The 143,645-nt window shown below is 43.0% G+C and overlaps 4 protein-coding genes across 6 annotated transcripts; 3 read left to right on the plus strand and 1 right to left on the minus strand.

Annotated features, from left to right (window-relative positions):
- Positions 1–15,816: 15,816 nt before the first annotated feature.
- Positions 15,817–21,908, minus strand: NXNL1 (nucleoredoxin like 1). The gene is made up of 3 exons (XM_020779418.3): positions 21,804–21,908; positions 20,043–20,438; positions 15,817–16,226 (listed from the first exon to the last, which is right to left on the minus strand). Exons 2-3 carry the CDS (start codon positions 20,366–20,368, stop codon positions 15,935–15,937), a joined length of 618 nt encoding a protein of 205 aa, XP_020635077.3. The 5' UTR covers positions 20,369–20,438; positions 21,804–21,908; the 3' UTR covers positions 15,817–15,934.
- A 2,037-nt stretch (positions 21,909–23,945) lies between these two features.
- On the plus strand, positions 23,946–67,828 carry SLC27A1 (solute carrier family 27 member 1). 3 transcript variants are annotated; one of them, XM_020779369.3, is made up of 13 exons: positions 23,946–24,051; positions 41,679–41,846; positions 46,515–46,909; positions 48,504–48,665; positions 49,065–49,134; positions 52,077–52,168; positions 52,307–52,416; positions 53,922–54,131; positions 55,384–55,510; positions 56,831–56,968; positions 58,318–58,482; positions 62,151–62,297; positions 65,652–67,828. In XM_020779369.3, the coding sequence occupies exons 2-13, from the start codon at positions 41,680–41,682 to the stop codon at positions 65,807–65,809; spliced, it is 1,941 nt and encodes a 646-aa protein (XP_020635028.3). In that variant the 5' UTR covers positions 23,946–24,051; position 41,679; the 3' UTR covers positions 65,810–67,828. The 3 variants fall into 3 exon arrangements, with proteins under 3 accessions (XP_020635028.3, XP_020635015.3, XP_020635021.3); XM_020779356.3 differs by lacking the exon at positions 23,946–24,051 and adding an exon at positions 25,493–25,633; XM_020779362.3 differs by lacking the exon at positions 23,946–24,051 and adding an exon at positions 25,774–25,947.
- Positions 67,829–74,711: 6,883 nt separating this feature from the next.
- Positions 74,712–86,608, plus strand: PGLS (6-phosphogluconolactonase). Its single transcript, XM_020779378.3, has 5 exons — positions 74,712–75,107; positions 76,952–77,059; positions 79,716–79,817; positions 84,038–84,178; positions 86,078–86,608. The coding sequence occupies exons 1-5, from the start codon at positions 74,802–74,804 to the stop codon at positions 86,213–86,215; spliced, it is 795 nt and encodes a 264-aa protein (XP_020635037.3). The 5' UTR covers positions 74,712–74,801; the 3' UTR covers positions 86,216–86,608.
- Positions 86,609–108,161: 21,553 nt separating this feature from the next.
- Positions 108,162–135,234, plus strand: COLGALT1 (collagen beta(1-O)galactosyltransferase 1). The gene is made up of 12 exons (XM_020779407.3): positions 108,162–108,452; positions 114,314–114,424; positions 117,450–117,567; positions 120,332–120,466; positions 121,129–121,333; positions 122,979–123,098; positions 125,217–125,293; positions 126,038–126,144; positions 127,865–127,997; positions 130,608–130,735; positions 132,920–133,126; positions 134,484–135,234. Exons 1-12 carry the CDS (start codon positions 108,229–108,231, stop codon positions 134,749–134,751), a joined length of 1,833 nt encoding a protein of 610 aa, XP_020635066.3. The 5' UTR covers positions 108,162–108,228; the 3' UTR covers positions 134,752–135,234.
- Positions 135,235–143,645: the final 8,411 nt, after the last annotated feature.

Raw genomic sequence — 143,645 nt, forward strand, 5'->3', positions numbered from 1 at the left:
CACCATTGGCTCCTCTTCCCATTTAGCCTTGTGACTACATTTCGGGGCTGGCATGACCGTTAGACAGAGTGAGGCAATTGCCTCAGGTAGATAATGGACAGCGGCAATGGTAGTTCCCCCTCCCCCCAGTCATTCCTTTTAAATCTCCTAGCCATTCTCCTCTTTTGGTGAGGAGAACAATATGGGTTGTATATCGCGAGGTCAGGCAGGCAAGTTCATGCCCGGAGGTGGAACAGTCCAAAGTCAAGCTTGGAAAGCCGCACACAGAGATGAGGATGGGCAAAGAGTGGGTCTTCAGATGTTGTGAGGCTGCATCTCTCATCAGCCATAACCAGTGGTGCAGGCTGATGGGAATTGCAACCCCATAACATCTGGAAGGGGCCGCTGTGCCCCCTCCTTGTCCACACCGCCACGGGTTTCCTGTGCAAAGAGTGAGGTGCACATTTCTATAAATGAATGTTTCGGTGGAAGAGTGAGCTGCGAAAAATCCTACTTGTTTCATCACCAGAACCTAAGAAACAGTACTTGCTAAAATTTCCTCTTCATGGTACTACAGGCCTTGGGTTCTGGGTTATACCAGCAACATCCTTTCCTCCAAAATTTGTTTGAAATATTGTTCTATGTACATTGATAGTACTACGGTGAGATACTTACTGTTCACACAGGTAATGAGAGTAGCAATGGCTGCTTGGATGCCCTGGCTTTCATTCAGTGCTGGATACTTGCAGAGAAACAAGGAGATGGCCTGCAGCAAGTCAGACAGTTTAACTTCAACAGGGCTGGAAAATGTGCCGCCTGGAAACAGAATGACAGGAGACCTATTTGTTTTCAGAGATTTCTCAGAGCAACATCATTGTTCTAAATTCTCAGACTTAGACTCTCGTTTTGCTTATTATTGCTTAAAACAAAGGAAAATTGCCTCCAGTGCACAAAATCCCTTGTGAACATCATCATCAGGAGCTATAAGTACCCTGGTAAACGACTAGTGGCGCAGTGGTTAAAACGCTGTACTGCAGCTAAAACTGTGCTCACGACCTGGGGTTCAAATCCCAGGTAGCCGGCTCAAGGTTGACTCAGCCTTCCATCCTTCCGAGGTCGGTAAAATGAGTACCCAGCTTGCTGGGGGGGCAATGTGTAGCCTTTATAATTAAAATTGTAAACCGCCCGGAGAGTGCTTGTAGCGCTATGGGGCGGTATATAAGTCCAATAAATAAATAAATAAATAAATAAATATATAGATTTAGGAAAAAGCCACGTGGTTCAGAATTACATAAATGCAAGAGTAGGGTGATACCTCTATTGAACCACCAAAAAAATCACACAGATCGCAAGTGTTTGTGGGTAAATATCCCACTTCCTCAGGCTGCGCACCATAGTGCAGAAAAATTTATTGCAAGTCAGAGGCCCAAAAACACATGGCAGTTGTCCACACATCTGTCTTCATGAGGTGAGTTAAAGTGGGCTGGGAGTTGTGGTTTGACATTTGCTCCCTTGTAGAGTGCTTGGAATTTTCCATCCCAAATTCCAAACAAAGGGTTTGCTAATTATTTTGTGACTGCCCCCAGCACACACACCCCACCCCATTCCTTTTCCAGTCCTTGTTGTAGCTGATGTTAAGAGAGTCCATTGTGTTTTTGTTGATTGGCCATAGACAGTAAATTGGTAAATGACTGTTTCTCAATGTCTTTTTGAATGAACCCTGAGTTCCTTAAGGTCCCTGCTAGAAGATGCTAAGCAACCCAGCTATAATATCATACTACTTTGCAGGACTAATTTGAAAAATGGAGAAGGCTCCAGAAAGGACTATAAACTGAATCAGGTTTATATAGTTAAGAAATAGCTTATATAGTTAAGGAATAGTTGGGGAAAAGTTTTTAAAACTCCTTTATTTCTATATCTATATATTGAGATGCAGTCTATGAGATTAAGGAGATTTTGGCATAGGAGCAGTAGCTCTTGGTCCCACAAATTGTAACCCAGAAGGGACAGTTCATTTTAGTGAGTTGGAGGCTAGGTGGCCTCAACGTCATCCGTTGGGTGGGAAGGAAGAGAAAGAGGAGGAAAGGAAGGGAGAAAGAGGAGGAGAAAGGAAATGCGGGATGGCGTTGAGGAGAGGGAGGGAGGGGAGGAAGGAAGAGGGGAGAAGAAAGGTAAGGTTGTGCATACACTTCTGCTTTAAATAGGCACAAAACAAACACTTAACATCCCTTAGCATATTCTACTCAAATAAAGAGATTAAAAGCACAATTAACAAATTTAATGTGTGATACGTTAGCCCACTGGTTCTTAACCTTGGGTTACTCAGGAGTTTTGGACTGCAACTCCCAGAAGCCTTCACCACCAGCTGTCCTGACTGGGGTTTCTGGGAGTTGCAGTTCAAAAGCATCCGAGTAACAAAGGTTAAGAACCACTGCGTTAGCCAACTTAAGTATGATTTCTTTTAATATAAATGGTGGGGGTTTAGCAAAACAGTATAGAATGATGCAGATTGTTCATAGGTTGAATGCTGATGTGTTATTGCTAGAGGAAATACATCACAGGAAACAATATTATAAAGCCTCCATCCCTAGGAGAATAGTTTAGTGCAAGTGAAACAAAGGAGGAGGGAACAACAGAGGATGAGATGGTTGGACAGTGTCACTGAAGCGACCAACATGAATTTGACCAAACTCCAGGTGGCAGTGGAAGACAGGAGGGCCTGGCGTGCTCTGGTCCATGGGGTCTCGAAGAGTTGGGCATGACTTAACAACTAAACAACAACCTTGAGAAAAGAAGACTGAGGGGAGATATGGTAGCACTTTCCAAATACAGTACTTGAAAGGCTGTTATACAGTGGAGGGGCAGGAGGACCTCTTCTCAATCATCCCAGAGTACAGGACACACAACACTGGGCTGAAGTCACAGAAAGCCAGATTTCAGTGGAATATCAGGAAAAACGTCCTAACTGTTACAGCAATACAGCAATGGAACCAATAACCTTGACAGGCAGTAAGTATTCCAACACTGTGGAGACATTCAAGAGACATTCAGACAACCGCCTGGCCGGTATCATTTGATTTGTCTTCCTGCACTGAGCAGGGGCTTGGACTCTTCCAACTTCTATGATTCTATGTACTGTCTATATCCCTTTCCAGTTTTCCCCACATTTTCCCCACACATTGCTGTACCTTGTAGTCTGCGTAACACTCTTTATAATGCACAGGGGTTTGCAGCAGCTGTCATCTGCAGTATGCAGGAATCAATAAGGCCAAAGGTCAGGCACTGCCTTAATTAGATGGAAGGAAGCAGAGATGGCGTTGGTGGGGGTGGGGGAAGAGATTCTGGATCTAGCCTTCCCCTTGGGAGAGCATGCAAATTCAGCTGCTTCTCAAAGACATCGGGAACAGGGTAGCCTGTTGTTGAGCGCCCTCTGGTGACTCTCACACTCCACAAGTGTGTATGTGTTAAGCCATGTTCTTAGTAGTCCCATTTATTCTTCCTACATGAGGCTTTAAACCATCCTGCCTCATTTACATAATTTCACAAAGGGTCTAGATGTCAACACCTCCAATTTGTAACTTGCCTGTCATCGGTAGCACTAGGAGCCACCCACAGAAGAGTGCTCTTTGACTCCTGAAAGCTCTCCTTATCAGTCTTCACCCCAAAAAAGGGCCATATCTGAGGTGCATTGGTTAGAGAGTTGGACTGGGATTCAAGAGATAACAGGTTCTCATCTCCTCTGAGCAGGTGACCAGTCACCCTGTCTCTTAGCCTGACCTGTCTTACCCGGTTGTTGTGAGGTAATGTAGAGAAGATAGGCATGCACGTTACTTTGGGGGAAAGCAATGGAAGAATAATATGAAGCATATTATAAATGGGAAAATAAAGAAATACAATCTACCATTGTCTTAGATCCTAATTATTAGCACAGTGAAGCATAGTCTGTCACCTTGCATCCCCCTGTATTACTCAAAAGCTTACTCTGGAAAGTTCTTCAGCCCTCCAAGCCTTCTGGGCCCTGGCTTAGAAAGTAGGGACGTGGTTCGAATCCACGCGATGGAGTGAGCGCCCGTCGCTTGTCCCAGCTCCCGCCAACCTAGCGGTTCAAAAGCATGCAAATGCGAGTAGATAAATAGGGACCACTTCGGTGGGAAGGTAACAGCGTTCCATGTCTAAGTCGCACTGGCCATGTGACCATGGAAGATTGTCTTCGGACAAAACGCTGGCTCTATGGCTTGGAAACGGGGATGAGCACCGCCCCCTAGAGTCAAACACGACTGGACAAAAATTGTCAAGGGGAACCTTTACCTTTACCTTTACCTTAGAAAGTAGTGGGATCAGAAGGGCAGCTAGAAAGGAACTATAGAAGATCCTCAAGCAGGAGGACCAGAGACCAAAGCCAAGATTATTCCCAATTACTATGCATGGGTGTGAAAGCTCCAATTCTTTCAAAAGATGATGCTGGAGAAAAGCTTTGCAGATATCATGAACTGCCAGAAAGAGAAACAAGAGAGTTTTAGATGAAATTGAGGCTCAATCTTCTCTGGAAGCAAACATGATGAAACGGAGGCTATTACACTTTGGACACCTCACGAGAAAATAAGATTTTCTGGAAAAGACAACAATGCTGGGAAAAAGCTGAAGGCAGCAGAAATAGATGAAGACTGGATATGGGATGGATTAGCCCAATAAAGGAAACCATGCTCTTGAGTTTGTAAGAGGTGAACAGGACTGATAATGATATGATATTTTGGATGTCTCCCATTCAGTGAAAGAGACATGATGGCATGTAAAAGCAATACCTCTGCATCCATTGTACCTCCTTGCTGGCTGTTTTTCTTTCTGTGTAGTGTACATGTGTGTGTATTGTTCTCTCTTAAATTTCTAACAAAATTGCATAAATTGAAGATGAATTGATGGCATGTAACAACAATATGCTATTCTCTAGAGAGCATTTCCTTGAATTTACCTTACATTTTTCTAACGTATTGGTAATAACAATACAGTGAGTTCCTAAGGGGCTGACTATACAGGAATTTATCATGCTTTGTAGCCTCTGCCATCATGGTTGGGACTGATCTAGAAAAAAGTGGACTACACTGCACTCTTGTTAGAGTGTTCCACCTCATCTCTAACGGAGACCAATCAGTCCCACAAAGGTCTAGATTCAGAGCCTGCTCTTTATTAGGAATGATTAGGATTGGTCCAAATAAACATGGTTTTCTTGCTGTCGAGTTGTGGGTTGTTCTTCCTACACATCAATGGTGATGTGTGAAGGTGGATGTGGCCTCGTCATGACTGTGGATGACACATTTCCTCCTGTTTTGAAGTGGGGAAAAACATTTTTAATTAAAAAAACACTTTCCCACTATTACACTGCATTACTTAAGCTCTATAAAGGATAGGACTGAAAATGATGTCCTGGGTATGCAGCTTTACCTTTACATACATTTGTGACTTGCCAGTTATTTTTTTAAAGATGGACATGTACTTGGGAAATAAAGAGAGCCAAAGGGTCATTTCTCCTGTGATGAAACAATGCAGTGCTATGTCACTTACCAAAAATTAATTTTAAAAAGAAAAGAAAAGGAGAAACACAGGGATGAAACATGGTACTCCATATCTCCATTTGTGCACATTAAAACCCAGCATTAATCGCCACCTGCAAGCAAACAGGAGCAGGCTGTTTTCGAACTGGCTGATAACCCTTGCAAAAGAGAAGGCAAGAGGCAGGGAGTGAGAAAGGGAGGGCCAAAGTGTGACCAAAAGGACCAACCACATATTGGCATTAGAGTAATCTAATGCCAATATGTGGTTGACTAGATTGCAACTACAGTACAGAGGCTGTGGAAGTGATTCCTATGTGAATGGAAGGAGTAATCGAACCAAGCCCCACCATTCCAGATTGTTCCAAATTGACCCAGACTAGATTGTGCTCTCTCACTAATGGAGTTACTTTTGCAGTCGGAGCCAAGATGATGAGAATGGCAGCCTGGCCATGAGAAATGTAGCAGGTTTCTTTTAACGTGTAATCTTCTATGCTTTAGTCAAGTCCTTAGCAAGTTCATTTTAAAATTGGGCACCGTGGGAAAATGTACCTTGTTTTTAAGGCAAATGCCATGCGGGAATCTTCCAAAAGGTTCATAATAAGCCAATTTGGTCTATAAACAATGCAGGCACTCTTCATACTTGATTGTAAAATGAAATGGGGGGGGGATTACTGGCAGCAGAAGTGTGTGGCCCCCGAGGGCTTTGGGGATGAGGGCAGCCACATGATCCCGCTCTTGACAGAAAGTGACTTGGAAAAAATTCTAGAAGTATACACAGTACACATACACACATAAAACATACACACACAGAGAGTTGAGTGACATGTATTGTGAGAGACAATAAATTAACACAGAGCAAAAATGTTCAGAGGTGATGAAGTTTGTTGGCATGTCATGTATGTTAATAGCACAGCGCTTGAAGCGCTATGGGGCGGTATATAAGCAGCACGCTTTGCTTTGCTTTTGCTTAGCTTTCCTGGGCATAGAGAAGACAGCATCAAGACACAAAAGTTTTTCACTTTTGTGCAGCTATTTAAGGCCAGAGCCTTTGCTGGGGAAAGAGTGGCACACTCGCCAAGCGTTTCGTGGTCTGCTTCAGGGATAAATCAAGGTGTCCCAAATTCCTTTGGCTAAATATGTCTTAGAATGGGGATGTGCAACCTGTGACCCTGTAGATGGAGATGATGGATTCAAAATGCAGAACATCCAAGGTCTGATGAGAAGTACCAGTGAAGCTTATTCTATGAATGTCCAGATAACTAAGGACTGATTCATTAAGTGCTTAGTGTGAGAGATATTCTCTTTTATGCCCTATTATAAACCCTACCACCAACCAGGAAATGGTTTATTTATTTATTTATTTATTTATTTTATTTCTATCCCGCCTATCTGATCGTATTAGACCACTCTAGGCGGCTTAATAATCATAATACCATTTGTGTCAGGCCTGGCTGGTGCAAGGCATTTTGGGGGAACCCTCTACCCACAATTCCCTAGAAATGTTTCTAGCAATGCCCTTATTTTAAATGAATCAGACTTATGCCTTGAGGCTGGCATCTGCTCAGGGCATACTGGCTTATCGTCTGGACTTCGTGAGCTCTAATGGCACCTACCAGTGCTGACACCCTGAGACCTCCACTACTTCCCTGCCCAAAGTGCTGTTGCTCTAGCCATCACATCCCTGCTCCCCATTGGGACTGGTAGACTATATCTGTAGAGCAACATACAGTTAGGCAACATACAACCCATGGCCTACATTAAGCCCCCATTTTGCAGCCTTCCAAACACCCCTTTTGGGCCAAAGGGGCCCCCAAATCTGTTCCTAAATGCCTCCAGGAACATGGTTTTCAGCTTGATGGCTTGGCATCTTTCAACATATCTCCACCAACCAAAAGAACCTAAGCGTTCAAGCAGAACCTCCTGGATATCTATTATTTAATATGTAGGAGTAGTCCCTTTACCAAAACAGATCACATCTCTTTCACACTCTTCTTACTATGTTCATAGTTGCTGTGGCCAACTCACTATATGGCGGCTAAGCTCCTGAGGATGAAACACTCTCCAAATGCTAGTCTGAACTCTGTACTTAGGTAAGCTGGCACACCAGGGCCATACCTGAAGTACTTGCTAGTTTGGTCCAGCTTGGCATTCTGATTTCATAGCTTTCAAGGGAAGCCAGAGTCACCTTCACATCATGTTCAGATGGCAGGTTGGTGGAAGCCAAGTGGGTTCCTGGTTACTTCCTTGCAACGATTTGTGAAATTTCATAAGAATTGGAATTCATTTTGCTTATTGATGCCATACAACTACTGTAGCTCCATACATAGCAGCTTTCAGTTTTAAATTGTGGATGCAGAATTCTGCCTTTACAGAAATATGGGGAAGCCCTGTTGTTCATAATAGTTTTTTTAGGATTTTGCTTTGCTTTTGTTTCCAACAGAATCTCAGAAACAGTTCATAAATTTTGCAAACAATTGTCAATCCTAATTTTAAGGGTTTGGAAGGCAGGATTCTATAGGATTAAGAGTACTTCTATTCAATACAAAGCCTTAATTCAATACAAAGATGAGTGCATATAAGCCCATTGATTTCAATTACTTTGACTGTACTTTAGCTCTAGGAAGGCTCACAATCATTGCATTTTTAACTGTTAAGTGGGCTTCTTTCTGTTTTAATGGGATAACTTGAAAGCATGTTATAATTCAGCACTGCCACCCTTCAGAAAGGGCCATGGGCCGAGACAGCTATTTACATAAACAATTACTTCATCTGAGATGTTCAGGTTGTGTAACTAATTTATAGGTCCAACATCTTTTGCATGCTGGTGAAGATAGGAGATCATAAATAATTCCTGAGCTTGATTTGCACAAATTTACATGTGTTTTAACCAGGAAACCACCATGGTGTCAGTGGTTACAATAGAGTCAATATTGAGAAATGACTCAAGATACTTTGATGCAGGAGGCAAAGAATTATATGTTGCCCTCTTGCTCACAAATGGACGGTATCCCTCATCACACATCAGGGAAGCAGGCCAGTTTTAGAAGTGCAGGACAGGCTGTGTGACACAGAGTGTGACTACACTGAAAAGCTGAATCAGAGCCATTTGGCTTTGCTTTGCTTTGATTTAAAGCCTGTATTATGTTTGAAATCGCAACCAGCGCTCACATAGGGGCTATGGATTGATTCAGGAGTTTATACTTCATACTAGAGCCTCATGGCGCAGTGGTTAAACCGCTGTACTGCAGCCAAAACTGTGCTCACGACCTGGGGTTCAACCCCAGGTAGCCGGCTCAAGGTTGACTCAGCCTTCTATCCTTCTGAGGTTGGTAAAATTAGTACCCAGCTTGCTGGGGAGGCAATGTGTAGCCTGCATAATTAACTTGTAAACCGCCCAGAGAGTGCTTGAAGCACTATGGGGCGGTATATAAGCAGCACGCTTTGCTTTGCTTTGCTTTTGGATGTCATGATGATGATAATCTTAGGACTGCAGAGAAGGAGGGAAACCTATAGATCATCAAAGCCTGTCAAGGAAGCATAGTGGGGAATCAAATTTTCAACCTCTGGCCCCACAGGCATATGCTAAAACTACTGAGCTTTTTAACAATGGTGGAAGTAGTATTCCAGCTTACAACCCCCTTTTCCTTCTGTCCCCTGGTTCTGCCAGGGGATTCTTCCTTCCTCTAGTTTTCCCTTGGCTGATCGTTTTATGGTTTGCTGTGAAGACACTTTCTAATTTAAAGCTTCAGACTACTATATTTCTCAAAAATATTTCTATAGAAAAATAACATGGAAGGGTACTTAACAGTCTAAGAGTACAGAAGATCAAAGGTCTGAACAATAATTTTTCAAAATACACTATATTAATTCACATGTCAGAATGATTCCATAACGGGAATCACTACCTTCCCCTTCTCATTCATTAATCTTTTCCCTAACTTTCAGATAACACATGCAGGAATTACCTCATTTCTGGTCACACATGTTTTTAAACTATTGCTCTAATAAAGTCCTCCTTCAGAACTGTCAGTTAAGTAATTAACAGCACAAACCTTTTGCCTCACAGCAAAAGAGCCTTCTCATATCATTTGAAGTTTACTATGTTTGGCAGGATTCAGGACAAGCACACAACCCCTCACATTAAAATCTCAGTGTTTTGACTGGGCATGTCCTCCCAGGCCTGAGCATTACAACTGCCACCAAAACAGCACCTATAGACATGCCCTATCTTTGCAAGAACAGTAATCAGTAAAAAAATGCTTTGAATTCACCTGTTTCATAACAGAGCAAATACTACAGTACTGTACAGTATTTAACATACATTGTTGCACTCACATACAGCTCCTGTTCACAGGTTGTTTGATTCAGTTTGCAGGCTTCAGAATGGATCCAATGTGGTTCAGAATGAATTCTGTCCCATCCAATTCAATTTGTACTCCAGATCTAACACTCTCTTTAAAATGTTGGGCTTAGAAATGGGTACAGACTGCCCAATTTGGTTGCTCAGCTCAGTTCATTTCAGCCTCTCCTTCCAGTGCCTGGAGAGGTGGATTGCGGCGGAGGGGGGCAGGTGTGGCCACAACAGCGGCCCGGGCCAGGCTCAGCCTCCCGGTGCTGGGCCGGCACCAGCGCCCCACACCCAATCCCCATTCCCGGAGGAGCCTGTTGGGCAGCAACGGCACTCATCCGGCCACACGGCTTCCTTCGGTGGCACCTCCATGTCAGCCGGGCGGGCCGGGCAGAACCTCTCGCCCTCCATGCAGCAGCTGTTCCAGCACTTCAGTGGCAATGCCCATGGGAGCCCTGATGCCGAAGCCCAATGTGCCCACCCTGGCAAGCAGCTGCCAGAGCCGGTTCTGGTGCCAGAGTGGGAGGCAGTGTTGGGCGCCCCGGCAGATGAGCCACCTGCTGCTCTTCGACGGCCGCCCATGAGCCGCCCACTGGTGGAGAAAGAGAGCCACCCCTGAGGGGCCAAGGACTGAGCGCAGCCCCACCAGGGTAGAGGAGGCAGTGGCAGCAGCAGCGCCGGCATTTGGCTGGCCACGTGTGACCGAGATGCATGTGACCAAGATCCTTGCTTTCAAATCATGGGGGTAATGTCAGTGTATATAAAATTTTTAGGGGGTAAAAAAGTTCCCTGATCCCTTATATATATGTATATATGTATGTATGTATATGTATATGTATATATATGTATATGTATGTATGTATGTATGTATATGTGTGTGTGTGTGTGTGTGTGTGTGTGTGTGTGTGTGTGTGTGTGTGTGTGTGTATATATATATATATATAGAGAGAGAGAGAGAGAGAGAGATTCTAAAAACAAAAATTTGTAGACAAAGGCAAAAATGAAAGGGAATTCTGGGTGAAACATACAGAACTAGAAATCAGCTGATTATACCAACTTGTTTTAACCCAGCCTATGGAGCTATCATAGTATTACAATGCTCCTGGGAGAAAATGTGAGATGACACATACATACATAAACTGCAATACTTACTGTCTGTTTGGAAGAGTTCCCGGAAACACTGGAACTTTTTGTCAATATTTCTTAGGTGCCTGGCAACCTGAAGCAGCTGGTTAGGACAGGGTTTAACACAGTCCATGCCTTCCCTGGAGACAAACGTCTGTACAGAAGCCCAGACAGCGCTCAAAAACCCCACATCACTGATGAAGAACCCATTGCCCACCAGTGGCTGCCTGCCATAACAATGGCAGCTGAAGTCATTTTGCTCATTGGCCTTGCTCATCTTTGCAGACTGTACTCACAGAGTGTCTCGGTGGTAGAGAATTGCTTGTTCCTTGTTTGACCATCTCTAGAAGACTTTGGCCTTTGACAGAAGAGATGAATCCACTTATTTCCCAAGGAGCTATGTCCTCAGCATGGTTCTCCTTGATGGTGGCGGCGGCAGCGTAGCATCCTCAAGCTACATAAACATATCGTTGTTCCTTTCCGAGAAGCGAATAATTCCACCAATAAGCCTCCCCAAACTCACTGTGAAGTCTTCAAACTGGGAGTTGTGTTTGGCTGGTCATCTACCAGGAGCAGCTTAGGAATAGGGGACGTTCCTCAGGCCTTGGTACTGGAATGAGATAGCCTCCAGAGGAAATCTCCAGCCTGACCGTTCTGAGATACACAGACCCAATACTAGGCAAGGCTCCATATTTTCAGAGATCTGAAAACAAGGAGAACTGAAAATCCGTTCTTCTCTGTAGAGTTCCCTCAAAAGTACTAGAATGGAGCCATGCCCTGGATGGAGAAATCAGGTGTGGAGACTGGAATCTTGTTCATGGCTGCCCAACACGGCTGGAGAGTCCTCACTTCCTATTTGTAAAGCTGTACACCCAAGAGATTCAAACACACCCCGCTGAAGTCTTTGGTCCCCATTGTCCAAATCCCACCTGAAGACTAGACTGAGAAATGCTGTGTCGTCGCTCGCCTGTGAGGAAGAGATGAGCCATTCGGGTTGCCGACCCAAGAGTGTCAGGCAGAGCAGATTTTCCACATTCCTTTGGCAAGAGTGATGAAATCAGAGGCTTCTTCCCACAGTGGCTCTACCCAATGCAAGACGAAGCCTCGTCCTCCTACCTTGCGCTCTCTTATTAACCATTTCCTTTCTGTGCACCAAAGAAGGGTTCCTGGGGAGTCTGGTTCAGAAAAGAGACTGAACAAGAGCATGTGATGTTATGGTAACGTAACTCAGGAAATAGAGTTGTCCTCTTCCTCAGCCCATGCCTTCAACAGTGGCTGGACAAGCAGAAATTTATGGTGCAGAAAAGGAAAAAAGGATATGGTTAAGGGTGCAAACTGAACTAGGAAGTACTCCAGTTCAAATATGTTCTCTGCCTTGAACTTCCTAGGTCAGGCCAGGGTAGGAAAACATATGCCACTCCTAGGATTTCCCAGGTCTAAAGGCATTGTCTGAAAGCCACATAATTGCTATGGTTTCCTGGATAAATCTCTATGCAGGGAGACAATTTTCAGGTGAAGGAAGAAAGATAAAAGTTTGATTTTTCTGTAGAAGACTGCTTGGAAAGAAACACACTTTTGACCAACCCCCCCTTTTTTTGCTTGTATACATTATTTTTTTTAAGAAATAATTTTATTATGTTAGAAATAGAAGAAACACGTGTGCATGGATTAAAACAGCTGGAAGGGACATGCAACACATACAAAGGTATTGTTGCTACATGCATCAAAAAACTTCCAACTTATGGCAACCCTATGAATTCATGACCTCCAAAAGGTTCTATCATTAACAGCCCTGCTCAGGTCTTACAATGTCAAGGCCAGCGTTTCTTTTATCGAGTCAATCCATCACATATTCAGTCTTCCTCTTTTCCTGTTGTTTTCAATTTTGCCCAGGACTATTGCCTTTTCAAGTGAGTCTTCTCATGATTTTTCCCAAGTGTTACATCCTCTGCCATTTTTGCTTCTAGTGAGAAGTCTGGCTTGATCTGAACTAGCCCCCACCTGGTTTGTCTTTCTGGCAAACCATGCTATCTGTAAAGTTCTCCTTCAGCACAACATTTGGAATTAACTAATTTTTCTTTCTTATCAGTTTTCTTCACTGTCCAGCTTTCCCACCCTCACACAGCAATCAGCAATGCCATGGCATGGTCTCCAGTGACTGCTTACTTGCAAGGATCTTTCCGAGTTCTTTCATAGTTGCCCTTCCAAGTCTCCCTTCTTCCAATTTCTTCGATGCAATCTCCATTTAGATTGAAGACTGGAGGTACATACAGAAGCCAATTTCATGGATATATTTTTAGACACCAGGAAGCTTTTTATGGATGCTTACATACATATCTTGTTATTGATACATAGGTACAGGGATAATACGTAATGTGAGTTTTGTGTGTGTTCTACGCAGTCAAGTTGGAACCAATTTATAGTGGCTCTAATAAAGAAAACAAATAAGTGAGTAAGTGAGATATTTAAGGAGTAGCTTTACCAGTACCACTCCCCAGGCAGCTTCCATGGGTGAGTGGGTATTCAAATTCTGTTCTCCAGAGCCCTAGCCCATTACTCTGTTCACTACACCACAATAGGAATAAAAGAGAGAGACTGACTCTCTCTCTCTCACACACACAAACAGAAATTGGCTGTGCTATGTTTTCATATGCTAATAAGAGTTTAAAGGTCCTTAATCCACTGAATGACAGATGGTAGGTGTGTATCATTCCAGTATCGTTTAAGTCATTTAGCCACAGTAAGGGTAAGGAGAATCCAGTTTTGCTGGCCAGTATTTGACCTGCAGGATCTGGTACATAAAGTAAAAGCATATGTGTCCATAAATGATTCAGTTCAAAATTAGTATGAGGAATAACTTCGCTATATATATACCTGACTTCCTATCCTTGCTCTCTCTCTCTCTCTCTCTCTCTCTCTCATTCTGTAAATATTTGTCTTTGGGAGTTATGTATGGCTCTTTGACCTGCTTATTCAGATAAAACCTTGCTGTGCTGGAAGGAACCTGACAGATTATTGAGCCCAGCCTCTGTCAAGGAGACACAGTGAGAAATCAAACTCCTAACCTCTAGCTCCAGAGCCAGATATATAAACCACTGACCTATCCACCAGTTATATTTTCCTAAATTAAATTTATCCTGTATCTCAGTAAAGGTCCATTGAAAATGGGTATATATTTATTTACAACAAAGCAGGGATTGGCAGAGTTACTTTCTTGGACTGAAACTCCTAGAATGCCACAGTCAACATAGTCAATGATTATTCTAGCTGAAGAGTTTTGGATGGTGTAGTTCAAAAGATAAAGTTTCAAGCTCCATTATAACTGCTGTGCTCTACTGCAACAAGGCCCATTACATAAAATAAAATAGCAGCTAATGGTTGTAGGGATTTTAGGAAGCCACACTGTCTTGACCTGTATATGTGCTTATGTGTGTGCGCGTAAAGTCAAATGTGGCAAAAGACATCCTTCTGAAATATTTTCTAGTTACAATAAAATATCTGATTTATATCTCTGAAAGAAATGAAATTGATTTCTGCAGTTTGCCCACAGTTTTCTCTGAATTTTTCCCTCAGCAAATCTGACTATAGTGGCTGAAACTCAGTTGGTGCAACTACACCATCTAAATAGGGAGGACATCATCACCGAGAAATGGAAACCTTTATTTAAATTTAAAACCTCTTATCCATATCTCAAGATTCCAAGGCACCTTAGGGATCCCTTTTACCATGGCAAAGCCTATGGAAACCACAGGACAAAGTGAGGAAGCCTTTAATGTTGAAAGATCACTGACAAATTGCTGCATATTGCTCACATAATTTTAAAATTACTTTACTTTGATTTGTTGTTTGTCATCAGTCTTCAAGACTTAAGTATAGGATTCCTTTGAAATGTGATTTCCTACACATATAAACCTGCCTGAATGACATTTCTCCAATATTAATTTGCTTCCAGCTCCGACCATAGACCACCTATACCATGTCTTTCTGCCCTATTAGGTCTCTGGTTGAGGAGACAGAGGTTGGGAGTTCAATTCCTCACTGTGTCTCATTATTTATTTATTTATTGTTTATTTATTTTATTTATATCCCGCCTATCTAGTCGATAGACCACTCTAGGCAGCTGAACTTGATGACTCATAGGGTCCTTTCCAGCTGTGCAATTGTAAGATATAAGAAGATCATCTTCAACAAAAATGCCAGGATTTTGGGGGTGGGGGGGTGGAATCTGAATGTTGTGAACACAAAACAGGTTGGGTGACTGTAGTTAAGCCTGGCTGAACTGAAATGTCATGATATGTGGAGAAGTACATACAGAAGCAAGCAACGTTTTATAAAGTATGCATACAAGGCTTGTTTGTAGAGCTTTTCTTTGTCTTCTGCCTCTACTACTCAAGGGGAAGGGGCAAAGTGTTCTACACAGTACTGATGGACTGCCTTGACATCACTGCAAGCCTTACATGTCATTCCCTACCATCCACACCCACACTCCTCCCAACTGTGCAATTTCTCTAACCATCATGTGGATATTGCCTACACGCTGTCACAAGACTCTTCCTAGTCGTAAGCTGATGGGAGGGAGGGTGGAAGACACCTAACAATGGGCTCAAGTTACAGGAAGCCAGATTTTGGTTGAATATCAGGAAAAATGTTCTAACTGTTGGAGTAGTACAACAATAAAACCAATGACCAAGAGAGGCTCCAACACTAGAAGCATTCAAGAGCAACTTAGACAATCATCTGGCAGATATCCTTTGATTCGTAGTCCTGCATTGAGGGATGGAGGGAACTTGGATTTCTAAGAAGCTAAAAAGCTGCATTCACTACCAGTAACTGTTTGTGTGCAGTGTGGCCATAGCAGACAACCCAAGAAACTCTGCTTGTGCCTTAGGAGCCCAGCTTGCCCATTGAGAGCTCCGGGGCATGAAATGTCCCATCAGGAGGATGCATCGCCGTCGTCTTTGCTTCGTTTTCTCCTTTTGCTCTTAGCCAGTTTATATTTGTATCGGCGGATGGGATCACTGATGCTCCTCAAAGCCACTGTGTCAAAGTCTTCTGCCAGGCGGAAGTTCCTGTCCACCAGCTCAGCCGCCTCTTGCCAGTTTTTGAAACAGTCGGTGCCCTTCTGCTCGATTTCCTCCATGGCATTTGCAGCGATGATGTCCCCGTTTGGCTTTAACACCACCACCACTGGAGGGTCCTTCACAGAAAATCTCAACTCCAGTTCCCTAGAAAGTATAGATGTTCAGTTACATTCAAACCCCTGCCATTCTCCCAATAAGCTCAGAGCAGCCGGCCTGACCTTCCTTCCCACTTCATCCATATAACAACCCTGTAAGATAGGTGGGTTTGAGAATGAACAAGCAAGCCCAAAGCACCCTGTTGAGTTTTATGACCCATTGGCAAATATAACCTGTATGATTCAGCATTCTAATCCCCTACACATCACACCGGCTCTCATGACACCGGGGGAAAAATGGCCAAGGATACTTCCAGAGGATAGCTACCAGCACTGCCACACAACACTGAGCAGCTGTTCATTTTTTCCTTCCTTAACTGATATTTTCCTGGTGAGAAAACAAGGTGGAAAAAAGCTGTGAGAAAACACAAAGGCTGAAATCTTATTAAAGAAGCTCCGTGCATGCAGTTTTGTTCACTCCTGGGCTGTCGGTCACATGTCTGGTCATGCAAGGGGATAGCTGATTCGTTGTGCAATCTGAGGAAGACCAGGAATGTGACGGACAGGCTATGAAACATGTACCTTCCCTTGAGTGGCTGCCTTTATATAACTGCATAGGGCAGCAGTATTCCTAGCCATTAGGGAAAGAGCAATGCCTCAAACAGCCCCGGATACTCTATGAGTGAGGCAGCACAGAAGCTTCAATGGGAAAAATCCCAGTTTCCTAGTTCTGTCCTCCATTCAAATGAGTTTTGAAGACGAAAATAGTAGTATCACTTTTTCCTAAAGAGCCCATCGGCCATGAGGATTGAACCTGATAAGGTGTTCTCTTTCCTTTGATTAGCTGCAGATGATAATAAACAACAAATAGATCAATAGAAACTTTAGCTTTCTGGTTATCACTACAGCCTGCAACTGGCTTGTCAATAAATTGCAAGTGTAAAGTTTTGAAACTGTTTTTGAATCAAACATCAGCCACAATCCAGCACAAGGTTCCATGATGTCATCCCATACAACGTAGTAAATGTCAGGAGTGAACAAATTAAGGTTATTAAAAAACACCTGGAATTTTCTGCAATCTTAATCCATTGCTCCCACTGTTCAAAAATGTTACTTCAAAAATGAAGGCTACATTTACAGTGTCCTTCACTAAAGCTTAAAACACGTGCACCTAAATGGCTCCTTTTAAAAATTTCTATCATGCTGAGTTTGTTTGTGCTTCCATTTTTTATACTAAGAACAACATTGCAGGGCTAAGTCTATGAAAAATTCCTTAAATAGGTTAAAGCAAAATGTTTTCTGCCATCTTGTAGCTTAAAAAGCAAGGAAATCCAGACCACACATTAGCCTCCTGCCATCCTCACTGTAAATATGAGCACATGAATGACATGAAATCCTGTTATCAATCTTATGTATGAATGAGTTCTTTGTCTGAATTAATTCTTTCTCCTCCTTTTAATGTGTCGATGATCTCAGCAGAAATAGCTCAATTTTTTCCCATGTTACTGGCTTCTTTACAGAAATTGAGAGGAATAGCAAGGTTAGCTGCTCCTATGGATTCTTTTTTGCTGGAAGTATCTAAGCTGTAGCTAGACAGGTGTCTGCTAAAGAACCTGTGCTTGGATGCTGTACTGCGAGGATGGGGGCTGGACAGGCCTAACAACAACCAGCACCCCTCCAGCTCACCCACAGCAAGTTGCATGGTTCCCAAAGCCAGCCAAATTATTTTGGTTCAGGAGGCAAGAGATCCCACATCTCCCATTCCTAGCAGCAAAAATAGACAATGATAAATCAAATCAGCAGATTTCTGCCACAACTGTTTTCGGGACATTCATTAGTAATTTTCCTGCACTCAGCCTGAAGAAGTGAATTTATTCATGAAAGCTTGCACTGAAAGTTTGGTTTTTAGCAGTCTAAAGAAAGGTATCAATTGCTGGATAGCTCAGTGGGATAGGCATCTGGCTGTGGAGCCAGAGGTTAGGAGTTGGATGCCCCACCGTGTCTCCTGTGAGTAGAACCAGCCTGGGTGGCCTTGGGCAAGCTGCACAGTCCTAAGGTGCCCCCAGAAGAATGGAATGAGAAACCCTGGAAAGGGTTGCAATGTCAGAATTGACTGCACGCACAAACACAAATAAAGGGATCACCTATTCTCCACTTGTATTGTGTAAGGACCATAGAGCTCCCTCTGTTGTTGTTTTTGTTACAAAGATACATACAAAATATCAGTCTAGAGGAGACCTACGTAGGCAAAGTGCAGCCCTTGTGATATTGTTGGATTGCCAATCCCATCAGTTTTACCTAGCATAACTAGTGGTAATGTATGATGGGATTTGTGGTCCAAAATCTGGAGGGCCAGATTTCTAATCTAACAATCTTGATCTCACAATCCTGTCTCCACAGTTTGTCAGGAGACGAAGGGTGACTCAGGACAGGACAATAGCAAAGGATGGCATACAGTTTAAAAAGCACGCTTATCTATATTAGTCAAAAGACAAACACCAACATCCATACTTCACAAACATCTTTTGCAGGCCAACCAAAAATCTGTGCAAGCTTTCATGATCAGAGAGTTGATTTATAAACCACCTTGGCTCCGTCTGTTATATAGGGGTGAGAAAGGGTCTGCAAATTATCAGATATGGATCATCAGGCACTATATTTAATACCAAATGGCTCCTGGGTTTATAAAATAAAAACCATATGGTTCTGACTTGTTCTAACTACCCTCAATGGTTGTGTTAAGGGAAATGCGAATTCACTTGCTGTGAAGTCACACGAGAGAATTTGGGTCTGCTCGATTTAAGTGGCCACACTTAACCGTTTTTTTCTGTTTATCAGATGACTCGATGTATAAAATCCCCCCCCTTTTCTAACCCCAAATTAGAAAAACAGGGATCAAAGGGTTCCCTTTTTGCTAAGCCCCCTGCCTTCTCAAAAGGCAAGGAAAGCGGCTGTCAAAGTGACTGCCACTTTTCCTTGCCTTTTGAGAGCTTAGCAAAAAGGAAGAGAGAAACACCTCCCCTTCCTTTTTGCTAAGCCCCGTGCCTTCACAAAAGGCAGTGGTGAAGAGCTGCCTTCTGTGTATAAAACAACCTTCATTTTCCCCCCTCAAATTATTTAAGGAAAAAGTGTTGTTTTATACATTGTAAAATACGGTACATCAAACAGCTTGCAGTTCTACTTACAGCCCTGCAGGTGGTGCTATTCAAAGAACTGTATTAATTGGCAATGAGATACTGTACCTTTTCCCTGTATCGATTGCCAGCTTCCGACACTGGGCTGTTACCCGCTTCTTAAGTGGTTAAAAAAAAATAAAAAAAAATAACAAGAGTGCTGCACAGGAGGAGAAGCTTTAAAAAAAGTCTTGGGAGTGTCTGCTGATACTATGTGCACATGTGTGCCTATACCTTAAGGTAAGAGGCAAGAGGCGAGGAGGCATGCAGGGAGGTGTGTAGAGTGTGTACACTCACACATTGCACTGATTCATGCTCATGTGCTTGGACTGACCGGAAAGAATCTAAAATATAAAAAAGCAGAAGATTCCCTCATGGACCAAAAAGCTACAGATCAGGGAGGGGGTGCTCCGTACTGATTTGCATTTCCCATTGCGTCATCTGACCCATGGGGGGGGGGAATGTGAATCAGCTCGCACCAAATCTATAGCATTTTCCACTGACACCCACTTCATTTCTCTGCCAAGACTAACTGCCAAGTCTTATTCCATCATCTGGAGGTAAAGATATCTTGATTTGTTTACCAAGCTTGAGAATTCTGGTTGAAAAGCCAGCACTTAATGAAGTAAATGTGCATATGGTGGCTTGCGCTAAATGAATGCATTACACTCTCTGAACGCTGGAAGTCATACCTCTTGTACTCATCATGGAAGGGTAAAAACAACCACCTCTTGGGCATGGTCTTTAGAAACGTGGCTTGCTGCTCCTCTGTTTCATCCAGTGAGACATATATCAGGACCAGTTGGGACGCTCGCTCCACATAAAATTCATCGGTGAGCCTCACGAAAAATTCTTTCAGAGCGGGCGCAAATGCCTTGCAGCGTGGACAATCCCCAGAGCCAAAATACAGAAGCATGACCTTGTTCTCCAGCACTCGGATGAGCTCGCGCTCCAGCTCCAGCTCATCTTTGTCCTTATTGTTTACAACCAGGGTCTTGTTGATAAAAAGGGCAGCCATTCTATAGGCTCATCCTTGTGGCAAAAGGATCTTCTTTAGGTTCTTCAAGGGGCATGCATTACTTTTAACACTGAAAGGTAAAAAAATTTAACATGATAGGGGACTTTCAGTCATTCATTTCACCATTGATGCAAAACATATACGCCACCATTCAAAACCGAGGCTGCATAAGGTGCATTAGTAAAGTATATTAAGTCTAATGTTAAGGGGAAAAGCCAGATGTATTTATCTGAATACCTAAATAGTGTATATCAATAACATTATGCAAATCCAAGTACTTAACCCTGGTCTAGTACTTAACCATGCAGATACATTTGAACAATGTGATACCATTCTGGAATATAATTATGAAGATATTGAGAACTTGGGGTGTATGAAACATGAAATTCAGTTGCTGGAGTCTGGAAAGCTGACCTCACAGAAAGAGGTCAGGGTGGAAACAGACATTTCACACCTTCAATTCATCTCCTGCTATTGAACACTTCAAAAGAAGGGCTGAGCAAGGAGCAGATGCTTCCATGCTTATCTTTATCACAGGACATATCAAAGCAGCCCCACACAGACACTAGAACCTTACATGTAACCAGACTTAAAAGAAGTCAGCCCACTCCCTTCCCAGAGAGTTGTGCAGATATGACCAGGGTGGGGGGTAATGGTGGCAGCTAAGGAAGCTGTCTTTTGTCCTGATAGAACAGAAAAGTGTCTTAAGATGTGGTTTGGCAATAAGTGTGTCAACGGTCCATTTACTTGTATAAAAGGGATTAGGGAAACAAGTTAGTTAGTCTAGCATATCTCTGAGGAGAACAATGTTTCACTCCCCTGCTGCTCAGTGATTCAGCCTGATTCATGAAGATAACCCGGTTCATTGGCTGTTCTATGAAGCTGTGTCAGAGGATACATCATGTGTATGTCCCAGAACTATGTTATGATAAATAGAGAAAAGTGTTGGATGAAGATTGTGAAGAACTGGATTTAAAGCCCTGATCATAATTGGATGATTTTGGTTCAGTCATCTTCTCTCAGCCTAACTACTTTTGGTCATGAGATAAATAAGTGGCTATTGGCTGTCGCAGAGCCACTGCCTGACCAGTGGAAATTCAGCTGGTTCAGGAAATACTGTACTGTACAAGCACATCATAAACAAATGATCCCTGTTTAGAGCAAGGTCCTTGTTGAAGACCTTGACAAGTCATGATAGACTAAGTTTGGACAAGGATCCAGAAGTGATGAAAACAATAATAAATCATTACTAAAGGTCTAGCAGCATAATAGGAAAACATCTGCATATGAAGCCCAGCCAACACATTTTAGGTCTACAGTCAGATTTGTTATATCTCTCAGATGGCACGCAGCCTTCTCCCAAGAACAAACTCCACAGTCTTGTTGCTAAATTAATAAGGCAGTCATGCTTTTCTCCAGTTTAGATTATACTCACCTTCAAAATAGAAGGAAACGTTTTAATTCCAGTACTGCTGCATGTTTCATGCCCTCATACAGTGCCTTCCACCCAGTCCAGTAGGTGACGATAGCACCTCTTTTCCACCACAGTTTAGGTTACTGATGTGAATAACCTTTCCTGTTGGAATTTACCCTTGTATCTATTAATAGAAAAAAAATACCCAGTGAGTTAATCTCCTTAAATCAAATGAAGGCTGAGACTCAGAAGGGCAGCAGTGAAGGAACTAGAAGTGTAAGGATGTGTCACAGCAGACCTAGACGAAGATTATCAACACGCTTGCATTTCTGATCACTATGTATGGGTGTGAAAGTTGGGTGGTAATGAAAGCTGAAAGGGAAACAAATAGATTTGATCAAAATGTGGTGCTGGAGGAGAGCTTTGCAGATACCTTGGACTGCCAGAAAGACAAACAAGTGGGTCCTAGATCAAATCAAACCTGAAATATATCTGGAGGCAAACACAATGAAACCGAGTCTGTCCTACTCTGGGCACATCATGAAAAAGCAGGATTATCTGGAAAAGACTATAATGCTGGGAAAAGTGGAAGGTAATAGGAAAAGAGCAAGACCAAATACAAGACGAATTGACTCCATAAATGAACCCACAAGCTTGAATTTGCAAGAGCTGAGCAAGGCTGTTAAGGACAGGACATTTTGAAAATCACTTATTCGTAGGGTCACCATAAATCGGAGGTGATTTGATGACACATTACAGCAAAAACAATATATTTAAAGTAGCATTGCATTGCTTGCCAGAAATCTATTTTGCTGACAACATGCTAGACAGGCAAAAAACTTTCTTTGCTCTTTCTACACCCTTATTCTTAAATGGGCGGATCAGTGGCATCTTGTTGCACTCTTTCAAATAAATAAATTTGCTGATTAAAACTGTTACAGCCTTGGTTTTCCATAAAGGGTCTAAGGCAGCTAACAAACCAATAAAAATCCAATAACAACATTAAAGCCATCATAAAAGCCAAAGCAGCACATAAAACCCAAAAAGAGCAGCCTTCAAGTGCCACTGGGAGTAATCAAACCATCCAATCTTAGCTAATTGAATCCATGGTATTCAAACCATTGTATTTTGGAATCAACAATGTTAACAGTTTGAAATCTGAACTCCAGTTCAGCCTTGAGGTTCGTTGAGTAGTTCTGGGAGGCTTCGGACATGCAGTTATTTAATCTTAAATGAGATCACAAGGTCATCCTGAAGATAAATGTCATATGGATTATGTGAATTCTGTTGATGGAGAAAAGAAGCATGCATGATTTCTATAAAACTTTAAAAGTAATTCGTTACAGTTAACTTTGTAAGCCCACAAAGTAATTATCATTTATAGTTATAAGGTTAAAAAGTAACTCTCATTTTCATTTACTTAGTTTTTAGAAATCTGATGCAAATCAACAGGGGATGTACACTAAAAAGAAGGTGAGAGGTTGATACAAACTCGCCAGCTTACTTTTTCAAAGTAATGTTCTGTGACTGAAGACACAGAAGAAGAAGGAGGTTGTAAGCAGATTTTAAAGAGAAAGATGCCCTTGCATACTTGGAAGTCAGTAAACAGGGCTGACTACAGACATGATGCTGCTTGAGACAGAGTAACAAACAGTGAAAATCCCTCCCCTCTGTATCACAAGTGATCTATACCAAACTCTTGAAGGCAGGCAACAGCCAAAATTCTGTTGCTTAGCATTGTAAACTGCACTAGAGTAGATCCACCAATCAACTGGGATTTGGTGAGTCAACTCTAAGTTCTATTGATTCCAATGGGCTTACTCTGACTGCAACTTACTTTAGCCTAGAAAGTTGCCATTTGAGTAAGCCCATTTGAATCGGTGGGGATTTGGTGAGACAATTTCTCTGTAAGTTCCCTGGATTCAATGGGCCTGCTTTAGTAACAACTTAGTACACTAAGCAGCAGGATTTCTGCCATCGTATGTTAATAATGAACCACGATCAAAATATAGCAGCATGTGTTTTGTTTTGTTTTCTTCGAGTTCTGTATCATATGACCTGGGCAGACAGGAATACAGTGTTTCTCCACTTGATGTTACAACTATAACAAAACTCTTTCCTTAACAAATTAAGTATCTAACAATAGAGTTGAGACTAACCTAACAAGAATTCAGAAGTAATTCTGCTGATTTGGAAACAGAGGAAAGGTCACTGGAACATCATGTCTTAAACAGAAAATAAAGGGAAGTATCTCTTCTCAAGATTTGGGGTGAGTCCCTTTGGTTAATTTCTAACAGAAACTATTTTTCTCAAACAAACACACATTGTTCCTTCCTTTTGAAAACAGATCCATCTGGCATTCCCTTGCCCTATTGCAGTGTTTGCTGCCTTTCAATTTGGACACAATTTGTTCCCATTGTTATCCCAATTATTCAATGTATAAATGGATTTAAGTTTGTTGTTTTAATTGCTAGAGCACTCCATTTTAACATTTCTTGTTCATTAACTCACCTGGGCCATTTTTGACAATTCTGAGAGATACCTGAACACGTATTAATTCTGAGAGATACTTGACCAGCTTGACAAATCAAATGAATTACATATTTTATGTTCTAAGATCAACAGATTGAATATGATGATGCTGTAGTGCCACCCCTAATGTTTTCAAACCTGTTTCCACCTAACCTTTTTTCCTTCAGATTCAATTAGTAGTTTCAACTGACCATCAAGTACAAATGGCACCCACTTTCTTCTGTTTGAAATTATAGTGCTGCCGGGATCATTATACATCACCAACTCTCAATATTAAAAATGTGTTAGGTGTGGTTAGGATACCACTAATAAACTATACAGTATTTCTTTTGATAAGCATAAGAAATAGTGTATAAAGGACAGTATGGTTTATAAAGGAAACAAAGCACGTGATGTAAGTACTTGGTTATAGATTGTGCTAGGTAAATAATGTCTAGTACAGTAGTTAGTATTCCTAGTTTTCACCAAGGTTCAACTTCTGGTGTGTGGAGAAGCAATATTTTGATAACCAGCATGGCGGTAAAATTAAAGATTTTTTTAAAAAAATCCCATTTAAAAACAATTTAAATTAAAAAAAACATTTTTTAAAAAATTTAAATTATGATTTAAATTATGATTTAAACACCTGATAGCCAGTGTGTTGTACTGGATAGTGATGGGCTCAGGAGCCCAGGCTTTGGATCCCCGCTTGGCTAAAGAAACAATAACAAACTAAAAATAAATGGATTTAAAATAATTAATTCATTAATTAAGATAAAAATGGACCAGAATGGTTGATCAGCAAAGGGGATTAATATTTATTGCTCGGATCACAGATTGCCACGTGTGTGGGGTTGAACGATCGCCGCTAAATATAAACACAATATTTATAACCACAGGAACTCGTGCCTCCGCCCCTTCAGCGGATTAGAAAGGAATCGACGCTCCTTCTCCTCCACGGTCTCCAAACGTCATAAACGCTGCCCTTGATTGGACAATATTCCACGACTCCGGGGGGGGTAGATGGGAGGGTGGCCGGGCGGGGCGGGGCCGAAAGCAAGGCGTTTTGTGTTGCCATGGTCACGGAGGGTCCTAGTGCAACCCACCACATTCCCGAGAGGCTTCAGGCGCTCCCCAGCCCTCCACTCTTTGCGCGGCACTCTCTGCCCTTCTATCCCCTTCCTCTCTATGCCTTTGGTCCCCTTCAAGGGCTGGTTTCCTCCTTGGGCTCCGCCTCCCTGCCGCTGTCCCGTGAGGAGAAGCGGGGCGCGTTCTGAGGCGCCGCTGTAGAAGCCGAGGGACAGCGAAGGAGGCGCAGGAGCCTGGCGGCGAAGCGCGAGGTACGAAAGGAGTGTTTGACCCGGACGGGGGTGTGTGGAGGGGTGGAAGTGGTGCTGCCTTGGCAACAACGGGGGGGGGGGGGAAAGGAGGGAGATGGAAGTCGCTGTGGCGTGGCATTGCCTTGGTAACGCGTAGAGAAGGAGGGGGGGAGAGAATGCCAATGCTCTGGCAACGGCACTGAAGGGAGGGGGCCTCGGCGTCGGCACGGAGAGGTCCGCCGTTTTCAATGGAGCCGAGGGGGGCATATTTTTGAACTCCTGCGAGCGTGGAGATGTAATGGTGGTCACAGAAGCCGGTTGGCGCCAAAACAGAGGTAAGAAGAGGATACTAGCGGGTCTGAGGGGTTGCTTTGCCATTGATGAGGATGGCAGGTCCCTGAGAGGAAGGGATCTGGGCAGTCACCTGCAGATTGAGAATGGGGGGGGGGAGAGAGGAACTCCCCTCACAAGGTTGCGGGGATGTATCTCCCCCTTATCGCAAGCCTCCTGTGCCTGAATAGCTTTGGAAAGACTTGTGTAGGGTTGCCAATTTCTTGAGTAGCTGCTGTAACTTTTTTTTTTTAAGGGACGGTTCCTAAAAGGCGTAGTCTTTAGTACATATACTGTATATTTAATCATAGCTTCATGAGGGGAATTTAGAGGCTGGCTACCTTGGCTGTTTCACCCACTGTTTGTTGTGTTGCAAGGATGGGCTGTTGTGCCCTTAAAGGTGGGGATCAAACATCATTGCTAGAGTGCACTAGTTTGCCCCCAGAGCGTGGCTACCCACACTTTTCTGACCCCTGTCATGAGGTGTCTACTTTTCTGGTGTGAGTAGCATCACTCTGGGTTGGATCATTCCAGCACATGTGATTGCTGAAGCAACTCCAAATCATTGCTTTGCCAGTATCCTGGATTGTCTTAATAAACAAGCCACTTTAGAATATTGGCAAATTAATCATTTAGCAGAGGAAGTGAAAAGAATTTGTATGTAGACTATCACTGATGTGCTACATTAGTTATTAATTTTTTTAAAAAAGTTCGCCTTATCTTAAAGGGCCAGTCGAGAAACTACCCTCAGTTGAATACACAATTATGGCTTTGGCTGCAGGTGGTGTTTTTTTTTTTTTTTTTTTTTTGACTGGCCCTTTAAGAGAAAGGAAAGAAATGATTTCATAATCAATAATCCATGCACAGTCAAAAATGTCACTTTCCCTGCCCTCTTCTGAGCAGGAGAAATGATTAATTTGCCAATATCCTGAAGTGGCTTAACTATTAAGCCACTTCATAATATTGGCATGAGCCATTTCTGTGTAAATGGTCAAGCTTGATTAGATCCTTCTAATCAAGCCTGGCTATTCCTAGCTGATTCCCTGCTGCTAGTGTAGCTGTACCTTAGCAACTATCCACCCCTGTATCCTAGGCTGCTGTAAAAGACACAGGAGCAAGCCAAACTGCTTCTTTTAACCTTGACATTTGGCAGCTCTTGCTCCTATAAGACAAAAATTAGAAGTTTCGTTGCTTTTGTATTTAATAACAGTAGTAGGCTTTGTTGAGTTTTTCATTTTTGCAATCAGTTGGCAATATTGGGAAAATATTGATTTGCTAGCTTGTTGGTATACAGTAGTTTCATGTTTGAGAGTCCATGGAAAGGAAAAGTAATATTTAGGGTGAGGTAGGGTATCATTGTAGGAGTGCTGCTCCAAAGGAATAGACCAACTGGTACATTATTTGCTGTGAGGCAGTAGCTTAGTCCTTTGGCAGGGAAATGTTTTCACATGTTGGGCTTCCGTGCAGTCTAACTGCTAGCTCAAAGTGGCACTCTTTTGAGAAATGTGATAGCATGCTAGTTTGATGGCACAGAAGGTGGAAGCTTTCAGAGCAGTGAGACTTTAGGCTGCTTGCATTGCTTTAGCATACTCTGAGGCTGTATATACATGGTAAGCTTTCTTAATAGTAGAACATTTTTTGTCTATTTTTGTGGTGAATCATAAGAAGCAGGTTGGTGCCTGTTTAGGCTTGGGGTAATTATATTCCCAGAAGCAACTAGAAAATGACTACAATACCTCCTGGGTCTCTAGTAGAGATTCCTGTCCAAAAAAAAAAAAAAGAAAGGAAAGGCTCCAGGATATGATTCCACAGCTCCCAAGTAACCAGTTTTATTGTCTCTCCCCATTTGTTTTCAAAACCATTTTCTCTTACCTTACCTAAATCTGCTCTGCCTCTTCTTGATTCTTGTCCTTCCTATGTAGCTTGGGAGAATAGCTCCATGTCATTTTTATTGCCCTCTGTATACTTGCAAACTGATACTACTACTGTACTTCAGTCTTATTTTCTTTAAGCTAAACAAACTTGATTCCACCAGCCTTTCCTTAGATGCCATGATTCTGAATTCTTCATTGTTTGCATCACTATCGTAAGTGTTCTCTGGGTCTGTCTCCACTTTCTCATGCTTTCTTAAAGTATGATGCTGACAAAAAAGTGGGCATGATACACCTGAGTTGTAACGGGCGCTGGATCTGATTCTGCTGCAAGTGTCTCTGTTGGCAGAAACATATTGGAATATGGGTGTCAGTGTGATAATTGGTTGAATAATGACAACTGGAAAAAGCCTAGATTATTTTGGAAATGATCTGAATGTTTTATTAAGAAATCAAGAGCTTTGCTGGATTGAACCAAAAGTCCATCTGGTCCAGCATTCTGTCAACAGTGGTGTGAACACTGGAAAGTTCTGGAAAACTTATAAACGGAGAGGAAAGCAATTATTCTCCATAGTCTGATTATAGCATCTGTTAATCAGAAGGATTCTGCCTTTGAATAGGGCAGGTCCATGGTGTTCTGTTGTGTCTAGTAACTATTGAATAACTGCTTTATATGAAATGTTGAAATCTTTTTCCAAAGTGAAGTTACCACCAATTCTCAGAAGCATAGAATTAGAAAGATTCTTTGAAGCCCCCTCGTCCGATTCTCTCCTGATGCAGGAGATTCACTGCTGATAGTTGGCCATCCAGCTCATACTGCCGTCTTCTCAGGCAGTTCACTCCTCTATAAAGAAGTTTAATCTCAGAATTTTTTTGCAATTCAAATCTGAAAACAACAGGAAACACATTTTCTCCATTATCTACACATAATGGTCCTTTCAGTATTTGAAGATGATAGTTATACAACCTCTTAATGATCTTTGTCCAAGGCTAAACATACTCAGCTCTTTTTACCTTGCCTCATAGAACCCTTTCCCATTTTTGTTACCCTTTTCTGGGCATGTTTTGTCAACAAGTAGACCTTTTAAATGTGTGTCCACAACTGAACACTTTGCTCCATGTAAGGCCTGACCAAGGCAGAACAGAACAGCACAATTACTTCTCATGATGTAAACGTTGTAATTCTTTGGCTACAACCTGGAATTATGTCAACTTTTTTTAGTCCCTACATTGCCTTTTGGCTTATATTTAGTCTGCGGTCCATTAAAACTCTTAAGTCCGTTTCATAGGTACTGCTGTCAAGCCAGGTGTTACTGTTTCGATATTTAGGCAACTGATTTGTTGTACATCACTGACATTTTCCTCTTTCTTTTTGCTGCGTGTCTCCACTATTAATATTACTAATAAAACACTAATAAAAAGTGTGATGCTTATATAATGCTCCATAGCACTTAAAGCACTCTCTGGGCAGTATACAATTTAATTATGCAGGCCACACATTGCCCCCCCAATGAGCTGGGTACTCGATTTATTGACCTTGGAAGAATAGAAGACTTGAACTGGCTACCTGGAATTGAACCTGAGTTCATGAGGAGAGTTTTGACTGCAGTTTAAACACTGCACCATGAGGCTCTTCTAACACCATTAATAACATTCAGTAAAGTTAGGCCCAGGATAGAATCCCATTGCACTCTACTTACTACCTCACCAGGTCAATAAGGAATTTTGATGATACCAGATATCAGTCTGTTTGTTTGTTTTATAGGCTGCCTTTTTCCTGATAAGAGGACCTGACAGTATCATTGTGAACTCCACATTTTACTTAGCTTGCTAGCAAAAACATGATAAGGGACTTTGTTAAAACCCTTGCCAAAAGCACAAACTACAGTTTATCCAGAACCATTCTCCTCCTCTAGTAGCTTATGTGTTCTTTTTAAAAAATAGATAACGCTAATCTGACATGACTTATTCTTAAATCTACCTTTTTTTTAAAGCCATGGCAATCCACTTCCACAGATTGATTGCTTAGCTATTTATTCTAAAATCTTTCTAGATATTGATGACAAGCTGACTAGTTGGTGGTTGTCCTTGGATCCTCCCTGTTTCTGAAGACAGGGACAATATTTGCTTGCCTCCAGCTTCCTGTTGCTTCACTTATTCTCTAGAATTTTGAAGAAATATATTCTTAAATTGCATTTGTATTGAACAACCCTAAAATGCATCTTGTCAAACCTTAAAGATTTATTTATTGTTTTTTATTAGCATGCTTCCAGGATACCTTTTTAGTGGCTTCTGTTACAAGAATATCTTCTCTTGTTAGAGTGGACTGAGGAAGAATTATTTCTGCCTTCTTTCTGTTGCCGACTGGGCCTGTCAAGGAACTGATAGTTCCTTGTTCTTTTTGCTCTGAACGTAGCTCAAATCTCCAGGTTTTTATTTTAGTTTATTGTTATTCTCACTAACCTATGCTCATTATGAGTGTTAGTTCTCATGGCATTTGTGGTGTCCACCCTAAGTTATGCATTATTCATAAGTTGTATGTTAATGTGGTTGTGAGGCAGGGCCAAGGGGGTTGCTAAGAGGCAGAGCCTGGAGGAGAAGGCGTTCAGTCAGAGAGAGAGACAGAGAAGAGAGGAGGAGTTTGGGGGTTTGAGTCAGAGTGTGTTGAAGGAGTGATTAATCAGAGTGTGACCTGCATTAATTAAGATAGAAGAGATTAAAGTAAAATACTGAAGCTTGGTATAACTTTAATAGTGTGCTAAAGAATTATTCCTGAAATAACTTGCAATCAATAAACCTGTTTCTGTTTAGAAGTTCAGTACCAGATGGACCTTAGCCTTTCATAAGAAATATAAGTTGATAAAGAGATCAACTGGTGACAGCGTGTCAAAGGGCATGTTGTGATACCTTTGTGAGTTCTGTGTCTGGTGAAACAAGCAGGGGCCACGGGGCAAATGCCACAAGGTTTTTATTTTATTGTTATCCTCACTAACCTATGCTCATTATGAGCATTAGTTCTCTTGGCATTGTATAAGCATTGATTAGTCATCTATACTCGTCTTCAGAAGTTTGACCCTGTTCCATTTCCTGTGCATGTTCTTCTATCCTTATTACAATTATCCTTCCTTTTAAACTTATCCTTCCTATTAAAATTGATGAATTTCCTCACATGCATAACTCAATAAAATATATTGTTCAATCCTTTTGTTGAAGTCACTGCAACTCCTTCTACTGTACTGTATTTCTGTAATGCCTTGTAAATCATACTAGCTTTGGGGTATCAAAAGCTCTAGTTTGTCCTGTTTATTTCCTCTGCTCTGTCCATTAGAATACATATGTAAACAATGAGTTTGTGCACCCTGGCTATGATCTTACTAGTTCTTCCAGCATAATAGGGAGTGGGTGGATGGATGTCATTCATCCTCCTGCACTCTGTGTCATTAAGCTGTCACTTGGGATTTCCAGCCCTGTACCCAGTTCCTTTTAGTTTAAAGTCCCTTTGAGCAGATCTTTGCATTTTCTGCCAAACACATTTCCCCCCATCCTTGGGAGCCACAACTCGTCTCCTGCCAGCAGTTCATCACAGAAGGGTAGACCAAAGTTGAAGAATCTAAATCTTTTCCAAAAAACATCACCATCTGTATAGACAATACAGTATTATTCTTCCTTTTCTTAGGCCACAACCATGAACAGAAAGGTGTCATAACACTACCTGTGCCCCACAGTCCTTCATCTCCCTATTCAGAGCCTTATAATTACTTGCGCTACACTCAGATCTGTATTTGGCAGTATCATTTCTTCCCTCATCATCAGGAAAACATCAGTAATGATGAACAGGCTTCATAAGTCTTGTGGTTTGTTATGTGCAGCAGGAAGACCATACACCTCCTGTGAAGAAATGCTGGGGCAGCACATGTTGCCTCTGTCCCTTTCAGTAAGTGACTGCTATTACATGTCTGTTTGGGGCAGTTGCACAATTCCTTGTTTACAAAGGTCCTTTTAATTTTCCTCTGCTCTCAGTAGAGCAAGGGTAGGGGGCATGGGATAATTCAGATACTGTGGAACTGCTGCTTATATCCTTCACCATTGGCGAGGGATGATGGTGACTGCAGGCCAATAATATTGGGAGGGTGACATATTTCCTGTACTGAACCTGGGATAACTGCTTTTGTTCTTGTGATGCAGAAATGCTGTCTATAGAGAAGGCTTGGAGTTAGCTGCAGAGCTGAAAAGACAGAATAATTCCTGATTATCTTGCTTCTTTCTTGTACCAATCTCTTCATCTTGCTTAGAAACTGCCTCTTCCAGTCATCCTTCCAAATTCCAAAGGTTTGTCCTTCTGTTCTATCAAGAATGACAATTGTGCACTTAGCCCTTCTCTTCTCTATGGAGGAAGGAGTGAATGGCATTTTGAGGGAAGGAGTAAATCTAGCTGGAGCAGAGCCTGTCATTGCCTTTTTCTAGCTGCTTTCCTGTTCTGTATGGAAAAAGCACTTTCTTCTGCTTCTTTGGAACTAGCTGCCAGTAAATCTTGCTAGGTATCCCCAAGTTTTAGTATATTTTTATGTGGGTGAGGAGACTTTGTGTATCTGATCTTTAAATAGGATTCATAGTTGGATTATGGTACAATTTAAAAGCCTTTGCTAGGTGTAGCATTCACCTTTTGTTAGGTAATTCATGTATTACTCATATTCTATGCTAATGTGGTTAAGAGGCGGAGCCTGAGAGGAAGAGTTAAGTCAGAGGAGTCAGAGTCTGAGGAATCTGAGAGAAGGATAGTTTGGGGAGCTGAGGAGTGATTAGTCTGAGGAGTGATTAGTAACCTGTGATATTTAATATAGAAGATTAATAGTGATGCTTGGTGAAAGTGAAAATATTCATATGAATTATCCTAGAAACCATCTGTAATCAATAAACCATCTTTTATTAATAAGTCACTACTGAATGGATCTTCATCTTTCCTAAGTAAAGTACGTTGATAAGGAGATCAACTAGTGGCAGTATGTTAAGAGATTTTGGTTTGCCTTTGTGAGCTCTGTGTTTGGGAAGACAAGCAGAGGCCATGAGGGTGAACATCACAATTGGTGTCCATTGGCGGGATACAAAAAATCCAGTCAAGCCAGAGTTTGAAAGTGAATTTTTTTGAGTCTTGGGTACCTTTTTAGTCAGTGGTCTGTGTTGAAGAACTGGGTGACCTGCTAGAGCTTTTGTGGAAAAGCTTAGTGGCAGGGCTTCTGATCCCAGATTTGAGGGAATGAAAGACAGGGAACAACTCTGAAAGAAAAATTCCTTTTATTTACCTCAGAATTTGAGAGACCTTGTCGCAAATCCAAGGCTCTGAGAGTTAAGGCAGCTCTTGTGGATAAAAGTGGAAGCCAGAGGTCAGAGCAAATCTGAGGGGATAGAAAAATCCAAGCAGAGGCTTGAGAAATAAAATTATTTTGGTGTCTGAGAACAAGAATAGCTCAAACATAGACTCAGTAACTAAGGTGGTTAGCTGGAGTATGTTGAGGGAAGCAACAGCTGTTGAGGGAAGCAACAACAGTTAGTGGAATTAAAAGCAACAAGACAGGTCCTTTTTAAAAAATCTGTATTTACACTCAATACTAATTAACTCAGACGTAAACATGCCACCCAAATGTAGCCAAAAGGGAAGTCATGAGGCTAAGAGTTTACCTCAGGAAGTGGAGGGAAATGGAGACCTTCTAGCTCCAGTGGAACAGGAGGAAACTGAGGAACAGGAGGAAACTGATGAAAATGCCTCAGAGAGACAAAGGATCTAAGCTCCCAAGGTTCTGAAAAATGAAAATTGGAACAGGAATTCAGGCTTAAGGAACTACAGTGGTGCCTCGCATAACGTGTGCCCCGTTTAATGACGGATCTGCATAGCGATCCGGATTTTGCGATCACTTTTGCGATCGCATTGCAATGTTTTTAATGGGTAAACATCGCATTGCGATGATCGGTAAGGGTTTCGATTACCGATCTTCGCATTGTGATGTTTCCCCAACAGCTGACTGGCGGTTCCAAAATGGCTGCCGGAAGAAAAAATGGCCACCCGCAGCGTTTTTGTGTGGTTTCCTCACTTACCGAGGTGGTGAAAATGGCGGCTGTATGGAGGATTTCCACTTAGTGGTGAGTTTATCCCCCATAGGAACGCATTGAAGGGGTTTCAGTGCGTTCCTATGGGGGTTTTTTGCCCCGTATAGCGACAATTCCGGATAGCGACGATTTATCCGGAACGGATTATCGTTGCTATGTGGGGCACCACTGTACAGCTCAAAGTTGAGCAAGAGGCTAGACTAAAGGAAGTAGAAATTAGAGAAAAAGCCAGAGCTGAAGAGAAAGCTAAGGAGCTAGAGCTCAGGGAACTAGAAGTCAGAGAAAAGGAGAGTGCTAAGGCAGACAAATGGAATTAAAACAAATGGAATTTCAAATAGAGATGAAAAGATTAGAAATTGCTGCTCAAAACAATAATAGTAATAACAACAATTCTAGTGAGGGAAATCTCTCAAAAATTGAACTAAAGAAATTTCCCCAATATAAGAAAGGTGATTGCCCAGAATCTTTCCTTATTTCCTTTGAGAGAGCGTGCTGGGACTTTGAAATTAAGCATGATGAAAGGATGACAGTTTTGAGATCACAAATAAGTGGAGATTTAGCTGATCTGTATTCTCAGATGCCTCTAGAGCAGTGATCGGGGAACATGGGCAAATGTACCTCATTTGGGGTAAAAATGAAAATCCTAGGGGGTAATGAGGATGGTCACGGCAGCGAGACTGTCCTCATTACCCCCAGGCATTTTATTTCCCATAATGTGTATACCTACAAGGACCTGACACAGTGCAGTGCCAGGTCAGGTCCTTGTGTATGCGCGCATGCCTTGCTGATAGAGGTGGGTCCTGGAAGCACTGGAGGAAGCCAGGGAGCCAGTCCACATGCTGTACCGCTTCTGGTGAGCTCTGCCGAAACAAGAGGCGAAGAGAGCGGGCGAGTGCACAACTTGGCAAGGAGGGGTGGTAGACAGCTGGGCTTCCTCACTCTCCACAGTGCACGACTACCCCCACCACACCACACCACCTCCGCTCCCTTTTCTTTTCAGAGCAGGTCCCAACAAGGGACAAATATCCACAGGGGAAGGTTTTGGCTAGAGGTGACTCCTCATAGTTGTCCCTCGTTGTGCCGCTGTCAAGCGACAGCAGCCAAAGAGCGAGCCAGCGAGCGCTGGGAAGAGTCTTTGGCCATTGGCATCCAAAGTCTTCTCCCCCCAGCTCCTCCCGCACTCATCGCTGCAGACCACGTCTCCGTCAGGCTGTGTTTCCCCTTTGCCCTCACCTTAAAGCGCGTGGGGAGGTGGGGTTGGGGACAGCTAGGGTGCACGCCCACGTGGCTCTACATGCCCAGCCTAGCCGGATCCCCAAATGGCAGCCCCAAGAAGAATTTGGAAAGGGGGCAACAGCAGCAGGTGTAGAGGGCAAACATCACACTAGGGCTCAGTAATTTGTACTTAAAATGAAGTATTTTCTTCCAGTCTCCATAGGTGAAAATTTATCAACTGTGAATAAAAAGCTAGTGTGCGCAGACTCTGGATTAGCAAATAGAGGCAAAGAGAAGAATATTTCACCAAAGGGAAGGGAGGACAAGTATCCACTAGGTCATAAAAGGCCTATCTGTGTCCTGTACTTTCTTCAAGGAACATAGATGTTATTTTATCCACATTGCAACTATATGATATACTGTAGGTTCACGCTTGGTCCTAGAAAACTCAGTTTTGTAGCTAAGCAGAAATGTGATTGTAAGTCTTTCTGGGCAAAGTCCAACACTAAGAAGTTCATCACATTGTTATGTCTACATTTCAGAATGTAATGGCTTGAGTAAAAGGTACAATACTGTTTTTCATATACAGTTATGTGTTACATTGCACTGCAATATGGCAATTCTTTGCCAGGAAAACTCAGATTTGACACTCAGAATGACTTTTTGTGAATTTTTTAAAAATACCCCCCCCCCAAGTGTGACAACCCCAGACCTACTGGAGTATGCCACACTCTAATTATGCTGCCACCAACCATTCCCTATAAGAAGTCACACAGACCAGGAATGGATTTTTAACAAACAAAAGAACAAGGTTTATTTAAATAACAAACAGGGTAAATAAAAAGATCAAGTAAATAAGATACTGTAACGTGGCTTAGTCTCAATCATACATACAACAGTTTGGTTCACACAGAACACTTTAAAGTAAAGCACAGACCCTGAACCTATCAGTTCTGGCTACCTATAAAGAAACCTGAACCTATCAGGTATGTACCAACTGACACACAGTTGTACTCAGTCTGACACACAGACTCCCACTCCTCCAACTAAACTTCTCCACACAAGCTCCAAATATATATACAGTACAGCCCCTCCTCCCTGATGTCCCGCCTTCCACTCCCCATAGGATGGAACTTTCCCTCCAAACCCATGACAGACAGGTACCATCAGTGCTGTATGTAACACCAAGAACTAGACTTATTGCAAATTTTTCTTTTCCTTGAGAGGAAGATGATATTCTACTGTTGGATTGATCCTCACCTTTGTTCTACTAGAGCGGTTATTTGCCCTGGCTTTGGAATCTTCATCTGTGGCAGTTGGAAGAGCATCAGCCCTCTCTGGGTTGTCCGAGTAGCAAGTTCTATGATGCTGAGGGTTCCTTCTTCATCTCGCATCTTTTGAGCATCTGACTGGAATTTTCCCCCTCCTGATCTTCATTAATTAGTTAGGAGCCTGGCATCATGCCCCTTCATGGATTGCTGCCTTGTCGTGGCAAAGGCGCTTGAGTAATTCAGAGAAGCGATGGGCTATGCCGTGCAGGGACACCCAAGACGGACAGGTCATAAAGGAGAGTTCTGACTAAACGCGATCCACCTGGAGCAGGAACTGGCAAGCCACTCCAGTATGTTTGCCAAGAAAACCCCATGAACAGAAACAAAAGGCTAAAAGATATGATACTGGAAGATGGGCCCCTCAGGTTGGAAGGCGTCCAACATGCTACTGAGGAAGAGCAGAGGGCAATTTGGTTGGGCCAAAGCCGAAAGGACGCTCAGCTGCAGATGTGCCTGGAAGTGAAAGGAAAGTCCGATGCTGCAAAGAGAAACGACAGAGGATGAGATGGTTGGACAGTGTCACTGAAGCTACCAACATGAATTTGACCAAACTCCGGGAGGCAGTGGAAGACAGGAGGGCCTGGCATGCTCTGGTCCATGGGGTCACAAAGAGTCGGACATGACTTAACAACTAAAGAACAATTGGCATCATGAATTATTCAGAGCAAGGCGCTCCTAGTTGCTGAAAGTCATTCATCTGTTGCCTCAAGTTTTAAATACTAGGCTAGAGATGCTTTTGGTGTGTCATATGTGTGTCATCAGTGTGAACTGACTTGAACTGACTTCATTTGAGGCTTGGTGGAAAGACACAGTAACCAGGGCCCCAGATGTGGAAGCTATTAGATTTCAGCTTGGATTGCTGTGAGGGAAACAACAAAAATACATCTTTCTTTTCTTTTTTGCAGTTTTCAAGGTTCTAAGGTGGCTAGCAAATGCAGAGGGAAGACAAATTAAAATACTAAAAAATGCAGTTAAACTTGTAATAATGTTAAAAGACCATAAAAACCTAAACTAATTTAAAATGAAAAATGACAACAAAGAGAAGCACACATAGAAATTATGAAAGAAAAAAACACCACAGCACTCTCTGTTCAAAACTCCCTTCTGTTCTGCCAATCATTGACCAAAAGCCTGCCTGAATAGAAAGCCTGTTAGATAGCAAGAAGGAGACTGACCTTAACCCTTGTGGAAGGGAGTTCCACAGCCTATGGACAGCCATGGAAAAGCACCTCTGGTGAGTCTTCACCAGACATGTCTGATAGGTCAGTGAAACTGAGAGAAAGTCTTCCCCCAAAGTCTTAAAACTGTGAAGGCTTGTATATGTGGTCCTTCAGTGAGCCTGGTTTGAAGCCATATAGGATCCTATAACTGGCAGTTAGAAATTGGTTCAGAAACAATTCAGTAACCAGTGGGATTCCAGAAGCTACCTGTAATTGGCCCTGGTCTGTAGTTTGGCAGCAGCAGCATTTTGGACAGCTGCAATTTTCAAACACTCTTCGAAGGGAGTGCACTCTATTGAATTGCTATTATCTGATCTTTTAGAACAGAGGTCGTCAACTGCCAGTCTGCGGCCTGAGCCGGACTGGGCTGCGGAGGCAGACCTCCTCCCCCCCCGCACTCCCCTCCCCATAGCTGCTTTGCGCACGCATGCGCATGCTAGTGCCGGCGTGAGCGCTCCCCCACCCCTTCACATAGGCATGAAGGGGTGAGCAGGTGCACGGGCGGGTATGTAGGTGCTCCTGCGCACGTGCAGAGGGGTGGGGGAGCACTCACGTCAGCGCTTCGTGCATGTGCCTGAGAGTGCACACATATGCACCTGAGAGCATGCGCGCCCACGTTAGTGTGGGGGGTGCCCTGCCTTCCTCAGAGGCTCAACCGGTCCGTGGTTTTAGATTACCTGTTACAGTATCTCCTAAGAAGAAAGCCAGTACAAGGCAGTTTGGATCATGTGGCAAATTGATGGCCCTACCTCCTGGAAGTGTTTTTGTACATCACTAGTTTAAGATCTCTACACTCCAGTTGTAATGGTCAGAGGGATCTGTAAATATCCCTATTTGTCTGAATGAATTAGGAAAAGATACAGTATTTGTATAACCTTTGAGGTCTTACTTTCAAATTATTAGAAACTTAACTAGCATCCATGGACTTTAGAATCTTGTGAGCAAATATTCCAAATATTATATTCTCCTGGAGTTTTGAGGATTAGCAACTTCCTTTTAAGAATATACAATGGAATTTGAAATGTGGGGTAAGATTTTCTGAGCTATCGGATGGCACTGTTTGTAACCAAACAACATCTTGCTTGTTACATAAGATGCAGTTTGCTGCTAGTCTTATACAGTAGAGATACTTCTTTCTTGTAATAAAGAATGTAGTCCACTATTTGTATTGAAGCAAATTTCTGTGCTGTTTTAAAATAAAACTTTAAGTAATATTGAGTTGTTTATTGCTTCATAGCTAGTCAAGCTGTAAGTACAAACATCTGGTATATATACAATTAGAAAAGCATAAAATAATAATCGTTCTCAGATAGGTTTCAAGTTGTAAGAGTAACTTTAAGGGGTTGTGAAATAGGCAGTGAATTTGTCTTTCCATGGCTCGTTTATAGAATTTAGTGGTCCTATAGGACAGTGGTCCCCAACCTTTTTTGAAATGCAGACCGATTGGGGGAGAAGGGTCCGTGCGCAGAGGGGCGGGGCTTGTTCGCGGATGGGCAGGGGTGCTCACAGATGGGCAGGGCGCATTCACACATATGTGCGGATGGGCGAGGTGTGCTTGTGGGTGGGCGGGGCACTTGTGTGTGCATGGGAGTGCATGGGGGGAGTGCATGCGGGCGGCAGGAAATCTGTCTCCATGGCCTGGTCCTGTCATGGCCTGGCACAGACTGGGGGTTGGGGACCCCTGCTATAGGATATATAGTAGTCTGTGCCTGCTAGCAGGAATGAGTTAACTCTTATTCCTGATCTTACACCCCCCATCATGTTCTTTAAATACTGTTATTTTCTCTGCAGTAAAGTGGTTGAAGTGTCTCTGTGAGGTCACAGTCCCATAACTAAAAAAACTATTAAAAAACCCACTTATACCACAGGGAATGAATCTCTTGTTAAGTTACTGTTGTAATGTAGTTATGCCTATGTTATTGTGAAAAGGAGTTGGTTATAAATATCTAGTTATTTCTAAACCCCACTCCTTCTTTTTAGTCCAGCAAGTGCTCTCAAGGCTTTTGAAAATATATTCAAAACACTATGTAAAATCAAGAAATGCAAATACAAATAGAAGCTGAAGAGCTAAGATAGAGACTCACAAAAACAGTACCATCTAGAGAGTAATCTATAAATAGAGGTGTCATACTTTAAAGTAAGTCCATCACCTTCAATTGGATGTTTTTCCAAGACAGATTCATATTTTATGGCAGAAGAGTGCCCTTGCAAGATACACTACAGGGAGACACAACTCTGAATCTTTCTTCTTTGTAACAGCTTCTTTCACCTCTGAGTTTTAGGGACACTGGAAAAATACCTTTCTGGATAATCTCAGCATCACTGTGAGAAAGCATTCCTTCATGTAATCTAGACAAGAACTTCTAGAGCTTAAGCGCCAAAAACTAGCACTGTAATCATATTTATATTTGAGTGGGAAGTTCCAGTTTCTGTTTCTGAATTGGAAAGGGGCATTAACTACCCTTGTGAGTCAGCTGGTCCTTTCCTTATGCTGTTAGTAAGTAGAATATTATTTTGAAGGTGAAACTGATAGGTAATTTTATTTTTAAAAAGACTTTAACATTGGATTTTAAAAAAAGAAAACAGTTACCAAAAAGGAGTGGAAGATGTTTCCTGAGTGATGATTGAAATGCTTGAAAATATGTGTTAGCCTTTTTTGCTTTTGTCTACAAGTCATAAAACCAGACTGCCTGAAAGTAATAAGTACCAACTCTTTTAGCAAATGTCACATTGGTTGTGCTTTGTAGCTTTGTGCCACTCATGTCTTTGTGCCTTCTAGCATGCTGTTCCCTTGTTTCTGGAACAAGTTGCTCCTTCCTTATGTAACTGGCTTCTCTTATTTCAAACCCCTCCTTGCATACGCAGTGTTTTCAATGAGTGGTCTCTCCAGTCTTGAAAGCTTGGGATGGGTATGAGTTTTGATTAAAATGTATTATTGGTTGTGTAACTGAGCTTTGACGAGGAGGAGAAAAGTTCTGTAGCCCTTTTTGTTAGGTTTCTGCTTGCACGTGGAAGATTCTTGAGCAGGGGCCACTACAGGAATTCTTGCAATCCTGTCTGTATATCAGGAGTGAAACTAGTATGCAAAGAGTACCGTTAAGTGGTCATCCTTGCTATTAATGATAGAAGAAAGCAGTATCTTTTGTATGTGCATTCAAGTGTTTTCAGGATTTTTTCAACTAAATTTAGCACATTGAATTGCTAGGAAAATGCTTGAGCAAGGGTGGGTAAAGTCTTGCCCTTCAGATGTTTTGGTCATCCCTCGTCAAGAATAGCCACCATTGAGGAATGTTGGGAGTCGTGATTGTCAAACAACGCCAGGAGGCTTGCATTTTGCCCACTCCTGGGATGGAGCTTTATAGTAATATACAGTACTGTACCTGTAATTTCACCATCCAGGAGATGCCACAGGCTGGAGGACCTGAAGCTTCCAGATGGTCCTCTATAGCACTGGTTCTTAACCTTGGGTTACTCAGGAATTTTGGACTGCAACTCCCAGAAGCCTTCACCACCAGCTGTCCTGACTGGGGTTTCTGGGAGTTGCAGTTCAAAAGCATCTGAGTAACAAAGATTAAGAACCACTGCTCTATAGTATCTACAGTAAGGGTGTGATAAAATAGTGTAGGTTCTCCTGATTTATCTTCCAAGAGCTTTCTTGGCATTTGGGTAGCTTCTGCTGCTTCTAAATAATCTTAGTTTTCCACTGTCTCTTCTGTTAAGTACTGCTAGATAGCTCAGTGATTTAGTCATCTAGTTGCAGAGCCAGAGGTTGGGAGTTTGCTTCCCCACTGAGCCTCCTTGATAGGAGCTGGACAGCATGATCCATAGGGTCCCTTTGAGCTCTGCAGTTCTAAGATGATGATGAACTCCCTTTCATCATTGTCAATTCTAAACTTGTGATTATTATCTGTATGAAAAACATAATACTGTACACTCTTGGTGAAAAAGTTTTCAAATAATGCTAATCTTTAACATTGAAGTCTGTCTTCTCCTCCAGAATGCGCATGATCAAAGTTTATACTGCTTCACTTGGCTCGCTTGGCATTATGCGTTTTTTTGGTGTGTCTTGGCCATGGAGCATTGCAGCGGCTCTGGGAATTTACATTGGCAGTGGTGGCTGGACGTTCCTCCGGATCTTCTTTAAGACAGCCTTAAGAGATCTTTTGTAAGTACAATCTCCTAAAGTGCCCAAATATTCTCTCTCTCTCTCTCTCTCTCTCTCTCACTCACTCACTCACTCACTCACTCACTCTCACTCACTCACTTTCTCTCTTTCTTTTGGTTTCATGGATAATAAAACTGTTGCCCCAAATGATCGATATGTTTGTAGGAACTTTAATGGGGTGTAGGATATAACTCTCCCCTGTCCAGCAGGACACAAAACATGGTTATAAAATGTTGCATACTTTTTGCATGCACCCTCCTGCATAAAAATGTGGAGTTTGTTTGGTTCATCTACATGAGTGTGGAGTGAAAGCATATACTAAATTGGCTTTGTTGCTGCCCTAAGTACAAAATGAGGTCAAGCTATAATGTTCTAAATCTTCTGATTATTATGTCCTGCGTACATATGAGGTAAGTGAACCAAGCCTTCAGAAGCTTAGTTTATCTGAGGACATGATTGAATTAGATGGCTTATCTACACTAAAGGAACTATGTTCTCATTTGAAATATAATAAATGACTTGTAAAGAGTCAGCAAAACTGCTGAATAAGCAAAATACTCCAGCATTCATAAACATATGTGAACATTCCCCTTGACTCAAGGCTGTTGAAGTTGAAATATATAGATACAAGTAGACAAACATTTTAGTGATAACATTCCATTTGACTGTTAAGATACCAGGTAGCTGAGGCCACAGACTTGAGGTGACCTATACTTTCTGTGATTTTTTTCTCTCCATTTCCTTTTTAAGGAGAAAAGCAACTATAGGAGTTGAAGGTAGGACCAATTAGTGGGTGGGGAGGGAAAGAGGGAGGGGAGGTTTCTTAACCTTTTCTCCGACAGCCATTTGTCCATTCAAAATTGCTTTCTTTTGTTCCAATGGGGAAAGGCGCAGGAATAATTAAGAGGTATGAAGGAGAGAAAATATTTTCTGAATTTTTCCAGTTTTCTTCCAGTCTCTAGGGAAAACCTAGCATCAGAACTCTCCTCTCCCCTCAGGATTCCTGTAGGTGGCGTGCATGTGAATGCATGCATTTATTGTAGAATCCTAAAACTATTCCACTAAGAAGTCTTCTGAGTTCAGATTTCTGCTTAGCCATGACATTCTGTGAATGGTTGAACTGCTTTCAAGTTCTTAGTCCAGTATCAGAGGACAGATATCATACTTAAAATGAGAGAAACCTTGTTTGTATGCTGCAGCAAAGGAAAAAGTGTGATGGGGGCTATCTTCAAAACCAGCTTCTCATTTCTCCTTGGTACTAATGCATGCCTGAGAAGTAGTACTAGATCTGTGTATAGCTAATGTTCTTGTAAAGATGTTGTGCTATTTCCTAAACAGATGGGTTTCTGGCTTGGAGATGAGAAATGTAAGATAGATCCCTGACATTCTCATCTGCCTGTTGCACTTTAACTGAAATCAGTACCTATTTTCTGCAGCCCTAAGGTTCCTTTGTTGTCCAAGGATTCAGGGCTGCTGCTCTCACAAAAACCACATCACTTCTTGTAGAGGCTGTCACTGCCCTCTGGATTTCCACTTCCTTCCAATTGCATGGCGAGTGAGAAATAACCGCAGAGAATAAAGCCCCCTTAAAGCTATGGAAAGTGCAGCAAATGTTTGAAAAGGCTCTTCTGTTCCTTTCCTGGCAGAGCTTGGGGTAAGATCACTATGGCAGGCCGGCCTCTTTTGACAAAATGCCAACTGTCTATTATTAACCCAGTCTGTCTTCCCTCAAGGCTCCTGCTTTGGACAATCACGGTCAGGAGGGGATGTGTGGTTTCTTAAGATGCCACTGATTTTGTGTCAGTGGTTTATTTCTCTGAAGAATCTTCCAGACTTCTCTTTGATCAAAAAGAAAAGGAAGCTCCTTGCTGGTTTCCTGGATTTGGGAGAAATGGAATGTTTAAGAACAGCATAGCTGGTTGTTGTAGCATCTTTATTATCTTTCTTTTGGGTTTGGACAGTATAACAACAAGGAAAATAAGCATTATTGTGTATAACAATGGAAATCTTTGAATACTCCAAAAATCAGAAAAACCAACTGCTCTGGCTTGAAATTTTCTCTTTAAAGAATTCTCTAGTTACAGATGCCAAAGAACTGTTTCAATATGGCTCCAATTCCAGGTCATTGTACATCAAGCTGTCTTCAGGTCTAATTTTAGACTTTAATTAGGCTATGCCAGCATTCTGTGGCATAATTTCTAGGCATGACTCCCCAGTGAACACAGTAGGACAGTGTGCATCGAATTTAGTTTGTATTGCATTGCCTACATGAGAGAAAATGTCATCGAACTTTGTGAGGTTTACTTTTGAATAAACATCTTTAGGATTGGATCCCCTGCCCCCAGGACCAAATATTTCTGGTGTTTGTGTCACCTGTTAGAACTGGAATGCTTGTTCTGCTAATTCCTGAAGAGCGTGCAATTGAAATAATGTTTAGCTTTGCTTCAGGTTTAGACATGCTGAAGGACTAAGGCATAGATGAGTCATTCCCAGCCTTGGGTCTCCAGATGTTCTTGGACTAAAGCTCCCAGAAGCCTTCACCACTAGCTGTGTTGGCCAGGATTTCTAGGAGTTGTAATCCAAGAACAACTGGGGACCCAAGGTTGGGAACCACTGGCATAGATCCTTACATGAGTGGGTTACTTTTTGCTTGCTCCGTTCTATTTCTAGACAGAATGAAGGCTGAAAATAGAGCATTAAACTTGCAAAGTGTTTTCTCCCTCCTCTCCTTTTTGTTCCTTGTCTGATTCGTCTTGCGCATTCATCAGAATGTGTGTAATGTGTTTTCTATAAGAAGTCTTATGTAATCATAAGATATCTTCTTGAAAAATGCAATAATTCCGATACAGAAGTTGCACCATTACCTATAAATTCCTCTTGTACTCTGGTTCTAAATGCAAACAGCTTTGAATTGTACGTATAAGCAGGGGTGGGCAACATATATTGTATCCCACAGGTGGCTTCCTGGCACAGAAGTTAAACTTAGGACTGCAGTCAGGACTCTGCTCACAACCTGAGTTGGATCATGATAGGCTCAGGTAGATGGCTCAAGGTTGACTCAGCCTTCCATCCTTCCGAGATCAGTAAACTGAGTACCCAGCTCGCTACCAGGGAGTGGAGGCAATGTGTAGCCTTCATACTTAAATTGTAAACTGCCCAGAGAGTGCTTTAAGTGCTGTGGGGTGGTATATAAGCAGCACACTTCACTTTTTGCAAAGTGCATGGAGCCTCCCCCAGGAAGCTCCCCAAAATTAAAAATATCTTTTAAAAACCTTTTTTATTCTCATAAAGTCTTCTTGTGCTCTCTTATGGGCATGAAGAGTAATTTTGCTATGTTTGGAGGGTCCCTTGCTGCAGATCCCCATATCCATAACAGTTTTGTGCATATTTTTGGACACTAGAAGGTTCATGCAGGTGGGGGGGGTTCAGTTAATCCTCCTTTTTTACAAGAATTTTTAAGGGAAATAAGAGTAAGTTTGGCTTTCGGAGGTAGAGAGACATACCATGGACCTCTGAAGATTGCCGACGTTGGTATAAAGGATGTACATCCAGCTATATGCATGACGGGCTATGAGGTCTGATGTAGAGATATGAACTGTTTAGTTCTGTTTTCTCTCTTGGTTCTGCATACAGCTGTATAAACAGAAATCTGAATGCTCATACATGTTTGTGTATACTGTTAAATGTAGTTGTTCTCTCAGTGGAGAAAGAATTTTAGGGACAGTGTTAGGAGTTTAGCTTCCTTTAAATAAGACAGGACATTTGTTCGCAGAGCATAGTGAGGGCTGATACATGCTTCTAAGCAGATAGTGTCACTCCTGTCTCTGCTTTCCTTCTCCAAAACAAGCTAGCTGAATTGCGCTTTCATTAAAGTTTAGCTTGAACCCACAGCATTCTTCTTGCCTTTTCTTGCCTGGCTGGAAACTTACTTATCAGATGTTTAATGTGCACCAGAGCTGAAGTTGCTGCATCGAATTGGTGGCCTGTGTCTCATACCTTGTCAGTTAGCCGCAATGGGCAGTGGTGATTTCTGTGATTCCTCTTGCATGTTCATCAGTGTCCAATAGGATTTTGGCTAATGGTACCAAACTGTAGCTTTCTTCTTTCCGACTAACTGGAGGCTATATTTTCAAACTCCCATGATGAGTATCTTCCACCATGACAGGAGAGATTCCCAGTAAACAAGGCAGGATAATTCATTTGTTTTAATCCCTTAATGTTAATCAGGCATTACGCAAATTCAGTGCTAGAGAAGTGGCAGAATGAGTTTTTCAGAAATTTAAGACGAGGCTGTAGTGTATATCCTAGCTTCTTGTCCCTAATTTAGCTTAAATAAATTCTATGAAGTGATGGTGGGAGGATGGAAATTACAAAAGTTGTACAAAATATGAAAAATTGTGCAAACTGCCTTTCTTGGTGTCGAATTTGGATTGCCACTTCACAAGATTTAATAGTTTTCATGTGGATTAGATATAATTCCCAGGGGTTAGTCTGGCATAATCTAATCACCTTTTGTATTAAAGTAATATGTACAAAATGGCTCTATCTCTTGAATGATGGGGAAGCAGCTGAAGTGATATCTTGGCATATTGCAGTCCTTTTTTTAAAAATATTGGTAGCATTAACTTATATGCTAAAGTAACTGAGATTTTTCTTTCCTAATTACAGAGGCCTGTCAGTACTTATACAGGTAAAATATAAATTGTACTATCACCGGAAAGCCAAGAGCAATATTCCCAAGATATTTCAGGAGGTGGTCCGCAGACATCCAGACAAAGTAGCCTTGATCTATGAAGCAACTGATGACAGATGGACATTCCAGCGTTTGGACGAATATTCCAATGCTGTGGCCAACTTCTTCTACCAGCAGGGCTTTTGTGTTGGAGATGTAGTTGCTATCTTCATGGAGAGTCGACCTGAGTTTGTGGGCTTCTGGCTAGGGATGGCCAAAGTGGGCATTGAAGCTGCCCTCATCAACTTCAACTTGCGCCTTGATTCACTGACTTACTGCGTGAAAACCTCTGGAGCAAAAGCCATCATTTTTGGTGGGGAGCTTTCAGCAGGTATGGCTTTGATTGGGCTGTTCCCCCTTTAGCCAAGAGTAGCTACACTATTTTTGGAGCCTCTGTTACTGTCAGCTATTGCATTTGGTTGTGTGGTTACAGTACTTAAAAATAATGTTGCTTTTTCTGCTATAAAACAAAGTGCATGGAGTGTGTGACCCTTGTATTTACTGAGAATTATCCTTCTGGAAGCACACTTTTCTTTTGAACCAAGGTGCATGCACCCCGCATGCCTTATTCTATAGTTGATTTATACTTGTGCTGAAATACCATTGAATTTTCATAATGTGCCGGAATGCGTGACCTTAGTATATTTTAGAATGTGAGAAATCCCCCCCAAAGAACTACTGAAGTTTTCTGCTCTTGTCTTAATCAGTTCTTCATTTGATATGAAGGTAAAAACTCCAGTACTCTGAAAAGAGAATTATTTTATCAGGCGGACATTCTGGAAAATGGATTGGTTTCTTAATTGCTCAACTGGAGATCTTTAGTGGAACTGAAATAAGTTTGTTCTTACTGTTTATTTTGCTGCTTATTGAGTTGGCATAGAATGGCCACCTCAAGGCATGGCTCTCAAGGCATAAAGTATTTCTTAAAACAGGACCAATTTTAGTAGTAAATCTATATTGCTATTGTATAATTTCAGCATCTTGAAAAAAGCTTTAGGAGGTTGGAATTCCGAGATACAGTGCATAAAAACTATGTAGTTCTAACTACACAAGACACCCTACATTTAGAAGCAGAGCTCTTTTAAGTAGTAAAATATACTTGCTTATTTTAGCATAGGCTTTTTTTATTTCCACATTTGGCAAATTAGATTGCTGTGTTTTGTGATTGGTTATTTGGGGTTAGCAAGTTTCATTTGCAAGTTTGATTGCAAATGCATCTCAGAGGCCTACTGTGTTGTCAGCTTCTAATTATAAGTTCAGCAATCTGTGTAATTTAGTCCTAATACAAAGCCTCTGTATTCAGCACTTTTGTAGTAATGTTGGCCATCTAGATCAGTGGTTCCCAACCTTGGGTAACCCAGGTCTTCTTGGACTGCACTTCCCAGAAACCCTGACCAGCATGGCTGGTAGTGAATATTTCTGGGAGTTGCAGTTCAAGAACACCTGTGTTATCCAAGGTTGAGAGCCACTGATATAGAAGGATTTCTAATACAGAAGATGAGGTACAAATGTTTTAGTGAAATATCCTGTTTTCATCCAGAGGACTTGGATGTATGTAGCTTTGCTGTGTGGGGCGTAATCTGTAATATTTTTAATAAATATGAGAAGCGAATGTGGCTTTGTTAAGAGGTATAGTGTGAAAAGAGCTTGCAGGGAATGGTTGGGGAGGGACACTGTGTGGAAAAGTACAGTATTAGAACAGGAGCTTTCATCTTTCACTGAATACCTGTAGCATGGCTTTGGATATTTATTTTTATGGCGTAACAAACTGAAGAAAATCTCACAGTTAAGAATGATAATTGTTTTGAAAATAAATACTGTACAGTGCCTGCCAGCTGTGGTGTGGAATCACATCCAGCTACAATTCTGAAAACCCAATGCATTGAATGCTTACTGTTTCTGATAGACTGATGGTTACGTTGCAGCAATATCTGAAGTGAATGGCTTGCTGGGGAAAAATATGGTCAAGTTCTGTTCTGGAGACTTCAGACCTGAATCTATCCCTCCGAACACCAAGCACTTGGATCCCCTTCTGGCTGAAGCCTCCAAATCTCCTCAAGCTCAAGTTCCAGCCAAGGGATTAGATGGTATGTTTTCTTACAAAGGTTTGAGTGAGCCACAGATCTGCCTACAGGACCCGGCTGGATGCCAGACATTCAACCCCCTTCCCTTTCTTGTGGCACACATTTCATGGGATCTTTCTGCCAGATTCATGTGACTTAAGAGCCCAGTCAGGCACCTGGCCTAGTTCCAGGAAGAAGTGGAGGATGATATGTTTAGGGCCATGTGTTTGGTTCAAAGAGTAAAATTCCCCCTGACAACAATTGCTATGGACTGTGGGAGGTGAGGCATGCCCTTTGCTTGTTGTTCTGCCCTGTGTTTTCAAAGAACCTGCTTATAAGACAGGTGGATTATCAAGCTGACTGAGAACAAAGACCAGAAGACCAGCCTCTAATTCATGTCCCATGTCCATGTTCCCTTTCTAGATCGGCTGTTCTACATCTATACTTCTGGTACAACTGGAATGCCGAAGGCTGCCATTGTGGTGCATAGTAGGTGAGGAGCATCAGTGCACCCCTTCTTGAAAATTGATCTTCCCCTGCTGATATCCAGGATCGTTTTTATTTGTGGAGCTTTTTTTCATGTATACAAATATTAGAGAGATGCTTCTCTGTTTTGGCTGTGGCCACTTGTCTTTAAAGCTGTTTTCTAGGAGTTAGATCTATTATTCTCTCTTTGCCTCTTAGAATTGTTGATTGAAATCCTGTTGCCAGAATTCACTCTGCGTACAACTGTTGATGTCATCAGTCATGGTGCTTTTTCAGAGGTAAAAATGTTCTGATCCACCCCACCTGAAGGTCCTGAGGATCCCTGGGATCTCTTTCATCACAAGGAAGCCATTGGGGGCCAAGGGCCTTGGGAAGGGGAGACTTTAATTTTTGAAAATTGCGAATGCTGGGATGCTTTTATTGGTGGCAGTAATTTTCAGTAATTAAAGACTTCCCCGTCCCAACAGTTTCCCTATGGCAAAAGGTATCCTAGGGGAACCTCGGGACTTTTGGGGAGTATTGGAAATTTTTAATTTCTGAAAAAAATCACTGCAGTTAATGACATTGTTAGCTTTAAACAATGTAAATTTGAGCCACTGTGAGGGAAGTTCAGAGTATTGTAAGGCAGCATGTGTCGCTCCTGATAGGATAGGATTTGTGGCATCCCGAGTAATTGCCCAGGAAATCAGAGGCAATCTTCACTCCAGCTCCTAATATGTGAGATAATGGCCCAGAGGCCAATCTTTTAGAGTTTCCCATTCACTTTGGCACTTCACTCCAGCCACATAGGAAACAAAGAAAGAGCCTTGGGTTTGTTTCCCATTTGATTTCCTATTTGGAATTAGGAACAATTAATCATTGCCCTGGCCCCAGGTGTGGAAACTGTGTCATGGGTGATCATTGTGAATTTCTGGTGATGACACTACTTTGAATATACAGACATGGGCCATGTTTCTAGTGGCTAAAAGTTGGAAGAGATCTGACCAGGGGTCAAGATGCAGGGAAGAACTGCAAGTATATCTGGAAGTTGAGACTTGGCAACTGGACTTCTTCCTTGTTAGGCTGAATCGTTTTGCTACTCATCCAAGTAGCATTTAGTCTGAGGAGAGTTGGGAGGAGACCCCTGATATATCCTCCACATTGGTTTCACTTTCCCTTGGTCTGAATGGAGGATATCAGGGATCTCCTACCAGCTCTTCTCGGACTGAAGAAGCTACTTGGATGAGTAGCGAAATGATTTAGCCTAACAAGAAAGAAGACCAGTTGCCATGACTCAACTTCCAGATAACCTCATCTGGATGATTGAGAATCTTCACCGATAAACTACAAGTATACTTAGGCCTGGAGGGGGGAAAGCTTGATAGAGAGCTGCATGAGATTAAAGGATCTGAACTGACTCAGACTAAATATCTATCTGGCCTAGCATTTGGTTTGCACAGGAGCCAACCAGATGCAGATGGGAAGTTCTCAAGCAAGACACGAGGGGAGTAACGCTCGCCTCCTCCAACCACTGACTTATGTTGGTCAACTAAGTGCTATTGAAAATTCTGTTGCCTCGTGATAATGGAATTAATAGCTAACCAGCCTGGCTAGCATCCCTTGATAGCATTATCTTCCACTGCCTGTTCATCTTTAAAAGCCATTGTGTATTGAAGTCTTCAGTTTAACTATGCTTTTATTTGTCCCGAGTCTCCTACCCTGTATTTCAGTGGGTGACCTTGCGTTCTAATATTACAAGACAAAGAAAAACATCTACCCATTTGCTTTCTCCATGCCATGCAATTCTGACTGATCCCTTCTATTCATTTTATTTCAGAGCAACTACAAACATTGCACTTTTCTTGTAACGGATTGTTTGTGCCCTTAATCACTTGATGGTTGTTCTCTGCACTTTTTTGCGTTCTTCTTCTAGTGGTTTGACTGTGACTTGCAGTTCTCTTTTTCAAAAGCAAAGGAATAAGTTCTAAAGCAGCCGTTCTTAATGGGGGCCATATGGTCCCCTGGAATGCTCTGGCACGTTCCACAGACTGGAAACAATTCTTCCCAAGCCACCTTATAAAGTTTGTTATGCAACTTACGCAATCCTGATTCGGACAATATTTCTTTCACGTTGTATTTATGACCATGGCCAAAAAAAGGTTGAGAATGGCTGCTCTAAAGGGCTCTTACCACAATGGGAGGTGGAATACTGTGTTTTTATAAAATTAAAGCTGCAAATAACTCTAGCAGAAATTATCCCCCTTTAAAAAGCACAGAGGATTTATCTATTGAAACAGGGCTATTTCAGAAGGACAACAATCCCTCCCTGACCAGTTGACGTTTATGAGGCTTATGGATGGATTTTCTAACGCAGGACCAGGCAGGTTCAAGGGGTTGTTTCCACATTGAGCACCCAGCATGTGAGCACCAATGCCCCTTCCCAAAGGGGGGGGGAATGACAAAAACTGAAAAGGCTGGAAATCCATTTCCAGTTCTGTAAAAGTTATATTTCCTATTTTTCTAAAGGTGCAGAGGGAGGCTGCACTTTACTAAAATCATCATCATGTTTTAAAAACTTATTTCCCTGGTCGGAGGTTCCAAGAGGTTAACTGGAGGCCATAAAAATGGCCTTGGAGTGCAATGTGCAGCTCTTAGGCCACGCGACCCCCCGGCTCTCTCCAGGCTTTCATTCAGAGCTTCCCCAGGTGAAATTATGTGGGTTTTTTCCCCTCTCATTCAGCTTCTTCTGAGATATATTGGAGAACAGGAATGTAGGATCCTATTGGCAGTTGCTGCATATTGTCACCTGTGTATGTAGTATTATCACCAGGGTAACAGGTGTGTTCATGTGATCTGACTTTTGGTTGTGCAAAAAATATGCTTTTCTCATATGTCATTTTTCCTCTTGAAAGAAGGAAGATGGATCATATCCCCCACTTTCATGTACATATGTTCTCTGTTTCCTTGTAGATACTTTCGTATAGCAGCCTTTGGTTATTATGCCTACAGAATGACTCCCCAGGACATAGTCTATAATTGCTTGCCATTGTACCACTCAGCAGGTAGGCAGGAGTTATTGCTTCTTTTTTCAATCTAGAAACTGGCTTTAATGTTGCCAGTAGCACTCGCTGTTGAAAGACATTGCCATGGAATCATGAGAAGCCCACCTTACTGACCACGTTTTTTTCTCTTTCTCTTAGGAAATATTATGGGTGTTGGCCAGTGTGTGATCCATGGTCTGACAGTCGTGATCAGGAAGAAATTTTCGGCCAGCCGCTTCTGGGATGACTGTGTGAAATACAAGTGCACAGTAAGGAGAGCCCCGAACTCTGCTTGTAGGCACCACAGTTTTTAGGAGGTGGGAGCATATGTGGGGGAGGGTCTCCATGGCAAGACAGCTACAGCTCAGAAAGCTCAAGAAGACTATTTTACCAGTGTGAGAGAGGGACAAAATCAGAAGTTGCCATGCCAAGGTTTTACGATGAAACTTTATCAGATGCATTCCAAAGCTGCATATGTATTAGTTTCTTGCTGCCTTAGCAGTGTCAGTCATCTAAGGGCAACTGGTGTTGATGCTTTCTACTATATAGATTTTTTTGGAAGCTAAAATGCATGCTCAGTTGCTACAGCTGATTTCCTGCTGATTGTGAGAGAAGGCAGAATACTCCTTTTTTTAAAAAAAGGCGTTAGAGACACAGTGCTGTTGCCTAATAAATCTGGGGTCGTTGTTGTAGGTTTTTCAGGTTATTTGGCTGTGTTCTGGAGGTTTTTCTTTCTAACGTGTCGCCAGTCTCTGTGGCTGGCATCTTCAGATGACAGGAGCCCGAAAAACCTACAACAACCATCAGATTTCAGTTGTGAAAGCCTTCAAGAAACAAATCAGGGATCGTTTTAAACTGTTTGAAACACTTTAAAACAAGCATAGACATTAGTGTCCTTCCCAATGTTTATGGCTCGAAATTCTCATAATTGTTTGTCTTTGCGTGTTTTGCTAGAGTGAATGGGAATTGTAGTTTGAAAACATCTGGAGGACCACAGTTTTCCACCTCCACTTTAAATCAACTTTTCCCAATTTGGATGCCTTCAGATATTTTGGATTTCATTTCCCATGATTTCTCATCACTGTCCATGTTAAGTTGGGGCTGAATAAAATTCTCATAATTGTTTGTCATTGCATGTTTTTGCTAGAACGAATGGGAATTGTAGTTTGAAAGCATCTGGAGGACCACAGTTTTCCACCTCCACTTTAAATCAACTTTTCCTAATTTGAATGCCTTCAGATGTTTTGAATTTCATTTCCATGATTTCTCATCACTGTCCATGTTAGTTGGGGCTGAATAAAGGACACTGGCAGAAAGCTGCTTTAAATTAATTAGTTAACTGTTCAGATCCTTCCAAAACTGTAGCTTTTATTATCTGGCTTAAACTCTGATGACTAACACCAAGGAAATTTATGGACGAATTTATTTTTTATCAGGGGTTGGGAACCTTCAGCCCTCCAGAGGTTTCAAACTACAGTTATCATAGTCTGTTGCCTTATTGGAGATTCTAGGATTTTAACCTAAAATGTTTAGAGTGGCAAAGTTTCATTGCTTCTAGCTTATAATTAATGACTTTAACTTTCAAGATACTGAAGGTATTTTTGGTATGCAGATAATGTTTGTCTCTAATTCTTAAAAATAAAAGCAAAAGAGAAAAGTAATTTTCCTTCCACTACATCTTCAAAAATTCTGGAAATATTGCATCTTGGTTCTATTCTTGCCAACTTTTACCAAGTTATTACTTGGTAAAGCTAGTTTCTCTTTCTTTTGCCAGATTGTCCAGTATATTGGGGAGATTTGTAGGTATCTGTTGAACCAGCCAGTACGGGAGGCCGAAAAACAGCATCAAGTGCGGTTAGCCATAGGAAATGGCTTAAGGCCCACCATATGGGAAGACTTCACCAAACGCTTCCGAATTAAACAGATTGGAGAATTTTATGGGGCTACAGAATGTAATTGCAGCATCGCCAATCTGGATGGAAAGGTACATGAAAGGGCTGCCATGGCAATTTATATTTTGAAGGGTTTATTTATTTGTTTGTTGCACGGAGACAGGAGAGTGTCCAGCTAACTTGTTACAGATGGCTTGTTGGGTGTAATTTTTGCAGACTCTTTCTTGTACTCTCAGTTTTAAAAGCATGTAAGCTGGGAGACCTCTTTCTAAACCACCTACAATTCCCTGCCCTAAATCTAAGCGTTCCTTCCAGTGGCCTTTTCTTTTCATCTAGCTCCATCCATTTGCAACAGAGTAAGTACCCTCCCTCATGGATGCCCCAAAGGCAGGGCAAGTTGCCAAGAAGCATGCAGCGAAAGGAAGGTGAAGTGATGTGAGTAGCTGGAGAAGTGATTGATTTAACAGTTAGCTCACTTCCCAGAATAGGTCACTAACAGATGTGACAGTTTGCACATTTCTCCTAGCCTTCTCTGCTTATGACCACATCGGAGCTTACAGTTTCATTCTTTTGAATATTGATTGGTAGGGACTTCTATCAATGATTCATCTTCAATTATAGATTGCTACAAGTGAGATCCAGAACAGAATATGGCAGTGCATCTATATTCCTGGAGAGGAATGCTCTTATTTAGGGTTCCTATCGGCCTCAAGCAGGAGTAATCGCCGCATTATCAGGAAGTGAAGTCAACTTCAGAAGTAATAAAAACATCACTCTTTTTTTCTTCTTGTAACCTTTCACTGCTATTCTGTGTAGCCTGAGAGATCTTGTCCTGAACTTGAATATTTTATTCCTGTAGACCAGAGGTTCTCAACCTTGACTTCCCCCATGTTCTTGGACTACAACTTCCAGAAATCCTGGCCAGCACAGCTGGTGGTTGGAATTTTAGTCAAAGAACACCTGGGGACACTAGTTTGGGAACTACGGCTGTAGATTTCATCCTTTTTCCTTTGTTTCCTCCTCAAACCTATCTGTATGTTTTTGGAGTTAGTAGGGTATTCAGGTGCTTTTTTTTAAACCCACAGCTGTTATTTCCCCTTTAATTGCTTACTTCAGGTTACTGTGAGCTGTTGGCTTTAGCATTTTCTAGTTCTCCATGCTCTCTAGTCTTCTTTTTGTTCTTATTTACTTCACTGGACACTTCAACATTCTGCACATCCTGGAAGTTCTTCAACCTTTGGTCTGGTGGTTAAAAGCATGCATGCTAACATTTAGAAACCATCGTGAGAGATGACTTGTGATTGCCATCATTTCCCTTCTAAACTTTGCTCCATCCATTAATAGGTGGGTGCCTGTGGTTTCTGTAGCCGAATTTTGCCAAATGTGTATCCTGTCCGCTTGGTGAAAGTTAATGAGGATACTATGGAATTGATACGAGATGCAAATGGGCTCGCTGTCTCCTGCCGTCCAGGTAAATATACTGTGAATGTCACATGTTTTGTATCTGAACTATATAATACAGGAGTGTAATCTCTGTGTCATGTCATTTTCAATTACTGTCTCACTAGAGCACTTCTGACTTTTTGACCTGAATGTTATCTTCTCTGTTCCTAGAACTGGTTGGTGGTAATTGGGGACTTCTAGGGTAGGGTTTCTTCCTCCACTGTTAATACAAAGACTGGTAGAATTGAATAAATACCGGGTGTGAGGTGAAGGACTTGGGGTGTGTGTGTGTGTTTTGTTTTGGAAGATAAAAGATCTGCTTATGGAAACTTCCCCTGCCTCCATACTGTAAACAGTTTTATTCAGACTTCTGCAGGCAGCTTTGACCATTGCTATGGAGAGGTGGGCTATGCATGTGAGATGCAGAGGGGCTGAGGGAGGGACATAGAAGCTTGAAAAAGAGCAAAGGAGTAAAAAGGCAGTGAGTGGCTGTTGGAAAAGAAGGCAACAGTGAGAAGAAAAAGCTGAAAAGAGACCTAAGAGAGATGACAGAGGCGACAGGAGAGAAGGTACATGGGTAAGACATGAAGAAAAAGGATGTAGAGCTACTGAACTGGTAGAGGAATGATCATGTAGATTTTATGTTTGTCTAAATGTTGCACGTTTTTGACTCAAAATGTGCCAAAAACATTCAGAATTATGTACTCTTGCTAGTTTTCATGTATGCTCTGCCACCACCCTTCCCCAGAAATGCAGGATTGTTCCTGCTAGGTTGCATTAAATATCTGTATGTATAACCTACACAGGACATGTTCTGCACAGATTGAAATGTAGTTTGAGGTAGAGAGAGGTGGAGGGTATCTCATGGAAGACACAGATGTGTACTGAGATAGTGGCAGTATCTTTGTGTTGTTCTGCCTGCATAAGAGGAATAATGTCCTCAAAGGCGAATTGCTGCAACTGAAGAGTTCTATTTTTCATTTCAGGGTGTGTGTTACTCGATTGCAAAGTGGTGAAACAGGAGCACACCTAGAAACCAAAATAGGGAATTCTTAATCAGTGGCGGTCAGCTGCTTACAGTGACATTCCCATTGCTCAGGCAGAGCTATGCAACAGGATACTAGCCAAAGATTCATGTATTGGAAATTCAGCAAAAATCTTACAGAGTCCAGGGCCTGAACACAAGTACAGATGACAGTTTCAGTTTCTCAGCCTTTCTGTTAGAATGTGGCAGAGGTAGCGAAGGGCTTAGAAGCAGACAAAATGCATCCAGCTAACTATAACTACTGTAGCACTGAATATCTTCATGACTTGTTATTCATCTGAAATTCATCTGTCTCTTTTTCAGGAGAGCCAGGCCTGCTTGTGGGCCGGATCAACCAGGAGGACCCCTTGCGTAGGTTTGATGGCTATGTCAACGAGAGTGCAACCAACAAGAAGATAGCCTACAATGTTTTCCAGAAAGGGGATCAGGCCTACCTTTCAGGTACTCTTCAAGGAGCACTTCATGTTGTACTTGGATAGATAAAGATGTTGCCTAGAAGAGATGCTCAGCCAAATGATGTCATCCTGTTGGTGTATATTTACGCCCACATATTCTGGATTGGAAACTGGAAATATTTAATATAATCTAATGGAAAGCTTCTTATTCTGCCCCCCCTCAAGTTTTGAGGCTCCCTAGGGCTCCTTTTGCTCTAAGGAGGCAGTTGGGAGCTTCAGGATTGGGGGGGTATTTAATAAGTAAAGAAATGCCATGAGATTTCCAGAAGCAGTTCTGATCCTGGTGATGGCAATCTGGATGAGACGTCTGGCTATTAATTACCTCTCCCTCCCCCTCCAACACACATCTCCTGAGGCTCCCAAAGACTTACCTGGGACAAAAAGAAACCCTAGGGAGCCTTGAACCCTAAAAAGGAGACAGGGTGCTTTTCATAAGTTACATAAATTACTTGTCGGAGCAGCTTTCCCCAATGTCATCTGCTCGATCCATCAGAGCATCACAGGTGAGGAGGACCTCAGGTGGCCACCCTGAGGGAGGCCCATAAATCATCTACAAGAAGCAGGGCCGCCTTCACAGTGGCTCTAACCTTGTGAAAATAGACAAACAAACAAAAATTAATATTTTCCAGTGCCCAATCTGGGTTATGCCACAGTAAATTTATGGAACAGGATTTTGTCCTAAGTCCCATGACAGCTAAAGGCAGTCCTAGGTGTCTGAAATTTTTCTCTGGGAACAGCCACAAGGATGATGACCAAGTGGAAGAAATAACCTCTTGCCCAGCATTTCTATAGTACTGCTTCCAAATAATGTCTCCCCCAAACATGACCGATGAAAAAGCATGTCACTTTTTAGTTATGTTGTATGGATGAGCCTGGCAGATGGTTTGTCATGTATCTTATATTTTACATGCAACCTGCTAGGATCAGCAGGGTGGCTTAATGCCATAAAATGAAAGTCTAACATAAATTGTGAATAATAAACCCCAATTATATTGGAGAGGTAAGAAAATAACCATTAGTCATGCATGGCTGTGTTAGTAAGGAAACATTGGGCATATGCAAAGATTTTCACGCGTCTGTCGTAGTCTTCCTCCTATGAATCCACAGGTTTAGTTCATTAACAACACTGTGAGTTATTTGGACCATAAAGGTGATGCACTTTTCTCCTATTTGCCAAATCATTTTTATCTTGATCCAGCCAGTTTGGGGCAGGGGAGCAACATGGTGACCTTACTCTGGTCCTCGGGTGCTCTGCCCTCAGTTAAAAGATACAATATTAATAATGAATAAAATGCAGGCAGTTCTGACTGAGCTCTGCTTCTTGCTTCAAAACAGGGGATGTACTAGTGATGGATGAGCTTGGCTACATGTACTTCAAAGACCGGAGTGGGGATACATTCCGTTGGCGTGGTGAAAATGTCTCCACTACAGAGGTTGAGGGAATCTTGAGCCACATCCTCAGCAAGACAGATGTTGCAGTTTATGGAGTAGAGGTGCCAGGTAATCTAGCTCCTGCTTCTGTGATGTAGAATTGGGGGTGGGTGGACTAGCAAGCAGGCATGTCTTGTTTCATGACCTGGGAACTGGGGCCCTGCAAGTAGGCTTAATGAAAGAGAAGAGTGAGCCAACTGAAACAGGCCCAAGGGTTTAACTGGTGCCTTATTAATGAGCTGCAATTTGCCACTAGCACCTAAAAATTTCTCTCATATAAATATAATTCAGCAGTAGGATTCTACCCATTGAGTAACTTTTTGGAAAGTATGTTTAAAAGTTACTTTTAAAAGGTCTCTCACCCTATTTTAGTTGTCATTTTGACAGGAATGTTTTGAGATTTATTTTATTTTACTTTCATTTCAGTTTCATTTACATGTTATGGGGATAGTCAGAATTCCATGCACCATGATTAAAACATACTGGAACATACAACAGATGTAGCAGTCTAAAAAGGATAAAATGCATTGCCATGAATATGGTGGATATACAGATAAAATTAGTTATACCCCAAAGCCAGCTGAGTCAGTTCTGCCTTATATCTCTTCCTGAATAGTTGCAAAAGTGTCATATTTCACAATAATTGAGAAAAGGAGTTCCAGAACATAAGGGCAGCAACACAAAAATCTCTTCCTGACGTATCCAAGTTGGATAGATTTGACAGTAGCCACCTTTAAAAGGTCAGCCCCAAATGATCTCAGCAGCTACGGGCTCCAACAGATAAATGTGGTCCAGTAGGCATGAGTACCTCAACCCATCTAGAGTTTTAGAAGTAATAGCCAACACCTTGAATTGAACCCGGATGGCTAATGGCAGACAATGTAGCTGGCACAGAACAAGTATCATTTGATTCCAAGGAGGCACTTATCATTGGCCTAGCCACCAAATTTTCTACCATTTGAACCTATTGGCTGTCTTCAAAGGTATCTCCATGTACAGGAAATTAGCCTAATAGTCTGATTTTATTTTATTCTCTTACTGATTGTAAGTTCTTTTTATTGGCCAGAATTTTATTGGTGATTGCATAATGTAAGTATAATTTGCTGCAGCTAACTGGCTAATGGATGAGGTGCTGGGGCATGTCTCATTTGCATGCTTGGTCACACGCACATTTGCACACCCAAGTTGCACCCCAGCCTCTTCTCAATTAGGGGTGAGCTCTCAAAAATCACCATGCAGCAAGGGTGGGCAGATAGCTTGGTCTTAGCCATGCAGCTGAAGTGACCTTGCTTTCCCCTTTCCTGCTTCTCTTGTCCATTGCACAAATTGACTGAAGCAGGAAGATCACTCTGGCCTCTCTCACAAGCCAGACAACTGCTGAGTCCTTGTACCCATCCTCCCAGCAGGCACACCAACAAAGGATTATCTGCCTGCTTCCCAGCGGATATGAATGCCCTTTATGATCCATCTCTCTGCCTAAATTCTTTTCCTTCTCTTCCTCTCTTTTCACTCTGTTTACTTGTTTCTCTTCGGTCATTTCTTTTGAAAGCCTGAGGGCAGAGAGTTTGCCTTATTTTTATGTGTGCACAGTGCCCTGCTGCCCAACAGCCCTGTGTACTGAATCTTAATTATTCCAGCTCATCTGGGGAATCAGTTTTTGAGTGAAAAGTGGCATACAATTTATAACAGGAAAATAAAGTGAAACCGAGAGGATAAGACAACGGTTGACGGGCATCTGGTAGAACATTTTCTTCGGTCAAAAGTTAGTTGGTGTCCTCTTGTTGGCTTTAATTCTTGACGCTGAACCTTTCATTTAAGTTGACAACTATTATTCAGTGACTCAGCAGAAAGGGCAGTTGTATTCTGCTCTAAAAAAATTTGCCAGAAAACCCAGCTGTGCCAGTGAGAGCAACCAGGAGGAGTCCTTCAGCAGGCAGAAATAGACCTCAGCCTGTATGAACCCTAAAATAAGGCTATGTACAATTCAATGTGATATTGCTGTCTAAGTGGAACATTTGGCAGTGGGCTCCAGAATTCAGTATTCCTTATTATTTGTTTTGGACATTCTGACCTGTATCTTGAGATCTCAGAGAGGAGTACAGCAATTAAAAGCAATATAAGCAGAGTAGTTCAGTGCTTGAAAACCATTTGATTTCCAAACCCCGGTCTGTGGCCAAGTACCAGGCCATGGCAGGACGGGGGTGCCGAGACAGATCTCCCACCCGCACGCCTCCCCACACGCACGGACACACACACACACACACTGCTCACGCAGGCATGGACACACACGGCCACCCCACATGCATGCACAGGTGCCCCATCCACCCACCCACTCACAACAATACCCACGCCCCTCCGCACGCTAAAGTTGGGGACTACTGATTTAAAGCATTAAAACATTAAGTACAGATGCCTCCACATCCTACTGAAGCCATGATCCATAATTCCTGAAGATTTCAGTGAATCAGTGTGTTTGAACACAGCATTGAAATGTGGTTAGTGTCAGTGTCAGGCAACCCTCTAAGGAGAAAGCATTCCTGAACAGAGATGCTGCAGCTCAGAAAGCTCTCCCTAATGTCTCCTGGAACAATAAAATGTTGCAGTCTCCTCTGCTTATGCTTTTTAAAATGGAACTGTCTACGAGGGTGTGCATAATGATACTGTCACACAAGATCAGGACAGTTCTGAGAATTTTGCACTTCAGAGTGAGTATCCAATTTCCAGTGATACATTTCTCCTTTTTTTCCCCAATAGCTATTATCCATAAATCCCCTCACCATTCCACTGTACTCAGGCTGAGGCTGCATCTCCCTTATTTTAACAGATTGAATAGTTACCATAGACTACCGATGGTATGTGTTACATTTAAATAAATTAAATTAAAAGAAATGTATGGTAATGCAAGGACAGGCTACTATTAGCAGAGGTTCCACTGTTTGAGGAGGAGTACTTACAAATTTAGTAACTACTACTCAGACATCTGAGTAGGGACTGGTAGGATCAAGGAAGAGAAACAGGGTATGCTTGAAGATACAGCTGGTGGCAAGATGGAGTACCTGCTTCTATGTGATCCATCCAAGTTTCTATAGCTGTCTTCTTGTGCAGGACAATGCACAAGAATGGAAGAAGGTGCAAGCTATCCTAAGTAACTGCTCTAGCTGCAACATAGAGATTAATTGTTGAAATTCAAACCTGGCTCAAGACTTTTAAAATTTGTGTATACTTATATTTTCTATAATATTGCCTGTTAATTGATGTAAGATGCCTCCTTATTCATTGTTCAGAATTTTTAAATATCACCTTTTAAAGATGTTAACCACTGTTATACACACATTGTTTTCAACTCTAAATATTGTCTTTCATTGTTGTAAGCCACCTTGGGTCCTATTCAAATGAACAAAAAACAAACAAACAAGATCTGAGCACAAAAGTTTGATTTTTTAATAATTATTTAACTCTTACTACTCTTGTTGTTTGAAAAGTAATTAATTATATTGCTATAAAGGCAAATGGTTGCCTTATCCATTACTTTTCCATCACTTTCTGTTGGCCAGAATCCTATCTATGTTTACATAATGTCCACAGCTAAGACTATATCCTGAGCTCCTGAATAAAAGGATCAGTTTTCCAACTATGGATTTTAATGTTAGACACTAACAACCCTCCTGGCTGTGTGAAATGTCTTTTTCAGAGTCTGCTCTCTTTCTTGCCACTTAAGCCTTCTTTCCACATTTTAGGAGTGGAAGGCAAGGCAGGGATGGCAGCCGTTGCTGATCCAGAAGCCAAACTGAACCCTAACATGCTGTATCTGGAGATGCGGAAAGTGCTCCCTCCTTACGCGTGGCCCATCTTCCTTCGACTCTTGCCACAAGTCGATACCACAGGTAATGGTACATGAGTAGGAGCTTTTTCTTTTGTCATGCAGCTTAGGAAGATGTTTAAGCTGTCTGTGGATAATTTGTGATAATTTTATTCTATAATTACCTTGTACTGGTTAATAATGTCCTCACACCCACATGAATCTTATGTCCAATTTCTTAGGAGACTGAGGCTGAAATAAAGGCACAGTAGAAGTTGCTTCTTTTCAATACCTTCTATAAGTAGATTGAACATCCCAGTGACAGGCCAGTGCAACCAATAAGGCGTACACCCCCACTCACCCCTCATGGGTCTTGGTGACCTCATAGGAATCAAATACAGTTACTTAGGTGCTTGTATATTCCAACCAGCGGAGACTGGTTGTGGGAATTGACTCATACGCATATGCAATAGTATGCACATTCTCTCACTAAGTATCCATACCTACTCATTATAAAGCAACTGGACAAACTTCACTAAATTCTGTTACTCTGCTTTCTAGAGCAGCAGTCCCCAGCTCTTTTGGGACCACGGACCAGCTGAGGAAGGTGGGGTAACCCCCCCATGCTCTTGTGTACGAACACGCACACTCTTGTGTGCCAGCGCACACGACATCGCTCCCCCACCCTTTCACGCATGTGCTCAGGGGGGAGTGCGTGCAGGGGGGCGGGAGGTCTGTCTTTGCGGTCCAGTTCAGGCCATGGACTGGAGGTTGACAACCTCTGTTCTAGAGGGAAACAGGATGTGTTCTGAGTGGATTTCTTCAATAGGCACCCGTTTCCGAGTAGGCTGTTGATCAAGTTTGTTGTTAAAGAATCCATTGTCTGTACCCACAAAGCAGCTGCCTGTTTGCTTCACCATGCTGGCATTCTTGCCCACACTTGCCTGTGTTGGAATTAAGAGCCTTTCCATGATTGGCATAGACTCAGAAATCTCCTGCTTTTGCTTTGGAAAACTGAGAAACAGCAACTCTCATTTAAAAAGAAAAGGGAGCTGAAAGCAGATCTAAATGACCAAAGCAGACCAATGTATGACACAGGTGTCGTGATAGAGAATTAAATGTATCAAATGGTTGCTTTAATGAAATGAAATGAAGGGGGAGCTGTCTGATCTTTTACTGCCAAGTAGCAAGTATTAGCTGAAGGCATATGGCTAGTTTATACTCCAAGAGAACTCCACTGTTGTTGCAAGGCAGCCTGGACGTTTTGTTGTGCTTTGTGTTTGAACTCTTAAAGATTGATCTAAATAAAGCTTATAGGCACTTGCTTTCACAGGTATACTTGCTCACTCCTGTCCCACTACCTTTGTCTAAATGTAGTGGCAATAGGACTCAGTAAATTATGCTCCTTACCAAAAAAGCTGAGGGCAATTTAGGTATCATCTGGAGGAGCAGCTGGGCATGCAGATTGCTTTTAACCCAGAGAGGAAAGGCACAGCCAACAGTTAGAGATTAAACATACACTTCGCAGTGTAGTCCTGTACAGATCTATTCAGAACAGCCACCTTTCAGTGTGACCTACTTCTATTAAGTGTGTGTAGCATTGCAGTTACCACCTCTTGAATCTGCAAGAACAAGAATCTACACTGGCAGTGCGGCTTGATTCACATTTTATGCTCCTATTTGGATTAGGTGATCACGCGGAGATGGTGGATTATTTCAGTGCCAGTGTCGATGCTGGCTTCTCAATCCAGTGCAGTTTGATCTGCACCAGAGCTCTTTTATTTGATCCCACCCTTTGCTGATCTCCAGATCTTTTATAGTTCATTGTAAAGCTGGTGGGCTGTTTAGAGTGTTGAATGGCATTAGGGAAATGGGACAGTTTCCCAAAGTTCTCCATAACTTGCAAACACATACACATTGAGGAACTACTGTATTCTGCTGTAATTCACTAGAGTTGTTCTATTTCATATTGATTTTTATCTTTTCTTTTGTCTAGAACTAAACTGATCTAGAACTAAACAGACATATGAATGCAGTGATCTAGTGCTAAACTTGGTTTGTTAAAAAAATATTTAAAAAGTATCTTGAGGCAACTAAAGAAGCAAGATCACAGTGTTTCCACTGTCCAAAACATAACACCCATCTTAGTAGGTCACGAGCATATCGCCCACAGTTGTGCTCCCTGTCCTTTTGGAGAAGGAAAAAAGTTATCACATGGGGAAAACATCGTTCAAATTGCTCCAGCTTTAAAAAAAAGGGGGGGGGGAATAGGCATCTGAAGCAAAAAGTGCTGTGCTGAAATTCACACATTCTGCTTCTGCACCAGATCCTGTAATATTTGCCAGTATAATTGCAGCCTAGAACAGAACATATTCTATATTGGATTTATTATATATATATATATATTATGTATTTATTATATATCAGCAATGCCTCTCTCTCTCTCTATTTTTTTTTTTTTTTTTTTTTGGTCTCATGAGTTATCAGTGTGTCTGGAAAAGTCTTACTCTGAATCTTGCTGAATTTTAAACTGTGATTATGCCTTTCAATTACAGTGGAGTCTCAACTTATGAATGGCTCCACTTACGTACTTTTCTATGTACGTACTTCTCTGGCCGCAAGATTTCCAAACGACTTGCAGCCGGAGAATCAGCCTACGGACCAGAATAGGGAGGCTGGGAAAGGGCCAAATTCAAATTTTGCCTCCGGATGCTTTCCAGAGCTTCTCTGCCGCCATGGGAGGCATCTGGGAGGTGTCCCCCCCCCCACCGCCGATTGTGCTCCGGAGGCACGATCGGTGGTGGCGGGGGACCTCCGAGAAGCCTCCCATGGCAGCGGGGAAGGCCTCCAGAGGTCCCCCACCACCAACAACTCAGGCTTTCCCAGGGTGGACCGGGCCTATTAGGGGAGGGCTTCCCCCAGTAGGCCCGGCCTACTCCCCAGGCTTTCCCGGGCAGTAGACCAGGCTTACCGGGGGAAGCCCTCCTCTGGTAGGCCTGGTCCACCCTGGGAAAGCCTGTGTCGGCGGTGGCGAGGGAGCTCTGTGAGGCCTCTGGCAGCGGCAATGGCGGTGGTGGAGGACCCCTGGAAGGGGTAAAGTTTGTAATTTTTAAAAATTTATTTTAATTTTGTGTGTGGGAAGGTGTTTCTTGGGTGGGTTATGGATTAATGGGTTTTCAGTGCATTCCTATGGGAAATGCATTTTCAACCTACAGACTTTGACCTACGGACACTGTTCAATACGGATTAATTCTGTAGGTCGAGGGTCCACCGTATGTGCTGCAAGTAATTTGCTTTTTAAAGTAAATAAGAATAAAGCCTACAATCTGATTGATTTCTTTCAACTCCAGTTACAGCTATTTTTCTTGTCTCGCCACTTGTTTTCTCTATTGAAAAGTGGATACTTTTCCTAGTCTCTTGTTTTCATTTTTTGCAATAGGCACTTTCAAAATTCAGAAGACCCGGTTGCAACGGGAAGGCTATAATCCCCACCAGACATCTGATCGGTTATATTTCTTGGATATAAAACTTGGCAAGTATGTACCACTGGATGAATGTGTATATGAGAGGATCCAGGCTGGAAAGGTCTCTCTTTGAACCTCCAAAGCTGCGGGTGAAGTCTGATATTGGAGGGCCTTGCCTTGGATAGAGATACAAACTTTGGTAAATAAGCAAAGCAAGGCTTTTATCTACAGGGACAAAAAGCAGCTATGGAGTGGGAGCAGTTTAGCCTTCACATTTCAAAACATCACGTTAACCACTGTCTGAGTGAAGAGAGCAGCTCTTTTTTATCGTTCAGCCGTTAGAATTATATATTTTCTTCTCTGTAACTATTGCATTGGGGACTCCAGATGAAACAGGAAGAGTTTCTGGCCTTCATGAATATCTTCTGAAACCCTCCGTGTGATGGATGTGACTGAGATTGATCACATAGAGCACTGCCATGTGGGTTGACTGTTTTGAGGCAACTGCAAAATTGCTATGGATGAAGCCTCTAATTTTTTTTTTTTTGGGGGGGTGGAATTTCCAGGTCCATAATTTACACATTTAAAGTCCTTCAGTTGCCATCACTGTGAAATCTGCTCCTGTGTTGGGGGTGGAGGTGTGTGCGTTAAGGGAACCAATTGACTGTCCAAATGTAACATCCTATTTTTCTGCCAGGACAAGTGGTTGTTTTAAAAACAGGATTCATGTTGGTATAATACTGTGGGTGTTTTTAATGGATATTTAATTGCACAGAGAAACATCAAAGGAAATGGCTTTGCTTTTGATGGTCTGTCTGAAGAAGTGTGGTGGTGCTTGAAAGTTTTTACCCATCTACAGAATATGAATTGGCTCCATACGTTTTGTCCATATGGGGGAAGTCATGGATTTATGCTCTTCTGTGTATTTATGTCGGCATAAATGCCAATTCTTGGGCACGAATGTGATGTTCTTGCATAATGACTTGTTGCCAATCCAGAACCTCGAGAAACAACTCCAGAGCCCTGGACCCAAGTGTGGCAACATTGTTTCATTTTGCTAATCCATCCTGCTCTGTGGAGGAAATGCATCAACTGATGAAAGCCTGTTTGAAACATACATACCTTTTGTGTTCATTTCCTGTGACTGAGGGCATTTCTAACTCTAGAGTTCTTCATTACAACAACTGCTGGAGTAGGCAGTAAACTTTCTTTCTTTTTTAAAGAGGATATAAGGGAGTGTTGAGTCTTTGGAGTGACCATATATTCAAAGATGCTGGCCAGAATCCTATTTTTGATTTATGCTTCTGTAAAGGGAATCATGTGTCTTGGTGGCAGACTGCCATTCATAAATAAGATGTCCGTTGCGTCCCTGGACATAGGCTCACTCACACAATCATGTACACACCCAGAATACAACCAGCATTTCATTAACAAGCATCAATTTCCCACCAAGATTTACATGATTTCCCTTAAACAAACATAGGTGGACAATAGGATTCTGGGTCCTGCAGTTCTTTGTGATCATGTCAGTATGGAAGAACTATATCACTGCTGCAGTATAGTGTATAGGAATATTGAGATGAATTTTCATTGAATCAATTCTTCTTTCTTTTTTTTCTTTTCTTTTTAAAAACATACTATACTGTTCCAGTTCCCATCTTTACGTGTCCTTGGCTACTTTAGATGTGGAGAATTTTAATTTAACCAGTCTTTTTCCTATTTGAGGGCAAAAGGAACTTTGCATCAAGAACTTCCACCAGCACTTGTGCAGAACAATGTTACGGTGTGTTACTGACTCCACACTTTGTTCAGAAATGAGTCAGTGTTTCTCTCTTTTTTTATTAGCCCCACAATGTGCCTTCATAAGTTCTCATCAGAATAAGACAAAGCAGGTTAACATTTATAATGTAGTGGTTTTATTAATCTTCAGTTACAACAGAGGCACCTATTGCTAACTGAGTCCAGTTGTTTGGGGGGGGGGGGAGTCATAGGTATATACTAAAGTTCACTCATACTAAAGTTCACTCATTATTTGAGTGAAATCATGCACTAATTAACAGTTATTTGAAGCAAAGTTACATTTTCAGTTGGGGTCACTATTGTCAAAATATAACTTTGTTTCATGAAAAAGAATAAAGTCACCTTTAAAGCACATCTAGTGGTGTCTTTTTTCTCCTTTTCTTTTTTCCCCCCAATGAGAACCTTTAATATATTCAAACTACATATCATTTCATTCACATGTAGATGTCATTCTTCAGTCATAGGCTACTGGGTATATGCTTCAGGATAGTAGTCCATGTTGATACTTACTGTGGAGAATTTTTATTGAAACAGGTTTTTTACATATACAAATGGCCTTGTCAGAGGTCCTACACCAGTCAACAACAAGCAGAACACTAAGTCTGCTTTATGCCTTGCTTACACCTTCTATTGGAACAGTGGTTAACCTGTAGTACTGGTTAGTACTACATTAACCCATAGTACTTCACGGATTGCTGCCTTGTCGTGGCGAAGGGGCTTGAGTAATTCAGAGAAGTTATGGGTTATGCCGTGTAGGGACACCCAAGACGGACAGGTCATAGAGGAGAGTTCTGACTAAACATGATCCACATGGAGCAGGAATTGGCAAGCCACTTCAGTATTTTTGCAAAGAAAACCCCATGAACAGAAACAAAAGGCTAAAAGATATGATGCTGGAAGATGGGCCCCTCAGGTCAGAAGGCGTCCAACATGCTACTGAGGAAGAGCGGAGGACAAGTAAAAGTAGCTCCAGAGCTAATATAGTGGTTGGGCCAAAGCCGAAAGGACGCTCAGCTGTGGACGTGTCTGGAAGTGAAAGGGAAATCTGATGCTGCAAAGAAAAATACTGCATAGGAATCTGGAATGTAAGATCTATGAACCTTGGTAAGCTGGATGTGGTCAAGCAGGAAATAGCAAGAATAAACATTGACATTCTGGGCATCAGTGAACTAAAATGGACAGCAATGGGCAAATTCAACTCAGACGATTATCATATCTACTATTGTGGGCAAGAATCCTGTAGAAGAGATGGAGTAGCCCTCACAGTCAACAAAAGAGTGGGAAAAGCTGTAATGGGATACAATCTCAAAAATGATAGAATGATTTCAATATGAATCCAAGGCAGACCTTTCAACGTCACAGTAATCCAAGTTTATGCACCAACCACCAATGCTGAAGAGGCTAAAATTGACCAATTCTATGAAGACTTACAACACCTTCTAGAACTGACACCAAAGAAAGATGTTCTCATTATATGGGACTGGAATGCTAAAGTAGGGAGTCAAGAGATAAAAGGAACAATGGATAAGTTTGGCCTTGGAGTTCAGAACGAAGCAGGGCAAAATTTAATAGAGATTTGTCAAGAGAACAAGCTGGCCATCACAAACATTATTTTCCAGTAACACAAGAGGCGACTCTACACATGGAAATCACCAGATGGGCAATACCGAAATCAGATTGATTATATTTTCTGCAGCCAAAAATGGAGAAGCTCTATACAGTCAGCAAAAACAAAACAAACAAACAAACAAAACCCTGGAGCTGATTGTGGCTCTGATCATCAGCTTCTTACAGCAAAATTCAAGCTTAAACTGAAGAAAGTAGGAAAAACCACTGGGCTAGTGAGGTATTATCTAAACCAAATCCCTTATGAATACACAGTGGAAGTGAAGAACAGATTTAAGGAACTTGATTTGGTGGACAGAGTGCCTGAAGAGCTTTGGATGGAGGCTCGTAACATTGTACAGGAGGCAGCAATAAAAACAATCCCGAAGAAAAGGAAATGCAAGAAAGCAAAGTGGCTGTCCAACGAGGCCTTACAAATAGCAGAGAAGAGAAGGGAAACAAAATGCAAGGGAGATAGGGAGAGTTACAGAAAATTGAACGCAGGCTTCCAAAGAACAGCAAGGAGAGACAAGAGGGCCTTCTTAAATGAACAGTGCAAAGAAATAGAGGAAAATAATAGGGGAAAACCAGAGATCTGTTCAAGAAAATTAGAGCTATAAAGGAACATTTTGTACAAAGATGGACATGATAAAGGATAAAAATGGTAGGGACCTAACAGAAGCAGAAGACATCAAGAAGAGGTGGCAAGAATACACAGAGGAATTATACCAGAAAGATTTGGATATCTCAGACAACCCAGATAGGATGGTTGCTGACCTTGAACCAGACATTCTGAAGAGTGAAGTCAAGTGGGCCTTAGAAACCATAGCTAACAACAAGGCCAGTGGAGGTGATGGCATTCCAGTTGAACTATTTAAAATCTTAAAAGTTGACGCTGTTAAGGTGCTACACTCAATATGCCAGCAAATTTGGAAAACTCAACAGTGGCCAGAGGACTGGAAAAGATCAGTCGACATCCCAATCCCAAAGAAGGGCAGTGCCAGAGAATGCTTCAACTACCACACAATTGCACTCATTTCACACACTAGCAAGGTTATGCTCAAAATCCTCCAAAGCAGGCTTCAGCAGTATGTGGAGCAAGAACTCCCAGAAGTACAAGCTGGATTTTCAAGGGGCAGAGGAACTAGAGACCAAATTGCTAACATTCGCTGGATTACGGAGAAAGCCAGAGAGTTCCAGAAAAACATCTACTTCTGCTTCATTGACTATGCAAAAGCCGTTGACTGTGTGGACCACAGCAAATTATGGCAAGTCCTTAAAGAAATAGGAGTGCCTGACCACCTTACCTGTCTCCTGAGAAACCTATACGTGGGGCAGGAAGTAACAGTTAGAACTGGATATGGAACAACTGATTGGTTCAAAATTGGGAAAGGAGTATGACAAGGCTGTATATTGTCCCCCTGCTTATTTAACTTATATGCAGAATACATCATGCGAAAGGCTGGACTGGAGGAATCCCAAGCCGGAATTAAGATTGCCGGAAGAAATATCAACAATCTCCGATATGCAGATGATACCACTCTGATGGCTGAAAGTGAGGAGGTATTAAAGAACCTTGTAATGAGGGTGAAAGAGTAGAGTGCAAAAAATGATCTGAAGCTCAACATCAAAAAACTAAGATCATGGCCACTGCTCCCATCACCTCCTGGCAAATAGAAGGGAAAGATATGGAGGCAGTGACAGATTTTACTTTCTTGGGCTCCATGGTCACTGCAGATGGTGACAGCAGCCACTAAATCAAAAGATGCCTGTTTCTTGGGAGGAAAGCGATGACAAACCTAGACAGGATCATAAAAAGCAGAGACATCACCTTGCCGACAAAGTCTGCATAGTCAAAGCTATAGTTTTTCTAGTAGTGATGTATGGAAGTGAGAGGTGGACCATAAAGAAGGCTGACCCACCGAAGAATTGATGTTTTTGAATTGTGGTGCTGGAGGAGACTTTTGAGAGTCCCCTGGACTGCAAGGAAAATAAACCTATCCATTTTGAAGGAAATCAACCCTGAATGCTCACTGGAAGGACAGATTCTGAAGTTGAGGCTCCAATACTTTGGCCATCTCATGAGAAGGGAAGACTGCCTGGAAAAGACCCTGATGTTCAGAAAGTGTGAAGGCAAGAGGAGAAGGGGACGACCGAGGATGAAACGGTTGTGCAGTGTCATCAAAGCTACCAACATGAATTGGACCCAACTCCGGGAGGCAGTGGAAGACAGGAGGGCCTGGCGTGCTCTGGTCCATGGGGTCACGAAGAGTCAGATACAACTAATCGACTAAACAACAACAACAACGGCAGTGAATATGCTGCTTATGATTGGAGTTTGAGCTTGGACTCAGGTAGCCAGCTCACGGTTCACTTAGCCTTCCATCCTTCCAAGGTCAGTAAATTGAGTACCCTGCTCACTCCAGCAAAGGGGGCAATGTGTAGCCTGCATAATTAAATTGTAAACAGCCCAAAGAGTGTTCCAAGTACTATAAGGCAATATATTAACAGCACACATTGCTTTTTGCTTTGCTTATTGGTGGCCACTAGAGATGGAGGCTTTGCATTCATGTACAAATACGAAGCCCCCAGCACAGGTGGCTGCCCTGATTATCTCCCACCCTGAGATCCTACTGGACCACTTACTGCACAGCGCATGTGGCTGGCATTGTTGTCACCATGCCAATTGTGGTAGTAGATTGGCTGCTGCAACCCTGCCTCTCCGCTCGTCCAGCCACTCTGGGGCTGAGCAAGGAGACTTGTCCTCCTGCCCCCTTGCCAGAGTGACTGGGCGAGCACAGAGGTGGGGCTACAGCAGCTGAGCTACTGTCACGATTGGCGCAATGACAACACTGGCTGCCCCCATCTTTAGTGGCCACTTCTCTGCAAGAGTCAGTAATCTACTATGTAGGGAAGATCCCTTAGTTCAGTAACAAAAGTTATTTCAGCTGTTCCCAATGCCTCATTAAATTTGTTACCATTCACATCATAGGGTATTTAAAGCGATGTAACAAGGAATTACTTGCCTCAAAACGATAATGAAGAAGGGAGTGTTATGTCCAAAATAAGGCTGTTTTAATACAACACGGAACTTGATTAACTTGATTCAAGTACAGCATCTCAGACCTAAGTAGAAGACTCCTGGGTTTCTTTCCCATGAGAACTGTGAACCACAGTATCTTAAAGGCAACATAATGTTTTAAAATTAATTTCAGATGGCTTCTCTGTGATCCCTCCATAAATACAGGTAATACCTTGTCTAAATTGTAGATTTCTCCCCCACCAGCAGAGCACAGATTCCTTTCCCACCAGCTCAGTTGTGGAATCCATTATTTGTACCCTAAGAGCCACTGGACTAGTGTGCTTCCAAAAGCATTAATAGCAGAGACCATGCTTTTTCTGATTTCAGTTTATGTAAAAATCTATGGTTTTTGAGTCTTTAAGTATACATAGTGGCCCACAAATTAGTCCTAGCATATTCAGGCAAGGACATACAATTGCAGCCTTTAGCAGCACACCCTCTATGTGTACATATGTGGAGCTTTTGCATGTTCATTAAAGGTTAAATACTGGTTGGGAGGGGGCTGCAGCTGCAGTTTATGGGAACTGAACCTTGCTGCCGTCTGAAAAGAATTTGGGTATATGGCAGGAAACCCCAAATAGTAGATGCAGTATTAATTAGGATTTACATAAGCATCTGGCCAGTACTAGTATTCCAATTGCTGCACTGCCCCTACAATTGGAATATCTGAACTGAGCAAGCTCTTACTTTTAAACACTTACCAATAACAACCCACCAAACAAAGCGAAAGAAGTCTTACTAGAAAAAGGATTAACTTGTCAGGTGATAACTTTTTTTTCACAGTAAGGAACACAGAATGGTATCCAATGGCAGCTGAACAGTAAAACGTTAAATCTGCATGAGGATTTAAGTAAGCCATTTTACTCAGACTAATCTATCAGCCCATCAAAATGAAGAAAAGCAACAACAGATCAACAGCACAAACCCTGACCAAATAACAGAGCTCACTTGTAACTTACAGTTCCCAGTGAAAACCAAACATCAGCAATATACAGGCTGCCGGGTCAGTGACACCTCCCTTGACTCTGGTTGGGAGGCTTCTAATTGTATACAGACAGCTGCTGAAACTTGAAAAGATTACTTGTCAGAAACAACAGAGTGATACTGATGCAGGAACAAGACTAGGATGCCAGCTGTGTCTCCATGTTTACAGAGGAAACCCTGAATGCAACCAGCAACATATACCTACTCATTGTTCTATGTGATGTGTTTTGCCAACGCTGCCCATAGGATTTTACTTAATGGAAATGGGCCAGTCTCTATGCAAAAGAATAAACGGATCCAAAACTGACATTAGAAACAATAATATTCAGAAACTAATGAAAGAACACTTAAAATTGCCTAGACATTTAGTCACTGATCCCAGCATGGAGCGTTCAGCCTGGAGGCAGGCTGAACGCTCATCATGGCCTCTCCCAATTTGAAGAGACCCTTGTCCAGCAGGCCAAGGCAAAGAGGCAGTCCCGAAACCAGCAAAATCAGGGTGCTGGACAGGGGACAGATTGTATTCGTCTCCAGTGTGGAAGGGATTATCTTGAATTGGCCTCAGCCACACTAGACGCTGTTTCAAGACCTCTATTCAGAGCACATTACCATACTGTAGTCTCTCAAGCCTGAAGAATGCCTACTACTGATCGCAGCATGACTAACTTTAAGATGTGCTTTCTATCTCATTACTGTATATAATCAGTTCATCCATGCAGGTTTGTCTGGATCACTTTTGTTGAGTATATAACAAAATATTTTTCACGCAGGTCTAGAGGTAAAAAAGGTCGTTTTGCACTTCAGCTAGAACCCACTGAAACTATTCAACTACGGACAGCTTAGGAGGGTAGCTGATTTCTGTAGCTGACCTTTGTTGTGATATTTATGCTAACCAGCCCTTTGCTGGTTTATGACCAGTGTCAAAACTAACTGCCATTTTCCTGTATCTCACTCCGTATAAGCTCAGTGGTTTAGGTAACAGGTTGGGAGTTTGATTCCCCAGAGTGTCTCCTTAACTCAGGAGTTGAACTTGATGATCCACACTCAAGGTCCCTTTCAGCTCAGCAGTTCTTCGATGATGATGATTTTGATGTCCCACATCCACAACCAACACCACCGTGGCTAGAACGTGGTGCTCCGTGCATCTGCAGAAGGGCATTATGTTTACGAAAAGTGCGGGCTAAATAACACTTGACGGTCTTCAAGGTGCACACACTGACTACACACTTGAAAACTGGTGTTTCCCTGGGTGGTTCTCGCTTAGCTCGGAGCAGATTAGAAACGGCTTCCACCGAGAACGCTGGTGGGCTCTATTGTATAAAGGCGACTCGGTCTGTGCTTACTCGGAAGTCAGTCCCACCCAGTTCTATGGGGGTTTCCTCCCAGGTATGTTGGGGTGGGATCGGCTCTCCGTTGCCTTCCCTGCGCCCTTCCGGAGGCATCTCGGTTCCGATCCCCGAGCCTCTTCCTGGCTTCTTTGGCTCCTCCTCCTCCTCCTCTTGCTCTTCCACCCTCTTGAACTTCCGCCCGCGAAACCCTGACTACCGCCCTCGCTTCCGCCCGCCTCTGCTCCCTTCGCCACCATGGGTCCGCCCGGCTTCGTTTCCAGGCCTTTCAGTTCCCCCTCTCGGCTCCTTCCTCACCGCCGCTCGCCATGCCCGGTTCTTCGGTGCCCCGGCGCGGCCCGGCCGCCGCCGCCTCGCCCCCTCCACAAGTCTCGGTCTTCCCTTCGCCGCAGGAGCTGGGCTCGGCGCTGGCCCAGCTGGTGGCCCAGCGGGAGGCCCAGTCCGGCGGGCCTGGTGGGCGTTTCTCGCTGGGGCTGTCCGGGGGCAGCCTGGTGCGGATCCTGGCCCAGGAGCTGCCCGCCGTGGCCGCCGCCCCTTCCCGCTGGCTCCTGGCTTTCGTGGACGAGCGCCGGGTCCCGCTCAACGACCCGGAGAGCAACTACGGCGCCTACAAGGTGTCCCGAGGAGGAGGAGGAGGGGGGGCTGGCTGGGTGGACCGCGAGGGGAACTGAGCGCCCCCCCTACCCGCCCACCCCGGGTTTGGGGGTGGTGGGCGGTTCTCTGTCCAGGCGGGCGATCCCTTGAGTGGGGGGGGGGAAGCAGTCTTCCCCCCCCCCCGCCCTACTCCCAGCGGCTCGACTGGGCGTTGACTCCACCTGAGTGAGGAAAGCTGGTTAAATCTAGTCGTGCCGGGGGATTGGTGGCTTGATCCGAGGTGGTCTCTCACCAGGATCCCCAGAGGGGTTAAAGGCTGTTATAGCAGCATGGAGTATGAAATTCTGATCGTTTGCTGGTCTAATTTCCAAGGTGTTGCCGACCTTCCTGAGCACTAGAAATAAATGCCCTTTCAGAAGCAGAAATAGTTCTTCCTACAGCTCATCCTCAGCCCTGCCAAGGGTATATACAAAAAGCAAACTCTGCTCAGCCATTCTGTAGAAAATGGTCAGGGATGCTCAAGGAGGGGGATATAGTAATGGCAGCCAGTAGGTTGGTTGTCAGGGGTGGGGGTGCAGGACCGTGATCTCCTTTCTACACAGGCTTTGTATTGTTTTTGTTGCATTTGTTGCATTTTCTTGTTTGTATGACTGTATTACTTACGTTCTGATGGGTTGTGAACTGCATAATGTGGTATAAAAGTTTACTAATACTTATAAAATTAATGTGAGTTCCCCACATGTTCCTTATAGGCCTCAGGATCAGGGCAAACTGGCTTGGTCCTCATCTCCATTTTTTAAGTTACAATCTCTATGGTCTGCTGATAAGTATTAAATCTGTAAATTAAGAAAAGTGCAAACTCAGGATCTTTTTGGCATATAATTCTGTGTTACGTTTTGCTGCATATGGCTCTTTCTGTTTGGAAGAGCGTTGGACAATTTTGGGTTCGATCACACCTGGCAAAAGAACCCCAGTTAAAATGATTTGGCCATTTTTAAAGATTGTTTTGTAAATTTCCAAGCATATGAAGCATGACCAAGACCGACTCATCTTCTTGGCCAGTGGTTTATTTCTGGTTTCTTTTTCCCCTCGCCTAGAGGTGAGTTTAAATGGTACGGAGGATGTATCCATTCATTCCTTACTGGTACAGGATGTGTGCACGTACCCATCGATTCTTTTCCCATCCTCGGTGCTTGGGGAAGGTAGCCACCATGATTGCCCCATGGCTGCCCTGCAATTTTTAAAGAATTGTTGCCGGTATATCAGTACATTAATACACCAAAGTCTATGGCTTTGAAGGGACAATACTGGTGATTATTGACTTCCATGTGCCATTTGTTTTGCTTACTTGATGCCTCTTCACGTGAGCTGGCACAGCCGTACAAGCAGGGAGTGGGACCATGTTGGGCAATATATTACTTCTAGAGATGGGGATATTTATATTCGTAAATACATATGAATATCCTTATTCCAGGTGCACCTGATGTGGGTCCAGCCCTCAGAACCAGCCCGTCCGTGCATGTGTGGCTGTGCCGCCAGAATGGGGAGGCAACCTTTGCTGATTCCACCCTCACTTTAATGCCCCCCGTGCTGCTGCCTGTAGTGAGACAGAAGAGAGATGTAGGGAACTCTCGAAGGAGATGAGAATGGACAAAGATCGCCTTACCCCTGTCTGTGCTTTCATCTGTGGGATTCCTCCACTCAGGCACTGACTACTTACCACAGACAGAGCATTTCCGTGGTCCATTGGAGGCTCGTACCAGACCCTTATGCAATGTTTTCAAATAATAATATCAATGATTTAAGCCTGATCCCAGGTCTTTTAAAAAATTACTATAATGTGGCTTGTGGTTGTTTGTTCCAGACTTTTCTCCTTCCTAAATTTGCTATACCCGAGGACCAAATTGTTGTAATCAATCCTTCGCTGCCGGTGGAAGAGGCAGCTGCAGATTATGCTACAAAGCTGAAAGAGGTATGGTTGGAACTGTGTGTGCCTCCGGCTGTCTGAGGTGGCCTCTAATACTGAAGCCTTCTTGCACCTCACGCAAGATGTTGTATTCCCAAAATCTTGAGCCCTGCCTGTTTCCAGCACATCTAAAGACACTTTTGTTTAGCTAACTTAAGGAACTGCAAAAGGGGATATCGCCCCCCGCCCGCAACAGAGCCACAAATTGTTGTAGCAAGGGTCCTGTCACATTCCAACAGTGGTTTGGCTGCCCCTCTGACTACCCCTAATCGGTTGCTCTGCCGGTAAGGAGTAATGGGAGTTGTCCAACAATATTTGGAGCACGACACATACTGTCCGTGTTGTACATCCATCGTTTGAAATACTAATTGAAGGAGGGAAATGCTGGGAATGGGGCAGTTGTAAATTGTCTTAAAAGAAAGTACTCCCAAAAGATTAAGACTTGTTCTTCATAATTAGGTAACTGATGTTTATTAATAGCAACAAGGACTCGTGTGGTGCCGTAAAGATTAACCAGTTCAACCAGTTTAATCTATATCCAAAGAACTGGCTACAGTCCAGAAAAGCTTAGCTTACAAATATACCTAACGGTGTGTGAGTGAGTCAGTGAGTGTGATTTGTTTGTCTTTGTAGTACTCAGAAATAGTAGGATCCAGAAGCACAACATTTGGCCTGGTAATCACAGAGGTCACAGTTAAAATCACTGGGTGGATTGTGTTCTGAGTGACCATGCTGACGAGGGGGTTCTGGGAGATATAGACCTCTTAAAACTAGAGCCCACACAAGCCAAACTGAAACAGTCAAAGCAAGAAACACAATATTTTGCATGGATACGACCGCTTTCTTACCATAAATAACTAGGTAGATTAGATCTCGACTGGCCACACTTTCTGGGGGTTCTGCCAATTGTAATCTCCTTACTTAAAAAGATGCCAGAGTTCCCATTTTTAAAATGTAATTTATGTGGCTACTGCTATCTCAGCTTAAACGCCTTCATGGCTTAGCCATCCAGCAGCCCTGCTGGCTAGAGAGCCTGTGATGTTCTGAATTTAAATACCTAGTCACCTGAATTTAAATACTTAGGCCATACTGGCTGGGGCATTCTGGAAGATCCAGAAGCACAGAACATTCCATACACACTACAAATGCCTTAGCTTAAATAACTGCACGAGTTAGATTTTGACAGGCCATGGAGGCTGGGGGATTCTCTTACTGAATGGCCTGAGAGAGAAGCACCAAAATTTTGCATGGATGTTACTCATTTCCCAGCTTTAATAACTGAATAGGTTAGATAATTGTCTGTGCTGCTTAAGAGATTCTGGAAGTAGTCGTCCAAAAAAATTAGCTTGGGGATTCTGGGTATTGTAATCTTCTACTAAAACCATATTAGATGGGAACAACCAGTGACTAGGTATTTATATTCAGAACATCATAGGCTGTCTGAATAAAACACAATAGGAATAAAACACAATTACACGTTACCAGAACATGAAAGAGGTGGAAAAATGTTTATCCCACATACACCCCAACACTTTGTGGTCAAAATCTAGATTCCAATATTACAGCACTGCCACCATGCACACAGCACACTTTTATTCAGACAAAAGAAGAAGCAGGAAGAGATTTTGAATCCTGTGTTAAATTGACTTGATCCACATCAGTCTGATCACAGGCTATTTTCCCCAAGACACAGAGAGATTACCACCACCACCCCTGAGATTTTGCAGAAGAGCAAGGGAAAGAGAGAGAGCAAGGACGGGACTTATTGGTCTTTTACCAGAGCAAAACCTGACATCTTCACTAGTGTCAGATAAGACTAGCTAGGCTTTAAGATGCCACTAGACTTGTTCCTGTTTTTGCTGCAGCCCCCTTGAAATAGCTCCCCCCCTCCCACCTTGGAACTGTCTTAATGGTTTACCTTATAGCTGTAACCTGAGGTATCAGAAACTTGGAAGAGGGAGGACAGGTGAAAACAGCTTCAGAGGAAGATGAAGATTTGTTGTGGCTGCTTGCAAAATGACTCTTGTACACCTTGGACAGGGTGTTGATGTCACAGGCAGTGACCTCATAGAGAAGGCTGGGGCTGTAAGAGTAAGCAAGCAAAGTCAACTGTAGGAGAGAATATTGGGATATGGGAGTTGTTGCCACTAGAGCTGTACATCTCAGACTTGAAAGATTAAGGTTTCTAGGTTTTGAAAATCATGGCGGACTTGAGGTCATCCTTGAACCCAAGGCTGGGGCAGATCTAGCCCTTAAGATGCTAGATTTCAACTCCCACCATTCCTAACTGTTGGCTGTGCAGCTGGGGCTGATGGGCATTGGAATCCAACAATATCTGGAGGATCAGAGGTTTCCCTAGCCCTGCTTTAATGGTTTTGAGCATAGTCTGCCCATCCTTTGAATATACTAATGGAATTGTGGTGGCTTGGCTCCTCTCTTAATTCCTTAATGACAGGTTAAAAATTCTTTTTCTTTGCCCAGATTTCTGCCATGTATTTTTTTAAAAGGACAGTCACTATATTTCTGATGTTTTTTTAAAAAAATGGGGTTTAGATTATGTTCTGTAAACTTCTCTGATTATCATGTATTGAAGGACTGTATAAAAAATCAGACCAATCAATGTGATGTTTTATTCCCGGGTTGTGTTTCTTCTGCCTTTTAGGCCTTCCAGGGAGAAGACATGCCTGTGTTTGACCTCTTAATCTTGGGAGTTGGGCCTGATGGGCATACTTGTTCCCTTTTTCCGGATCATCCCCTCTTACAGGTGAGCCAAGCAGATAAGCTGTGGAATCATGGTCTGCTTTTCTTGGGCGGATGTAATCTCACTGGAGGAAGGCATGCCTCCCAAGGGGCTGAAATGAAAGAAGCAGAATGAGCTGGTCCCTCCCTAGTCAGCTTTACTGAGAAAGCAGAGTGCAGCCAGATTACATTTTACTAATACCTAGCTCCAGCCTTAGCCTGAAGCAATTTTGAACATAATGGGGAGATTAGGGGATTTTTAGTCCAGAAAGGGACCTTTTCCAGCTTACCGAAAAAGCGCTTTGTTCTAGCAGCCTTGAGTTGGAGTTCATTGGGCCGTTACATCCTGAGACTGAGAAAGCCATTTTAAAATCTGGTTCATCTCCCAACTCATTGAGTCTTTAGAACCAGAGTGGGAAATGTTCATTTTTTTCAGATATAATTATACCACCGATCCCATTAGCCACAGTGGCCATAGGTGATGGGAGCTCTAGTCTGACCAAGTTTGGAGGGAGACACTTTCGTGCCATCCCTGTTTTGACTGTTGCCTTCAAGACACAAGTTGACTGCCAGTGAAACATATGTGGATGTGTAATACCTTTATCCCTAGTAACGATTGGCCTATGAATCCTAGTCCCAAAACCTAACAGCTTATAGAGTGAGGTATTCAGGGAGGGGTAATCAGGGAGGGCATTGGGTAGAACTTGATAGGATCAACACATTTTCCTGCTGTTCTTTTTCCAGCATTCTTCTTCCATCTTTTCTCTTAGATTTGCAGTATCTGTTTCATTACATACATGACCATTCACATTTTCCTTTCATTTACCGATCTTTAACAGATCCCCAGGGAGAGCTAAAAGCTTGAGGGTATTTAAAATACATCTCCAGAGAAAATCACCCAGACTAAATGCAGGTTGTTTAATCACCTTATTTATAACTAATTTAAATAAATTCATTTAAAATATAAACAGTTTTGCATATTGCCAAAACTTCAGTGTTGCTGCCTTTAGGGTGAAATATAAAAGAATTTATAATTTAGTAAACAAAATCTACTGGTCGTCTATGAGAAGGAGCAGCTGTAACATTTTCTTTTCTTATTTCTCTTACAGTAATGTAGCAGAACCAAAATAGCTTCAAAAATTAAGCAAATGTGGGAGTTTAACTTGTAGATTGACAAATTAAAATTGCTTCCACCAAAGTGCTCATTTAGTAAATAACCAATTAGACCATTCAAAGATCTGGTATTTATATATGCATGCATGCATGCATGAATTTAGTGGCAAGAAACTTTAAAGAAAGAATTGCTCAAAAGAGAAAAACTTGTTTTCCAGTATTTTGCATTTTTCCAGGAATGGAATAAATGTTTCTAAATTTACAAGTAATGATACTGTTGAACTACATGAGCGATCAGTTGTAAAAACAAACAAACGAACAAAACTAAAATGCTAAAATGCTGAGGAAACCATTAGGAATTGAGACTTTGCCAGAGGTGATAACATTCTATATGAACATTTACTGTGTTTAATATATATTTTTTTTTGTTTCCGCTGCAACTTCTGTTTAAAAAAGAAAATTCTCTGCAGCAGAGGCTGGAAGCATGGAACCCAGTTACTGCCTGCTTTATGTGGCTGTGTGAACCTTCTGTGGTCGGTGTTAATTTTTTTTTAATGGCTAGATCACTCGGGATCCCACCCCCACAAGATTTGAGGGATGAAGTTATCTTAGTGCTGCCAGCATTGCTGTTCCAGACAAGTGAAGTTGATGCAGCAGGGCTGACTAATCCCTTCCCTGTAATTGGATTTCTCATGTGCCTTATCGCCGAGGGCTTAGGTTGTGCGGGAAAGAGATTGCTTTACTTGTAACAGGTTATGGTTTGACTGATGGGAAGCGGAGAATCTCCTGAGCCCACCAGAAGCTTCTCTTCTGTTGTCAGTCTGCTTGCCCACAGGCTTTCTTCCTCCCTGTTAAACAGGGTGGATTAAAAAAAATCAGTGATTAAAAAAATCAAATTAATTTAGACCACGATTGAAATCATAATTTAAATTTAAAAATCAGGTTTTAAAAAAATTTAAATCATTAAGAAAAATCCAATTAAAAAAATCTAAGTTGTGATTTAACCATGTGTGTTAAACAAGAGGTATATACAGTGGTGCCTCGCATGACGACAATAATCCGTTCCGTTAAAATCACTGTACAGCAAAATCATTGTCATGCGAAAAAAGAACCCATTGGAATGCATTGAAAACCAGTTAATGCATTCCAGTGGGGGAAATACCTGATCGTCCTGCAAAGATCCTCCATAGGGCGGCCATTTCGCAATCGTGGTCTTGTGAAAATCAGTCCAGAAAACAGCAGGGAGCCATTTTGCGAACCGCTGATCAGCTGTTTTAAATCGTCGTCTTGTGAACAATCGGTTTGCGAAGCACGGACCTAATCATCATTAAATGGAAATCTTCCATAGGAAACATCGTTTTGCGATCGCTATAGCGATTGCAAAAAAGTCATCATCAAGCAATTTTGTCGTCATGAGGGGTAAGCGTCTAGTGGAGCACCACTGTATATTTGCCAGGCTGCCTAGGTAATTGTGGGAGTTGACACTGAAAACCGAAAGTATGTGCACCTCTGTTCTTCAGAATGGACTGCACCAAGAGTCATATCCCTAAACTGGGACAGGGGCTGCCTTCTGCATAGGAGCCAGGGTGTGATCCTGGCCTTTAAGGTGTTCCTTTTGTGGGGAGTAAAGCCTTTGTCAGAGTTACTGCTTTTCAAAAGAAATAGGGCAGCTAGTGAAAGAAATTATTGTTTGTATATCAGTATTTCATTTGTGATTCTTAAAACATTGCTTTGGTGGAAGGGGGTGATATTTGAATTTGGGGAGAATATTTAGTTATATCTGCATTTCAGTTAAGAGATTGTGAAGTAGAAATGAGGACCCACAACAAAAAGTTGAGGCTGGGCAGCCCAATGTAGAAAAGAGCGAGAAGTAATGAGTTGCTCTTAAAAAAATAAGGACACTTGCTGAAGAAGCAAGAAGGCATATATGTTGTAAAGCATCAGTATTATTGTTTCAGGCAAAAGCCCACCTGATCCAAGTTTAAAAACATTTTGGAATGGGTCATGGCTATTTATAAGGGCTGCTTGGACCGCTAGATGCCTGGATATTTAAAAATCTACCATAGAGTCATTCAGGGACTTGAATTTGCTGGGATCTCCTCATGGCTGCAAATGCACAGAAAATCCTACAGCCAACAGGCCTAGTGGCTAGGGAATTCTGGATGGTATCGTCTAGATAGAAAACAAAATCCCAGGCTCTGTGAATTCTTAAACTGCTCTTTTGCAAATACAGTCTCCACTGTCTGACCTGATGCCTGGCATGTCTATGTTTCTGCCACAGTTTAAGATGGTTGGGTGGCTCTCTTCTTCTCAAGGAATTACTAAAATGTTGTTATCAGAATAAACTTTTTTGAAAACACCACAAGAATTCATAGAACAGACTTCCCACCATCTAGATGGGTTTGACTTCAGCTCTCATCGTCTCCCCCTGCCCTGCCCCGAAGGAGGATGATGGAAGCAGCAGTCCAACCCTTCCTGGAGTAAATTCTCCCATCCTCCTCCAACCAACCTGGCTTATGAATTTAAATGGTGTTTGAAAGGTGAAGCCAATTTTATTTTTCACTCCAGTGCTCAGAGGGTAGGACTTGAGCCAGTAGGTTCAAGATTCTGGGAAGCGAGATTCAGTCAAGTGTTAGGAAGAACCTCTGACCACCTCAGTGGTGAAAGACGCTTGTCTGAGAAGGTGGTGGACTCTCCTTTATTGGAAGAAAGCAAAGCGTAGCTCACCCTGTGGCAAGGAACTATGGATTTCCCTTTTCAATAGGAGATTGACTAGATGGTGCTTGAGATCCATTCCAATTCTAAAATACACATTTCTGTAACACCTATTTTTATTTTGATCCGCCCACCTCCACTCTCAAAGAATTTGTAAGTTAGTTTCTTGAAAGCAGAAACGATGCTTTTTCTGTGGTTCATGAATAATGCTCTCGAGTGCCGTTGTGGGATGTTTGTTAACTTTTGTGTTCAGCATCGAGCCTGCAGGGCCCTGGCACATTTACCCCAAGCCCTCAACAGGGAAAGCTAAGCAAACAGAAACACAATGTATCTGCCCTAGTGGGACACAACTGTGTTGCTATACCTCTCACTTGCCTCTTTCCTTCTTCCTCTTTCATATCGCTTTTCCTCTGGCAGGAGCGGGAGAAGATTGTGGCAGCAATTAGCAATTCCCCAAAGCCCCCTCCGGAGCGGATCACGCTGACCCTGCCGGTGCTGAATGCAGCAAGGAGCGTGGTGTTTGTTGCCACTGGAGACAGTAAGGCGGCTGTGATAAAGGTAGCTTTCATTTTCGTTTCCCAGGAGACTGGATGAGGAATCCCCATAGGTCAGACTAGACCCAGAGGCTGGAGGGTTCCTTCCCTTGCTGTGGAACTAGAACCTTTTTGGTAGATCTCTGTGTTGGAAAAAGCAGCTTATGGCCACGATCCCGTTGGTGTTTGCATAAGATTTGCGTGATGTTGTGTCCAGTTGCAGCTAATTACCAAGCTGTGCCTTGCTTGCATGCCTAGCCACACGGAACCGAAATGCACCCCTTGTCAATTAGCCACACTTGGCCATGACAAGTTATGCAGATCTTATGCAAGCATTGGTACAATTCCAGCCAGTGCATATTAATGTGTATGCATGGATTTACTCTGTTTTCTTGCCTTTCTGGTAGCAGTGGGGCGTGGGGCGCTTACGCAGAGAACTGAAGCCACAGCTCTAACCACTAGCGATCTGTCTTAACAAACATGTGCTTCTGAGTTTCCTCATAGTTTCACCCTCTTCATCCTTTCAGAAACCACAGCGGATACTCACTCAAAAAGAGGAATATCCTAGCCTTCCTCCTTCTGTTGTCACTTCTGTTGCCCTCTCATGAGTTGAGGATGACTGGTCTGAAGTGGGAGAGTTCAGTTTAGGGGTTTGCGCTGCGGGCTAAACCGCAGAAGGCTGTGCTGCAGGGTCAGAAGACCAAGCAGTTGTAAGATCGAATCCACGCGATGGAGTGAGTGCCCGTCGCTTGTCCCAGCTCCCGCCAACCTAGCGGTTCGAAAGCATGCAAATGCAAGTAGATAAATAGGGACCACTTCGGTGGGAAGGTAACAGCGTTCTGTGTCTAAGTCGCACTGGCCATGTGACCACGGAAGATTGTCTTTGGACAAAAACGCTGGCTCTATGGCTTGGAAACGGGGATGAGCACCGCCCCCTAGAGTCAAACACGACTGGACAAAAATTGTCAAGGGGAACCTTTACCTTTAGGTTAAAGCCAGCACTTTGAATTGTGTCCAGAAACAGGTTGGCAGCCACTGGAACTGTTATAACAGGGGTGGTTACATGTTCCCTGTAACCAGCACCAGTTAACAATCTAGCGGTGGCGTTTTGGACCCTTTGAAATTTCCAAACACTTTTCAAAAGCAGTCCCACATACAGCACGTCACAGTACTCCAACTGAGATGTAACTAGGGCATGTGTCACTACAGCCAGATCATACCTCAAGAAACAGACACAGCTGGCACACTATTTTAACTGTGCAAATGAACAACTCACCACTACTGAAACCTGGGCATCCAGGCTCAGAGATGAATCCAGAAACACCCCCAAGCTGTGTGCCTGTGTTTTCAGAGTGAGTGTAAACCCATCCAGCACAGGCTGCAACCTTGTTCCTTGATCTGGTTTTCGATTGACCAGGAGCACCTCTGTCTTGTCTGGATTGAGTTTCTTTATTTGTCCTCATCCAGTCCATTACGGACACCAGACACTGATTTAGAACTGAGACAGCTGCCTTGGATTTAGAGGGAAAGGAGAGATAGAGATGGGTGTCATCAGCATATTGATGATACTGAACCCCAAAACTGGACAACCTCTCCCAGTGGTTTCATGTAGATGTTAAATAGCATAGGGGTCAAAACAGATCCATGAGGGATGCACCAAAGGCCAAAGTGTTGAACAGGAGTCCACCAGTCCCCCAGCCACTAAAACAATGCCTCCAAGTCCCATCCCAGAGAGATGACCCAGAAGGATAGCGTGGTTGATGGTATCAAAAGCTGCTGAGAAGTCCAGCAGAACCAACTCAAAAGTCTTAACTTTCAGAAGGGGCAAGTGTGGGAGGCAAAAGAAACATTAGCCTCTTGAGCAATGTGCATGTACTTTAGAGATCCATATTATGAGAGTCTTAACCTCCTTTCTTTGGGACAGCGTATATTGGAAGGTGATGAGGAAAACCCATTACCGGCTGCCCTTGTCCAGCCTCATACCGGGAAGCTCTATTGGTTTTTGGATGAGCCGGCTGCGAAGGAGTTGACGATCCCTTTCGAGAAGCACTCCATCTTGTAGAAGGTCTTGTCCGGCAACCTTTTGGGTTGAAGGGGAGATCCACCATGTGCGGGTTGTGAGGAGAGCCCAGCCCGTTAACATTCCAGGTCACAGTCTCCACGTCTGGTTGTAGCGCTCAGGAGCGGCACGATAAACTAACACTGTCTTTCTCTCTCTCTCTCTTCTCCCTCTCCTTCTGCCTTTTCTTTTTTTAAAAGAAGTGGTACATTTGTGGAGCACTGTGTAATGAATAGGATTATTTCTTTAGCTGGAGCAAAGTGTGAAATGGGAACGCTTGGGTCAAACTGCTTGTTGTAAACAGAGTCGCAGGCAACGACATTACAGTCTTTTATCATGTGAACGGTCTAATGTGGTGTCAAGTGAATGCACAATTAAAGACATAAATTAAAGCCACCCTGTGCTGGCACAATGTGCTTCTGTGTATGATCTTTCTTGACATGTTAACTGTGGGGAGAAGTGGGAGGGTAGTCCTCTCTTCCAGGTGTCTGTGTATGTTGAATCGCTACCTGCTTACGATACAGCATTCTCGTTTAGGGATAGAGACTGTGTGGCCTTCCAGATGTAGTTGGAGTGTCATTAGGCATTCTTCAGTCTTGAGAGACTATGGTAACGTGCTCTGTATGGAGGACTTGGAACAGCGTCTAGTGTGGCTGAGGAGGCAGATTCGAGAGTGACAATCCCTTCCACACTGAAGACAAATACAGTCTGTCTCCTGTCCAGCTCCCTGATTTTGCTGCTTTTGTGACTTCCTCTTTGCCTCCGCCTGCTGGACAAGGGTCTCTTCAAAATGGGAGAGGCCATGCTGCACCGCCTGCCTCCAGGCTGAGCACTCAGATGTCAAGGTTTCCCATCTGTTGAGGTCCATTCCTAAGGCCTTCAGATCCTGCTTGCAGATGTCCTTGTATCACAGCTGTGGTCTCCCTCTGGGGCAGTTTCCCTGCGCTAATTCTCCATACAGGAGATCCTTTGGAATCCAACCGTCAGCCATTATCACGACATGCCCAAGCTAACTTAGATGTCACTGTTTCAATAATGTATACATGCTAAAAATTCCAGCTCGTTCTGGAATTCTGGAGTGTAGGCTTCCATTATCATTAGCCACCATAGATGATGGTGACAAATGATGAGAGTTGTGGTCTACCTACATCTAGAAGGGCACGTATTTTCCCACTTTGGTATCAATGAAATTGCATGGCTCTTGACCAAACCCAGTTTGTGGAACAATTGGGATTACCTGTGGCAAGTGAAGATGAAAAGGACCAGTCTATGATGATGATGATTTATATGCCACATTTCTCCCAACAGGGGGACCCCAAACGGCTCACAACATTAAAATTCACACAATTTAAAAACAAAATAAGTCAATGTCAGGATGTAAGCAGGGAAGGTACAAGCCAAGGACAGGGAATCTCTAGCTCTCTAGATACTGAGGAGCATCTCTCATGCCTCACCATTGGTCAGGCTTGCTAGGGTGGAAAGGAATTGCAGTTTGGCATAAAAAAAAAATTCCCCATCCTGATAGAAGCGCTTGACCTAAAGGGAATCAAACTCAAGTCCTCAATACATCTCCGTCTTGCAGGGTCTGTCTATTTCTGTTATTCCAGAACTTGGAAACTATGTGTACAAGTCACCGAATATGCTAGAAGAGCAATGTATCTTCTGTAAGCAAAAGGACTTGGGGGGGGGGGGAAACAGTCAAGAAAAATATTAGCTCATGAACCCTATGAAATGTGCAGATTGACTTCATTTCATGCATCACTGTGAGAGGTGGCTCTTTTGTATAACATTGATGGTTTGCTATACAGGGCATGGAATCCCTTTGTACAGGCTTGGGGTAGCCTGGAATATATGGTCCTCCTGATGCTGTTGGACAACAACTCCCCTGATCTTTAGCCATTGTGTACACTGACGCAGATGGGAGATGCAGTCCAGCATCATCATTATGGCCACACATCCCTTCTCCCCCCACTGGAGAGAAACCTTGTTGAAACTCTTCTGTCACTTCAGAAATATTGAGAAATGTCATGTATGCTTTTCAAACACATTGCCCAGCTACAAGAGCTAGAAAGCCATTTGAATATGGATGATGAAATTCTCTAGAAGTTGCAAAACACTCCTTTTTCCAAAGGATGCTGCCATACTTTCCTCCGGCATGGTAGCCCAGTCTACCATTACTGACCTGCTATCCCTCCTGTATCTTTTCTAAATTACCTTTACTTATCGTTTTGCTTCATAATATAGACCATGTGAGGTTCTCTAGATGGTGATGTGCAGTTCTCATGATCTCTACACTTTTGGTCATGCTGTGTAAGGCTGATGGAAGTTGAAATCCAGTCACATAAGAAAGGTGTCAATTTGCTTATTTTGGCTTTACATCACATGCAGAAACTGTGTGGTTTCTGCTCTGAATGTGGCAAGAACAGCTGCTGGTCAACTGGAACTGAATATACATATTTGCAACAATGGTGCTAAAAATAGCTGCTCTTTGTTACATCACTCTGTGGTGAGCTTGTCCTGCTCTTCCCCAGCTGCTGCTGTGGAGGGAAACAGCTGGGTCCCTATATATAAGTGGAGCTGATTGCTAATGGGGGGGAGGGCTTGTCTTCAGTGAAAACAAGGGAACAGCCAGAAAAAAAAAGATGGATGAGAACTCTTAATGGCGCAACTCATCATGTTTCAGATAAAAGAGGAAAGATGTTCATGATGAGTAGAACCTGACAACCTCATTAAGGGCCCCACAGACTCAAGTCACCTTCTGGGCTGGATGAGGAGGAGAGAAAGTAGGTGACAAGTAGGATCAATTCTAAAAAATAACTGGGCTCCTGATGATGTTGGGTTCCCCACATTCCCTGCCACTGGCTATGTTGGCTAGAATTGATGGGTGTTGTAGTCCAACTACACCTGGAAGGCTGCCCTTTCTCTAGCATAAAACACATGACTTCCGAAGAATCTTCTTTTCTCCCAAGGATCACCGGGTAGTGTTAACACGGTTCTTTCCCCTAGCCCTGCTTGTGTTCAGAGCAGAGCCACAGCATCTGGTAGCCACAGGCATGCAAGGTTGGCCCAAGGTGTTTTTCCTGGCTGAGGCTATATCTCTTAGTTTCCCCGTATACAAAGGCTGACCGGAGTTGCAGCCTGTTCCTCATGACCTGCTGCCTCCCTTTGCCTGTAATGGTCAGGCTGGCCCCAAACATGTGACAGCTGAAGCCACCAAGCTGAAGCCAGGCAGGCCTTTTCATGAAAGCAATCCTGAGAGCCATCTTGGGAGGAAGAGAAAGATGTATGCGTTCTAAGTGGATTATGGTATACACAATACAGCCATGGAAGGGCTGAGCATGATGGGACCTGTAGTCCAATACATCAACGGTGAAGGGACCACTAGGTTAAGAAAAGCTACTCATTGAGTAAGGACAGAGCTAGCACGGATACTGTTTTTTGCAAGACCTCCCTTGGTTATACTGCTTCCTGAATTAGTGCTGGCCATTGTGGGGCTCCGCTTGGGCTTTCATTACTTACAGATGCCTTCAAGCAGCAAGGGGACCAGTGACTGTAGGCAGGTGCCTAGTGCTAGCCTGATTTTGAAGGCTCCCCCCCCCCAAATACACACACAAAGGACTTAATTAGGATGAGAGGAGTGAACGAAGCCAGCGGGGAGACGTGTTTTGTCGGCTCAGTGGGTTTCTGTGCTTCTGTTTTAATTGGTATGTGACATGGAAAGTGTGTCTACTTCAGCTAGAGCTGCTGAGCAAGAGAAAGAGAGGGTGTTAATTAGGTTTATAGCTCACTGAGGATTGTTTTCCTGCATCTCCCAAGGGTTCTGGGCCAAAAAGCAAGGCCACGTTATCCACTGGAAAGTAAATGCTTGTGTTCAGATGGAAGAGCTAATATATCACAGGGACTTTGATGGCCACAGAGATGTTTTACCTTTTCCACCACCCCTTCCGTGAATCTCTGTGGGCTGGATGTTGGATCACAGCAACTTGGGGAAACCCAAGTTTCCAATCCCTGATCAAACATGACCCTGTTCAGGCTGTTCTCCATACCTGTAGAAGGCAGCACTAAGCCCCACTCCCTCTGTCAGCACTTGCTTCACATGGTCATTGACGAAACTGACCAGGAGGGCTTTCCTGCTCATTTGTAGGCTTTCCATCTCAGCAAGGACCCAGCACACAGACAGAAACCGCTCCTCTCTGTGCTTCGTAGTCATGTGAAGAAAGTAACAACGAAGAGGAATGAGGCGCAAGGTGCTCCCTTCACAGCTTGTTCAGGATAAAAGATTCTGCAATACTTGACGTGCCCCTAAATTCAATTCAGTAGCTTTATGTCCATCAATAGAATCTTAATTTATCAGTAGTATTCTTTTTAATCTGTACTCCCTCCTTCCACACAGCAACTCAGGACAGCTAAAAATTTAAAAAGCTATTTTGTGTCTTTTGCACAATACATTGGCTGTTTTCTCCCAAAATGGCTTCAGATGAAAACATGACATTAGTCTTCAGAGAGAGCAAATGCCCTCTGTCACAGTTATATCATCCTGAGTGGAAAGTTAGGCTCTTTTATATATTTTTTTCTTCTGCCAGGTTGTTTTCAGATTTATAGATGTTGGTGATAAGGAATATTCCAGGGATTCAGACTTAATAACTACATGCTGTAAAGTCAATTTTGATTAATGGCAGCCAATTTCCATTGTTTTCTCCATAAAGGGTTTACCATCCCCTCTTCTGAGGTCACTCTGGGACTGTGCAGCTTGCCCAGGGTTGCATAGGTTTGCTCTCTAGACTTCTATGATTGCTTTTTTCTTTGTATATTTTAAGAGGGTATGCATTGTCTATATCCCTCTTTAATAGCAGGATTAGAGGGCTCACCCAATCAAGCAGCTGGGCGAAAAATGATGGAGCAACAGCAGGAACCTCTGAACTCAGTTGGCCTCAGTGACTCTATAAAAAGGGATCTACATTATAGCATGTTGATACCACTTTGGATGCCATGGCTGAATCCATCAGAATCCCAAAAAGTGTAGTTCAATTAAGGAATCTCTACTGTAGTTTAGGGCAGTGGTCCCCAACCTTGGGCCTCCAGATGTTCTTGGACTACAACTCCTAGAAGCCTTCGCCGCCACCTCTGCTGGCCAGGATTTCTGGGAGTTGAAGTCCAAGAATATCTGGAGGCCCAAGTTTGGGGACCACTGGTTTAGGGGACAGCATTACTCTTTGAAAGCCCCTTCACCAAACTGCAGAGCCCAGGATGCCATAGGATGGAGCCATGGCAGTTAAAAAGTGGCATAATTATGTGAAGTAAGACATACGGTATGTCCCACACCTAATGACTAAACAACATGCTATTCACTCAATTCATATCTAACGTTTAAAAGCTGATTGGTCAATCTGTTTTCCAGATGTTGGGCCCTAACACCTGTGATGAAGGTCCATACTTCCTTAGATAGACAGAAGTTGCAGTTTATAACATGGTGAGGGTGGAGTGGGGTGGGGTCACAGGTTGTTACCTGCAACAAAACTGATTCTGGGCTACAGTAGATGTCTAGATGCTGAATTCGTCTGCCCTCATCTTTAGTGCAAAACAGCTATTTTAACACTAACACTTTAAAACTTACATATTATTTCCAAGCACTGGCACATCTAGCTTGACCTAGAATTTGAACTTCATTTGATCTGTTCTTGCCCCTTTCCAGATTAAGTAAAAAGCAGTCAAGGAAGCTCGTGATACCATGTAAATTACAATTATACAGTATGTTTATTGTTGCAAGTCATGCTGTTTTTAAAGGTCAAGAGCAAGGCACTGATAAGTTGCTAATGATTCTATTCATATTCTGCTTCTAAGGTACTCTGCATGCCATGCTTTAGAACAGCCATTATCAACCTTTATGATCATGGCCATTCTAGGGATCTTCTCATGTTCCTGGAACCCCCTGCCAAGCAAGGATAGGACAAGAACAGATAAAGATGGGCTCCCCTCCTCATATTTTTCAATCTGTAACCCCCTTCAAGTGTGCCAGGGCCCCCAAGGAGCCATATGGACCCCCGCTGAGAAAAGTTGTGTTGGAGAGATGGTTTGAACATTTCCCCCTGAAAGCAGAGTTTCAGATATGCGCGTAATTATAGGAGGTGGGGGGAAAGCTAGCAAGATCTTACAACATAATTTCTAGAGTGGTCTTAAAGGCCAGATGGGCGGGGTATAAATCAAATAAATAAAATTCTTATTTTCTACATTAATGGATTGCCATTTTGCCACACTTTCTAGGTAAATTAGCTTTAATTGCTGAAGTCTAAGAGGCACGGTACAAGAAGGAAAAAAGGAGGAAAGAGGGAAGTAAAAATTTACAATGAAGTTTTGAAAAAGAATTTCAGGAAGCACTTCTGAGATGGGAGCAGCTTTAAAGCAATTGGTTTCAGCCAGAAATATGCTTGTTCTTGAAGAAAACAGGGTGGGAAACCTGTGCTCCTCCAGATGTTTTGGCTAAGTTCTCCAATCCCTAACCATTGACCTTGTGTCCCCAGATGTTCTTGGGCTACAACTCCCAGAAATCCTGGCCAGCACAGCTAGTGGTGAAGTCTTCTGGGTGTTTTAATCCAAGAACATCTGGTCTAAATAGTTAACCCCCTGGCAAAAACTGTTCATATTCATGCATTTCTAAGGGTATACTATATCCTAACATGGCTGTTCTCCTAGGCTCCTGTTGTAATCACAACCTTATGAACTCATTTGGTAGACCAAGCTCGAGTGCTCTGAATGGGAGATGAAACTTCTGGGATGGAGATGGCAAACCAGTGCTTTCTACCATAGATGACATCGGAAAGTCAAAACCAACACAGTCTTCAGGACTAGAACGAATCATTGTCTCTGTCTTCGCAGGTGTCTAGAAGCCAGGCCTGCCTTCACACAGGGTTGCTCAGCATATAATTTCAGAGACACAGATGCTGAATAGGGCAGTGAAAGGCTGGGTCATCTGATAGAGACTAGGGGAGCACTGAAGGGCACACCACAAGGAAAAAGAATTTAAATGAAGTTACAGAGGAAGCAAAGAAGCTGGACTGGGATCCTGAGAGGAATGTATGCTGATGTCCATGTTTAGAGATGAGGGTCTCAAGGGACAAGAAGACTCAAAATAATGCGAGTGCCTGGAGAAAGTGTGTACAGTCTCCCTCAGCAACACTGGCTGTTTCTCCTCACTTTAAGAAACTCCTGTTTTCCAAACATGGGTTGTGTGATAAAGAGTAGATCACCATTCCAGTAAGGTTTAACCTGATTCATGATCTACCCATGACTGTGCAAAGTGCATTCAACAACCAGCCAATCTGGTTGGCTGCTGTCACTTTGGGATAAGGGCTTCTGGGAAAATGAAGATCGTTTTTTCAAACAGACAGAAAGGCCTTAGGGTTGCCAACCAATCAGAACGAGAGAAAAAAATCCCACCATAGCCTGGTCTGATCATGAGACAGTGTCTTACTATTCAGAAACTGGATTTTCCACCTACAAGTAATCATAGCCTTATGAAAACCTGGTATCCTCCACATATTTATATTTTATTATAGTTATTTACTTACATTTATAAGACACCTCTGGACACCTATAAAACCAATTCTCAATATATTGTGCAAGTTAAAAAAAAGACCATGCCAGACCAATCACTAGAAAACTACAAGAGCTAAAACACACTACTGTACAAAAGCAGCACAATGAAAATGCAAAAGAATATTCCAGCCCAACATGATGGAAACTATAACACAAAATGAGCAATTAAAAAGCAGCCAAGAAAAAAACCCACAGATGTTAACAGATCAACACACAAGAGCTATTGAAACAGCAGCAATATTACTATTAAAAGGCATGAGGAACAGAAGTCAGCGCAAAAAGCTGACAATCCTACCAGAGTCTCAGAATCTTTCCGCAGTTGTTCTTTCAAATTAAACACCCATTTCTTGGGTTTTGCTTCGTGTGCCGTTTTGAACGACTGTACAGTACTAGGGTGGCTGGTTCTTTCTTTGCTACTTTTTGGCAGTTGGTTGCTGTAGCAACACCCTGGCATTCTTTGAGTATCAGAATTCCATAATATTGTTGTGAAGAATTCCTTGCCTATGTGATTGTTTGCTTAGCTGGTGAGAGCAGTGCTGGCCTTGCTACTAAGCAAAGTGAGGCATCCGCCGTAGGCAGCAGATTTTAGGTGTCATGAAACACCAGCACATGGTGAGCTGTTCATGTTGTGATTATTGTATGTTTACTGCTAGGTCTGGAGAGACGGATCTATGCCTTTTTAAAAGCCTCCTGTGCCAAAATAACTTGGCTGGAATTCGGGTGTTATGTGCCTTGATTTCTGTGGATGGGCAACACAATTTGTTCTTCCTGAGGTAATCTAGTTCTGAGTGCAAGCTTGTAGTTATTTTCTGGTTGATTTAAATACATTTTAATTAAGGGGGGGGAGTTCAAGAAAGTAGTAGTCCATCATTTTCCCCAGCTCAGTCACATAGGGAAAGGGTCCTTCTACCCTTGAAGGTACAGGATTACATTCTTAAGGTATGAACAGTGAGCAGCAACTGGACCGAGACAGGTCACGGAGGGTAGGACCCAAATGGAGTTAGGGTTTCAGCTGAGGTGGTGGAGGGGTGCTGCTGCCCATCGTTCCCCCTGCAAAAAATCAGACATTATATGTAAACTATTATTTGAATACAAAGCTGGTTATTATGTGCAGTTAACTTGTTTCAGATTTATGGCAACCTCTTTGAATGAATGACAGTGAGTGTGGTGTAGTGGACAAAGGAACAGACTCCGATTCAGGAGACTTAAATTCAGATTGTTGTTTGGCTATGGAAACTTGTGAGTGTGTGTGTGTGCACGCACACGCATACACACAGAGTAAACCCATTCCTTATATGTCTCACAGACTTTAAAAACCCTACTAAGGTCATTATAAATCAGATGTGACTTCTCAGCACATAACAAGCAAAACGAACTAATGACTTAATTAAAGCCATATCTTTAACAGCCCTGCTGAGTTCTTTGGAACTTACTTTACTGAGTGAATCCATCAAACCTTAGGTCTCATCCTCCTCTTACTTCCTCTGGTCCTGCCTTTCCTCAGCATTACTGTATTGCCATTTCCAGTGCTTATTACCAGCATTGACCACTAGATGGCTCTCCTGGATCATCATTACCATCTTACTGTCACAATAGGTTTGGTCTGACTTGGCACCCAATTACTTTACTGCTTGTATTTTGTGTGGGTTGCATCACAACTGAGTGTCAGTCTACAGCCTATGTTTGTGTCTGAAGCAACCCAATTGTGTTTCTGGAGTGGAAGGATCAGCTGAGAGACCATTGTTGCTGACCAAGGACACCTAAATGTGCTCACAGCCCTCACATTCCTGGGAAGTCTTTGTGTGTGTCCCCAGTGTATATTATAAATGGCTTTAAGTAACTCTTAGTTATTGCTTATATGGTAAGCCAGTACTGTATACTGTTAGTTATTGCTTGTACACATGAGTGTATATACAAGGGACTCCTTATTTGTTTAAATTCAGTACAGTAGTAACTTTCAGTGGTATAAGATGCTGCCAAAATATGGATATCTTATTGTTTCCAATCATACTGTTTCTTTTCTGCCACTAAAATCTATGTGTAAGAACTTAGCTACAGCCATCTTCTCACCCAGCTTCTTAAAAAATAATAATCAAAATGTCCCAACTGGAAAGATTATTGGCTGTTTTGAGCTACTGGGCGCACTCCATAAAAATAATAAAAATAGACTGTACAAACAGTGGCTTCCACAGCAAAGTGACTTGCAGAAGTAGATAGCTAAAGAGGATTCTCATGTTAAAACAGCTTCCTTTTGCCAGATACAATGGCTTTTTCCTTTTTCGTTCCCTCTGGGTACTAAAAGTTCCTCAAGCTAATGACTGCTGAAGTCCACCTAGCTGAAAGGGGCTTTGGAAGGAACTTTCTTTGAGCTAAGAACTCAAAGCACTCTCTAAAGCCAGTCTGTTCCAAAACAAGCTGAAGATGAGCCCTGAGTTGCTTCACATAATAAGCTTCAAGTCCTTACAGCTGGTGGGAATAATTAACAGATCCTGGGTAATAGAAACTCAAAACCCTATGAATGAAAGAAATTTCTTTTATCCCTTTGTGGTAACAGATTCTGCCCATCTACTACTTTTATTGCTCGTAAGAAAATTAGAAATTATTTTAATGTTAATTTTGAATTTAGAAAAAAAAACACAGCATTCATTGAACTGTAGCACAATCCTACATGTTTACCTTATAAAGTTTTAAGAGTTTGGTCCTGTTATCACAAGTCATTCTATTGTCTAATGTTTGCTAGTTTTTGAGTGAGTGTGCATGCGTGCGGCCATTTTGTATCAATTTTGTTCCTGTCACATTACTGTTTGCTTTTAATTATTATTCCATTAGCCACTCCCAGCTCTGTCCAAAAAAAAATGTAGGGTGCACTTATTCAACACAGTTAAAACTGCAAAAGGGGGGGGTAAAGTAATTAAGCCAGAGCTGCTGAAGCTACAGAGGGGGTAGCACAAGAATTAAAAAGACAAATGGAGGTGGAGCCCAAGAGACTCTTATGCTTAATCTCTCAAGTGCATAAGGAAAATAAGAGTCTACTTTTGGCCAGTGTGGAATGATGAATCATATGGCACAGTAGGCTGGGTATGTTAAGAAAAAACTAAAAAATTACAAAGCCTCCTGCTTACAACAAACCTTTTTTCTTTTCTTTTTTTTTCAAAACCGTAAAATTATCCTCTTTGAAAGTGGTTAGCATATGTGGCACTTTCGATCTTAAAAGCTCTCATGTTTTTTGCAGCAAAAGGCAGCCAAGGGTTTTTCTTACATGATTTTTTTTGGCTTGTGGCTTTGTAAAAGCTTGTCTGGGCACAACGGCCAGATGTTACATCACCAAGTGTCCCTTTGAAAGGATTCTATATTTAACAGTAAAATGTCCGTTTGGAATTATCAGCAGTTCACAAAGTTCTGTGAAGAAGGCACAGAAAACGGTAAAGGATGTGCCTCCATCAACCCATTTCTCAGACTGTCCCGGGGCTCATGTAACAATATGCTGCCTCCCCATGAATTAAAAACCTAGTTCTATTTCATACAAAAAGAATGTGTCGTGAAGAGAACCTGATTTCATGTTTTCTGTGTGGAGGGACTATTCTCATAATGGGCGTGGGACTCAAACATGTAACTCCCTGCCTGCATATTGAACCTCTAAAGCCAGAGCAGAGTGAAATGACTGCCTCAGGCTGCAGAATGTGGGAAGCATCCGTGGGTCCCTTAGTCACCACCAATCCCATTGGACATTCCTTTCTCCTACATGCTGGAGCCATGAGTCTGTCCCACACAGCCTGTCCTCTGGCTTTCAGGCTGGCCTGCTGCCCTCAGCAAGATCCTGGGCCACGGCCAGTACAGAGATAAGGTCCTATGGGAGTCCCATCAGTTTCTCTGTACAGGATGTGGGAGGTGGCACCAGGAAGCCTTTCTGGAACAGATGCTCTTTGATAGAGAAGCTGTCTCTTCATCTTGGATGTATGAGCACATATCATCCAGGATTGCCCTGCCGGACATACGGGCACTGTTGGCATGTACTTACCCTTATTCTCCCAGCCAAAACACCCCCACCTATACACCCATCCAGAGAGAGAGTGTGTGTGTTTGTAGTAAATACAGACCTAAAGGCTCCTTCTTCCCTGCTTTCTGTATTTATTTATTCATAGCCTTGCATTGGTTTAAACAATTTTCTTTTCCCTCCAGCCTTTGCTTGGAGGATCAACAATTCCAAATGCAGCTGGTTAACTTTGTTGGGCAGTGCCTTTCTTCACGTGGTGCTTTGGGCCAAAATCAGGGACATGAAACATTATCCCTTAATGGGCCTTTTTAAACAGGAAAAATTCTTTCCGGGAGATTATTTGGAGCAAGGAGATGCCCATATTCTCCCTTCTGCTTTCCTGATTTTGGCTGTTACAAGAAGCCAAGTTTCTAATTTGAAACTTGCAGCTGGCATAATGTTACATGTACTTGTGCAGCACTTTTAGCATGCCTCCTAGCGTACACTTTTAAACCAATGTATGCTCTACAAACTGTCCATCATTAGTAGGGGTATACAGTACTAGTATCTTTTCCATTGCAATCTATCTAAATACTGTGTTTTCCCGAAAATAAGACAGGGTCTTAGATTAATGTTTGCTCCAAAGAACGCATTAGGGCTTATTTTCAGGGGATGTCTTATTTTTTTTCCCCATGTACAACCATCTACATTTATTCAAGTAACAGTCATGTCACCTTCTTCTGGTTGCAGCACAATACTGGAGGGCGGGGTTTCACTTACCTGGGGCTTATTTTGGGGGTAGGGCTTATATTACGAGCATTCTGGAAAATCATACTTGGGCTTGTTTTCAGGTTAGGTCTTATTTTCGGGGAAACAGGGTATTTGTTGTGCAGATCAGGACTGACCCAATCTGAGTTTGTTTTGGAGGGTTCTCAATGTGTTCTCAGGTTCATGCAGTCATAAGCACATTTCTGGATCTGCATTAAACAGTGACAACTGCCACATAAAAATGGGGAGGAGGGCTAAGACCTCAGATGGTAGTTGTTATGCAATACTGTTAATTTTTGAAATGTAATGAATCTTAAACAAGAGTCCACAGTGCTAATATTTCAGCCAGCTGCCTACTTTTTCAAATGTGAGGCTGGGGGAGAGTACCCCTAAAGTAGCATTTGTACCTTAAAAAAGGAATAATCTGCCAAATTACTCACTCATTACTCAGTGCTGCAAACAGGCAGCACTGCTCGACAGAGTCTCCAGAGATGGGCATGTTGTATATAGGTGATTCTCCCAACCAGTAACCTCACTTCCAGGCATATGCCTGAGGGAGACATCTGAAGAATTTTCTTCCCAGTGATGACAAAATACACAAAAAGCCAAATATGAACAGAAAATACGTGTGTGTGTGTGTGTGTGTGTGTGTGTGTGTGTGTGTGTGTGTGTGTGTAGAAAAAGTAGTCCTGTAAATGAAAGTGCTTTAAAAATGGAGGCTTGAACAATAGTTTACTATAGTCATTGTAAAATACTTAGCTAGCACTCCAGCCGAGCAAGGTTGCTGTACCATAGCAACCTTGACAGTTGAACGTCTTTATGTTTCATTGTACAGTATAAATATGGAGGTAGAGTTTGCAGGTCATATAACTACAATACTCTGGCATTCCAAGACTTTGGTGTTATAATATCTTGGCATTGATTACAGTATCCTGGTGCATCAAATGCTTTATATTACAGAGCCTTAGATCTCCAAGCTCTACAAACATTTTACTCAGAACAATAATGTTCTCATCACAATGGCAGCTTACCAGATTTTAAATTACAAATCATTGGAATTACAATATGAGCAACAACAATAGGATTTCCTATTGAACATTTTTCTTGGTGCTCCTGGCCTCTAGACCTTCAAATCCTACAGGAAGGATTATTTATAACTGATGAAGGAAATATAAGATTATAAATAATGGCCAGAAAAAATAGCCAGGACAAAGAGTATGGATGCTAGTTAGAAGGGAGAAAACTCTGGAGAAAGGGAGTTCCCCTGCCCAATATGCTGATGTGATTTTATAATTGCTTATGCTCTAGTTTAGACTATTAACTACATTACCATATTTTCAGAGATGTGACTTAACTGAGAGATAACTTTTATAACTTAATAAAAAAGTATTACAAATGCATATTCTCTAAGTATTTTTAACAGTTCAGATAATCTCATTATTTCATTCTTAAAGTTGTTAAAGAATTTAAAAGATTTTGTTAGCTATATAGTTACCTATATTTTACATTTAGTTCATTAAATTTTCATAATCATAGTCCTATAACATTGCAATATGTTAAGTTTTCAGATGTTCAATAGACAGATAACAATATAATACATATATAGCTGTTTACATGTGCCTGTTCAATAAAAGATGAGATTTTCATAGGCATTTAGTTTGTCTTGCATAAGGCATATAAAATAAAGGCTATTCAGAAGAAGGGAGAATTATACAATATGCAAAGCATTCCTCTGGGTCATAGTGAAATTAACTCTTTGGGGATAAATGCCAGCTATGATGAACACAAGCTTCTGATTTTTCCCTGGAGGGCTATAAAGTTCTGTAGGAATCTTCGGGAGAGGTTCAAGCACCTGCTCTCCTGATCGGATAGGCACAGCTGTTCACCCTTGAAAGGTCCAAGATATCCCAAGCAGCTACTCGCCAGGAGCAAAACACGAGGACCCAGTCCACCATGCAGAATATCAAGTCCAAAGGCACTCACTGTGCAGTTGGTTGTGACCAAGTGGAGGCAGGAGCACTAGGCTGAGAACATGGAGCCAGAACAAGGCACCGAGATGCAGGAGACAAGCAGAGGTTAGAGCAGGATCCAAGGAAGGAACAGAAACAAGAACACTGGAATGCAAGGGCTCAGGAGCAGCAAGGTAATAAATACAGCCGAATACCTTTGTTGCTGAGGCAAGTTCTGGAAGGAATAACCACTCCTTAAATAAGCTTTCCCTCCAGGCCTCCAGGTGAACCTCATGAGCGGCCCAGCAGCTGCTACACAGGCCAGGGCCTGAGCCTGCAAACACCAAGCTATTCCTAAATCAGGCTGGCCCTGATCCTGCAGCTGCCAGGACAGTGTGGGACAGATCCTGATGGGTTTTAAGTACACCTGAATGAATATTACAAAAGAAAAGCTGCTGGTTAGATAATCTTAGAACTGCAGAGCTGGAAAGGACCCTATAGATCATTGAGTCCACCCCCAACCAAGGAGGCACAGTGTGGGAATTGAGCTGTTAAGCTCTTAAACCACTGAGCTATGACATTTGGGTTGCATCCAGTCCCTCCGTTTGTTCTGTGTGTGTGTGTGTGTGTGTGTGTGTGTGTGTGTGTTTAGTCGTGTCCGACTCTTCGTGACCCCATGGACCAGAGCACGCCAGGCCCTCCTGTCTTCTACTGCCTCCCGGAGTTGTGTCAGGTTCGTGTTGGTTGCTTCGCAGACACTGTCCAGCCATCTCATCCTCGGTCGTTCCCTTCTCCTCTTGCCGTCACACCTTCCTAACATCAGGGTTTTTTCCAAGGACTCTTTTCTTCTCATGAGATGGCCGAAGTACTGGAGCCTCAGCTTCAGGATCTGTCCTTCCAGTGAGCACTCAGAGTTGATTTCCTTTAGAATTGATAGGTTTGTTCTCCTTGCAGTCCAGGGGATTCTCAAGAGCCTCCTCCAGCACCACAATTCAAAGGCATCAGTTCTTTGGCAGTCTGCTTTCTTTATGGTCCAGCTCTCTCTTCCATACATCACGACAGGAAAAACCATAGCTTTGACTATTTGGACTTTTGTTGGCAAGGTGATGTCTCTGCTTTTCTAGATGCTGTCAAGATTTGTCATCGCTTTCCTCCCAAGAAGCAGGCGTCTTTTAATTTCAGGGCTGCTGTCTCCATCTGCAGTGATCATGGAGCCCAGGAAGATAAAATTTGACACTGCCTCCATATCTTCCCCTTCTATTTCCCAGGAGGTGATGGGACCAGTGGCCATGATCTTAGTTTTTTTGATCTTGAGTTTCAGACCGTTTTTTGCACTCTCCTCTTTCACTCTCATTACAAGGTTCTTTAATTCCTCCTCACTTTCTGCCATCAGAGTGGTATCATCTGCATATCGGAGGTTGTTGATATTTCTTCCGGCAATCTTAATTCCGGCTTGGGTTTCTTCCAGTCCAGCCTTCCGCATGATGTATTCTGCATATACTGTAAGTTAAATAAGCTGGGGGACAGTATACAGCCTTGCCGTACTCCTTTCCCAATTTTGAACCACTCAGTTGTTCCATGACCAGTTCTGACTGTTGCTTCCTGTCCCACATATAGGTTTCTCAGGAGACAGATAAAGTGGTCAGGCACTCGCATTTCTTTAAGAACTTGCCATAGTTTGCTGTGGTCCACACAGTCAAAGGCTTTCGCATAGTCAATGAAGCAGAAGTAGATATTTTTCTGGAACTCTCTGGCTTTCTCCATAATCCAGCGCAAGTTAGCAATTTGGTCTCGGGTTCCTCTGCCTCTTTGGAATCCAGCTTGTACTTCTGGGAGTTCTCGGTCCACATACTGCTGAAGCCTGCCTTGGAGGATTTTGAGCATAACCTTGCTAGCGTGTGAAATGAGTGCAATTGTACGGTAGTTGGAGCATTCTTTGGCACTGCCTTTCTTTGGGATTTGTTCTAGCAAGGCAATAATTCTGTTCTTATATCTCTCCCCCAGAAAAAGAAACTCTTATGTGCTCTTCACTGGAGGATAGTGCTCTTGGATCACAGCCCTTTTTCTGATGCAACTCCAGATGTTCAAGGCCTTAAACTCAAAGGGATCAACCACAATTTAATTGTCTCACATAATATGGCGATGGTTTTGCTGGGTACATGTGGTAGAGTTTATCAGGGACACTGAGGGAGGAGCTACAGCTGTATTTGCTACCACCAAAATATTTCCAAAAGAAAAATTGAGTGACCACATGAGTATCCAGCTGGCACTCTCAAACAAGCCAGATGCAAGTAGGAGACAAAAATGTGGTAATTATGAGAACACTGTGAGACAAACAGAGTACGTTTTCAAGCTGTCCCAGCTGTGGAATTTGTACACCTTTAAGCCCTCTGTTACACACTAATTTTGATGGATGTACCTCCCCACTATCAAGATCGCATTCCTCTTTGTCTTGCAATGTAACAGTTGTGCACAGGGGTTCCTCCCCCCCCCCAGAGTTCCCACATAATTTGTGCTTCCCAAACTCCTGTGTTACTTGGTGGCACGTCTTCCCTTCTCAGTCTGAAACGTCCTCTCCTCCAGCCCCCTCAAATTTATTTTTTTTAAAAATACTCTAGCACCTGTATCCAAAAATATGGAGGAAGGGGTTTAGTGCACTAATGCCATGGTTCCCAACCTTGGTAACCCAGATGTTCTTAGACTACAATTCCCAGAAGCCTTCACCACAAGCTGTGCTGGTCAGGGTTGCTGTGCTGCCCCTTTCTCTGCTCCTCCGCATTTTCACTTCCTCCCATATATATATGAGAAGATGGGAGGAAGTTAAAATGTGGAGGAGCAGAGTAAGGGGCAGCACAGCAATAGCAGTGCCTAGAAGCCAGAATTGTTGCTGCCCTTCCACATACAGTGGTGCCTCGCACAGCGAGGTTAATCCGTTCTGGATTAACCCTTGTTGTGTGAAAGCATCGCTGTACGGATTTTAAAAAGCCATTGGAATGCATTAAACAGTATTTAATGCGTTCCAAATGGTGCGCGGCCATTTCGGCTGTTCTGGTGGCCATTTTGGACCCGCCGAACAGCTGATCGGCGGGTCGCAAAGCGAAGGTCGGTAAGCGAACCGCTTACCGACCTTCGCTCTGCGATTTTCGCCCTATGCGGGGCACCGTTTTGCGATTGCATTTGCGATCGCAAAACCGGCCTCGTAGAGCGGATTCATCACTCTACGAGGCACCCGTTGTGCGAGGCACCACTGTAGTACACAAAACTGAATAACAAAGCACTCATTACCCAAATAGTTGCTTGTTGATTAATTTAAATGGCTTTCTAACATGAGGGGGACTGATTTTTAAGATTCTCAAGAGATATGGTCTGGATGCAAATCTGTGTAAATCCAGAAGAATCCCAGTGTCAAGGCAGTCCAAATACTAAGCTACAAATTGTCCAGCCTTCCGTTACTTTATCAAGACTGCCAACAACATCTGCCCTATCGATTTTAGAGCCTAGGGGGCACTGTGGGGCTTGAAATGTTCATTGTTTGAAAAATTATTTATTCATTCATTCACTCACTGCTGTTACTCACTACAATCTTTGAAAAGCCACTTGTTCTTTTATCAGCCTACGACTGATAAAAGAATAGCAGAACACTTGAAAAATTCCTCTTAGAACTTCTCTTTAAAATGGCCTTTAAAGCTACAAATATGTTTTGTTACACTGGCAAGGTGGAAAATTGTTCTCATTTGTTAAATAATGTTGGAATGAGACTTCATTGTGCCCTTCATTGTCTCCAAGGTAATTATTTTTCTCAAAGGTAAAGGTAAAGCTTCCCCTTGACAATTATTTTTGTCCAGTCGTGTTCGACTCTAGGGGGCGGTGCTCATCCCTGTTTCCAAGCCATAAAGCCAGCGTTTGTCCGAAGACAATCTTCCGTGGTCACATGGCCAGTGCGACTTAGACACGGAACGCTGTTACCTTCCCACCAAGGTGGTCCCTATTGATCTACTTGCATTTGCATGCTTTCAAACTGCTAGGTTGGCGGGAGCTGGGACGAGCGACGGGAGCTCACTCCGTCGCGTGGATTCAATCTTACAACTGCTTGGTCTTCTGACCCTGCAGCACAGGCTTCTGCGGTTTAGCCCACAGCGCCACCACGTCCCATTTTTTTTGTCAAAGTGGAGTTCAAATACAGTACTTTCATATGTTAAAGTATATGTAGAACACAATGGATACTGACAAATGGGGCTGATATCCATTGTGATTAGTTGGCAGATCTTAACCAGCCCATTCTAAAGACTAACCACCTAACAAAGCAAGCTGATTTGCATGTTCCCAAAATGAAACTCCTGCTGTGAAACCCAGATACGTACTTTCATTAGTTATTTTTTTTTCCAAATCATGGGCTAGCAGGAGAAGAAAATCAAATATGAGATGAATTGACTTGGTAAGGGAAACTATGGCCTAAAGTTTGCAAGACCTCAGGTAGGACTTTTTGGAGTCACTAATTCATAAGGTCACCATGAGATGGAATTCTTAGAATAATGTTAGTGTGTGTAAGCATTACAGACAAAAACAAAGGGAAATAAAAGAATAAAAAACAAAAAAGGACAAATGAAAGTGAATTGGAATCAACTTGATGGTGTAAAAAAAAACCCCACAATCATGGCCTATCCATAGTACCATCTATGTTATAAATTGTCTCACCTGTTTGCCTATATTCCTATTCTTGGGCACTGGGCTTCTTGAAACAGCTACATGAATACAGGCCATATTTGTACACACTTATATCCTTTAATCCAGGCAGGTAAGTAAAGGTTGCTCATGTGCCCGTGTTCTGTGTGATCTGTATCTGCAGTGCACATGAAAGATGGGAATTCATTGCTTGGAAGAGGAAATTTCAACACTTGTACCAAATTTGCAGAAATTTTCTCTTCTACACTGCTGTTAAATGTACAAGAACCCTGTCCTGTTTTTCATCTGTTCACACTCTCTATGCCATATACCAAACCACATCTTTCTGCTGCCTGCTAATCCAGAATAACAATCTTCACGGCTCAGCATCACTGATGCAGGAATTCTAATTCTTCTAAAAAGCATATACACATAGGTTAGGAGATGGGGAAGGGGGTGTCTTTGGGATCATCTGGCCCACACTTTGCATTGCAAGAAATCCAGATCTCAAACACCCCAATAGATGGCTGCCCAAATACTCTGGTTGAAGACCTTCAAAGAAGATGCCTCCAACAAATGAAGGATTCAATTTCTGAACTGCTGTCACACTTCAGATTTTTTTTCACCTGTTTAATTGGAATTTACCTCCTTATATCTTAAGTCCCTAGTCCTGCCCTCTGAGCCAACAAAGAGCAAGTGTTTGTTCTCCACTGCTTCAGGTATTCAAACAATTCTATTATGCAGCCCATCCCCAGCGCTGACCAAACAGCAGGACAAATGCTCCCATAGTTATCTCCTAAATGCAGCAAAGTTGTATTTCAGAGCCAATTCCTCAGCAGGAAAAAGGATACCAAGCTTTACATAGCAAAAGGCAAGCCTGAGTGTTGACAACACTGACTGCAGCAGTCAAGATGGTCTACACTCTACAGGATACTCTCTTCTACTCAATACCATTCACAAAGTGGCACCATGCAAGGCAGAATCCGAGAAGTTGACTCCTTGTTTCATCAGTTAACCATTTCTTACCCAAACATAAAGCAATTGTCAGGGCTGTTTTTCAACAAGTGCGAATGGCTTGTGCGATGCTGAATACTACTGTGAGCACAATATATTGGCACCTTCCTGGGCACCAGTAATAACTATTAGGAGACAAGAAACATAAGCAGATGGGATCTCTCTTGGTTTTCCATGGGTAACCAGTTATAATTTGTTGCCCTTAGGTCACTTCTTCCTGGATCACTCCCCCTTTCAAGAAAATAGTTCAGTTCTTTTGCTACTCTTTAATCTGTGGAGATGCATCCCTGCTGGCCTACAGCACACAAACTATTACTTCTCATTAGTTGAGAATAATGGCTCAGTGTACAGTTGACTTTTTTGGGGGGGGCAGGTGTTAATCAGTAAAGATTGTCCTACAGAATGAACCAACTTCTCACTGAGGGAGAAACCATGTCCTTAGGCCATACATGACTGAATATTCTCCTCTGCACAAGACATAATGAATGAACAAAATCTGTGCACATTGGAAAAGAAATATGACTAGGAGAATGCTAGGCTAAATTTCTCAACACAGTGACTGTTGGGGGTGTTATAGCAATCAAATAAGAGCTCTCTCTTATCTAGAGTGGAAAATACCACAAATGTTTAGACTTCTCTCAAAACCAGGTAGGTCAACATGATTTTGTACCTCTATCCTGGAAGACCTAACACACCGACTGTTGTGTAAGACACCGTGTCCACCTTGCTTATGACAAACCATCTCCTCTCTGCCAACATCAAGAGCGCAAAATGAGTAGGAACTGCCAGTTGCAAAGAAATAGACACATCTTGCAAGTTTTTAATGTAGGAGACAATAAAATCAATGAATCTATATTTTATTACAACAATTTGGTATTAAATTGCTTCAACTTATGGGGCTCCATGAATGAGTGACCTCCAAAAGTACAGACCTACTCTGGTCTGGTCTTACAAATTAAAGGCTGTGGCTTTATAGATCAGTTTATCCACAAAACTACAGTGCTCAAGTATGAATTTTGTTTGTCTTTTAGAGATACTCTAATAATGGGGGGAGATTGTAACTGTTACTTAGTTTATGGTAGTTTTATTTTTTCTGCCAGGGAAAAGAGAGAAGAGACTTGTGAAAATGTATAACAAAAAAACAAACAAACAAACAAACAAAGCAGAACCAGGATCACAACAGAACCGAAGTCTTGGGTCACTTTTACAATGAACAAATTATTTTTAGTGTGTTTTCGTGTATCCCGTGTATTACTGTTTTGTAACACCCAAACCCAGCTGCCTCTTCGGAAATTACTGGTGAGCGTCTCCACCCGAAGTGCCAAAATTCCCACGACTACGTACGTTGCGTATGTAAACTTGTGTCCAAATATGGCACTCCTTGTGTCTGAGGAGTTGAATTGCAAACAAGGAAAGCTGGAGACGAAATCTGTCAGTTTTCTAAGTGTCGCAAGTTTTGCTTTGAGTTCTGCATATGTATAATAACTATATTCATAATAACTATATTCATATGCCTTGAATAAGATTCGTTTAAGATTGGCGTGCGAGGCTGGTCGGTTTTCCGGGGAAGAACAACACAGCCCTCTCCTCTTTGACACGGAAAACTGAAGTCTTTCATACTGATTGCCTATAAGTCCTTTCGGGAGGCTTTTGGCCTGATATGGGGCATTACTGATATATAAATAAAAGCTTGACAGCAGGAATCGGGAAAAAGCTGAGAACCTCTGGATGTCTTTAGGGTCCCTTAACGAGGGCGAGGCGAGGCACTTTTTGACGGTGCCCCGGATGACAGCCTCTCACGACCTTGTTGCCGGCAAGCAAGAAAAGTAAAATAAAAATCAGAATAAAGCTCGCCCTTAAAGGGAAGCCACACACGCAGGCACTCCGCCCTGAGGCGAAGCGTTCTTATTTCTGTCGGAGGGCAGGGATCGCAAGGGTTGGTCGCCTGCCCCTTTAAAGGCAGGGTTTCCTGTCCGAAGGCTAAGCAAAAAAAAAAAAAAAAAAAAAAAAAAAGGAGCAGCAGCGGCGGCGGCGGCGGCGGCGGCGGCTTCTCGGCCATGAAGCCCCGGTGGCTCTGGCTGGGCTCCCTGCTCTGGCTGGCGGCGTGGCGTGCCCGTCGGGCGGGCGCTTACTTCCCGGAGGAGCGCTGGGTGCCCGAGTCGCCCCTCCGGCCTCCCCGGGTCCTCTTGGCGCTGCTGGCCCGCAACGCGGCTCACTCGCTCCCGGCCACGCTCGGTTGCATCGAGAGGCTGCGGCACCCAAAGGACCGCATCGCGCTCTGGTGAGTGGCAGGCAGGCAGCCCGCCGGGGGCGCGCGGGGCGCGCGTGCACCTCCCCTCCCCTCCTTTCTGCCCGGGTGGAAGAGCGGGGTGGATTTCCTCCTCTCCTCGCGCTAACTAATCCGGAGTAGTTGTCGGAGCCGCCCCGGTTTCCCCCCCCAGCGCAGACGAATGGGATGGCGAGGCCAGGCAAGGCTTGAGCTGCGATTGCTGAGCAGTTTGGCGCCGGAGAGCCCTTCGCCTCCCTCGCCGCGCGATCCTGCAGCGTTTACTCCGAAGGCAGCCCTTTTGAGATGGGGGGATATTCACCCCGGAGTGAATGAGTCGCTGGGACCCAGGTTCTGAGTAAATAACAGTGTTACGATGGGCAACCACCGGTTAGAGCCCCTGCTGCCCCCCCCCCCCGAAAGCTAGTTCCTTAGCTTTGCCATAGTAGGTAAGAGGACCTATGAATCGCTGAACTATAAGGCGATGTTGGGATGCGTCCCATAGATTCATCGTATCAACTCTAATCAGGAGTAGCAGTTGGATTTAGATCTTTGTCTTAACTATGCCCCCCCTCCCACTAACAAGTCTCTGGAGAGGAAAAACTTGCTTAGGGCCACCCTCTGCAAGTGGCCCCGGGGTTCCCTCATTTTATTTAGGATGGCGTGTGGATCTCCAAAGGGTGGGTGGTTGGGAGGCAGTTTCCAGCCTCTGAGACCTTTGTGGAAGGGTTGCACAAACCACCTAAAATGCAGAGACAAAACCAAGCAAACTGGAAGTTTTTGGAAGACTAGTTCTGGTTTTCATAAATGGATATTGTGTGGTGTTAAATGAAGCAGAGGAACTAAGTGACTTCTTTGAAAGTGAATTACTGTTTCTGGAGACTCCTTGGGGCAGAGCTTTCCTCCCCTCCCCCAAGAAAAGACAGAGTCAGGGGGAAATGGAAGAGGAACAAAATAGTTCTTTGGCCTCATCTGGCTTCACGGTGGCACTTTACCCACTCCTGTTCTAAGAGGTAGGCGTCTGTATTGGGAGTGTCCCCAGGATGAGGAGCATGTTGCTGTCTAGATGTTGGGCTGCAGGCTGCATCAGCTATAGCAGGCATAGTAAAGGGTGAAGGATGCTGAGACTTGAAGTTCATTAACATCTGGACGGCCATCAAGTAGCCCTATTTTTATTTTATGTCTTCCCATACAAGTCATGACAGTAGGATCTGCCTGGCTGGGGTGGAGTCACAAGTGTGACATTTATGGCCCAGAGGGTAGCAGAATGCTAATCACTGTTCTAGGGTTGTGGGTAAGTGGGAAACTTCCTCTGCCTTAAAAAGCAGCCTGTTCAGCAGTGAAGGAGCTTGTTGTGGATGAGCTTGGCTGGCAAAATACTGGTGCGTCAGTCACTCAGGAAAAAAGTGCCCAATAAAAGCACACAGAGCCTGGCCCCAAGGTTCATTTTGTTGCCTAAGACAAACAAGATGGTGCCCCTTCCAATATCACAGTTCATTGGTAGGGCATGACAGGAGCTGGGGGGGGGGCAGGGAACTTTACCCCAAAATCTTTGGATGTGGCAAACTTCTCTTCAGGCTGTGAGTTGCCAAAGTCACGTACAAAAGTACATTGTATTGAATTCTGGATTTTTCTGGTAATATCAGGAATCAAATTGGGCCTTCCACTGCCTTTGATGGCAGCAGGCTTGGCCAGTGGTGGACGACAAGCCACGTGGCATCCATTTTTTTATTTTCCCTTCAACATTGCTGCCATATGGGGCATCAGGCCCACTAAAATACTGGGGTCAACCCTGGCACCCTGCTGTTTTACTGTCCCTTAATTCCTCACCCCATTTAGGTATGGTACTTTCAGTCTCTGTGTTTGTCTGTGTTGAGGGCACTTTGTCCATACTGGTTTGGTTCAGCTGATTCAGTGAGGAAAAATAGGGGTGAAGGAAAGTAGCTTGAACAAGCTGCATTCTTGTCTGTGAGGGAGAAAATGTGCCTTTTCACCACAGTCAGTCTCTTAAGGGTTCCGTCTTTCACCAGAGGCTTCTAGGGAAAAGTAGTGCCCCTTGGTGCAAGGAAAAGTAACTTGTCTGACCCAACATTAGACATAATATTCAAGTCCCTGGGATAAATTTTTGTTTTTTAAAAAACTATATGCCGCCTTTCTCTTAAAAAGGATTCAAGGCAGCTTACATTAAAAGAAACAATAACTAAAAACTAAAAACACAAATTGTTATTTATATTTTAAAAGAATTAAACAAATAGAGTATTAAAACTAGTAGATAAAACAGTAATAAAACATACTGTGTTTCCCCAAGAATAAGACGGTTTTACATTAATTTTTGCTCCAAAAAACACATTAGGGCTTATTTTCAAGGGATGTTTTATTTAACAGTCATGTCATCATCTTCTGGTTGCTGCACAGTGGTGGAGGGCGGGGTTTCACTTAATTGGGGCTTATTTTTGGGATAGGGCTTATATTGCGAGCATCCTGAAAAATCATACTAGGGCTTATTTTAGGGGAAACAGGGTATTAAATATACCAACAATAAAAACACAACATTTATGTTAAAAAAAACCAGACACCTCTCAAGCAGCCAGTCAACTAAGAGAAAGCCTTCCTGAAAGGTCTTTGCCTCCTTGCAGATGGACAGCAATGATGGGGCCAGCCTGGTCTCCCGTGGGAGGGGATTCTAGAGCCTGGGTGCATCAACAGAGAAGGCCCTCTTGACAGGCTTATAAAGAGAGATATGGTCTTTGAGATAGTTTGTGCCCAAACTATTTTCTAATGGCATTCCTCTTCTCTAAGTCATAGCAGATCCCGGTGTTTCTGGGACATAACTCTCCCTAACAGTTCCTGGATCTTGCAGCAGGGTAGCAAAGTCCAGTTTCCAGCTGTGCACGGCCTTGTAGCTTGTTACCACACAGAAATTAGCTTTTTTCTATGTTGTTTTTGGTCTGGTCTCTCATCATGTGTGCTTCTTGGTAAGTTATGCCAAAAGACGGCTCCTGTCCACATGTATTTTAGGCATAAGGCATAAGCCCACTGATCTTCTCAACTGCTTTTTCAGCTGAGATCCCATTCTGGCTCTCTGAGGGGAAAACTAGACAGTATCGTAAACAAGTCATTACAAACTGTTCCCTTAAAAAGTAAAATATGTTTGTTTGTCCAAGCAGATGTTTTCCTCCTTGCCACTTGTTACAAATTAGTTTACTTTTGTTTTGAGATTGGTCAGCAGGAAGTAAACATGGGCTTCATCTGCATGGTTTACTGCTCTTGCACAGAACATTGAAGGAATTAGTTCTTTCAAAGGAAACCATCAGCCTCTTAGTTGCGAAGCTGGTATCTTGTACTGTCTGACCAACTTCTTGGGTTGCAAAGATACATGTGCCTTTTCCCTTTCACAATCAGGCACAGTTCCCCTTTGACTTGCGAAATATAATTTCCTCCTCTTTGAAAGCTGTGGAACAGACAGTTTTCTTACAGTTCCTCGTATTTAAATAGCCTGAGCAGCTGTTTTGCTGGGCAGACCACCATCCTGCCCCTCCAACCTGCAGATAAAATTTGGCATTGTGACACATATGGGGACTGTAAATGTCTTGTCAATAAACCTGTCATCCTATATGATTGAAAGCATTTGTTTGAAAAGCTGACCCTTATTAAATAGGCAGCAGGAACACAGTGTTTTTTCTTTCCTTTTTTCTTTTTCTGAAAGGGAGCAGGAGCTGCTATTGTAGAGGAAAGAAGCTAATTCATTGATCTGTCTGGAAGAAAGCCTATAGTGGGTGATTTTCTTTAGGGTATTAGTTCTGTTAAGATGTATACATATGGGGAGTGGGGGCGAATAATCAATTCAGACTCCAATTAATTTAGGATTTGAGAGGGTGAAACAATAAAAGTGGCTTCCGATACAAGCCTTTTGTGAGAATTACTGAGACCACGTGGGTGTTCTGAATGTTCTCAATCATTAATTGGCAATTCAACAAAATTCCTTTTTTCGGTAGTTGGAAAAATCTCAGTCCTACGGAGAATAAGAGTTGCTAGCTGCTTTTTAAAAAGCAATCTATTCCATAATCTGCATTAGGATTATGGGTGTGAAAAAAAATAATACCTCACCATGGTTTATCTGAAACACTACATGATATCATGCTGGATATGATACTCTTGCTATGCACATATACCAGGAGATGGTAGAGCTAAGCAGCAGCAGTTCCACAAGCCTTTATATATTGCATCAATGCTGAATATGCTTTCGGTCATGCAGTGAAAGCAGCTGTCATCTGGCTGAACTTGCAGGGGCACTGAACATAAAGGCTAACCTGTGTATCAAGTGTCCTAGCTATAATGCAGCCTGTTCAATAAAAATAAATCCACATTTCAGCCCTCATTCAGACTCGGCAACAGACATTCCAAGTCCGCACAGCCTTGTCCATTTCTTGGATTTCAGTTTGACAAAGATCTGGATGAACAAATGCATACATCTGTGTCTATCTGGTCCGTAAAGTGTGAGTTTAGGATTAAAATATATAATTCAATCACATTTTATAAATACTGATTATTTTATTAGAAATATTTTCCCTCTTTTCATTATGATGAATGTATTTCTCCCCCCCCCCATCTGTCTATGGATGCAAACATCATCATGACATTTGCCTGCACTTGATGTATTGCCCTGTATGAATCACTCCTGAGGCCACCATTTGGATATTATGGTTCAAGTGTCCCAGCCAACACTTGGTGTGTGTTGTTTTTTTCCTCTTTAAGGTTGAAACATGCAAGGAAAGAGTTAAACCCTCCCTCCGCATACTTGCCCTGGTCCTGTCCGAGTCTTGCCCCCCTCCACTGTTAGCTGTTTTTCATAAAATTAAAGAGTTGGAAGGGGCCTATAAGGCCATCGAGTCTAGCTCCCTGCTCAGTGCAGGAATCCAAGGCAAAGCAGATCTGACAGATGGGGGTCCAGTTCTCTCTCGAGTGCTTCCAGCGTTGGAGTGCTCACCATCTCCCCAGGTAATTGGTTCCATTGTCATACTGCTCTAACAGTTAAGAAGTTTTGCGTGATATTCAACCTAAATCTGGCTTCCTGTTTTTAAAACACACTCTTTGAATGCACAGGCACATTTAACCTCTGGTGTGGTTCAACCTCAAGTTACTTGAGTCTACTGTCCTCAGTTGAGAGCCTTTCAGTTCTGTTGAACCATAACTCCTTTCTTCATTCCCAGCCGGTGTGAGCAGTGGCCCTCTTCCCTGGAGAATGATGGGTGTTGTAATCCAATGCACCTGAAGGGCATCCAATGGACTGTCTTAACAAAAACTTTCCTTCCTTCCTTGAACCACTTTAATTCAGCAGCTCTCCGGCTGGAGTACAATCCATCAACATTTCCTTAAAACAATTTAAACACTGGAACCTGAAACAAACACATTGATAGGCTTGGATACAATTTTGCCTCTTTAGGCCCCAAATGAACAGTCAGGTTTTAACTTGGTGCTGAAATGCAGGCAACGTCTTATGAGGGCAAGAATCAACTCTGGGAACTGGGTGGGACCACCTTTCGTGAACCAGTAATATTAGTATTCCACTCACCACCACCACCACCCATGCTTTCAAGCCGTCACTCTGTGCCACAGTGCTAATGTATTTATACATAGCAGCCCAGGCAGTGCTTTTATGTGTGTGTACATTTGGGAAGGGAAAGCTTAGTAGCATCAAACCTAATGCTATATTGTGTGAAGGCCCAGGCAAATGCTGAAGTACCACCGTCATGTATTTCCTGCAAATGTGTTTGTGTGTGTGTGTGATTGTTTGACAGGCCAGGGATGTGGGAGGGAGGTGTGGAATGAAATTCTCGAAATGCTGAACTCTGTTTTATTGTCTGATGTTTCTGTAGGGTGGCAACAGATCACAATGTGGACAACACAACCGCTGTGCTTCGGGAGTGGCTGATGAATGTGCAGGGCATGTATCACTCGGTGGAGTGGCGGCCCATGGAACAGCCACGGTGAGTAAATGAACGTGAAGGATGGGCCAGAATGGTGCATGAAAGCTCACCATCCGAGCATGAAGCTAGATTTCAAGATGTGGAGGGAGAAAATAGGAATACAGAAGCTGCTCAGGTTCCCCTTGCTTGCTTCCTGCTTTCTCTTTTGCTTCCTGCTTGCTCTTTTTTTCACAGATAGTCTGCACAACAGAAATATAGAAAAGGGCAGATGGATTGTGTGAGAGTCTGCATCAGGACAGGCAAATTCTGGGGGCCCTTCCAGAGGCTCCAGTGTGCTGCCCTTCTTTTTGACATCTCTGTCTGCTTCCCACCCTGAATAATTTAAAAAATCATTCTCAGTTTCAGAAAAAAAAAACCTTTAAAGGGCTAAAATAAGCTAGGTGGGGGTTCAGTGGGACACTGCACCCCCAGAAGCTTGTGGGGGCACAACTTGCAGTTTTTGAGGGAGAGGTTCTCCCAGTTTATGTTGGTCTAGGGAAGCCTGTAGGCCAGTGGTCCTCAACCTTTGGCCTCCAGATGTTCTTGGACTTCAACTCCCAGAAATCCTGGACAGTAGAGGTGGTGGTGAAGGCTTCTGGGAGTTGCCGTCCAAGAACATCTGGAGGCCCAAGGTTGGAGACCACTGCTGTAGGCCACACTATTATATATGATTTAAGGATGAGCTCATATATTTGCCTCAGACATATCTCCAGGCCCCAACATCTGGAAGTTACTTTTTTTTTTTTTGGGCCATGAGTAAACTGAGCCAAAGGTACTCTTCCAAGTGTGCCAAATCTAGGAAATCTTACCACAAGAAAAACTAGATTCTGCTGCCTATGTAAATTATGCAAATAGTACATATCTGTATTATTTCCTCTTATTTCACACAATGGTACAACAAGCAGAGTTTGTTCTTAGCTTGTTTTGCTGTCTAGAAGGTGGGGCATGTTTCTGTGCAGTGCAACGGTATTTTGCTTGAACTCTTAGCTATTCTTCTAGCTTCTAGCTGCTGTTTCTCAAGTGTACCTGTGCATCTGTGAGGACTAAAAACTTGTTTTTTAAAAATAATAATAGCAACCATTCAGCATTTATCAGGAACCTGAATTGCCATCCTGTACCACAGTTTTTGACCCACTCCTTATTGCACCATTACGTAGACCCCGTTTTATAGTCTGTCATCTTGCATGTTGGCTTTTGGGTATAATAAATAACATATAACCTATAATTTTGCAGAGGACGCACACAGCCACTTGAAGTGTATAGGTAAAAAAACCCACTTGTGTAAAGCATAAAATCCTCTTTTGTGCCAGCAATTGATACTAAAATAATCACTTGTGCTTTTGCTTAAAACATTAACTTTTTCTATTTAAAAACATATGTGAAATATAACATTATTCATAGTGCTTAGACATTTGTTCTCTCTCTCTCTCTGTGTGTTTGTGTGTGTGTGTGTGTGTGTGTGCGCGCGCGCAGGGGTTCAATTGCGGAAGAATGTTCTTTGTCTCTTCACCAACTGAGCTAAATTAAGAAGGGGCAAACAAGAAAGGCAGCTTTTTCAGTAATTGAGCCTAAACTAAGGACTTGCATCCTGATCAGATCGTTGCTTCCATTTTTGACAGCTTTGAAATGGTCTCTTGGTTCTTCTGTTCTGCTTGAAATGTTTAGTTGGAGCCTCTGATGTTTTTAATTTTTGTTGCTGATACGGTTTTTTAGGATGCTATTTTTGCAGTTTGTTTCTGGCCTTGTTTCATGTTGTGTGATTTATATCATGGCTGGGAAGCTATTTTTGGGCTTTTATTTTGTCTATGTCAGTTTTGTAATAGGAAGTAAGAGTTGACAAAAAGAAGAGAGCAACCCTGCAGAACTAGGACGAGGAACAACAGAAAGTCTGAGGTTTAATAATAACAGTACCTTTGAGATCACACACAACAGTAGAATAAAAGTTTAGCACAGTTGTTTTAATATCAAGCACGACAGTGCCTTTGTTTGACTAGATTTTACAGGCCTGTCTGTACTGTACTCTGTGGGATATGGGGGGGGGGGAATCAAGGCTGTCCCTCAAAAATTGATGTTTGAATTTTCTTTAAAAACAAGCAAATTAAGCACTTTACATTCCTATTTTTTTTCTTGTAGTTTTTGGTGTTTTTGTCAGTCATAGGGAAGGAGAAGGAAGTTCCACTCTGTAGCTGTTGAAAAATCATGTTTTGTTTACCTTTTTTAGTGTGGTATTTGTATCATCCTTTTAAGTATTTGTATACTTACTGTTCTTAGCTTCAAATGCTGTCTTTTAGCCTTGGCTCCTTTTTACAGTGAAAGGCAGGGTAAAAAATATTTTAAATAAATAAACAAACAAACCTGATTTTGAGGTTTTGCCACAGGCTTTCAACCCTGCCTTTGCAGCAATGAGGACTAGAGGATTTGTTTTACATTTGTGTGTGTTTTTTTTTAAAGGAGCGGACATCCTCACTGGTTTGAGTTCTTTTGCCAGTACCAGTGTTTGTATAGTGCTTGTACGGCACTGCAGGAGCGGGAAAACATAGTTTTCAACAGTGGTGACCATAAAGACTAGGGATTGGCAACCTGTGTTACCCAGGTGTTGCTGGCCTGCAGCTTTCATGACGCTGCAACTCAGGGGACCTGCAGTCGACCGATACAAATGATAACTCCACACTTTACAGTGAATTTTCCAGTTCGATGGTCAAGCATGGACTAGACTGGGCATGAGGTTCTATGACTCTGAAGTACAGCTGTCTTGCTCAAAATGCTGGCTTGGATGTCTAGCAGAGGATCATTCCTTCCCCAATCTCTTCCCTGAACTTTTATGGAATAGGATGTGAATCAGCAGAAATTCTGTTGGTTTCCAAGCATAGAATCCTGGCAGAAAATGAATCCTATCTGATTTATCATAGGAAACAGTTGGCGGACTTGGCCTCAAAGCCCTTGGTCTCAGCTGCATTTGTATAGCACGTGGTTTCTGTACATTGGTGGTGGAAAAGAAGATGATTCCTTTCCAAGGTCTCGCCCTCACCTCCCTTATCCTTGGCAGGTTCTATCCGGATGAGGAAGGCCCCAAGCACTGGTCCAATGCCCGTTATGAACATGTCATGAAGCTCCGTCAGGCGGCTTTGCAGTCTGCCCGAGACATCTGGGCTGATTACATCCTGGTAAGGAAAGGTTTTGGAAGACAGGCCTGCTAGGAGGAACTGGGCTCTTAAGGCTGTCTTGTGTGATCTTTGCAGAAGTCATTTCCATAGGGCACATTGCAGTTTTGGAGTCTGCCCACCAGGGATCTTTAGCCCATGGGGGGGGGGGTCCCTTGCGCAGCCATGTGGTTGATGGGGGTGATTCAGAGACCTGTGCAGGCTGTGGCTTTGTACATCCCATGGCTGGCACAGTGGCATAGGAGAAGGTGGCTGTGGTGATCCCCCTTTGTGCCCTTTATACCTCTGGGCTCCACAAAGGTAAATACGCCCTTTTCGCTGCCACCAGGTATTATCCTAATACCAATTCAGGTCCACACATAGGAGCTGTCACCCCAAAGGGTCATATAATTTCAGGAAGCAAGGGGTTTAAATAAATATTCTTTTATTATTGAACAAAATCATAAGGAGAATCAAATATAACTGTTTCATAAGTTCATGTATATTAAAATCAGGTGTTAAAGTATCTCAGATAATGTCAGTATTTCTCTTGTTATACTGATGCGTTCATTCCTGCTTGTTCGATATATTTTACTTTTTCAATTTCCTTTCTTAACCCCTTTTTTGCTATTCCTGAATCCTAGCACTCTCTCAATAACTTCTGGTCCCTAACTCTCTCCAAACTTATCTCTCTCTCTGATTCCAACCCCTAACTGTCTCACCCAGCTGTTCCAACTGTCATTATGACTCCGCCCCTCCTGCTCCATCCCCTGATTGACATGCAGGAATGACGTCATACTTTGGGTTCCGTTACAGTGGCCGAGTCTCAGTTTTCAAAAGATATAATGTATGTGTGGTTTTCTAGGTCATCATCATCATCTTAGAACTGCAGAGCTGGAAGAGATCCTATGGATTGTCAAGTCCTGCCCCTGTCAAAGAGGCATAGTGGGGAATCGAACTCCCAACCTCTGGCTTTGCAGCCGAATACCTTACTCACTGAGCTATCTAGCAGTTCAGTGGTTCCCAATCTTGCATCCCCAGATGTTCTTGGACTACAGCTCCCAGAAATTCTAACCACTAGCCATGCTGGCCAAGGTTTTTGGGAATTGCAGTCCAAGAACACCTAGGCTACCTAATGTTGGGAACCACTGCTCTAGATATTTGAACCATCTGCACCTGTCCTGATCCTTCACTGTTGGCTGCACTGCCTAATGGGAATGGCAGTCTGACAACATCTGGAGGGCCAATTGTTCCCTATTTCTTGGGGTTACATCTGTCTTCTCCACTTGATTATGAGGCAAAAGCTCTCCACCATGTTTCCCCAAATGAACCAGGATGCAGATTCATCCTGCCTGTAACCTTGGTCCCATCTCTGGCAGTTCTTGATGTTGCTGAAGAAATTGAGAACTGGCTTTTTTGAAAACCAGAACCAAAGAAGGTCTCAGAACAAAAATAATCAAATGTGTTCTCTCCCTCTCATGGCATCTAGTTACCCTGTTCTCCTTCACCCCACCCCTTATCTTCCACCGATACAAATACAGTAAAATCTGCCAAAAAGGAAAATGCCAGATGTGAACTCAAATAGGTGCAGGTATTGTGAGGCCTCACATAATTTTTTTTTACAGTAATATTGCCTATGTTGGGACAGGGGACATGACTTCCCAGCTGGCCTTCCAACTTACCTTTTGTAATCTTGAATATCCCAAGCACTTCATCTTACCCTGTTGATGAACTCCGACTTGCTGTCAGTGTGGCTTGTGTTGCCGGGCAATACCCTATTATGCCTTGCCCTCTCTTGTTTTTTATTTCCTTGAAGAACAACTGGTGTGGGACTAGAGAGAAGGTGAAGAAGTAGCCAGCCGAACAGCTGTTCTGGCAGGGAGATGGGCCCTTGGCTTGTCGTGCCTTGTACTTCCGTTCTGGAATTAGGCGCTGGCTTGCAGCCCAGAAATGCTGGCAGGGCGTGATTCGTGTTTATCCATATCTCTTTCTGTGGCTGGTCCTTTTTGTTGTTGTTGTTGTTTTTTTGCCCTGCTTTTGAACAGCATCAGCATCAGCACCTGCTTGTCTCCATCAACAGGTTCTTAGAATCTTGATGAGGTTATTGTTCTTCTGAGTTTAACCCACAGCGTGTATCTAGTCCCAGAATTCCTGGAAATGCTGCTCAAGACTCTGGTTTTAGAGGATAGCTCTCAATTGTTTTTTATAATTATTAGATCAGTTTCCCTCACTGCTGACTAGAGGTTGCTTGCAGCTGTGATGCAGCATTCACCATGTACTCCCGGCCTCCTGCTGGTTCACCAGCAGAAAGCCTTTATTTTATGGGTTTCTGGGTTTGTTTGTTTGTTTTTTGCTTTGTTGCTTGATTTCATCGTATGCTACCTGCCCAGAATAGTGCATTGCACTAATCGGGCAATATATAAATCAATAAAACAATAATTTAAAAGGAAGGAGTACTGAGGGGTAAGAACTGGTTTTGGTAAGTAATGAAGCATGTGTATACAATGAGTATCATGCCTTCTGTGCTGTGTATCATTTAAATATTGCCACTTGTCATGAAGAAAATCTAGAACGGCATTTAAGAGAAAGCACAAAATGATAAATATGCCAGCTTATGGTTCCATCCTGACCAGCATCTAGAGTAAGTGCAATACTCTAGTCGTGGAGCCTGGGCATTTGCAGCATTCAGAATGGAACAACTCCTGTGAAATTCACTCCTCCTTTTCTTTCTTCATTTTTTTCCGTCTTTCTTCTTTTTCCTCTTACGGTTTAACACATATGTCTGCAGTTTGTGGATGCGGACAATCTCCTGACGAACCCGGACACCTTAAGCCTTTTGATAGCAGAGAACAAGACGGTGGTGGCTCCAATGCTGGATTCACGGGCAGCCTATTCAAACTTCTGGTGTGGGATGACCTCACAGGTAGGCAGGTTACATAGTTGGTGGGTCACCTGCATTTCTCACTTGCATGCATTCAAAGCCACTGAGATCAGAGTGAGTGGCATGTAAGGTTCTAGGGCAAGGTTTCCATGTGGTGGAAACAGACAGACTGGACTTTGTGTATCTAGTGCCAAATGCAGCTTCCTCTGAATGTGGGGCTGCAACTCCGATGGTTGCAGGGTAAGCCAAAGGTGGGTAATCTCAGGGTCTTGGGGTTGAATCTGGACTGTCTGGTGTCCGAAACCAATGGGATTGCCCAAATTGCCAGTCCTCATTTCCAACAGCATGATGGTTTGGTTGGTTCCCAGCTTCTGTACATGGTTTTCTCCATCCTGAAAACTTGAAATACTTTCCCTAAGGATTAGTTTACTCACAGATCTCCAGGTTAAAATAGGCTGCTAGCTTTTGGCCCTGCTCACCAGCTGAAGGTGGCTTCCAAGGGCAACTCGGCAAATGAATCCTATTCCTGTGCTGAAAGAGTTTTCCTGCTCTTGGTTTAAACTTAACACGGTAGAGATCTGTCTAGATCAGTGGTTCCCAATCTTGGGTCCCTAGACATTCTCAGACTAAAACTCCCAGGATCCATACTGACCTTTCAATGAAATAAGCCTTACATAAATATTACTTTCTTTTGCTTCTCTCAGGGCTATTACAAGCGCACGCCTGCTTATATCCCGATCAGAAAGCGTGACCGCCAGGGCTGCTTTGAGGTTCCCATGGTCCATTCCACCTTCCTCATCGACCTGCGGAAAGAGGCCAGCCAGAACCTTGTCTTCTACCCACCCCACCCAGATTACACTTGGGCATTTGATGATATCATTGTCTTTGCCTTTGCCTGCAGGCAGGCTGGTGAGTCCAGAGGCTGCTTCCTCTTAGTAGGAAGGATCCTACCCTTGCTGAATGGTTCTGCTGAGCAGTGGGCTCCTGGCAACTGAAAGGCATCTCTATGGTAGAATCATGAAATTAACAGGAATACCTTTGATTTGTTCGCCAGCTTTGCACACTGTTGTTCCCCAGCTTCCGTGACCAGCAATGCTGTTTGCCTGCTTTCCACGCTTATTGATCACCAAGGGATGTTCCAGCCAGATGGAAGTAGATGAGGTAGCCTTACACGGCTCCCTCCAGCTTGGAAACAGCAGCACACAATGGCTGTTCTCATTTTCATTCTGGCTTTAGGCCATCAAGCAGGAGTGGGGAACATGTGGCCCCCCAGATGTTCTTGGACTGGTACTCTGGCCAGCAGAGCCAAGGCCAAGAGAAGGTCAGGGACTTGCAGTCTGGCAACATCTGGAAGACCTTACATTGTTCACCCCAGTCTAAGGGTTGGAGGGATACAATTTTCTGTTGGGGACAGAAATACAAATGCTGGACCCTTTTAAACTTTTTTCTTGACAGGGTCATGTCTAGACAGCCATTTTAAATGGGCAGGTTTGTATCTGGGATAATACTTGCTGGGTGTCGGGGGCAATTCGACTCAGCTCAACCTGATCTGGCACTTAGCCACTTGCATGTTGCAATTCAGTCTGAATGTCTTCTAAACATTTTTTTAAAAGATGAATCTAAGCTGGTATTCTTGGGATAATACATAAAACACTACCTTTTACCTTACAAGACCGGTGGTACAGTTTATTGGTAAATTTGGAAGATAGCAGTATCCACTTCTCCAGGAGATTTCCTGATGTATAGGCAGCCGGACTTATGTGTACCAGCTCTTTGGAAGCAGGCCTTTTGCAATATTATGGCTCTTAGTTGCCCATTTAAGACCAAGCTACCCCAGATGTGTGCATTACATCAATAATGGCTTGCAGTCTTGAACAATCTATGATGAACAATCTATGATATTACACTCAGAAGGTCCCAGGGTTTTGGTCCTCCAAGCTCTGGCCTGTGAGCCCTTGCCCCGTTACAGAATTGTAGAGGGCATGTTTTTCACTCCTCAAGTGTAACCAGGGATGGATATTCTCTGTAGTATCTTGCCATCACCATCCGTGTCATCATTTTGAATCTTTCACTTTGGTTCTGTTAGTGAACAGCAAAGAGCAAAGGTGTAGATGTCCTGCTGTAATGACTGAAGATCCAGTTGCTTCTCTCATTCCTGAGAATTAATAGGGCAGGTGTATGTTTGCAGACATTAAATACTTGTTTTTAAAAAACAAAAACAAAAGAAGAGCAGTGAGAGTCTCAAGAAATTAGCTTCAGAGTTGTGTTTTGCGTGGGGCATGACAGTCTAGGCTCCATAGTGTTTTAGCTGGTCATGCACCTAAAATCTAGAAGCGGAATCTTGGGACCTCATGTGGGAAACCAGCTTCTTATCAGGTATTTCAGCTGATAAGCTGTGCTGTAGGAACTTCTTATCAGGTATTTCTTCTCTTCACTAAGAGGAGAAACAGGATGTCGGCTGAACCTTTTCAGCCTGGCAAGGTGATGAGGAAGGAGCTCTTTTGTGGCCCAATGTCATCCTGTTATGTGTGCTCATGCCTCCTCCTTTTTCTAGAGGTCCAGATGTATGTGTGCAACAAAGAGGTGTACGGCTTCCTACCGGTGCCTCTGCGATCTCACAGCACCCTGCGTGACGAAGTGGAGAGTTTCATGCATACGCAACTGGAGGTCATGGGTGAGTGCTTTGTGGTCGGAGGGGGCACCTCAGGCCTCCCAGACTCGGGGGGGGGCAGAGCCTCCCCTTCTCAAATGACAAAGCATCCCCATGCTATGCTTGGTGTTTGCAGGTCTTTTAACCAAAGGGGGACATTTCTGATCAGGGATCTCTCACATTCTTCTGTTTGCATTAGAGTCACAACCTGGATAAGCCTGTGAACTTCATCTAGAAAGAATAGGATGGCCAACCTTTATGCCAAAGCTTTAACATCCGTTCTGGTTCCCTTTAGAGAGACTAGAGTGTCTGTTCCAAGCTAAAATAAATATACAGGCCTAAATCCAACATTAATCCTAACTGGAATAGGCCCATTGAATCAGTGGCCTTTTGAAATTCATCAGTCACATCAGTTCCACTGATCTGGTGGGTCTGCTCTGGTTGGGACTAACAGTTGGAATTACACAGTTTTGGAAAATAGGCTGTCCTGGTTCTGGGACAATAAAAAGTGAATTGGGAAAGCCATATTACAGTACACAAGTAGAAATGAGTGCGCTCTCCTCCTCCCAATGTTTTTTTTGCATAATCCTGTTCTTGGTCGGGAGAGGTAAAGAGCAGTGGGATCTCCAAACAAACTTCACAAAGTTATATTCTGCCACCACCACCCCCTTTGGCTTGTGGAGTTTCACCTGGCCCAACTAATGCCCTTGTTAGTCAAAACTGACTTGACATAATGGCTGCTTCTGGTTTGTCGGCGGTCTGTGACTAAGGAGGTGAACAGGGCCTTGAAGGTCTCCCTCCTCTTCCTTATGCTCTTGTGATGTGACAGTGAAGTGGAACCTCAGGGCTCAGAGACCATGTAGTCCTGAAAAGCCGGAGCTGTAGGATAGACGGCTGGGAAGAACCATTGGCTGTCATGCTTAGTGTGTTGCTTCTTGGAGGCTCTGTCCATTTCAGTGGATTCTCTGGCCACTGTTTGAAACAGGTTGCTGGAGGTTTGGGCTGAACAGAGTCCATTGTAATCTATTCCAGGAGAGATTTTATGTTCTCCTTCAGCTGTAGAACAATGGTGTCATATTTTGTATTCCAATGGTGTCATATTTCCTGTTTCTAAATTGTCCCTCCCTCCCAGAATTTCTGTGCTGATGCAGGTAAAGCTTGGTGTATGTGTTTTGTGGAACTACAGTTCACAGAATTCCTCCACCAGTGGGCCCTATAAAAAAGGAAACCTTCCAAGCTCTTCCTTGGCCAGTTTACGCTGCCCTGCTGTGCCCACTTACCTGGGGATAAGCCTGAGGGATTTGCCTCTGGATAGGGTTGAGCTGTAAATGTGCCACTGAAATCGGAGAACAGCCAGCAGCCTTCTGTGGATTCAGTCATAGCCTGGCTTCACAGCTTTTCCAGTCCAGGGGAATGGGCTGCGTCTTGTGTGTGCTCTGTGCTCAACCTTTCAGCGTGGCCTCTGGCATCAAAAGGGCCTGTGTGGCAGTCCAGCATCTTTGCCTACTGGAGGAGTTTCCTTGACTCACTCCCTTGGGGATGCCTTACAGTCTCTCTTTGTACAGCAGCTGCACAAAGATCCTTTTACTTTGGTCCAGTTGTCCTTAAAGGGGAAGTAGCCACTTCTTGAAAATTTGCCCAGTAGGAGGGTCGTAGCATCATAGGAGAGCTCAGAGTGTATGGAGACACTTTGCATTAATAACTGCTTATTTTGCAAACTGAAATATTACTGTTCTCATCTCCCTGCTTCTGGACTTGGACTTATTGACTGAAATGCAGGCGAGTGTTTCTTTGCAAGCTGGATGCAAACTTGGCGGTGGCCGTCATTCTTCTGAGGTGCCATGATATTAAAGCACCTTTTCCCTCAGGGGAAACCTTGCTTTCCATATTCCTGTCAGTCAACCTTGAGTGTTGCTTGATGCACGTCTCATTTGCAGGGAGAGCTTCACATGTGTATCTATTTACCTTGTGTTGCTAGGCCCAGAATGTGGGAGAAGACCTTGTAAAATGTGTGTCTTGTATTTAAAGCAAGGGAAGTGGGGGGGAGGTCTGGAAGAGTTGCTCACGTAAACAGCACAAAGACAAAAAAGCCACCCCTGGAAAATGTCTATAGGCCTCACTGTCTGTCACCTTTGTTTACAGTTAAGAACCCACCAGTAGAACCTTCCCGATATCTGTCTGTGCCTCCCAAAGTCCCGGACAAGATGGGGTTTGATGAGGTGAGGAATCAAATCGTTTTGAAAAATGTAGCAAATCTGTAGACGTGTCCTTTGCTTCCATGCTCTAGATCAGTGCTTCTCAACATCCTATGTCTGAACATCCCACAAGTTGCTCACACAAAGAACTTGAGTCCTGTCAGAATACAAACAAAAACACCTCTTTAAAAAAAAAAAGAAGAAGGGTTTTTCCTCTGTTCACAGAGATTCTGTTGTTCTGTTTCTCCTTACTGTAAATTAATGGCTAAAGAAAACAGTGGATTTGTAGACATACCCAGTGTCTGTATTTATTACTAACATGGCAAAAGGTCACAGACAGGTAATCTTTGGGGGAGAAAGTCAGTGGGAGATGACACATCAGGAAGACAAGGGGTTTGAGGGAGAGTAAATTCTCAGTAATTTTTATGAAAACCTTACATCCCTCTTGGACTGCTTCAGAGCTTCACCGGTGCTAGGTTTACCACATAGAGTCATTGATATAGGTAATAAAATCAATTCTGATTTATGGTGATCCTTTACAGGACTTTCTACTCAGAGTACTCTGAACTGATTTCCTGTCCCACTCCTTCTGGTGGCACTGTGCAGCTTTGCCCGAGGCCGTACAGCCTGGCTCTTCCCTTGGGAGGCACAAGAGGGAATCAAACTCCTGAAATCTGGCTCCACAGCGAGGTCCCCAGCTCACTGACCTATCCCGCCAGCTACGTATGCGTAAGGTTGCATTACCTGCCACATCATGTCCTTTTGCAGGTCTTCATGATCAACCTGAAACGTCGAGCAGATCGCCGAGAGCGGATGCTGCAGACTCTGTATGAGCAAGAGATTGACTGTAAGATCCTTGAGGCTGTGGATGGGAAGTGAGTATCGTGGAGCTGAAATGCCAGCCCTGAGACAGGGTTGGCACCAAAAGACCAAAAGCACGTGTTGGTTGTCTTTTGTCTTCTGGTGGCATGGGATGCACGTGTGTTAACGATGCTCATAGCAAGCCTTGGTTGAGGGTCCAGTTGCATTGCAACCAACTGCCTATAGCATATTTATGAGGAGGGTCTGGTGTTGAAGGTAGAGCACATGGCTTTGCACGCAGAATGTCTGAATTTTATTCCCTGTCGTTTCAGGAGACAAAAGCTGTGGGTAGCAGATGATGACAAAGAGTCTTTCTGTTTTAAAGTCCTTGGCTTTAATTTAATTTGCCCCAAGACATGTGTAGAACACACACACACACACACAGGCACTTCCTGTCCACTCTAATTTGTCAGGGTTCCTTTTAAATTTTTATTTTTCTATGACACTGAATTGTTATAAATGATACACAGATCTGGTGAAAACGTAGACTACCAGATCCTGTGCTGGACATCAGACACAAAATGTTTATGGGTGCACACAGGGATTGTAAAGTGAGAGAAACTAAATGTAGGAGTAGACAAATTGTCATGTGGAAGGAGCTGATACGGCCAGTGGAGGAGGTAATCCTGGAAAGTGATGGGGGACAGAAGCAAAGGAAGTACCCCAGCATTGCAGCAGCAAGGGGATCTCGTGCCAGAGTTGGTCATTCAAACAAAACTAAACAAAAAAATTAAGACTTAATTTTGGGGGAGTGGGGGGTGACGAGATTGCTCACAGGGGTAAGTGTTCCTGTGGTCACAGAGAACATGCCTCACTTGTCACATTCAACACCACCCTTGCTCCCCTTCAGATCAATCCCTTTATTCACCCCGTTACAGTGGTGCCTCGCATTTCGACGAAAATAAAAAGCCCATTGAAACGCATTGAAACCCCTTCAGTGTGTTCCAACAGGCTGGAAACTCACCGTCCAGCGAAGATCCTCCATAGGGCGGCCATTTTTTGTGCCTGTGCAGTGAGGAATCCATCCCAGAAAACAGCGGGGAGCCATTTTATTTACCCGGCGGCCATTTTGAAACCACCAATCAGCTGGAGGAAAATCATCGTTTTGCGAAGACTCTGTTCCCGAAGCAGGGAACCGATCATCGCAAAGCGAAAAAAACCCATTCAGACAATCGTCGTAATGCGGTTTCGCCGTAATGTGGGGCAATCGTAAAGCGAGGCACCACTGTACTTTTCTTTGTTGGCACAAGCGATCGCACATGACTGACGCTATGCAAGTCCATTGGCTTTCCAAAAAAAAAAGAGGAGGAGGAGCCCTTGCAGCAGAAGAAATACAGATTGCAATTGGGGGTGGGGGAGAGGAGTCTGGGCTGATTCTCACTGAACTATGTGTTATGCAGCCAATGGAAAATACTGTGATTCTAAGCCTGCCAATCCTGGAGCAATTTCTGTACTATTTGTCAATGTTAGTCACCCCCTGAGTTAGGCAGAGTCTTAATCTGAGTTTTAGTTCCCTTTCCATTCTGGGTGGCAACAAACTCCGTTCTGGCTGGTAGCTTCTGTGTTAGTTTTGACGATTCAGCTTTGCCTCTTTGTATGCCACTTTTCACCCAAAGTCACGCAGCCTGTCTTTGCAGGGCTGGGAACTGAACAACAACAACGTGCCTGCCTTCCCCCTCCCTCCCTCCCAGTCTTCTGTCCTTTCCTCATGCCTTTCTTTCTGTTTGCCTTCAGAGCCATGAACAGCAGCCAGGTGGAAGCCATGGGCATCAAGATGTTGCCAGGCTACAAGGATCCCTACCACGGGCGCCCGCTTACCAAGGGGGAGTTGGGTTGCTTCCTCAGCCACTATAAAGTGTGGCAAGAGGTAAGTGATGCCCACCATGTAAAAGAGGCCAGGGAGCAGTCCTTGGGGCTTCCAGGTCTTTTGGTCTGGAACTCCAATAATCTTTTAAACTCTATGGCCAGCGCTGGGCAAGGCTGATAAGAGTCGTAGTGAAAACATATGGATGGCCGAAGGCTCCATGACCGAGATGTCAAAGAAAGCCAAAGACTCTGTTTTTCACAGGGCCAGATTCCTGGATGTTCTTTCTAAATAATACTGTGTGTCCAAGCTTTGATTCTGTAAAGCACAACTACTATTGCAGGATGTTGTAGGGAGCACAGATTTTATTTATTATTTATTTATTTAATTTATATGCCGCCCACTCTACCCAAAGGTCTCTGGGCAGCTTACAACAATTAAAATTCAATACAATAAAATGTAAAATGATTAAAATACAATTAGAATGCGATTAAAATACAATTAAAATTGCCACCATCAAGACCTACAGTTAATGTTATTTCAATTAAAAGCCTTCTAGAACAGGAAGGTTTTGACCTGGCGCCGAAATATCATCAGTGTCGGCGCCAGACGAATTTCAGTCAGGAGGGTGTTGCATAGTCTGGGGGCAGCTGCCGAGAAGGCCCTTTGTCTACCTCCTTGAGGGATGGCTCTTTCAAAAGGGCCCCCTGGCTAGATCTTAACAGCCGGGTAGGCTCATATGGAAGGAGGCAGTCCTTCAAGTATCCAGGGCCCAAGCCGTTTCTTCAATTGGGAAAATAAGTTTCTACAGTGGTGCCCCGCATAGCGAGGTTAATCCGGTCCGGATTAACCCTCGCTATGTGAAAACATCGCTGTACGGAACGGGGAAAGCCATTGGAACACATTAAACTTAGTTTAATGCGTTCCAATAGGTGCCAAAACTCACAGTTCAGCGACGTTTTCCCATAGCCGGCAGCCATTTTCGCGCCCTCCCCTCGCTGCGGGCAGCCATTTCAGGCTTCCGGTGGCCATTTTTGAGCCGCGGAACAGCTGATCATCGGGCGTCGCAAAGCGAAGATCGGTAAGCGAAACGCTTACCGATCTTCGCTATGCGAGTTTCACCCATAGGTGCCATCGGTATGCGATCGCATTTGCGATCGCAAAACCCTAATCGCTATGCGATTTCGTCGTTATATGGTGCACTCGTTAAGCGAGGCACCGCTGTAGTTCTTATAGTTAGGCTTGCAAGTGAGTACCCGATGATGCCTGGTGGCATCTCAAAAGCCTGGAGGGGGAGCGTTGAAGCCTCCATGTTGTATAGAATTCCCTGAATCCAGAGGGGGCTCTGGGCTGTTGGCACTAAAAAGATGCTGGCTTTCATTTGGCACTAAGGGCCAGATTTAGGGGCCACTAGTGGCCATGCTGGCTTGCTATCTGTCAGAACAATAGGAAGGGTCGATGAAGGCACAGCATCTAATCCAGAGTATCTGGGAGGTTGCTGTATTTCAGAGTTTATGCTGCCACCTGTTGGGCATCCCTATGTATTGCACTGGACCTAGACCCTGAGGTGGAAAAAATGGTTCAGCGTATTGATTGATTGATTTGATTTATATACTGCCCAATTAGTGCGAATAAAATAATAGGTGAAACATACAATACTAAATGTGAATACAAAAAATTAAAAGATTAATAAAATAAGAACAAGTGGCCACCCCGGGGACAATTATCTGAATGACAGCTGGACAGGGAATGTAAAATAAAAATCAGATAGGGTTGGTCTGAAAAGTGTCCCTGAATAGCAATATTTTAAGCTGTTTTATAAATGTTAGTGGGGGGGGGGGCAAACGTAGCTCCACCAGGAGCTTAGTTCCACAACATTGGAATGTATGAAGACATAGAAATAAAAAAGGTTATTGGTGATATTTCCCACTCAGATCTTGCTCATCAGCTTTGGGAGGCAGATCTGCATGTAGTTCAGATCGGTAGCTGTTATCCTCAGGATTAGATTGTGGAGGATAGGGCTGTACAGTGTGTGAGCTGCCAGCAAGCACAACAAAATGCAGACGATATTAGATGCAGAATTCCACTTTCTGAGAATCCTAGCTTTTCTTTTTCTTTAAAGAAGTTTTGTAGCCGTTATAGCTATGTGTTGTTTGTCTCTCATTCATTCATTCATTCATTCATTCATTCATTCATTCATTCATTCATTCATTCATCCATTCATTCATTCATTCATTCATTCATTCATTCATTCATTCATTCATTCATTCATTCATTCATTCATTCATTTTTCCCCTTTGCCTGTCTTTTGGGCTATCAAACGTAGACTATGTTATTCAGAAATGTACAAAATAGAAATGTGTGAAAGAAGAGGAACTGTGCACATTTATTTCCATTTCCAAACAGTTTAAAAGGTCTCCAAATTCAACTTTTCTCGAATTGCTCCCATCCTGGGCTAGGAAGGGATGAGTTTAGGAAGTGCTTTTCTGACAGTGTGAGTTGCAGGATGTTGGCCAAGAAGAAGAAATAAAGATAAGAGAGAAAAGAAGCTGATGGAATTCAACCATGGGCCTTGGGGTGGAAAATCAGGATGCAAATGTTTATTTTAAATAAATAGCTTAGGAAATAAACAAGCAGAAAAGAGGCCAGTGATGTGTTTGCTTCTTTTGCCAGATTGTTGAGAGAAGCCTGGAGAAGTCAGTGGTGTTTGAGGATGACCTGCGTTTTGAGATCTTTTTTAAACGGCGCATAATGAACCTCATGTATGATTTGGAAGAAGAAGGCCTAGACTGGGACTTGATGTGAGTACGAGTGTGTTGCCATTGCCTGAGAAGTCTTCACAAAAACATTGACCAACAGGGAACGTAACTTGATTAAGATTTCTCAAACTGCAGTGTGTCATATGCACATACCTGAAAGATAATACTTGCAAGGCCTACAGAGGAGTAAGTAGTGGGAGGAACGGATAAAGTGGTGAAAGGAGGTGTGTGTGTGTGTGTGTGTCTGTCTGTCTGTCTGTGTCTGTGTGCGCGCACGCGTGTGTGCTGGGGGGAACTGCAGCTGGCTGATCTGACATTATTGGAATTAGTCTCATAGATAAAGAGACATGCCTACAGATCTGTTATAGATAAGAGACCAAAGGAAGTCCACCATGCATGGGAAGTCCTTAGAACAAGCCTGAATAGAGGCTGAAAAGTGAATGATCGCCTATTTGTCAATGGGGTGATTCCATAAGGAGAACAGTGAGAATGGCCTCTTTTGTGGGATTGCTGTACAAATTGCCGAGGCAGACTTGGTGGCAGTGGGAAAAATACTGTACACTTAAGCAGAAATGTAAAAAATACCCCTCTCATTCTCATGCCTTTTGTAGAATTCCATCACCATTCCCTCCCAGTTTCATATTGAGTTGTGAGACTTCCCTCCGCTCCTACAAGCAAATACATGTTTCCCCAGCTCAAGGAGTACAATATCTTTATTAGGATAACTTTAACAATATGAAATGTCTTCCTCGATACCTTTAGTAATATTTAATATATTAACCCCTCTATGGATTTTGGAATGTTTTCCAGTTTTTAATACTTTTTACTTTGGAAGATTTAATGTAAAAAATGGATAAGAAAAATAAATTGCACCTTTAATAAAATAAGAACAAACGGCCACCCTGGGGAAAATTATCGGAATGACAGCAGGACAGGGAGCGTAAAATCAAAATCAGATAGGGTTGGTCTGAAAAGTGTCCCTGAATAGCAATATTTTAAGCTGTCTTCTAAATGTTAGTGGGGAGGTAAATACAATGACGTTAGTAATCACTATAAACTGCCATTGTAAATTTGCTATATGAATATTGTTGAAATCATCACTACATACATCTCAGGTTAAGCACATTAATTTATAAAAGCAAAATAGAAATGGAAAAAGCCAAAAATGTGGTGGCACCTTAAAGACTAACGTTTACATTTTTTTAATGTGAGCTTTCATGGACAGGTCCATTTTGTAAGACATAAGAGAAAGAGATTTAACATGGCAAATATTTATACATGGCATCAAAATATAGGTTTCAAAATACAGAAATCGTGGTTGGTTGGTGAGAAAGTCATTGTGTTGATAGCACCTTTGATATGTAGGTCTTTCATTGAAGCTTGTGCTTTAAAGCACTGGTTCTTAACCTTGGGTTACTCAGGAGTTTTGGACTGCAACTCTCAGAAGCCTTCACCACCAATTGTGTTGGCTGGGGTTTCTGGGAATTGCAGTTCAAAAACATCCGAGTAACAAAGGTTAAGAACCACTGCTTTAAAGAATTTGAGAACCTCTGTCATAAAATAACAGTGGTAGAGTAACATGAATGTTAATTAAATTGGCTGTTTACATTCAGTTGATGAACTTAACGTCTGATGAAGTGGACTTGTCCACAAAGCTCACATTAAAAAAATATAGAAGTTTGTCTTTAAGGTGCCACCCAGTATTGGTCTTTTTTTACTTTTTATTTCTATTTTGCTTTTACCTATAATGCTTGCACAGACTAGCATGGCTATTCCTTCTACAACTACCTATTAATCTGTGTAGACCTCCCAAGGAATTTGGAAGGGATTTATTTTATTATTGTGGATGCTGACAGCTACCTCTGTATGTAGAGCAAAAGAACCTGTTTGCCTAACTTGTTCTCCTGGATTGCTTGGAGATAATTCAGATGATTTACACACCTGGCATATATTAATCATACAAGACATTTGGTGGGAGGACAGGAACAAAAGGATACAGTTCAAAAAGTTGTTTTGACAATAAAATAAAATAACAGGACAATAATCAACCGGTGATCACTTGTGTAAGTGTGGGTCATGCATTACAAACTAAACCAAATACGTAGGTGGCCACCATTGCTGAAGAACTTAAAATGGGTCACAAGAGTTCCATCTTTCAAAAGGCTGACATTGTGGCTGCACACGGTGGCATCTTGAAAACCCTGCTTCTTCTTCGTCTCCTTTCAGCTACATTGGTCGGAAGCGCATGCAGGTGGAGCATCCAGAGAAGGCTGTGCCCCATGTCCGCAATCTGGTGGAAGCCGACTACTCTTACTGGACACTGGGCTATATCATCTCCCTGCAAGGTGCCAAGAAGCTCCTGGAGGCCAAGCCTCTCTCCAAGATGTTGCCAGTGGATGAATTCCTGCCTGTCATGTTTGACAAGCACCCGGTGTAAGTCTGGACTTCCAACTTGTTGAGAGGAGAAACACGAGGGCCGTTATGACACCTCATATGGTTTGCTGAGATTGTTTTAGGAAAAAATATCAGAAAAAGGCTGTGTGGTCCACCACTAAATATATATATTTATAAATCCAGGAGTAGGCAATCCTTTATTGGACCCCTAAAGAAATCAAGTAGGTACCTAGCTTTCAATGATAATTCAGCATCATCATCAGGCTGTGCACCAAGATAAAAGCCCCAAAGTTTCATGGCATGGTTGTTCTTTGTACCAGGCAAGCTTTTCACTTTCCTTGTACCTGAAATTCTCTTGCGCAACTCCACGGTTGTGAATGGTGATGACATCATCAGCTGCCAGCATTCTTTTTTTTAATTTAATGTCTCCTATCTGCTGCCACCTCCGCCAAGGTTCCGAGGCTCAAAGGAACTACTGGATAGCCCAGTGGTTGAGGTTTGCAGCTGCAGAGCCAGAGTGAGTTCGATTCCCACACTGTGCCTCGTTGATAGGGGTTGAACTCAATGATCCATAGGGTGCCTTCCAGCTCTGCAGTTCTAAGAGGATGATGATTAAAACAGTAGGAAGGGGATAAGAAAGATTACATTAAAGATTAATTTTGGAAGTGGACAGAATTAAAAGCAAATTATGTAATCGTACAAGGACTTCCAAAGCTGGAGTGGAGAACATGTAGTGTTCCAGATTTTATTGGACTACCACCCCTATCACTTTTGGTCAGCGTAGCCAGTGATGAGGGATCACTGGAGTTGCAATCCTGCAATATTGGGAACCATGTTCTCAAGTGTTCCTGTTCATAACTGGCATCTCTAAATTTAGGAGGGCAGGAGGTGTTCAAAATTTTGGTGAGTTTCCGTTTCTTGAAGGTGACTCTCCTCCCTCACATTAGGAACTTCCATCTTCATAGCCTATCTGAACCACAATTATTAGAATTCAGGTAGAGAGGAGCCAGCGTTTGGCAAAAACTGATAGAGAAGAGTCTGCGTTTGCTGAAATCCTTCACCTCTCCATTCCTCTTTTTCTGATTTGAAATTTGTGCAGGCAAGGCCTTCACATACTCATGTTGAATTTACAGGCTTGGGTTTACAGCTGAGCTGCTGAGGACACAGGACCTTCTGGAGAACTCTCTTTCATAAGGTTGTCCTAAATTGGAGGCGGGTTGATGGCACAGAACAACAACAGAGAAAATGTCACGATGTGAGCAGATATTCCCATTTGAATGAGATTCAGCCATAACTCCATTGTACAATTGTAATTTTGCACTGTTGAAATCCAAACTAGTTTGTATTTCCCTGCTGAGGAAGCCCCTTTTTTTCATGCGATCTTTGCTCTCCACAGTTCTGAGTACATGGAGCACTTTGACAACCGGAACTTGCTGGCCTTCTCGGTGGAGCCCCTGCTGGTCTACCCGACTCACTACACGGGCGACGATGGTTACATCAGTGACACAGAGACCTCCGTAGTGTGGGACAATGAGAACGTCAAAACGGACTGGGACCGGGCCAAGTCTCAGAAGATGAAGGAGCAGCAGGAGCTGAGCAACGAGGCCCGGAACACCGACGTGCTCCAGTCTCCCCTTGACAGCACAGCCCGTGATGAGCTATGACCCTGATGTGACGGAGATGATGAGATGGGGACTGAGGGAGGGGCTTGTGGGTTGATCCTCTCAGATGCCACGCGTGGGAATTCATCATAGGCCACCTCTTCCACCATACTCAGAAGGGCAAACCCGGCTCCCTTCAGTGTTTGGGGGGGAGAGATGGGTAAAGAAGTGTTTGAGTTTGCTTAAGGCCTACCGTTCCTCCATGACATCAACCCTCTTTTTCTGATTCGAAAGTGTAGGTGAGGCCTTACCCTACTCATTTATGTAAGAGAAGTTTTATTCTCTCAAAAATCGGTACCATACAGGGAACCCTATACCTGCTGGGAGAAGGGGTGAGGTGGGTCCTTAAAGCCTAGGGCCAGAGATGTACCTCAAACTATCAGGCCACAGCATCATAAGCCTTTGTGACAGATAAAATTGCCTGCCTTGGTGTAAGGTGGAGACCTTTTTTTGGTTATTTTTATATAAAATGTTTACAAGTGTGAACTTTGTTTCTTCTTTCTGAGGAATCCTGATTCTGTGTTCTCCAGGGTGCCTTGACAGCATTATAGCTGGGGCAGCTCACGAACTGGGGTGGTGGGTGCTAATGTCTTATCTCAGAGGTTCAGATGGGGTTGATGCCCACTCCTGTTACCCATTGGTCCCAAGTTTCCTGTGACTTGGTGCTTTGATTATTCATTATTGCTCTGTGCCATCAGGTCACCTCTGAATGATGGCGACCCTATGAATGGGCAATCTTTACAGTGTCCTCAACTGTCCTGCTCAGCTCCTGAATCGCAAGCTTGTGGCTTCCTTGTGGTAGTTAATCCATCTCAGATTTGGTTGTCCTCTTTTTTCCTGCTGCCTTCCAACTTTCCCAGGGTCATTGTCTTTTGCAGAGAATCTGCCCTTTTTATGATGTGTCCAAAGTAGCACAGCCTCAGTCTCAACATTTTTGCCTCTAGAGTTAATTCAGGCTTGATATGAACTAGATATGAACACTTGTTTGTCTTTCTGGCAGTGGGAGGACTCAAATGTCCCAGGTTCTTGTGGGCTGGTGAATTCCAAGGTATCTTTGCCTTGTTCCTTGAGGTGTGCCGTAGTGTGTTGTAACTAGCCTATTGCCCAACAGACAGAGATGCATCATGGAAAATGGAAAAAAAACAGACACAGTCTGTATCTCCCTTCTTCCATTGTGACAAGCTAATCAACAGTACTGGAATTTGGATCTCCTGTTGAGTTGCATCAGCTTCTGAGCTTCCTCAAAGCACCTGAATGGCCACTGTTGGGAGCAGAATAGCCTGATCCAGCAGGGCTCTTAGGTTCTTAACTGCATTACCAGCAACACCATCCTTATTCGTGTTTCTGAGATTTGTTTTGTTTTTAGCAAAAAAAAAAAAAAATGGGGGAACAGAACACAAGGAAAGGGCAGGAGAGAATTAGTTAAAATTAACTGTGTCCCATGTTGCATATCTGGGTTAAAAAGGTAGGTCCCAGATGAGAAGAGGTAGAAGGGGGCTGAAAAGAGGCTCCTGAGGCATCACAAACTCTGCTATAATTGCTGCTGCTTAACAGTCACCTTTGATTTAGAACGTAATTCAAGTTTAATGTTTACATAATGGATTTGTTTTAACAAAATAACTGTCTCTGGGTCAGCAGGACTACAGTAGTGGTAGCGAACCCGCCTGAGAAGAAATGCTAGCATTCACTGGAAAGTTTTATTACAGATCACACAATAGCAATCTGGCTATGCCTTCCTCTCTGCTGAAACAAGAGGGGGCAGTCATGATCCACAACAAAGGTTGGACTTACGGTGAGAGTTGTGGGATGTCACAGAAGGTACATGTTTATTGCCAGGATGTGCCACCCACTTCTTTAGTGTTCAGTTTGTATGAATCGTGATGTCACCTGTGTATGCCAACAATACATGGTGCTTCACTCTCTTGTGTAGAAAGGGTTATAACTGTGTGGGAAGAAAGTAGTGTTCCCTAACTTAATGACCTCTAGATGTGTTGAACTGCACCCCCCCCCCATAATGGTGGCAGTTGGTATGGATGCAGGTCATGCTTGTTGGGGAGGGTGGGCGTTGTAGTCCAGTACATCTGGAGGGTTCCAGGCTAAGGAAGGCTAATCTAGAGAGGAACAATAGGCGGACAACTGCATGGAGATCTGGGAAGTCAGCCATGTACAGCTGTGTTCCATCATGTTTTTCATAACAATGCATGTTGTCCTAGGAGATGTCACATCAGAATGGTGATGTGGTCTATGTTCTAGATCTCTGGGTGTGCCTGCCTGCAGAGTGCGGGCAAGTTTAGCTGCCTAGCTGGCTACTTTTTGATGCCTACACCACAGAGAGTTCCCTGCATAATCCGATATGGTGGACAACATGGTCTTCCTCCTTCCTCCCATCTCTGTTTGAAGGATATTAAGGAACATGGATCTTCCTATGACTATAGGCCAGATGTATTGTCTACTGCACTCTCCTTCAGACATGTGGATTACGTGCACTTGCTTGCAACAGCTTCAGATTATATTTCTCTCTTCTGCTGATGGCCGCTGAACTGAAAGGACCAGAGCTGCTCCAGCTGAAGGAGCTGTAATTCATTATCCAACAACAGGTTTGAGATTGGTGTTGAATGTCTTTTGAAATTGTGCTTTCTCATTTGAGACAGACTGTCCAGGAATGGTGCTTTTGAAAATGAACTGCTTTGGAGGAAGCGGGGGCCAACAGGAGGCAGAAGACCCTCACATCAGCATTACATCTCAAGGCACTCTAGACAGGGTAGTGCCCTCTGATTTTATTTTTCTACCTGTTACACGGACAGGCCAAAAATCAGAAGTGGCCCACAGGGAGTGTGTAGTGTGTAAGAATCTATTTGAGATCCCCCTTACCCTGACTCTTGTTTAATGTACTGTTGGGGTGCAAGCCACCTGCCAGTTCTGTACAAACTCTTGCGTAACCCCCATTAAAGCTCAGTAGGATTTCAACAGAAGAATGGGTGAAGTACCTTCCCCTCTTGTTTTCCACAAAGTCTAGACGGGACTGGTGATGATTATACTTGTTTTACCAAAGCAGAAGTTAGACAGTGAGAAGGAGCGTCGATGGCAAACCCTTGAGCCTATTTCTCACAGGTAGGAGGCCAACAGTAGCCTCAAAGGGCTTGTGTTTGAACCCTAACCATACCCCTTGATCAAATAGTTTGGGACATTCTATGGCAAGTGGGTAAGTTCCTAGTCTCTGGGACTAGAATGGGTTTGCCAATTTGATAATAAAAGGGTACCAAAGGACTTAGAAATATGAAGGTAACTTTAAAAAATGTACAAATTAATTTTGTTTTGCTTTAATAGTGGGATTTGTACGCTGAATTATTTTCCTCAGAGGATCAGCTCATTTTGAGATGAAGAATCTTGGAAGAGGAGAACCAAATTGAATACATCAGGATTATTGTCCCGTGATGGTGAAGTGATTTCCACATTGTGTCAGCACAACTAAACTAAACCCATATGTTCTTCTATTTCTTCTTTTTTTTTCAGCAACCAATACACTAGATTGGTTTGGCTGTCGCCTGCTCTCTCAGTGCCCTTTGTTTGCAAGATGTCCAACAAACAGATCCTGTTCTTACAAATGCTGTACTGATTACCCAGGAAGAGTCCCCACTACTGCATATTTGTTGCTGCAGGCGTACTAGAGCAGCCACTCTCAACCTGTATTTTGGCCAGGGCCATGAACACAATATGAGAGAAATAAGGGCTGGATCAGGATTGTAGAAGTTGCAAAGTGAACTTTATAAGGTAGTGCATGAAGAATTGTTTCCAGTCTGTGGCCCCCTTCACATGTGCCAGGGACCCCCCAAGGGGACATATTCCCACGCTCCATGAGAATGGCTGCTCTAGAATAAATGTGTTACATGTAACAAAAAAAAGGGACCTACAAGAAAATGTTACTGTATGCAGTGTGCTACTCATTGTTGCAATCAGGTAGCTATTCCCTGTTCCAGCAAATTGGTTTCCACTGCCTCTCCTACCATTCCCACCCGTGGAGCCCCCCCCCCCACAACTGCAGAATTCCCAATTTAGTTGTTTTGGGGATTCCTCCCTTATAGGCTCCCTCCCCCTCCCAGAGACTTTTTCATATTTCTGGAAGCCTGAACTACCCCACCCTCCAGTTTCTGCTATCTTCCTCTTGTATATGGATGGTGCGCTGTTGATTGCTTAAGGACCAGCAGAGATCTGATAACTGCTGTTAGTGTCACAGGTTCTTACACAAATTGATCTGGTTTGGAAAAATGGACCCATAATATGTGGAGTTGGGCCCTGGCAACCTATCGGAGCTTCTATATTAAAACAGTCGTACTGGTTAACCATTGCTAATCATTCCCTGCAGTTCTGAGTCAAAATGAGCAGTGATCCCCATGGGACTTGTTATGTGCCCTCAAGTTGCCTCCCACATTTGGTGACCCCATGAATGAGTGATCTCCTAAATGTTCTGTTCTCAACTCAGCTCTTGCAAGCTCAAACCTGTGTATTCCTTTAGGGCAGTGGTCCTCAACCTTGGGCCTCCAGATGTTCTTGGACTTCCAACTCCCAGAAATCCTGGCCAACAGAGGTAGTGGTGAAGGCTTCTGGGAGTTGTAGTCCAAGAACATCTGGAGGCCCAAGGTTGGGGACTACTGGTTTAGGGGGTCCATCTGTCTTGTAATTGAGAGCTTCCCTTGAGCAGTGAAGGGGGAGGGACATGCAGTTCTCCAGCTCTGGAACTGCAACTTTCTTCACTCTTAGCCAGCAGTCAGAGGTGATAGAAGTTGTCTTGATATGTGGGAGGCCACCGTTTCTCCACCCTAAATGTTGGAGGGAGGGATTTCAGTATTAATACCCATGAGTTCTGTTGACATCACAATATCTGTTTTCCTGCATTTTATCTTGGGAGGAACTCCAAGCCAAACACCAAAGCTTCTGTGCTCAGTTTGCACATTGCTTTCTGGGAATCTATGCAAGCCTGAGTTGAAATGGTACAACCCACAACATTCCAATACTCAGTTGATCTAGTTCTCACTGGGTCACACAGTTCTTTAATAAAACAGGGCAATTCTTGACAAATAACCTAAATAAAACACCCACAATTGTTGACACTGTACACCCTTCTCAGTACACCTACCAATCCTTAGTCCACTGCAGCTTCCAAGAGCTCTATGAATCCTTGCCGTTTTACTCTGCCTAAACTATACCTCTTCATTTATAGCCTTTCTTCTTTCTTCTTCCCTTTCTGTCATTTTATTTCATGTAAACTATTCGACTGAGAACATCCTTCTTCCTTTCATGCAAGTCATTTGTAATATTCATTTTGTGCCAAGACTTACAACCGGAAACAGAAAAGAGTGATTTTTCAGGTCTCTGGATCCATGTGCCACAAAAATAGCAGTATCCATGTATAGCAATAGTTCCCAATTTTGGGACATTGGGTGTTCTTGGACTACAACTCCCAGAATTCCTGGCCAGCGCAGCTAGTGGTGAAGGCTTCTGGGAATTTTAAGCCAAGAACATTGAGGGACCCAAGGCTGGAAACTACTGAGGTGTTGGAAGGAGATATCAGCAGGCTTGAGAAAAGCTCAAGGTTTGTAATAAGATTGAACATATATTTGAACATATATGTATAAGGAAGACTCTTAGGGTAAAAAGAATCAAAAACAGCCCAGCAGGGGATACTAAGCTGGCACAGGATGCTGACTGCAATGATGGAATGGAATGGACTGTCTTGGGAAAGGCCTGGTTAGTCAACTGGAATTTTGGAACAGGAGCCACCCATACCACAAAGATTTGTTGCCAATCCATTTCTAAATGTTCTGTTTTAAAAGAACAAAGGAAGGGAGCATGATGGAAACAAAGAAACATCTGGTTTATAAGTTAGCACTCCAGAGGAGAGGGACAATCAAATTTCCTACCTGTTTCTTCATTGTTTCTGTTGTAGGTCTTTCCCTTGTTTGTCTATATACAGTATTTAAATATACTAATTCAAGATTAGGCACAGATGATTCAGGCCTGTTTCACGGGCTGTGCTCAAATACTGTTACCTTCAGTATAATGTTGGTGGCTGAGCTGCTGGTTGTTAGCAAGGAAATGGATCTAAGAAATATATACTAAGAAAATACACTTCAAAAGTATATTTTAAACCACTTAAAACATCAATTTTATAAGAACACATAGTCTTTATACTCCTAGAAGGACATGCTATTCCAATAAATCCTTTTGGGATTTTCCGGCTCCTCCTTGTTTCTTTTCTAAACTCTTTTTTGGGGTGGGGGGTGGATAATCCTTCTAACCTTGGGATTCTCCCATACATACCTTTCTTTTGTACGAACGCTGCTACTTTGGCTACAGAAGAACCCACGATCACAAAGAACCATTAGGGAAATCTGAGTAGACCTGACTCTCTTCAGATTCAGCTAAGGCTCCTCCTGCATTCTCATCCTGAGGATGGAGGAAGAAGCTGTCAAATTGATTGACTGGCAGGTCCTCTGATAAAGCTTCTAGGGTGAGTTTTATCAGAGGTTTCCAATCGCTATGCTTTCCAAGTGGGATTGTGATTTTGATAGTTTCTGCCTCCATCCTTAGGCCACCATGACCCTCTATTGAAAAGCCTTGAGAGTGTTTTCAAGCACCATAGTTCCTAGTCCTCATAGCTCTCCTTTTGAAATTCTGCAGCTGCCTACACTTGGAGGATGGGAGGATAACTGGCACAGATAATATTTAAATCAATTCCTTTTTTGGACACTCTTCAATCAAAAAAACCTCCTGTCTCCCCGATCCTTATACCTCTCTATCCAAAATCTAGTAGCCTTAATGCCGTCAGAAGAAGCAACTCTGGTTAAAACTTTCTTCCAGTTCATCACTCAAAAAAAAAAGGGGGGGGGTTTAGCATTTTCATTCCAAACCAACCAACTAACCAACTCTTCAAAAGCTGCCTGCCCGTATTTAACTGTAATTTGCTATCATGCTTTAATGCTACCCAGCCTGCCAGCTTAATCAAAAATGCTGTCAGCTTCATATAAAGAAGTGAAGAATGCATATCAAATTAGAACTGATAGGTTTTTGCTAATTATATCAATTATTATCAGCCAAAGTATTTTTAAATTCAGGGATGGATCCACCCCCATATGACAAATGCTTTTATTGTTTAGGCATATATTCCAACAGGTAAACATCAGGCCATTATAAATCTTACATAGAATTTGCTGGGACTAAGTAGCATGAAAAACAGCTCTTTTCTTTTTTAAAAAGTTCATTTCCATTAAAACCTAAAAGCATTCTCTTCGCTTTTTCACAGAGCAGCCTATCCTCACAGGGTTTCCTCGGGGTAGTTTAATCTGGCAGAGGGGGTCAGACAGGAAGAATAAAAAAGGGAGATGGAAAATCAGGCCTTCTGTTTAGCTGTGAGCGGACTGACTTTTGTGACAGCATTCCCATGGCACTTACTGATCTCCTCTGGTTTAAATAAATAATAGTATTAGACTTAGATTTAAGAATAAGTTTTTGGCCAAATGGAATGGAATAGTTCTTAAAAAGGTACAAAGGAGGCTGGAGTCTCAGCCTGTTGTAGCCCTTCTTACACTTATAAAAACAATTAAAGGTGCAGATTGGTAAAAACAGGCAAAGGAAATTCTAATAATGTTCCAAACTCAGGTTTAATTTTGTTCCCTAATTTGCCTATTGGTATTTTTCATTTTCACCTGCACAAACAAGAAAGCTTGTTATTAAAGGGAAAAGTTTGGTGATTAAATGAGATCACCAGCTTTCTTGGGTCCTTTGGGAATTGGCAATCTATTACCAAAACGCAACTGACTCCCTGGAGCACGCACAAATCAGTTTCTTCCTCCACAGCATTAGAAAATTTTGCAGTTTTAATAAGGCCCTTTGTGCTACCATACAAACTATACTTTGAAAAGAAACTTGCCATTAACAAACTTTGCCCTTCATAGCAATACCCTAGATGGACAATTATTTTCATGAGAAGGTGGCAAATTTCCATGCTCTCTTGACTGTTTTGGGTGAGAGGACATCAGGTATCTTGTATGGGAGGCTCTAAAGCAACTTGCAGCCTCCACAGGTTGTTGAATGGGAACTTACAGCATCTTCTACTCTTTGAGGTATTGACTAGTGATGGGGGAAGCTGCAGTCCAACATCTGGAGGGCCACATGTTGGTCACCACGCCTTTGAAGGCACAAGTCCCTAATCCCTCTTATTAAGTGGTAGCAACAGTCTGCACAATATCAGTTAACTCACAGGCCTGACATTTGAGTTTGGCATCATAGGGCAACTCTCAAGGTCCAAAGCCTGGATCTTAAGCCCCCTAGCCCTTAACTAGAAACCCCTAGTCCTTCTTGCCAAGGGCAACCTGCCCTCTCAAGCCTACAAGCTATTAGGAGAACAAGAAGGGTTAACTCCACTCCTGGAAAATGGTACGAACTGAGACCACAGAAGGAGAGGGCATGGACCTGGCAAGGGGGGCAGAGGCAAGCAGGTGGGATCGTTCAGCAAGGGGGTCTCGTGGAGAGCATCGGGTCCACCCTACCACCACTCCCCAAACTGTTAATGTTAAATCATTCAAAGATTTGATACATGAATGTTAAAATGTGTGTAGGAAAAATCAGAAAGTTAATTTGCTACCTAAAACATTAATTTTGAAAGAAAGTCATAATTTGAGAGTATTAAAAATGTTTAACCCTCTGAAATAATCCAAAGACTTTTTACAAGCAGCTATCAGGTCATTCAGGAAATTAGCAAATGGGGTGAACTGTAATAATCTGAAAGGTTAATCTCTACCTACAGAATCAACATTGCTGGTATGGAGCAATTAAAATGGTTGAACCTTACTAGGTTAACTAATTAGAGATGGCAAATTAGAGTGCTGTCCTCTGAAGAT

The sequence above is a fragment of the Pogona vitticeps genome, chromosome 2 (assembly GCF_051106095.1).
Source record: "Pogona vitticeps strain Pit_001003342236 chromosome 2, PviZW2.1, whole genome shotgun sequence".
Classification (NCBI taxonomy): Eukaryota; Metazoa; Chordata; class Lepidosauria; order Squamata; family Agamidae; genus Pogona; species Pogona vitticeps.

What these genes read in the sequence shown, in the direction of transcription:
- NXNL1 (XM_020779418.3), bottom strand. Translation starts at nt 20,368, where the DNA reads ATGGCTGCCCTTTTTATCAACAAGACCCTGGTTGTAAACAATAAGGAC. An exon ending in TTCCATGATGAGTACAAGAG is followed by an intron (nt 16,227 to 20,042) that starts GTATGACTTCCA and finishes TATACTTTCTAG; the next exon opens with GGAACTGGAGTTGAGATTTT.
- SLC27A1 (XM_020779369.3), top strand. Translation starts at nt 41,680, where the DNA reads ATGCGCATGATCAAAGTTTATACTGCTTCACTTGGCTCGCTTGGCATT. An exon ending in ACAGCCTTAAGAGATCTTTT is followed by an intron (nt 41,847 to 46,514) that starts GTAAGTACAATC and finishes TCCTAATTACAG; the next exon opens with AGGCCTGTCAGTACTTATAC. An exon ending in TTATGGAGTAGAGGTGCCAG is followed by an intron (nt 58,483 to 62,150) that starts GTAATCTAGCTC and finishes TCCACATTTTAG; the next exon opens with GAGTGGAAGGCAAGGCAGGG.
- PGLS (XM_020779378.3), top strand. Translation starts at nt 74,802, where the DNA reads ATGCCCGGTTCTTCGGTGCCCCGGCGCGGCCCGGCCGCCGCCGCCTCG. An exon ending in ATGCTACAAAGCTGAAAGAG is followed by an intron (nt 77,060 to 79,715) that starts GTATGGTTGGAA and finishes TCTGCCTTTTAG; the next exon opens with GCCTTCCAGGGAGAAGACAT. An exon ending in GTAAGGCGGCTGTGATAAAG is followed by an intron (nt 84,179 to 86,077) that starts GTAGCTTTCATT and finishes TCTTTGGGACAG; the next exon opens with CGTATATTGGAAGGTGATGA.
- COLGALT1 (XM_020779407.3), top strand. Translation starts at nt 108,229, where the DNA reads ATGAAGCCCCGGTGGCTCTGGCTGGGCTCCCTGCTCTGGCTGGCGGCG. An exon ending in CTTGAGGCTGTGGATGGGAA is followed by an intron (nt 126,145 to 127,864) that starts GTGAGTATCGTG and finishes GTTTGCCTTCAG; the next exon opens with AGCCATGAACAGCAGCCAGG. An exon ending in GGCCTAGACTGGGACTTGAT is followed by an intron (nt 130,736 to 132,919) that starts GTGAGTACGAGT and finishes GTCTCCTTTCAG; the next exon opens with CTACATTGGTCGGAAGCGCA.